At 41.6% G+C, this 121,896-nt stretch overlaps 1 protein-coding gene and 1 non-coding gene across 4 annotated transcripts; both read right to left on the bottom strand.

Annotated features, from left to right (window-relative positions):
- Positions 1-4,888: 4,888 nt before the first annotated feature.
- LOC132807820 (hippocalcin-like protein 1) lies at positions 4,889-68,090 on the bottom strand. Of its 3 annotated transcripts, none has more exons than XM_060821814.1 (4): positions 67,965-68,090; positions 14,073-14,471; positions 10,019-10,124; positions 4,889-5,993 (listed from the first exon to the last, which is right to left on the bottom strand). In XM_060821814.1, exons 2-4 carry the CDS (start codon positions 14,448-14,450, stop codon positions 5,896-5,898), a joined length of 582 nt encoding a protein of 193 aa, XP_060677797.1. In that variant the 5' UTR covers positions 14,451-14,471; positions 67,965-68,090; the 3' UTR covers positions 4,889-5,895. The 3 variants fall into 3 exon arrangements, with proteins under 3 accessions (XP_060677797.1, XP_060677790.1, XP_060677801.1); XM_060821807.1 differs by lacking the exon at positions 67,965-68,090 and adding an exon at positions 66,783-67,112; XM_060821818.1 differs by lacking the exon at positions 67,965-68,090 and adding an exon at positions 66,170-66,318.
- On the bottom strand, positions 11,846-12,034 carry LOC132809385 (U2 spliceosomal RNA). The gene has a single exon (XR_009642286.1). It is a non-coding gene; the product is annotated as a U2 spliceosomal RNA (small nuclear RNA).
- Positions 68,091-121,896: the final 53,806 nt, after the last annotated feature.

Genomic DNA, 121,896 nt, shown 5'->3' with positions numbered 1-121,896 from the left:
TTTACTGGCTAACCTTGCATGTTACTTACTCAAAACGTTCCAATATATTTGGTAAACACCATTTCCCTTTCAAAGCCATGTTGAATTTTCCTGATCATATTATGATTTTGCAAGTATCGTATTATAACTGCCTTCATAATGCATTCTGACAATGTCACCATGATGGATTTTAGACCAACTGGTCTATGATCGACTGTTTTTTTTTTGTGTCTCTCCTTTTTTTTTTGCCAAGGCCCTTCCAGAATCTAAAGAATGTTGTAAGATCATAACTATCTCTGCAGCTGCTTTTATTACCTTACACGTACACAATCTGACCCTGGGGATTTGAGATCCTTTAGGTTCAATACTTTTCCCAACATGTTTTCCCTGCTAATGGTGAAACGTTTAAGCTGCTCCCTCTCATTCACCTCTTAATTTTCAAGTATCTGTGGAAAGTTTTCAATGTCTTTAATTAGTGAAGACAGTCACAAACTTCAGTCACATAATTCAATACTTCAGTTATTTCCTTGTTTTCCATGATCATACATGCCCCAGAGGACCACTACTGACTTTAATTACTCTCTCCCTAATGAGAAACACTACCTGTATTTATATAAATAAAGCTGGAGATTTGAAACAAAAACAGAATTTGCAGGGGAAACTCAGGTCAGGCAGCATCTTTGGGTAGAGTTAAGAACTGATTAGTCATTGGATTGAAAACGTTAACTGCTTTCTTCCCACAGATGTTGCTAGACCTGTTGAGTTTCTCCAGCAATTTGTTTTGCATCTACATTCATATTGCTAGCTAGCATTTTCTCAGTCGACTTTATCCTTCTTTACAATTTGTCATCACTTTTTGCTTGTTTCACTCCAAAGATGCTGCCTGACAGAATTAAACCTCACCAGAACTGGGGGGGGAAAGAAAAAAGTCCTGCTCACCTCTAGCATTTAAATGCAGACTCAGGGAAAGGGAAAATAGAGGGAAGAACAAACAGAAAAGCTTGTGATAGAGTAAACAGGTAGGAGAGCTTAAAGAAAGCAGTTTGTTAGAGGGGCAACAATGGGACAGTAAAGAAACAAAGAAAAATGCTTTGAGCTGGTGCAAAAATAGCAGCATTAATACCAGGACACACTGTCTGAAAAATAAACAATTAGTAGCTATCTGAAATTGTACTCCGTTTCAGAAGGCTATATGCATAACCCAAATACTATGTTGGGTCCAATATATATCATTGAATAGTACATACAGTATCTGCTCAATAGTTTTGCCCTCTGAAATTAAGACCATGAACTGAATAGCAACTACATAATTTACTACAAAAGTATGCTGGCAGGACACAGCTTTGAATGTGGAAGGGAAGATAAATGACATTTAATTTTCTCAGCATAACCTTCACTGCTAATTCAAAACCTTTAGTGTATAAATTGTACAGCGTGAAACTCAGATACCAAGCTAATGAGAGTGGTGTGATAGTATATGGGGCTGAATTTTACCAGAAATTGGGTAATCAATCTTGGTGAGTTTCATGGAAGGATTTTTTTTCTGTGAACTTGTGTGTGATTTCACACTCCATCAACCAAAATTTGCTTCTTTCGCTACACACCATCCCCCAACATTGTCCCACTTGTCAGATCCCCTCTCTCTCATCACAGATGGACACAAGTGTCACTGCTGAGAGCCAGTAGGAACAAATGGGAAGGTTTAGTCACTTGTGCATGCAACAGGAAGCAATCCAGAAACAAAAGCACTTCCTCAGTGCAAATTGTTAATACTTCATTGCACTTATAGTTCAGGTTTGTAAGTTTGCTTTTTAAGCTACACAGCTTGCATGTTGTGAGCATCATCCCATCTTAACGCTGTCCAGGAGACTTTTACTGTATCCCCAGTGCAGCCAAACAACTTTTTATTATTCAATGTATGAGAAAACCTTCAAATAGTTAAAACCATTCAGCAACAGTCAAAGCACTGAATTAAACAGATATTTGCTTCCAGGGACCACAGCAACAATTTCACAGTGATTAATTCACCTCGCTCTCATCTACCAGAACTGGAGATCAATTAAAATCCAGTCTAGCTGGCAATGCCTGAAGCTCTAATACTCTACTGTGCAGAGAGTGACATTCTTCTCATTCAACATACCATTTTCCCCCTTGGAAGAATGCTGCTGCACCTCCAACACATTCCCTTTTTGCCTATTCAAATTACGCAGAGCACAGAATGCAGAGATTATGCAGTACACTCTACCTGCACTATAGTGTACTGCAAGGCATCAAAACCTAATCTCCTGCAGCCCCCGATTGAATAATGGGTACATTGGATCTACCTTTGGCCCGAGTCAGGGGATCATGTAAAATGGTGTCACAAACTTTAGACACAGTGGGAAGCCTTTGTGTCCTATTAATTTTTTTCTTGCAAGGCATCCAGCTCTTGAAACGGAGGAGGAATAGGAGAGTTCAAAATTACAGGCATCATGGCAGCTAAGGTAATCTTATAATGTGGTACAGACGATCATAGATCACCTCTGCGTTGGTGGAATGAAACCTTTTCCTGTTGATAAACACAACTGTATGATGAGAAGATGTCCTCAATGTGAGGTGTGCACAATCTACCATGAGCATGGGCAAAGTCTCCCACCTGAGCTGCAAAACTGACCCTCACTGGGAAAGGTGTGGAGATCTGGCACAAATCCTGCATAGAACAGCTACTATATAGGAGGCAGCTAACTGTGCCTACAGAAGCTCTATTACTTATGCAAACCTCCTGCCACTGCCCCATACCCCTGCACACTGGTTCTACCCAATAATCATCCAATGCTCTCTTTAATACCTAAATTAAACCTGTTTTGACCATAATTCCAGGTAGTGCATTCCATACCCAAACAACACACACAACATCACTTTAAATCAACACCCTCACTTTTTCCCTTTGCAAACAGGACAATGTCTCCCTAGCTGCTCTAACCAGACTGCTCATGATTTTGAAAACCTCTATCAAATCTCCTCTCAGCATGCTTTGGAGAACACTCCCAACTTCAGTCTATCCTCGTAAATGAACATTTTCACCCCTGGAAACATTCCTGTAAATGGACCTTGTAAATACATTTGTGGGTTGAGGATTGCCAAGTCCCATCCATGACCGTGGTGGACCCCTGGAAGCAGCCAGTTGCATAACCATTCAAAATAGCTGCCATGCTGGCACCCACCCCTTCAGGTCACAGGACCTACTCCAACCACTGACATAATTCTGTGACTGAGTCTTGGGACATCCTCTATCTGCAGTAGTCTTCTCATTGGCCTATTAGTGACAGATCCCATAACTCTTACAGGCCCAAGGGACGGAAGGCCCCAGTCTGATTGGGCACTGTCATTGACTCTGTACTGGGACACTGACTAAAGGCCATCACCCTTGACTTTACACAGGACTACGCTCCTTAGTCTTGAGCCCATTTGGTGTGTTGGGCAAATATGCAACTAGCACATGGTGTATGAGAGAAATCGAGATAGCACAATGCCACTTGGCAACATGATCACTGCTGGCAACCACGACAAGCCGTCTAGCTGTGTCTCTCCAGTAAAAGGCAAAACAGAGAGCCTTTAAGGTTGAGGGGGAGCAAAAGTGCAAAACGGCAAGGCAAGACAGGGATGCTGCAAACATCCAAGTGGGTGCATCAAGTCAGTGCAAAGTGAGTGGAATGCTAAAAAAGCAACCAAGTAACAGGAATGCTCTGCGGTTGCAATCGTGAGATGAGCGCCTATGTGCCATAACAACAACATTCCAATGACAAGTATGAGTTTTCTCTAAAGTGCAGCATTAAACTTCACAAGAGAATTCTAAGTGGCTTGGAGATGTGAAGCTGATAAATGATCCACAGAAATTAGTGTTGGACATTATCAATGCTTCAGGTGCCCTTGAAATTTGTGTTTTGAATGCTTTGCAAGTTCAAGGCACCAATTTTATTCTTGGATGCACAGTCAGAACAAAAAACTAAACCTTTTTTTTTACAAATAAGAAATGGTACGGATTACAGGACTATTGCCAAGTCAGAAATTAATGTCAGTTTTACAGCTCAGGAGGGAATCTGCAACTTCAGAGCTCACCTCCAGGCACAGAAGGGTAGATCAGGCCTTTCAAAGAATCCCCAAAATTTCATTGACTGTGACAAGAGATAGAAAGATAGAAAAGAGGAGTAGGCCATTCAGCCCTTCAAACCTGTTCTGCCATTCACTATGACCATTTAAATCAATAGCTTGTTTCTGGCTTTACCCCCTTATCTTTAGATTTCTTTCGTTCCAAATACTACAACCAGCTCCTCCATGAACTTGATCAAGATCACTTAATGCACATTCAGAAACAAGCCATTTTCAGATACTTGGTCATTCCCCACTGATAAATCACTAACAGTGAATAACTTCCAGATAACATGCCACTTGCTCCAATAATTTTCTACAGCAATAAATTTAATATTTAATACTGTCAACATAAATTGCAAGTTTTGCCTTCCTTACAGAATCCTAAAAAGAATTTGCTCAATTTATAATTAAAAAATTACCTTAAATTTGTGGTCAATACATCTTACATAATAGGCACATATTAATCTTCAAAAAAAAAAATCACAAGAGTTAATAAACAGAACAAATTGGAGCTTCATCTTGTATTTGGGAGCTATCTCAGTGAGAGATCCAGACGAATTAAACTTGGAGTAAACCTTGATTACTAGTATTAAAAAAATGCAGTGGAGAGCAAGCTCATCATCACTGTCAATTATAATCAATGCCCAGATAGAAAGTGGCATTTAAAACCTATATTACCGGTAAAAGCGTTTGTTTGTGCCCACTGAACTGATGACATTTCTTGGGAAGAAAAATTCGCACAGCGGTATTGCAGCTGACATCATTAATTAACACAAAGTCAGGGACAAGAAATGGTAGGCTTTATTTTACTACATTTCGCAGCAGGAGGCAGATGTCTAGTAACACTGGGGTACACAAGATTTGAACTACTGACAGCTGAAAATACAGAAACATTCCAAAAAAGGATGTTGCAATACATCAGTAACAGCGAATAACCTCCAGATAACATGCCCCTTGCTCTAATAATTTTCTACAGCAATAAATTTACTATTTAATTCTGTCAACATAAATTGCAAGTTTTGCATTCCTTACAGAATCCTAAAAAGAATTTGCTCGATTTAAAATAAAAAAATTAACTTAAATTTGTGATCACTATATCTTACATAATAGGCAAATATTCAATGTTCTGATGGTTGTGACATGTTCAGTCAATTCTGAGCAAGATTAAAAAATCAGTATGAATATAAGTATCAAGCTAGACTTGAAATAAAATAGAGGGACGGCGAAACAGCATTACATTAAATATATAGACCTGCTTTCAATATTGAACTACATTCCACTAAGAATTTTTACAAAATGCCCAACATTTTTTAAGTGCAAGCAATTTTCTTACAGAATAGAAGCATAGAAGCTACAGGTGCTTTCACAATAAGCGTTTAGACTGTCAGCTACATTCATTGTTATTTATGATCCATGACTTATGATCCAGCTCAAATAAACATTTCCATAGTCAGTCATTCATTCATTGGATATTTACATCCCCTGTACTAATAATTAATTGAAGCTAAACATCCAATACATTAACTGCATTCAAAAAAAACTCAAGACAACTGCATGTAAACATAACTTTAAAAATTGAATATCTGTTGAAATGCTCCATTGCTGCATTTATGTAACTGCAAGAAAAGCAGAATGCCGGCCACTTTATTGCATGATGCATTAAAATCTGGCAACTGAATCTGTCCACCAAACCATTAGGAATGAGTGAAAGGCATCTGCTGCAAGCTAAGCTTGAAATGACAAGCCAGTAGTTCTTCGTTAATGTCCAGGCAAATCTTTTAAAAATCAGAATTGACTTGCACTACTTGGATCACACTGTAGTAGTCGAACAATGGAGGGATCACTCTTGGCACCTTTTATAAATTCTTCAAGAGATAGTTTACCTGAAAATACATTTTTAAAAATAAAACAAAAGTTATGACCATCTCACAAAACAACACCTACATACTTCATTCAAAGTCCCCTTCAGCAGAGTTGAAAATTAAACTTTGTTACAATACGTTTACATTGATTTGCAGTGGCTGCGCAGTTTAACCTCCTTGACTTTGTTCTTTAATTAAATGTTTAATTTATTTAACTTTTCACACCTAGTGTGCATTTATCTGCAAATCTTGGATCTTATAGGACTTTGTCATCTACCCACACTGCTGTTTTTAACTAATCAGTATGCATGCAAGGTCATGAGAGGTACTGTGCTGAATGAAATTTTAAAAGGCAACATTTTCCACTTGGATAGGATTCTATTGCTATTGTTCAATGGGAACTACCCCTGCAAGCTCATTAATTACAACTTCCTACCAATGGAGGCACATGAAATGCCAGCTTAGTTTGTGTTTAAAATAAAGATCATAAAATGTAGAAGTGGATATCTTGTCCCATCATGTCTGCTCCACCATTTAGGGAGATCACGGCTGACCTGATGACCCTCAACTCTACTGTCCTGTCTGTTCCCTATAATTGTTGACAACCTTACTAATTAAAATCTGTCTACCTTAGCCTTGAATATAAACAATCAGCTTCTACAGCCCTCTATTAAAGAATTGTACAGATTCACTTGCTGTGAGAGAAGTATCACCTTTCGTTTCCGCTGTTATAACGTGGACGTAGAGACTCAATACCCAAGAGTAAGGTGGGCATGCAATTTTAAAATTGGGAGCAAATTACTTTTGGTCACAATGTCTTCTCTACTTGCTTCACCCGAGGACATACCTGGTCTTGGCTTGCCCATGCGCAATGAACAGGCAATCAACTAGCAACATTTTAAAATAAATCCATGTGCACTTCTGGCCAACTTTTAAACCACTATACATTTTAAATGTTTGTATTCAATAGAACACACTGTCACCAAAAACAAGAGAGTATAATTACAGCATGACAAATATCATCAATAGTTTTGTTAAATTCCCTACCTCAATTAGAGCACAAATAAAAAAATGACAACTCTATTTTAAAGACATGCATTTGAAGTTTGTGCACTCTAATCCAATTTGAGTCTACAATTTCTACTCTATGCATAAAATCACAAGAAATAAATTGAAGCATCCTTACTCATACACCTTGACTATTTAAATACTACTTTCTTCACCTGTTAGTTTAGATCCCGACAGTAGATGGGCACAGCTAAACCAAATGGGCTGGTCTGGACAGTTCGATTTTAGCAATGCTGTCTACTGCAAATTGAATTGTTTGCTAACATCAAACTGCAAAGGGTGATTACTAATGGATTTGTAGATAACAGGTTTGCCAGACAGCACAGGATTCATTTTGGAACAAATGGGAATGGTAGATTTTCAAAAAAATGCACAGAAGTACTATATTTGAATAAAACAATTGCTGATCAGCATACAGTTCAGGAGAACTTTTAATCATTTGGTCTATATGGCCTGAATGCCTAACTCCATTGCATCCCAAAAGACTTTCATTTTGCTTTTGGAAATCTTAAGTTTATTTCCAAGTGATTTAGTAAAAAAAGTGTCCTGTGTCTTCAATGGATTTATAGATTAAATAAGAGTATTTATCCCTCAATTCAATATTGTCTTCTATTCAATTCGAGTCAGAATTACACAGCATGGAACCAGACATTTTGGTCCAATTTGTTCACATCAACCAGACATCCCAATCTGACTTAGTCCCATTTGCCAGCACCCAGCCCATATCCCTCTAAACCCTTCCTATTCATATACCCATTCAGATGCCTTTAAACGTTGTAATTGTACCAGCCTCCTTCACTTCCTCTGGCAGCTCATTCCATACACACACCACCTTCTGCATCAAAAAAAAATTACCCCTTAGGTCCTTTTTAAAATCTCTTCCCTCGCAACTTAAACCTACATCCTCTAGTTTTGGACTCCCCCACCCCAGGAGAAAGACTTTGGATGTTCACTCTATCCATGCTTGTCCATTCTTAATTGCCTTTAGACTGAATTGTAGCAAGTGAGATGGAATAGCTCTTTAATCTTAGGATCATACTAGCTTTCATCTTAATGCAAATGACCTTAACCCTTCTGTAATGGTATATATGTTCATTCTCATATTTCTTTGCAGGTGAATTGTTCAAGCCTCAGGTGATCAAGAGTCAGCCCAACTATCCACCATGATCCATTAAATGTTCTTTCCATTTGATACGATAAATCAAATAGGGGCACGTTAATGACCGTATCATACCAGCAACCAATACTAAAATAGTTACCTCTTTAAAAAAAGGATATATAGGTCAACCTTGATTATCTGAATGATATAGGCAGGGAGTATTCTGCTTGGGTAAACTGCATTATCCGAGCATCGGGACCTTGAGATCTCGTTCAGATAATCCAAAATTTGGATAAATGAGGTTGTTCTGTAATAGTGAATCCACAACCTCACTATTTGTCTTGTTCTGATTTCCTGTAACTACATGCACTTTTGTAGTAATTTTGGCTGGAAGCTTGCTCAAGGGGCTTCATAAAAGCATAAACTAAAAGGGACAATGAGCTGAAGGATGAGACATTAGGAAGGATGATTAAAGGCAACAAAAATGTGTACCTTGAGGGGCTTGATGAGAACAAGGAGTGACAAAGTTTGATGAGAAAATTCCTGGAGGATAGGGCATAGAGCACAGCCAGCTGAGTAAGGAAACAGTGCTTGTGGTAGGGTCAGAGTAACCAATGACTTCAGTTTTCCCAATTACCAATGGAAGGAATCAGAACGATGCCAGACTTGATTAAAAACAAAGTAATTTTAAGAGCATTGGAGCTAGAATGCAGCTGTCTACATGTGAAGTCCGTTACTATATTCTGAATGATGCCACCATGTAACAGAGGAACAGGAAGGAACAAAAAAAAAATAGATCTTTTAGAAGCTCTAGGGGTGATTGTGCATGATGAAAAAGATCCATGGCTTTAATTGGATAGATCAGATGGAATCCATAGGAACACAGCTATTAAGGAAGGCATTGGAGGAGATAATATGAAGAATGGTATGTCAACAATTGAAGGCCACAGAAAGACATCGCAACAAAGTAAAACTAGAGTCAGATGTACAGCATAGAAACAGACCCTTCAGTCCAACTTGTCCATGCCGACCAGATATCCCAACATAATCGAGTCTCATTTGCCAGCAGTTGGCCCATATCCCTCAATGTTATACAGAGCTATCTTTTGCATTTACGGTTTTAATGATGATATGTATCTCTTGTGATTTTAATGTGCAGCTGCCATAGAAGTCACTGACTGACTTGCAGTATATACACAAACACGCAACCTAGAACCTAAGGTCACTGTTTCAAATAAGGAGTTACACAATTAGGACAGATGTTGAGAGGTTTTATTTTCAGAGTCAATAGTGAAAAGCAGTGGGAAGCAAAGCCTGAGATTATTAAGGCAGAGGTTGATAGATTCTCGATAAGCAATGGAGTAAGAGGGAACATGGAGCAATAGGAGGAGCCATGATTGAAAGGCAAAGCACACTCAAGCAAAGTGGCCAAATTATGCTTGATGTTTGAAAATTGCTACTGTGCATCTTGTAGATGCTATACACTAGCTCTCCCTGGTAGAAATCAGGTGAATGTGGTGCCACACACATATCCTAAACAGAATCAAATTTAGGATATTGTTGGACCTGGACTCAGCAAGTACACACTTAACATGTGCCTTGAAATTCCAAACATGTGCCTGATGTTAAATTGTTCCTTCTATTCTAACTGAGAAACCAACTGGTTATATGATGTATCCAGGGCCTTGCCTTTCTCTCTTTTCAAACATATAGACCTCAAATGGTTCACTTCAGTGCTCCTTTCCCACTAACAATGTAAACATACATCCTTTTATACGGTTTCTTTTTTAGTTTAGTTAGGGCATGATGATCGTCACAGACTTGGAGGGCCGGAGGGACTATTCCTGCCTTTTGTTCTTTCATGCTCTTGGTTACATACCATCATTGTTGGTGTCCATCTGTCTAAAAATCTTGTCCGTTCGTTTTTCTGGTGTAGACTCATCTTCTGGCATCTTCATCACAGAAGATACCATTTTATAAATTGCCTGACATCAAGAAATGAGAGTTGATTTATTTATTAAAACAACAGCTCAAGATCTTTACACAAAGATTTGAAAAGCAAACAAGCAGAGGGCTGAACATTTAAGTGCTGTGCATGGACTATTGTAAATCCAAAATATTACTTCCCATATATATTTTACTACAGAGAAATAAAGCTTTGCTTAAATAAGTGTCAAAATCTTAACTTTTTAAATCCTAATGGCTTTTTTGACCCCGCCCCCACCCCAGTTGACATGTAATGGTAACACACAATTATTGTCCCTTCGCCAAAACAGGACTTTTATTAGTGAAACAGATTTGTGCAAATGTGGAATAGACTATGCAGAAGCATGCTGCATCGCAATGTTAAATTTACTTCTTAAACATCCAGTTAATTTACCTGGAAGCTTTGAACCTACAAAGCAAGATGATCTAAAACCTCCTGGAAAAAGCAACATATAAATGGAATATGGAATTTCAAAATTTCATTCCTCTTTCCAGTCTGCCTAGGATACCCAACAGCATTTTTCCAAATACTCAAAAATGTTTAATATTCAAGTGTGTACCAGACAGATCAGCAGAGAGGGGTGTGGTGAAGCACTGATCATCTTCGCAGTAAAGTACTTGGCAGTCAAATATTTTCCCAGTAGGATTGCGCAGTAACTTCTGCAGTGCAATTTGTTTCATAAACCATTTTGAGGGGCACTTCGTTTTCAAAAAAGTGGTAAATTTCTATTGCCTTTGGACTGGCAATAACTCCCATTAGTCGTCATTATCCGCGGGTTAATTGGAGTGATGGGACTGGCAGAGTTGACGTCACTAGACAAGCAACCCAGAGGCCCGTAATAAATGTTCTGGGGGACCCAGGTTCAAATCCTACGATGGCAGCTAGCAGAATTTAAATTCAGCAAATAAATCGGCAATTAGCGTCAGTAATGGTAACAGGGATATTATCACCACCCATTCTTGTGAAAACTCACTTAGTGCCCTCTGCTAAGCCTGCTGACCTGAGCTGGTTAACAGGTGAGTCCAGACCCATAACAATGTCCAGACTCTTCACTATTCTCTGAATTAGCTCACAAAAGCCACTCTGTTCGAGAGCAATTAGCAACAGGCAACAAATGCTTGCCTTGTTAACAGCTCGTGGAAGCATAAAAAGTAATTACTTGTCACAGGATTGTGAAGCTGCAATAAAGGCAGTCACTGCCTTCCCCTCATCCCACCCAACACATCCATTGACATGCACTTTAGCAAGTAGAAGAAGGCAGAAAATTAGCATGGATTCTTGTTTTTGTGCACACACTGACAGAATGAGTGAACACAATGGTGAAAAAGGAAAAAAAAAGTAGACAGAAGACAAAACGTTTCAGTACTATTGGAAGCCATCAAACTTTTAAAATAGTTAAATGGGATAGGCAGAGAAGATACAGGCATGATGTTTCTCCAAGTTTTGTGGAGATTAGATTAGATTACCTACAGTGCGGAAACAGGACCTTCGGCCCAACTAGTCCACACCAACCCTTCAAAGAGTAACCCACCCAGACCCACTTCCCTCTGAATGATGCACCTAACACTATGGGCAATTTAGCATGGCCAATTCACCTGACCTGCACATCTTTGGACTGTGGGAATAAACCAGAGCACCTGGAGGAAAGCCACACGGATACGGGGAGAAATGTGCAAACTCCACATAGACAGACAGTCACCAGAGGCTAGAATCGAACCTGGGACCCTGGTGCTGTGAGACAACAGTGCTAACCACTGCACCACCATGCCACCCCCAAAAACCCCTGACCCATCTCCCTGCTCCAAAAATCAATTTAACACAAACACTCCCACATTCAGGAGACATCAGATATTAAACTGATAAGAACAGAAATTCCATGTATTCCGAGCCAAAAGGCCAAGAATCAGAGAACACAATTGTGATTTTTTTTAAAAAAAGGATGCTTCTTAGGTTAGATATAATGGAGAATTTTGTTTAACTCAAAAGGGTAGTGAATCTTTGGGATCTCCTACTCCAGAGGGCTGTGGAAGCTCAGTTCTTGAGTAAGTTTAAGCTGAAGATTGATAGATCTCTGATTGTCCATTGAGTACAAGGCTATGGGGATGAGGTGGGTATAATACATTGATGTGTTCAATCAGCCATGAGTGGGGAAAGCTGTATAGGCTAATGGCCTCCTCCTGTTCTTATATTCAGACTAACTCTACTTTCACTCACTGGACAGAGGGGGACACTGCACTAAAAAATATACATGTCAATTTGCAGAAAATGCAAGCACAATACCCATTACTAAAGTACATTAATCCTAACCCACATAAAAACTAATGGAATGTTAAATCAATTGCTTTCCTTACTCCCCAGATAATTCATTCCCTGCTAATTAGCCATTATATTTTCTGCAGTAACTAGCAAGCAGGAACTACACTTAAACATTTGTCTGCTTACACAAGTTACTGCAATCTGCTTACAGTCAGGGTGCAACGTGAGAAATACCATCAAACCATTCAAGCATTAGATTGTTCGAGCGAAGGTAGTAAGTTCTTCAGGTTAGTAAGGGGTTCTTGGATGAGTCTGGCTAAAGACTAATAAAAAAGGAGCTAGAATGAATTGTCAACCCAAAGTTGTCATCTCTCATCTGAGCAAATTCATTAAGTTAAAGTGACAGCACCAGATTTGGCAATACACTTTGGATTTCGCACATAAACTCAATTTTTGAACTTTGATTATAAATTGGTAATTATTTCTATATTTATGAACAATCAAGCTTTGCTACTTCCAGAGAACTAAAATAGTAGACCCTTTGACTTATCTCAATTCTTCTCTGTTATACAGTCACAAGTGAGGAGCACAAGACAAGTTACCAGGATATGACAACATTTGATCTTCTCTTTTCTATCATAACCATAGATATTCTATTTCCACTCACATCAAGCTCATTTAAGTCTAATTGCCAAGCTATTTAATTTTCCCACAAATCACTGGAGTTACACCGTGATATGAATCCGTCACCCCCATTCTTGTCATAAACTGTCCTACTGACAAGCTTTCCATTCTATCCAAATTGCTGGAATGACAGAGAAATCCAAGCTACAAGAACCAGTTTCCCTTCCTAAACACACTCCAGTACGACTTACATTCAGCCTTGCATCAGGGGCAAAATTTACTAACATCTTACATGACTGGCTACCTCAAATCATTCCTCATCTTGTCCATCCTTCTGTCATCTCCACAGTGCTCTTCCATGGTACTGTTCTTATGGTCCCAGTCACCCCCTTGGCTCTTACAGAAATTTCTATTTTACTTCTTGATGAAATTTGTAATTTAAAAAGGGATGATCTCACATGCACACTGTTGAAACCGGAGTTTACCAGCTGAAAAAGCTGTTTCTACTCTCTTCATCTGCTGTTTAAATGTCAGCGCATTAATAGCCAAGCTAAAACCAAATCCCTTCCTCCTGCCTGCACCTTACATATCTTTGACCTACATTTCATTATCTTGACTGCCTTCAAACAAAGTTCAGAGGTATAAATATTGGCACCCTGGTTTTACCTGCACTGAATTTCTACCCACGTATGATTTATTGCCAAGATTCCTTTCTTAGTGATTACTGTACCATCCAACCCATAGCTCTCTGCTGCCAACATTACCACTTCTCAATGGCTCACTTGCTTGCCTTCATCTGCTCAATACTGTGGACTTTCCATTTCTTCTCACTCCTGGATTTTTGCATTCAATGAATTGACAAACCTGCATTTCACTTTCAAGTAATCTATAATATTAATTTTACAAAAATAAATGTCTAGGTCAGCCAAGCTGCAGTCAAAGACAATGGACGCAGTTATTCTGCCCAAGTTGAAACGGAGAGCGTGAGAGCCACACACATACAGAGTCTTGTTATCAGAAATAAACAAGACTGTACAAATTGAATTGCATTTATTCCATGCCATACCTGTACAATCTCCAGCATTTCACTTCGACTGATGTACCCATTTCCATCCAAGTCATACATACTAAATGCCCACTTCAACTTCTGTTCCAACTTCCCTCGCGATGTGACACTGAGTGCAATTATAAATTCTCTGAAGTCAATTGTTCCATCGGCATTTGTATCAAACGTACGGAACACATGCTCTGCAAACTTTGAAGCATCTCCATATGGAAAGAAGTTTGCATAGATTTTCTTGAACTCCTCTACAGTTAAGTGCCCACTAGGGCAATCTTTAAGGAAGCCTTTGTACCACTCTTGGAGCTCGTGATCTGTGAATTCTGTATTTTCTCGCAGGTCCTGAAGCACTTCGGGACGCAGTTTACTATTCTGCTTTCCCATCCTTTTGGCTTGGTTTCAAATCTACATAAAATAGGAAACACATTAATGAGCATTACAGCAGAATAAATGAACTAATGTAGCTTGCAAATAACAATCCAATAGTTGTGCTGCAATAGGATTAGGCAAATATAGTGTTGAGCAAATAGGAAACTTTTTTTAAAATCAGGTATTAGGTCCATTTGGCATGTCTATGTATCTAGACAAAGGGTCGTGGAATAACAGTAACAGGTTAGGAGAGAGAGAAAAAAAATGAGATCCTGTAAAGAGGAGCCTAAGCTGCCTTCTTTAAAAGCTATTTAATAATCATTAAAATAGTCAAAATATTCAGGAGGTCAGCAGCATCTATGCAGGGGGAAAAAAAAAGTAGTTTACAGCTGCAAACATCCAGACTGTTCTGACAGTCAACTGCTGGCATTCATTGGGATTAGAACCGATACCAACAGCAGCTCCTTGCATCCATAAACATGATTGAAACACTGAAAATAAAGAGCACCGTCAGCAGTTTCCTGCTTCTCCAACGGTCACAGTTGCACTTTTTCAGCTTTAATCGCATATTAAAGGTCCCCCCAAAACGTTATGTTCTGTTGACCAACATGTAAGAGTTTTTGAGCAGGAATTAGTCTAGGACAAAATTTTATACTTGTGAAATTTCAAACTTCTCCAGTGTGGTAAACTTTCAATACTTAAAAATTCCATACATTAGCCAGAGATGTTTCGGTTTCTCTCAGTCCCACGTGTGTATTCTGATCTTTATGTCACTCTCGCATGCTCACTTTTCTAATCATTCTACAATTGGTTCACTTTATTTCCTCACTTGCAGTATGAGAATTGTTTTAATATGCTTATCCAATTGGTTGAAGTTGCTATCAAAGCTGGTGTTGGAATCAAATCAACGAGAGAAAGTGAAAGTCATGCCATTGGGATTGCTGGATGTTTGAGGGCAACTTTCTCTGACATCAGGAGCAAGTGCTGCCTATTCATTGTAGGCTGCAAAATTTGAGTCAACACCTTGAGTCAAAATCATACCAGACTCAATGTTAAAGGCTTCTTTCTGCACAGATGTTCCCAGATCTGCTGAGTTTCTCCAGCATTCTGGGTTTGTTTCAGATTTCTAGCAACTGTAGAATTTTGCCTTTATTCTTGGCTTGACAACCATTTTGGACGTGACCGGAAACTTTCATGGCAGTAACTGTTTTTTTAAAAAAAAGTACAGAGATAGTGAAAGGGCCTCTTAGCAATGCACGGTGGCTCAGTGGTTCACATTGCTGCCGCACAGCGCCAAGGACCCAAGTTCGATTCCAGCCTTGGGTGACAGAGGAATTTGCACATTTGGTGGATTGGCCATGCTAAGTCATCCATAATCCCAGTGCTGGGCAGTCTGGATGGATTAGCCATGGGAAATGGAAGGTTACGGGGATAGGGTAGGGAGGTGGGTCTGGATAGGATGCTCTTCAGAGGGTTGGTGTGGATTCTATGGGTCAAAAATGGCTAGCTTCCATATTGTAGTGATTCTATGAAAAAGAAAGGTCAGTAATAGAGTGGATGGCAAGAGTGATCAAACAACAAAAGGTTATACTAAGAGGCAAAAGCGAATGATAACACAACAAATAATGATACAAGCTGGGTCCAGAAGTAGTATTGTTATGATGATATTAGGATACTGTACCTTTAAGAAACTTGACGGACTTAGCAAGCATACAGGGTGCTAGAGAATTTACAATGTAACATAGGTATTGCTAGCTGCTGGACCCAAAGTTGCTACAAGACAAAAACAAATCCAAATTCGGCCAAATTTAAATTGTGCCCCAAGATACTAAACTCCAAACAAGTTTGGTTTTAATATTGTCAAAATACCAAATTCAATGAAATGATCTGAGTTTTGGGTATAAATATGAAGCAAAATGAACAATTGGGGGAAGAATTGCAAAGCCACCAACATATGCAGACTGCCTGCAGAATAACGCTCTTAAAAAAGGTATCTTTATCTATCAACAACCTGTGAATCAGAAACCCTAAGATGAGGACAGAGGAAGATACAAAGAAAATTCAACAGCTGGCTGCTTTTGAAATTTGAATATTTTGGTAAATCTTGATCGGGAATTTTATCAGACTAGTATTATAGAAGGGAAAGTAAAAGATAGGTTAAAGTAAGCAGTTGTAAATAGCTGTTAGATAATCATTTTCTGTTAGACTTTCAAAAAAAAAAGTAATGTTGTTAATTTTTACTTTAAATCATGACCTTTGGGATACTTCCTTGCCTCGCAAATTTTAACAGGTTACAACAAAGGTTAACTCCTTTGTCTTGCTGGCTTAAATTAGCAGGGGTGGGGGATTTACCAATCATAACAATATGATAAGCAACAAGGTCATAGCTAACGCATGCTGCTGAAAAAAAAGAATGAGAGCAGTGAAATGCTTGCACAAGATCAAGTTTGGAACTGTGGCATGTTTAAATTGAACAAGATGCTGCCCTTAAACCTTCTGCTCAGTTTGAGTTTAACTGAAATGGAGCAGGAATCCTGACAATTGAATAATCCATCATCTCGAAAAGAATAACCAGAGCAGGTCTCAGGGGACCCAGGCTGCCGGGGGCACGAAATACATTCCAACAGACTGGCCGCTTACAAAATTCCAACTCCTGAAGACAGACATTTCTTTCATTAAGGCAACTATGAATCCCCCAATACAAGATACTGTTGGAAATTTCTGATGGATAGGAACCCAGGGTAACTTTGTCTGCATCGTTCCTCCTTAAAAAATGGGAAAATGACACCAATTTATTTTAAATGAAAATTCAAACAAATAAAATTCATAGCAATGAAAAATATTGCACCAATCATATTTAAATCAAAAGTTCTTCATATTGATGGACTGAATAATAAAATTCCATCTGTCCCTGCCTTGCAACACAAGTTAAAGCCATAATTAAAGTATGAATTTAAAACAATAGAATAAGACAACTCTAGTTTGTGATTATGCATATTTATGCTCGTTACTGCACCCACACCTTCAAAATTGCACAGATTACAGTTTCTTCAGTCAATCATCTTGAAGGTTAGAGCGTAGCTGCATTCACCATCTCCCAAAGGAAAATAGCAAGTGTTGAAAATCAGTAAGCTGGTGATTAAAATTGCACATATTTAGGCAGCACTTTATATTTAAGCCCTAGAAAGATCACATGTACAGAATCATGCGCAGTTTCGGGCACTGCACCAAAACATTGGCCTTGTCAGAAACAAGGTCCAGAATATCACCAGAGTTCCCAAGGATTAGGTTACAGAGAAAGTTTATGTAAACTAGGCTTTCCCTCCTTGATTTTGCAAGGAACTGATCAGGTAGGTGGGATAAACAAACAAACATTCGGCCCCAGTGGGACAGTGTCAGAACAGACCGAAGTTAGAGTCTAAGAATCCTACAGCATGGAAACAGTCCCTTGGGTCCAAATCTTCATTGCCAACCAGATATCTTAAATTCATGTAGAGCCATTTGCCACTGTTTGGCCCATACCCCTCCAAACCCTTTCTATTCATATACCTATCCAGATGCCTTTTAAATGTTGTAACTGTACCAGCCTCCATGACTTCCTCTGGCAGCTCATTCTATACATGCACCACCCTCTGCCTGAAAACATAGCTCTTCAGGTCCCTTTTAAATCTATCCCCTCTCACCTTAAACATATGCCTTCTAGTTTTGGACTCCCCTAGCCTAGAATTGAGTTATTCACCCAATCCATGCTCCTCATGCTTTTGTAAGCCTCTATAAGGTCACCCCTCAGCCTCCAACACTCCAGGGAAAATAGCCCCAGCCTATTCAGCCTCTCCCTATAGCTCAAACCCTAGCAGCATTCTTGTAAATCTTTTCTGAACCCGTACAAGTTTCGCAACATCCTTCCTCTATCATTTAGGAGAAAAAAATTGGAACGAACGCCTTTTAAGGGTGGCAGAATAGTGAACTCTCTCTCTCTCTCTCTCTCTGACAATAGAATACCAGGTAAATTAATTTGACCAATACATTTTTGCTATTAAAACAAAATGTGCTTGTCTCTGAGAGGCAAGTCTTGCTATAGAACCTCAATGGACAGTCCCAGTCAAAGTGACTGACATAGGAGTCCAACCTTATGACTCCACAACCACCTGATGAAAGAGCGGCGCTCTGAAAGCTAGTGTGCTTCCAATTAAACTTGTTGGACTATAACCGGTGAGATTTTTAACTCATGACTTTACACATCCAATGCATTTTTGAGTGGATGGTTGTATAGAATCCATAGCTCAAAAACATGCCTAAGCATATTTGTTTTCATCTCCATGTGAAGTACATATATAACAGATGCTTCAACTACATTGCTGTTGATGTGATAAACTTTACAGAGTCAGTAGACAGCAGATAAACATTCTTTACAGTTCAAGAACAAACACATTAAATGCATAAATAAATTAACATTGAATAAGCCACAATACTTTGTGCAGCTATAAAAAGGTCAGCCCTTTTAGAAAAATAATTAAAGTCAGTGCGCAAAATAGATTCACCATTAAATGTACTAGGTACCCAAACAACTCTTAGCATCTTCACACTGTACTAGGTGGAATTAAAAACAATATTCACAACTTTCAGGTATCATGGAACAAAATCAGCAGAATCAGATGAATGTCTAACACTGTGGCGTGCTACTTGCTATCACTGTGTCAAAAAGATAGTTTCATTTACTGGAAGTGGAAGCAGCCTTTCCAATAAGCTACATACAGATTTGAAAGTTAAAAATAAATCACATTATACATAAAGTGTAGAATGTACTCCAACTTGGGTACTAGTAGCAGGTCTTACAGTAAGTTGCACAAAATTAACAAAAACTTTATTTTAACTGAACACTATTTAAGTTCAAATTATATTTTTTCCCCTCAGAGGGCAGTTTTGAAAGTGAAAGGGTTATATAATTTTGACATCTTAGAGAAATCTACTGGCAAACCTTACTTAACAGTAGAAATCTACTCCCCCACTACCACCACCCCACCCCCCTCCCCACAGTTTTGCAACATCAACAAACCATTTGTTCTAAGAGCTGGTCAAGAGACTATAACTGTTCGACTGTGAAACCAACCGCACAAACCATCACACTTCATCCTTGTGCGGCATGGCCAAAAATTGACCGAAAAATCTCTGGCAGACAAGTCTCTTATCTTTGAATAGTGAATTCCTGCTGTCCCCTTATCTCAGCCCTAGAGAAATCTTACTGATGATCAGTCATTTTTCCACAACTTTTGGATTCTAATGAGCGACACGGTTGTGATATCTTCACAAATCTAAATATTTAATATATTAGAGCAAATAAAGAGAAATAGAAGACTAGCCAAGCTGGGATGCAAGTCTTTGATTTTTTTTAAAAAAAGGACATAAGGAGGAAAGAATACAGAGTACAAGACTGAAAAGTAAACAATGTTGAAACAATATTCAAATACCTCAATAAAAATCAGGACACAGGTCTATCATAAAACTTTGAAGATAGCATGAATACACAAGGAACATGTAATTGTAAATGAAAGATACATACTTCCCCTCCTCTCCCCCACATCAAGGTTAAGAGGAGCAGGTACCACTTGCAAGTTCTCTCCAAGCTATTCACCATCGAGGCTTGGAAATACACCCACTTCACTGTCATTGGGGCAAAAAAGTTTGGAACTCCTTCCCCAATGTCACGATGGGTCTACCTACAGCAAACGATCTGCAGCAGTTCAAGGAGGCAGCTCATTACCACCTTCGAGTGTGATTAGGATCAAAAAATAAATGTGAATTTAAAAACAACTGCCAATTGCAGCCCCCTGTTGCAACTTACTAAAATTGTACAAATTATTTAATCTTCTATCCTAGGTCAAATCCCTTGCAACCAAGTTTGTTAAGGGCAGTCAGACTACAATAAAGTAAAAAAAAAACCCTGACAACCTAAAACAGGGAGATTCAAGATGGCAGCAATCTGAACAGTCTGCTGTGTTGGGCTCGGTTTCATACCCGAGGCAAGGTGGGCTTTTATGCACCCCCCTCCCCATTAGTCACCCCTGAGGATAGTTTGCAGCATAAAGTAAGCAGAACATCTAGAGCCTCCTTAAGTTAGGATTTGGAAGATCTGCAGGTGATATGAAGACATCGAAGGGAAAGGGACCTAGGGGAGTGCAGCAGGCAGGGCACTCCCCTACTCGGTCAGGCATATCCGCAGCAGTTACCTCAATCCCTGGTGGCGCCCTTAGTAAATTCTGCTGCTCCACTGAACCTAAGTGAGTTTGCAAGCTCAGTTAGTAAATTCTGCTGCTCCACTCAACTGAGTTTGCAAAATTCAGTGGGGGGAAAAAAAAATCAAGGCAGCGCTGTAACCAATTACTGTCATGCTGACAAAGCAGGTGGTGGTGGTCCGGACCTTGGATCAGCACGTGGAGGCGGTGGAGCAGAGGACCGTGGCCACAGAGAGCTCAAAGGGGTAGGTCCGAACCTTGGAGGGTCAGGCTCAGGCCCTACAGAAACAAGTAGACTGCCACATCAAAATTGCTCCATTTAACCCCATTCATGATAACCGCCACCTTGGGGTCTTTATATAACACTGCCACCCACCTTGCAAAGGCCTCTCCCAGACCAAAACAATCGAGAGCAAAGAGATATGACCATTCCACCCAGTCAAAAGCCTTTTCTGCATCCAGGGAGACCACCAAACCCGGAATTGTTCTCTGCGGACATATTTGCACGATATCAACACCCGCCTGATATTGTTGGAGCAGCTGTGGCCCTAGATAAAACCCATTTGGTCCTCTTTTATAATAATGGGCAGCACCTTCTCCAGTCTCAAAGCCAACACCTTTGATAGAATTTTAAAATCCACATTCAACAACAAGATGGGCCTATATGATGTGAGATTCTCGGGGTCTTTCCCTTTCTTTAAGGGAGATATTAGCGTCCCTAAGAGGATGGAAGACAGTTCCGATTGTATGAATGACTATACATCCCCAGCAGTGGTTCAGTTAACATGTGCATGAACCCCTTGTAAAATGCATTCGGGAATCCATCTGGACCAGGTTCCTTATCACCTTGGAGCTGCCTTACCGACTCCTGCACCTCCTGTACTGTCAGAGATGCATTTAAAAGGGAGGCTTGATCAACGTTTATACCAGGGAGGTCCAAGTTTTCAAAATGACTCCATCTGATCTCCATCCCCTCAGCCCTCCGATCAGTATAGAACTCCCGGAATCTGGCACTGATCTTCCTCAATTCATGAGTGACATGAATTCTCCCCCAATAGACACAATGGACTGTGGAGCACTTTTCTTCCTAGTCAGGTAAGCCAGGTATCTACCCCGGCTCATCCCCATATTCAAACAGCCTTTGCTTGGCAAAGGAGATCCCTCTCTTCACCTTTTATGTCAGCGCTGAGTCCAGGGCAGCCCAGAGAGCAGTGACCCATGACCCATTGCAATTTGACCGTGGATGGTCTGGTAGAATATGCTGATTTGGCTGCCTTCAGCAGGGCCTCCAGCATCCGCTGCTGCTCTCCCCTCTTTTTCATACCCGACAACAAGGAGAAGACAATCTTTGGTCTCCCAGAGCACTGACTGATTACTGGCCATACTCCAATGATGTCCCAAAAAACCCTGAACTCCTTCGTAATATACTGGTACAAAGTGGTCATCTTCAACAGAAACAGATCCAGTGCCACATGCCTACTCCACTACCTTACAGTAGTAACATCTAAATAGACTGCCGCATGGTCCAAAATAGTTATGTTCCCAGTTCTGCAGGCTAACACCAAGTCCAAACAAGCCAATGGAACAAAGTTTTCTCTGTCTGGGAACTTTCATTACCTCTTGCTTTCGTCAGCTGTACGGAGTGAACTTTGTGCAGCTGTTTAAGAGGATAAAACAGGACTTGCAGCGATGGGAGGGACTACCCTGATCATGGCTACGACGTACAGCCTTGATTAAAATGAATGTTCTTCCTTGGTGGTTATATCCTATGAGGATGCTCCCGTTGTTACTACCCAAACAGATGCTGCAGAGGTTTGTGGGATGGCTTGAATCATTTATTTATGCCGTAGGTGCCCCTTAAGTAAACTTACCAAATTGCAACTGCTGCAGGATATTTGGGGGGGGGGGGGGGGGGGGGGGGTCATGACTCAAAATCAATATGGATTGTTGTGGAGGCCTCACTGGTGAAATGTCCCCCCCATAAAACTTACTGTTCATGGGTAAGACAAGGTCGATAGTTAAGCACTGTGAAAGTCCGATTATCATAAATACAGTAATAGCATGGAGGATAATGCGGCAGGGTGAGGCCAATTTGCCCCAGACTTGGCCGTTCAAATTGTTAATGGGAACTCCATGATTTAGACCGGGGTCAATGGACACCAGCTTTACAGCATGGGAGGAATAAAGGAATCTCCTGTCTGAGAGATCTATTTGAGGGACAGGTCTTGATGTCTTTCAGCCAATTAGATCAGAAATACAGAATCCCTAATAGGGACCTTTTCCAAAACTTCCAGGTTAGGGATTACATACAGAAGATGACCATGCTCTTGACCCAGCCCTACAAGTTGGATATAGAACGTGGAGTGCTCAGATGTGGGGGGGTGGGGGCACTCAGTTAGTATGTCATCTGCAGAGAGGGATTGTCATGGGGATATGGACAGAATCCATGAGATTTGGAATCAGGAATTAGGGGAAGAAATCTCATCGGAAATCTGGGAGGATATATGGGGAATATAAAGGTGATTTCAATACGCAATAAGGTGCAAGCGATGCAATTGAAGATCCTCCACAGGGCTCATATGGCAGCACAGAGGTTAGCAAAGTTTAAGAAAGGATCTGCCTGATAGATCCCAAAAGTCAAAACAGTATTGGCACCCTTACACATTCCTTTCGGCCCTGTTACAAGATCCACGGATACTGGGGGGCCATTGTGAATGAGCTGGAGAGGATCCTGGGAAGTTAGGGAGGACCCAGTGTCCCTCCTTTTGGGGCTACTGAATCTTCCCTCTTTGGGTGAGCACCGTGACAGGTTATTCAACATTCTTACTCACTGGTGTGAGGAAAAACATGCTAATGAATTAGATATCAGAAAAGCCTCCAGGTCTTGCAGGGTGGCGCAGACTTGTGATGGAGCACATCCCTCAGGATTACCTGGAATGGAGCGATTTTATAATACATGGCAGTCCTTTCTAAATTATATCGACTTGGATCAGTCAGCGATAGTGATTAGGGCCCACATGGGCTGTATATGGTGGTCCAGGGACCCAGCCAGGGGGAGCTGGTAAATATGGGTATAATCACTGTTGCTCCCGTGGACAGGAGACTTGGAGGTGCAGTGAGTAGAGTAATGCAATATAGTAGAGTTATAAACCACAATACCAGGTTATAGCCCAACAGGTTTAATTAGAAGCACACTAGCCTTCGGAGCATCACTCCTTCATCAGGCAATTGTCCTGATCACCTGATGGAGCGGCACTCAAAGCTAGTGTGCTTCTAATTAAACCTGTTGGATTATAACCTGGTATTGAGAGATTTTTAACTTTGCACACCCCAGTGCAACACCGGCATCTCCAAATCATGAATATAGTACAATGTACTGTAATTTAAGTTTAGTAGATTGCAATTTAATGTTATATAATTTGAGTTGTGCTCATTTGTTTTAAGTAAATGAGTATATTGTATCTTAAAGAATACTAGACAGTTTATTGTTAATGCTGAAAATATGTTGCTGGAAAAGCGCAGCAGGTCAGGCAGCATCCAAGGAACAGGAGATTTGACGTTTTGGGCATAAGCTCTTCTTCAGGAATGAGGAAAGTTTATTGTTAATGTTTAGATTACTTACAGTGTGGAAACAGGCCCTTCGGCCCAACAAGTTCACACCGACCTGTTGAAGCGCAGCCCACCCAAACCCCTACATTTACCCCTTACCTAACACTACGGGCAATTTAGCATGGCCAATTCACCTGACCCGCACATCTTTGGACTGTGGGAGGAAACCGGAGGAAACCCATGCAGACACGGGGAGAACTTGCAAACTCCACACAGTCAGTCGCCTGAGGCGGGAATTGAGCCCGGGTCTCTGGCGCTGTGAGGCAGCAGTGCTAACCACTGTGCCATCCAATGTTATTGTACTATTGTTATTTCTATTTTTCTGTACTTTAACTCTTTATGGTTTGTGTTTTTGTAAAAAGTGAAAATTTTTTCAACAAATATTTACATTAAAAAACACAACCAAGAACTGGAATTGATATAATACTGACAAGGTCTACAATGTGCTAAATAATACACAAAAATAAATTTTGGTGTTTGTTTCACCTTTGAAAGCTAGCTCTAACTTTGCAAAGCCTTTAATTTTCAAAGGCAAGCTGAAAATACTTCAAACTGGGAAGAATTTGCAACCTAAAAATCAATGCTGATATCAAATTTAGATTTGCTTTTGAACTTAATGTAACACGTGAAATACAATTACGTACCACCGCTGATCGATGTGGGTCAGGGATCTAAATTGGTTTTGTTCCAATCTGACCAGAGTATGCGAGAAATCAAGGCATGCAAACCAAATCACAAACTAATTGTTCAAACCATCAGTTGCTTTTAACATCTATTATTCAGATTTCAATGTGAATGGTGATGTGCAATCTGTAGCTATGAACATTGAGGGTGGAAATTGCCCACAAAGACAATACTTGAGCATATTATTCTTCAATGTTTACAGAAGTATCTGAATGTATTGGACATAAAAATGCAATTTTTAAAAAAAGATTACGAGTGAGACACACACACACACACTTAAATGAAAGGATAACTGCAATGCTGCCCCTGCAGGGAGCTGGATTGCATCTTTGGGGTGGACCGGGGTGGGGGGAAAAAGAGGACCAGGGCGGGGTTACATATCTCAGTTGATGACTAGGAGGAGGGTGCTGAAGACTGAACGAGAGGAAGAAAATTTGAACTATCGGAACAGCAACATCCTGTTACTTGCACTCTCTTTACAACTCCTTGCAGCAACACGAGTGCTCGAAAACCTACTACAAATCTCCTTTGCCATTGTGGATATTGTTCCAGTCAAGGATTCCTTGGAATGCAGCCCACTATTCCCAAAGGAAATTCAGCAAGCTGCATTTCAGGAAGACACTAGTTACAAAAGGTTGTGCACGCAGAACTGTAGAACACTGTTTCAGACAAACCATGTGCTATTCTTTCTTCCTAAGTTTATTACTTGGTCAAAGTTGAATAAATTAGTTGCATGCTGTTGGTTAAAGAAACTTGGCAGGTGTGTTCCTAACGCTGACACAGAGAGCAAGATAACTGACCAAATCCCAATCTGATTAAGTTGTAAATTTGTTGCGACCTGTGGAAGAGGCAGATTGGAAAGGAAACTGTCCAACCTCCGTTGGAACCATAGATTTTAGAGTTTTAACCAACCTTTCATGACAAGGTTAGAAGGGGAGATGTCTGGCCACTGTAACTGTTACAGTGACGGTGTTTAATACCATTTGCAACTCCTCAGATACTGAAGCAGCCTGTGTCCATAGACGGCAAGACCTAGACAAAGTTCAAACGGGAGCACAAAACTGGAATGTAACATTCATTATACACTTCAGGCAATGACCACCACTAATTAAACATCTAATTCACATTTCCACATATTGAACAACGTTACCATCACTGAACCCCAATATTAACTCCTCGGGGTCATTATTGACCAGAAACTGAACTGAACCAGCCTTAAAAATACTAGTTATACAAGAGCAGATTGGGAGTCTGTTTATCATTTATAATCAGAGTGTGATGGAATATTCTCCGCTTGCTTGGATGAACACACTCCAACAAAAGCTCAAGACCATCCAGGACAAAAAGCATGATTGGCACCCATCCACCACCACCACCATTTATTCCCTTCATTACTGACACACAGCATCTTATAACGCAGACTGCCATGGAGAGTTTTAGACTGTCTTCCTGACAAAACAGACACCATCTACAAGAATAACAGGACCAGTCCAGCCTCTCGAAGGTGCCATCCAAGATTCTATCTCAACGCTAATATATTACTTCACTGCCACAGGGTCTAAGTCCTGGAATGCTCTGATCAACAGCAAGATGAATTTTCACAACATTAACTTGCAGCACGCAGCTCACTATCTTCCCAAGGACAATTATGGATGGGCAATAAATGCTGGTCTTGCCAGTGATGGCCCATCTGAGGAATGACTAAAATATTTAAATTTGTACACATCACCTTTGTGCAATAAACATCTAGACTGTTCAGACTTTAAAACAGAACCATAATCTGGCATTAGTAATTACAAACTAAAAACACTAAAATATTGCAGTTTAAATCATTCTACAACATACATTTATATTCGAAGAAAATTTGAAAATCTTATTTAAAAAAAGGTCCTAACTCTAGAGTGCCAGTATGACTCAATTGGTAGGACTCTTGCCTTTGAATCACAAGGTTCTGGGTCAAATTATACAACAGGCCGACCCTACAGTGCACTGCTGAGAATGCTCTATCAGAGGCGTCTAATTTCAGATGGAGACATTAAACCAAGGTATTTCATCCGACAGTTTAGGGAGATGCTGGAAAATCCCGTGGCACCATTTTAAAAAAAAACAAAGGGAATTATCCCTGCTACCCTTAACAATGTTGTCAAATCAACATTACAAAAATAGATCTTTGTTACCGTATTGTGCAAGCTGCCATATTTCTTACACTATGGTGACAGTACAACAAATACATTTAATTGTCTGTAAAGCACTTTGAGACGCTGGTGACCAGCAGAAAATAATTTCAATTTAAAATGAAACACTGAGACAAATGAGACACTTTGGACTCAAACGATACAAGGGAGCAAAATGAATCTGTTATTCCAAACTGCATTAACGAAACGTAACAACGACATGGGCCACTGAAATACGTAGCTTCTCATTTTGAACACAAACAAATCAAGCCTCAAGGATACAAGTGCTGGTCGCATACTTACCAAAAGTCAATACTTCCCCAACTATTAACATGTTAATGCTGGATTTAAAACCACTGTCACAGATTGCCCAGAAACCTTTGTTACATTATTGCAATGGAATAAGTACAAAAAGCATCGTTGATCAGATGTTTGATTAATAAGGAAATGGGAAGATTTGTAGCAAACACATTGAAGCACAAACCCCAGTCATTTTACTAGCACTGCTACTCGTACAGATCATGCTTTTTTTGTTGGATAAACCACCACATTCTCTCTTCTTATGGATTGTCCAAATGTTACGCTGGGTCACTACCATGCTAATTTATCAGCTCCTTGCACAAGTCCCCTATTTCTTCTCCAATTCCACTTTATTTAAGATTTGCCACCACATATGCAGAAACCTGGACGGAAATCGTAAAATAGCAAGCATTTTGTTCGATGTGCAGGTCAGGAGGAATACTGTCGTTAAGGGGATAATTGAAATTAGTCACCCACAAAAGGTTCCAATCAGAAATTAATTCACACGTGGTGAAACATGGCAAAGGAAACCTCAACTTTTATTTGGTTAAAGAACTGCATTTCACACTTTATCGAGCTAAGTGCAGTTAAATGATTAATCTCAGTTGTCCAACAGCTATATATAAAACAGTTTTCAATATACACTGATCACACTGGCTCTACGTCTTCACCTCTCAACCATTGCTAACTAATCAGACTGTTTATTTGACACTTACCATTGGGTGATCAAACAGGCCCTTCAATTAAATATCAATAAGACGGAAGACATTGTTTTGGTCCCCATTCCAAATTCCACGTCCCTCTCAAGTCAGAAGTGAGGATGGACACCAACGAGTGCATGAGTGTTCAGCACCCACTCCTGACTCCTCAGATACTGAAGCTCTCCAACGTGACAAGATCTGGGTAATAACCAAGCTCGAGCTTAAAAAATGCCAAACAACATTCACACAAACAACAGATAATGATCTTCTCCAATAAAAGGCAAATTTCCTTTTGACATTCAATGGCACTACCAATGAATCATCCACTAGCAACATCGTGGGAGTTACCATTGACCAGAAACTGAACTGCTTCAAAAGCAAGTCAGAAGCTAAGAATACTGCAGTAAATAGCTCATCTCCTCACTCCAAAGCCTGCCCACCATCTATAAGGCAGAGGTCAGAATACTGCCCACTTGCCTGGATGAATGCAGCTACAACAACACGAAGTTTGACACCATTCAAGATAAAGCAGCCTGCTTGATTCACACCAAACACACAAACATCCACTCCCTCCACCACAGATGCTCAGTAGCAGCAAAGTGTACCATCTGCAAGATGCACTGCAGAGTTCAATGATCTTTAGGCAGCACATTCCAAACCCATGACCACTTGCAGAAGACCAAAGGAAACAGAAGTAGGAGTAGGCCATTTAACCCCTCTATCCTGCTTGTCCATTCGTCGAGTCAGAGTAATAGAGATGTACAGCATGGAAACAAACCCTTCGGTCCAACCTGTCCATGCCGACCAGTTATCCCAACCCAATCTCGTCCTACCTGCCAGCACCCAACCCATATCCCTCCAAACCCTTGCTATTCATATACCCATCTTAAATATTGCAATTATACCAGCCTCAACCACATCCTCTGGCAGCTCATTCCATACACGTACCACTCTCTGCATGGAAAAGTTCCCCTGAGGTCTCTCTTATATCTTTCCCCTCTCACCCTAAACCTACGCCCTCTAGTTCTGGACTCCCCAACCCCAGGGAAAAGGCCTTGGGAATTTATCCTATCCATGCCCTCCAATTTTGTAAACCTCTACAAGGTCACCCTCTGACGCTTGAGGGAAAGTAGCCCCAGCCTGTTCAGCCTCTCCTTATAGCTAAAATCCTCCAACCTTGGTAATATCCTTGTACATCTTTTCTGAACCCTTTCACAACATCTTTCTGATAGGAAGGAGACCAGAATTGCATGCAATATTCTAACAGTGGCCTAACCAATGTCTTGTACAGCCGCAGCATGACCTCCCAAACTCCTGTACTCAATACTCTGACCAATAAAGGAAAACATACCAAATGCCTTCTTCACTATCCTATCTACCTGCAACTCCACAAGTGATTCTGCATCCCTCACATACACTTGCCTGCATTTGCCCCATACCCCTCCATTCCACTACTGATCAAGAATCCATCAGCCTTAAATTACACAAGGACTTTGCCTCATAGCTGTCTGTGGCAAGGAGCTCCAAGGATTCAACTGTCAAATGAAATTCCTCCTCAGTCTTAAACTAACACACCTTTGCTTCCCCTGAGACAATGGCCTCTGGTCCATGAGGGGGAACCATTCTCTCAGCATTTACCCTGTGAAGCCCCTTAAGAATTCAATTGCAATGAGATCACCCCTCACTCTTCTAAACTGCAGTGAATCGAATCCCAACCTGGTTAAATCTTTGCTTATTTAAAAAGTCTTTCTTCCACACCGTGGATCATGTAGTGAACGTTCTCTGAACTGCCTCCAACAAAATGACAACTTACCTTAAATAAGGATCAAAACTGCTCACTGTCCTCCAGATGTGGTTTCATCAGCACCTTGTACAACTGCAGCAAGAGTTCCCTATTCTTATACTCCACCCTCTTGGGAAAAAAAGGGTGAATATCCTTGTGCCTTCCTGATTACCTGCTGCACCAGCGCTAACTTTGCGTTTCGCACACAAGTACGCCCAAGTTCCTTTGTGTTACAGCTTTCAGTAGTTTTTCTCGATTTAAACAATACTCTTCTGTTCTCCCTTCCAAAATGAACTTCAGGCTTTCCCACAGAACATTATTTGTCAACATTCCCCCCAACCCCTTATGTAACTTATCAATTTCTCTCTAAACCGTTTGCATCCCCTTTGCAACTTGCCTTCCAACCTAATTCTGGGTCACCTGTAAATTTCACTACAGTACATTCACCTCAGTGCTCAACGTCATTACGATATATTGGGAACAGTTGCAGTGCCAGCACTGGTCCCCATTGGTTACAGGTTGCCTACCCAAATCAATGTTCTCTATCCATCAGCCAATTCTCTATCCACGCCAAGGTACTATCTCCAACACCAAGGGCTCTTAGCTTATGACTTAATCTTCCACATAGAAGGTCAAAGGCAGCAGATAGTTGGAACACCATCAGCTGAAACTTCCCCTCCGAGCCTCTCACCATCTTACCTTGGAAGCATGGTCACTTTATCATCACTGGGCCAAAATCCTGAAATTCCCTCCCAAAGGGCATTGTGGGTGTCTCCACAGTACACAGAATAGTAGTGGTTCAAGGCGGCAGCTCACCATCGCCACGTTCAAGAGCAATTAGAGATGGGCAATAAACTCTGGCCCAGCTAGTGACTCCCCGGTCCCACAAATGAATACACTATTAGTCTCCCTTTTTTTACCAGCCATAAACTGGAGGTAATCCAAACCCATTGCTTGTGACCTAGATCACTTTTGTACTTACTGACATGTAATTTAACAGCCACAATGCTTCAATTACCTGACTGGGCAACCCCAACAATATTCAAGCAGCTTGACATCACCTAAAACGGCTTATAGGTATCCCATTTGATACCTTCAACATTCATTACCAATGCACACAGGAGCAGCAGTGTGTGCTGTACAAGATGTACTGTGCCAACTCAGTGACTCCAACATCACCTTCCAGTCCTATGACCTCTACCTTGAGAGAGGAGGGAAAGTTCTCCGCTGGGACACACACCATCCTATCTTGGAGCTCCCACCATTCCTTCAATGTTATTGGGTCAAACCCCTCAAACTCTCTCCCCAAGACCCCACTTGCCTCAAACTCTGGTTCAATTGCACCTTGGGTGTGTTCATAGCTCAATATGTATAGCAGTTCAAGAGGGCAATAAATGCTAGTCCAGACAAGATCTATATACAGTGAATTACTAAATACAAAAAATTTAAAAGACAGTAATTGGCCCAGTTGCATACCGAGTAAAAATTGCTTTTAAAAGTACAATGAGTAGCTAAGAATGCTGATGCACTGCTGGAGAGTATGGTTGAGAAAGATTCAAATGAAACATTCAGAAGGGTAGGTAATTATATGGAGAAGGCCTGAGTAAAAGAGTTAGCTAGCTGGTCCTTCAGAGCTGGCAATGGGCTGAAAGTCCTCCTTTTCTGTTGTGAAGACTCTACTGTAAAATCACATTTACATACTTCTTACCGCTTCACGAGTGTCCAGTAAACAACTGCTGCAAAATAGGTATTTTTTATGACATTGCAAATGGCCCCCATAATCTACTGCACTGTAAAATACTTGTTCAATAAGTCTGCATAGATCAGCTGAAGGAGTTAACTTGAGAGATATTTGGTTGTTCAGTTTTCAGTTTATCATGGGTGGGCCTTGAATTATTCCAAACTCAGAAGCAAGACTGACAATGAAATTAAAATCTACAAATTTGACGAGTCTGCCGCACATTGATAACAGTTAAAGCGCCCTTGCTAAGCACTTCTCTTCCACCCCCAAAGTACAGCTGGCTTTAAAAGTAGTACATCAATACCCACAGGGAAGTTTGCAAAGTTGCTCCACCTCATTTCATGCAAAGACCTTTGTTAAAGAATATATATATTTTGGTGATCAAAGGAAACAATGCAAACATCTACACTCTGCTCATTTCTAATTAAACTATACAGATTAAATTCAGCCAATTGCCATGGACTCCGATGACTCAACACAAATGCATCGCTTGAGCACATATGTAACGTGAGTTAAAGCTTTCCTACACTGTCCAAATTATTTTGTTTAGTCATGCTGAGTCAAAAAGGAACCAGTTGGCTACAAATGAATAAAGAAATGCAAATATTGCAAATTATCATTAATTTTTAAAGAACATTTTTAATTACACTCTGCTCCACATTAACTGAAAACATTAGATGAATCAGCTATTTAGTCTGTCACATATTCAAGGGTTCTTAGAAGTTCAGTCTGGTGAGGGTTTGATTATGGCTTTAGACTACTAGGGCAAACTTAAAGCTTTAATTTTTAAAGAAATCCAGTAGCTTTCAAAAGAGCTGTGTTACTGAAGTTCAAGATAAATACTATAAATAGAAAAAGGCATATGGAAACTAGAACAAGAGATTTGGGATTTAGAAAAAAACCTTTTCACATCTGCAAGGCATTATTAAATTGCTCAATTAAATTGTTGGAAATGTGTATAAAAATACTGAATCAACTTGTTCCCTGGGCATTATGCACAGTGATTCTACTGCCATATTCAGTACAGAATAGCTTCTCTAAAGGTCATTCAATGCCTCGGTTTATTTTTAAGAAAAAGGAGGAACACTTCATTCAGATCAGACTTGGAATCCCTTCTTGACGATCTCTATTATTCTGATGACTACCAACACTACAGAGAGGGCTGTGTCTCCTATTCGAATCTTGAAATTTAATTTATCCTGCGTTTCTTCTGTTAATCCCTCACCTTCATGAGGCACTGGCCACATGGAAATAAATTTAAAATTGGCCAAGATTAAGACAGATGTAAAAATTCAAATCAGTCTCTCATGATCCATCCCTCACATTTTCGTTGGCTTATTTCTGTGCATGACAATCTATTTGAAGTTTATTAGCAGGCGTCTGCAGCTTGTAATGATTCATTTGCTTCAGTGGATCGTATAACACTTGAGAAACACATAATTCATAAAGAGGTGGTAGGGACCTTCCAATGTGGTTAAATAGGATGGAGAATTATACAGCAATGAAAATAATACAATATATCCATTATAATATCCAAGCAAGCAAATCAGGCAAGAAACAGACCCAATTAGAAATACAAAATAAAGACAAAAAAATTTGAGCACTGAATATTATTGAAAACTTCAGAGGAAAATAACTATTTGGCCATGTCACAGTTTAAGATATAAAAGAATGGATGAGCAGAAGTCAGAAAATTAGTACAAGATTTTACACACACATAAATTGGACTGAATGTTGATGCTGACAATCAGCAGCCAGCCAATCCCAAATACAATAGTTGTATATGCAAAAAAAAAAGGGGGGGGGGGGGGGGGGGGAAGAGCGAGAGAGCAAGAGAGAGAGAGAGAGAGAGAGACGGGGGGCAATCTCAACTTGGGAGTTAGGAGACTGGTTTAAGACTGAATAGGACTTGAGAATGTTAAGACTAAAGGTAAGTAACAATGATCTGCTTAAACAAGTTGGAAAACAGGCCTCAAACACATGGAAGGGTGAAGCCAAATCAGAAGCAGTGCTGTCAAAAGACTGATTGAATGGTTTGAAAGCAGCTCCCATCACGTTTTTGGTTACATTTCAAGCTCATTTTTTTCTTGAAACACAAGGTTTGTAATGCCATGGTATTGTTATCCTTTCACAGAATCAGAAGGAAATCATTATCTGAAGTTGCACAGCTGTTGTAAACATTTGATTCAGTCTACATTTAGCCCAAAGTTCAGCAAGGTTTTATCATTTTGACATTTTTCATGTTGATATTTCAAATGTCATTTGCAGATATATTTTTGAAGGTCAGTACAGCGTTTTATAACAACTTTGGAAAGAGCAAAATGCTTCAAACACAAGAATTGTGACGCTTGAATTGCCTCCCGAAGTTCTGTTTGTTTTCCGAGCAACTGTAAATGAAAATATATGCACTCAGATATAGCAAAAACAGAAACCCTCGGCTTTTCTTGTTATGGCAATTTCTGGCCAGAATTTAATGGCGCCGATAATGGGCACAATAGCAGGGAGGTGTCAGAAGAGACTTGCTCGCCATCAAGACAATTGCACACTGTCCCTGGGTTGCAAGTGGGTTCTATCCTTAAGTTCATCATAAAGTTGAATTGTACACAATGCCAGACAATAGAAAGTAGCTGTTCATACGTTTGCAAGCTATACATTTGCAAGCCAGGCACTCCCATATTGCTAATTGAGTTATAGTTTGGAAAGACATGGTGCAGGAATCCCACTTGCCAGCTGTGGGATGTGAATAAATGAGGCTCTTGATAACTATTATCAAAGCAGGCCAGAATTCAGTGTTGGCTCTAGGATTTAAATAGAAGTCACAGAGCTCTATTGTATCTCCTAAAGGATACGCATCCAAATTTGCTTTTTTTTAAGCTAATGGGAAATCTTGACACTGAAGATAGGAACCCATCCGTTATCCAACTCTTGGGAGAGGTAAAAATCTTCGAGTAAAAAGGGCTTATGCTCGAAACGTCGAATTCTCTATTCCTGAGATGCTGCCTAACCTGCTGTGCTTTGACCAGCAACACATTTGCAGCTTGGGAGAGGTAGCCTAGCATCATGGGAACGAAATCCTGACCGATTTCCAACTCCAATAAATCACATTCTCTGACAGACCACAATTTTGAGTACAAAATTCCCCTGGACTATCAGTGAGCTGTGAATTCAGGAGGCAAAACCTCTATTTCCACCAAGTATAAATAGTATAAATCTGGAGTGAAAACTCAATTACAGCAGTTTACTCACAGGTTTTTTAAAAAAAGCTACAGGAACAATAAAGCTTCACAATATACCCACCCAATTACATCCTGACCCAGTAATAATACTGAATTCTGCCCAAGCTTTAGGATCATTGTTATTTTCTAACTGAGTATCGCAAGAAGTGACTATACTATTTGCGGGTGTTACAGCTGCCATTATTCTTTCCTTGACTGGTTTTAAGGGTTTATACAGAGGTGGAGGTGGCACGACCCGAATTTTACAGTTTACTACAGGACAACAATTAGATACCAGTTCATCAGTAACAATGAACTAACCAGTGCTGTTGGAGGTATGGCTGACTTCTGTCCTCTTCAAGACCCACTCTCCTGACTCGCTCAGCCAAGACTGACTTCAAATTGGGTGGAGCTAATGCAGTGTCCAACATTAACCTTTCCAAACCCATTACCACCTATAACACAAGCTCCAAAGAAACATGATTATGCTGCACAGGTGAATTTAAGTGAAGATCTCCTACACAAGAAAGTGCCACGGATGAGAACCGGGATGTCAGCTGCTTATTATGTTGGAGGATATTTTCTAACCAACTTCAAGACAGACATTATTACATAAACAACAATAAAAACTGTTTCGGGTTTGAAGGGTCACTGGACCTGAAACGTTAATTCTGCTTTCTCTCCATAGATGCCAGACCTGTGGAGTTTCTTCAGAAATTTCTCTTTATGTTACTACATACCTCTAGAGATGTTGGAACTGAATCCAGGTCTCCAGGGTCACAGGTAGGGACATTACCATTGCACCACAAGAGAACCCCTGAGAGTCTGCTTGTCTTTTTTTGAAAACATTAATTTTTCTCATCACCTTGCTCAGAGATATGAAAACATCCCTCTGCTGCAGGGCGAACTTGAATCTGGGCCTCCCAGCCCAGGTTTAAGGACACTACCACTGCACGACAAGAGCCCTCTCAGCTATGTGCTGCACGAGATAAAAAACTTAATTGAACACAGTTGTGAAAAGTCCAAATGTTACCAACATCTGCCTTATAGAAAGGTCACAATTCTCATACTAGTAAAGCAGCTCATACAGTTCTTACATTAACACTGCTGGTTCTAGTTAGTTCAGTTTAGATTAAACTGTGGGCGGCACGGTGGCACAGTGGTTAGCACTGCTGCCTCACAGCGCCCGACTCAGGCGACTGACTGTGTGGAGTTTGCACGTTCTCCCCGTGTCTGCGTGGGTTTCCTCCCACAGTCCAAAGATGTGCGGGTCAGGTGAATTGGCCATGCTAAATTGCCTGTCGTGTTAGGTAAGGGGTAAATGTAGGGGCATGGGTGGGTTGCGCTTCGGCGGGTCGGTGTGGACTTGTTGGGCCGAAGGGCCTGTTTCCACACTAAGTCTAATCTAATCTAATCTAAAAATGGTTTGAAAATTTGTTACTGGTTTGATAAACCCTCCAGAAATACCAATAAGTTATCACTTTAAAAACAAAACTTCCCAACTTGAATAAAAAGGTTCAAAGCAAACATTTAGTTTCGCCGGGCTCCGTGGTAAATTAGAGACATTGACAAATTCATTCTAATTCTGCAAACCTGTTTTCTCACTACACACACAGAAAATTACGAAATCAAAAGTAATTACACAATTGATACATGTGCAATACTTTTAAAATGGAAACCAAAACATACTGCTTCTACATTTGCAAATATTTTCAGAAAGATGTATTGTGTAAGCACATAGGGAAAACTGCAGAGATAAGAGGCTCCCGTGGAAGCAGGATTTGCCGTTTAGATAAAATTTTGGCAGCATTTCTTATTTATTTACCTGGAGCAGAGTGGGATTAGGGCATTAACCTTTAAAAACACTTGGAAAAAGTCTAGTCTTCCCAATGATGGAAAGTACCACTGCTGCAAGAAACAAATCAAATCCATTTTTATAGATCCATGATTTTTTAAAAAAAAAATTAGATTTCCTACAGCGTGGAAACAGGCCCTTGGGCCCAACAAGTCCACACTGACCCTCCGAAGAGTAACCCGCCCAGACCCAATTCCCTACCCTATATTTACGCCTGATTAATGCACCTAACACTATGGGCAATTTAGCATGGCCAATTCACCTGACCTGCACATCCTTGGATTTATGAACCACTACCATTCGCCAACTGCATAAAGATCAAAAATAAATGACCTTCACATCCAAGAGGAAGACTGCTCAGAGTAAAAAAGTTTCAATTTTCAAAAGCATTTTGAGGAAGTGCATCCTAAGGAACAAAGGTTCAGAATCCTGATAATGGATGGATTTGATCATCTGGGCTGTTTGATTGTGTGCTTAGGAAAAGGGTTCTCTACCCATGTCTCTGAATGGCACTAGCAACAAATGCACATGAGGGGAAGCAGAAATTGCAGGGTTAACAGAATGAAAGAGATAGTTTTATTCAGATGTTTATTATAAGCCATGATAATGAACCATTTCCAAAATTGTAGAAATGAAATGTTTCTACTTGTATGTGCGAGGTACTGATTTCAACCACAAAATGGTCACAGTTCACTTGGGATGCAATTATCAAATTTCACAGCTTCTTTATTAGTCAATGCAACTTGAAAATGCTTCAACTATCATTTTATTTTGCATGCGTTTATAATGAAAATATTGTGAAATTCTAGACAGTCTGCAGATTTACAGCAAACATCTGTAGATCATTAAGAAAATCTATTCTTCACTTATGAGATGGAATTTGCATGTCATGTTATTTTTCAAATGTGCAAAACCCTTGATTGCCAGGATGGTTCTGATCAGCATTTGCCAAGAATGAAACTGTAAGTGGCATAGAATGATAAACACCCCATGTTGAAACTCTCTTAACTGTAAGTAAAACCACGTACAAAGAGAGGTCAAAAAAGGAACACTGCATTTGTTTTTTTTCAAGCTAAGCAAAACATCAAGTGACTGTCCCTTTCTCTCTTCGCACTAATTACCCAAATTAAAAAGCATACAATCACAATATTTTGAACTTGTGTCTTCATTATAATGTATATTTAATTAAAACATTGAAAAATAATAAAAAATGCATTTTATCTTTTGTACAGTAGTAGCAGAATATCATATCTAAAAAGGTGGCAGAAATGTTATGCAGATTTAGTGGAATGGGTAAGAGAGAGGAAGTATTTTCAGGTTCAGATTCAATTTAGGTTACTGGGACAATTTGCTGTTTCAGAGTAACATAAAACAGACATGAAATGCCAAATCTCTCCTTCCTCCCCCTGCCACCTCAGTAACATCACTCTATAGACACAGACCAGAACAGCACAGGAACAGGTTCTTCGCACTGTCAGCACAGACCATGATGCCATTTTAAACTAATCCCATCTGCCTGCCTCCGTATCCCTCTGCTCTGTTCATATGGCTGCCTAATATCTCTTATTACTATTGCATCAGCTTCTGCCACATCCCCTGGCAGCATATTCCACGCACCTACCACCTTCTGTTTTGAAAACTTCCCTTGCATATCTCCATTAAACTTCCCTCCTCCTACCTTAAACCTGTGCCCTCTAGCATTTGGCATTTCTGCCCTGGAGGGAAAAAAAAGACTAGACTATCCATGCCTCAATTTTATATACTTCTATCCTGTTGCCCACTATAGAATCCGTATAGTGCAGATACGGGCCATTTGGCCCATCAAGCCCCACACCGATCCTCTTAACAGCATTCCATCCCAATCTTGTAGCCCTGCATTTACTGTAGCTAGGCCACCTAACCTGCACATCCCTGGATACTGTGGGTAATTTAGCATGGCCAATCCTCCTAACTTGCATGTCTTTGGACTGTGGGAGAAAACCAGAGCACCCAGAGGAAAAGGTGCAAACCACACACAGTCACAGGGAATCAAACAGAGGTCCCTGGCATTGGGAGGCAGTGTTAACCACTGTGCCAATCTAAGTTTGTCCAAATTCCCCTTCTAGCTAATCCACTCCAATCCAGGTGTCCTCCTGGTAAATCTCTCCAAAGCCTCCACATCCATCCTATAGTGTGGCAACCAGACCACTAGGCAATACTCCTCCAAATATAGCCTAATTAAAGTTTTATACAATCGCAACATGACTTGCCAACTCTTATACTCAATGGCCCAACCAATGAAGGCACGCAGACCATACACTTTCATTATCATATCCACTTGCATTGCCATTCCCAGGGAGCTATAGACTTGCATACAAGGTCCCTCTTTATATCAGAGCTAAGAGTCCTGCCAATTACTGTAGTTTCTTTTTGCATTTGACCTCCCCAAAATATACCACTTCAGTTGTCCAAATAAACCGACATTTCGCCATCCATCTTTTCAACTGATCTATATCCTGCTAATATAACACACACATACATTTTTAGATTTCAAAAGAACCTTCTTTAATTATGTCCCTGCCACTAACTAGCCTGTACATTTCCTGGATTATCCTTGTTCCTCCTCTTAAAAGTAGGAAGTATGCTGTTAAATTTAACAGGGTGCAGAAAAAAAAGGTTTACAAGGATGTTGCCAGGACTGGCGGGTTTGAGCTTTAGGAAGAGGCTGAATAGGCTGAGGGGTGACCTTATAGAGGTTTATAAAATAATGAGGGGCATAGAGAAGGTGAATAGCCAAGATCCTTTCCCTGGAGTGGGAGAGTCCAAAACTAGAGGGCATAGGTTTAAGGTGAGAGGGGAAAGAACTGGAGCAGTAAACTTTTTCACACAGAGGATAGTATGCATGGAACAAACTGCTAGAGGATGTGGAGGAGGCTGGCACAATGAGAACATTTAAAAAAGGCACCTAAATGGGTACATGAATAGGTCTTAGAGGGATACAGGCCTAGGTCAGACTGGGATGGATGGTCAGCATAATAAGTTGGCCTGAAGTGTCTATTTCTGTGATGTATGACAGGATAAAAGGAACACCTTTAGCTATTCTCCAATCTTCTGGGACCTTGGCTGTGCCGAAAGAGGATCTAAAGATTTCTATCAAGGTACCTCATGATAAATCCCCAGGGCTTGATGGGATCTATTAACATACCCCTCCCTAAACATATCATCCAGGTCCTTCTCCTTGGTGAATCCTGATGCAAAGTATGCACTCAGGGACATCACCACTTCCTCTAGTTCCTCACAAATTCCCTCCTTTGTCCTTAAGTCAACCTGCCTTTTCCTTAGCTACCCATTTGCTCCTAAAAACAAAATGCCTTGGGATTCTCCTTAATCCTACATGCCAAGAACAGTGCATGGCCTCCTTTCATCCTCCTAATTTCTTGTTTAAGTTCTTTCCTGCTGCTTTTCCCCTCCAAAGGCCTTCCCTGATTTCAGTTTCCTGAACCTTATATGCACTTCCTTTTCCTTTCTGACTAAACTCCCAAAATTTCATCATGCAGGGTTTCTGAATCTTGCCATCGTTATCTTTCATTTTCAAGAGAACATACTGGTCCTGAACTCTAATCACCTGGCCTTGAAACGATTCCCACATATCAGATGTGGATTTGCTCTCAAACAGCTGACACCCTCCCCCCCACCCCCACACTAAAATTTCTCCAGTTCCTGCAAGACACTTGTAATTAGCTCTCCCCCAAATTTGTCACTATCACCCAAGGACCAAGCTTATCTTGTGATCGCTGATCCCAAAATGCTCTCCCACGGAAACTTCATTCACCTGGCCAAGCTCATTCCCTATACAAAAGTCTAATACCACTCTTTCCCTCGTTGGACTATATACATATTGTTTCAAGGGTCCTTCCTGGATGCAGATAATGCTGCACCATCTTACCTCCTGACACAGAGTCCCAGTCAATAAGAGGGGAAGTTAAAAATCACGCACTGCAAAAACCCTGCTGTTGCTCTATATCATTCTATGCTCTGTTCTATCTCCTGCTAGTTTACAGAATAAGAATTAGAATCCCTTCGGCCTAACAAGTCCACACCAACCCTCTGAAGAGCAACCCATGCAGACCTATTCCCTTACATTTACCCCTGACTCATACACCTAACCTATATACATCCCTGAACACTACAGGCAATTTAACATGGCCAATCCACCTAACCTGCATATCTTTGAACTGTGGGAGGAAACTGGAGCACCCGGAGGAAACCCACGCAGACGTGGGGAGAATGCCTGTGTGGAGTTTGCAGAGTCATCCCAGGGTGGAATCGAACCCAGATCCTTGGCACTGAGAGGGAGCCTGTGCTGCCCCAAAGTCCTGATCTTCTCTCAACTGAGTTTCTGTATTAACTACAACACTGTAGTTGCATGCGCCAATCCAGGCTGAGCTCAACTGCCTTACTGGTTACACTCCTTGCATGAAAAAACACACTCCAACTGCCAGTCCCACTGTGTTCATTAACCTGGCCCTACCTGTCCTTCCTATTAGCCTGAAATAGGATAGCTTTATTCCTTACAAGTTAACCTGTACTCAAGAAGTGGGTGTTGAAAACTTTCCCACTTGGAGATATCTAGGAATAACTGGAATGTCTGGCTTGAGTAAAAGATCTTTAAAGCTAATTTTTAATCAGAGTAAGGCCGAATGCTGAACACCAATTTTCCACTTCCAAAGAAGCAATGAAAACCAGACAGTTGAAAGCAATTTGGCACTGATACGCCTGTGAAGATATCCAGACAGGCTTTGAACATACTGCATCCTCAACATTTTGGACAGTGCAAAAGTTGAAACAAGCTTGTCCAGCTTTCCTTCACACAAACATTCACTTGAAAAAGAATTAGGCATGAAACTTCAAATTTGACAATAAGAGATTCCTTTATTCCAAAGAGCATACTGTTTACTCCAGTAGCCTTGCCAGAATACAAAAGAGGTAGTCATCAAGATGATTAAAAGCTGCAAGTACATTTAAAGTTCAAATTTGCAATTTGTGAAGGAATTCCAATTAGCTTATTAAATTGCTTCAGTGTGTTTTTTTTTTCAAATTGTTGCAGCAAAACAGAATACAGAGCCCTTAAATCATTCCCTGAAGTGATCTTAGTACTGTAGGCATAACCATCTGAATTATCTAACGGGAACTACTTGCTGTCTGTTTCTTTTTAATAACTTCATTCAGAAATTGAAAGTGTTTGGAGGAGATGCAAGAGGCATTAAATTACCACAGAGCAGTTGGGCTTTATCTGAGGAAAGTCATGCTGACTATCCCAGATCAAATCTTGCTTTTCCAAGGGGAGATTAATTCTCTCCTTCACAATCTTCACCGATATTAGCTTCCCGGTCATTGATGAGATGCTCATTGGTCTGTAATTTCCTGGTTTACCACCACCATCCTTCTCCAAAAGTGAAACCACACTAGGCGGTCCTTCAGCTGTGGTCAGGGGTGGGGGAAGTAAAAATTTGGGTCAGAGCCAAAGTAATTTCCTCCTCTCATTCCCCCTAAACAACTTAGGATACAACTCATTCCGACCTGTGGATTTGTCAACAATCAGGGTTTGTGAATTTAAAAATAAGTTTACTTGGTGGCGTTATTTTTCAGAATAAGCAGACCTGTCAAATAAATTGGTGTAAATCCAAGAAATTTGCCCTCTCAATTGCCTTAACAATGAGGCACGTGGGAGGGCCATGGCTCAATTTTGCCCTATTCACTGTCACTGTATTAAAAAGTCATAGATCAGTATGGTGCTACATAATTTAATGATTTCTCAAACTTCTATATTAAAAATGCAACTTCAAGAAAATTAACTGGAAGTTTTGTAACTTTCAAGTAGTTAAATCATTCTTAAACGAGGTGAAAGTGGGTAGTTCAGATGCTGGAGATTAGAGTCAAGATTAGAGTATTGCTGGAAAAGCATAGTAGGTCAGGCAGCATCCAAGGAGCAGGAAAAGCACAATTTTCCTGCTCCTTGGATGCTGCCTGACCTGCTGTGCTTTTCCAGCACAACTCTAATCTTGATTCTTAAATTAACCTCTACTTACAAATCGAAGTGCAGAGTGATAGCAACAGTTGGTTTGGTTTTCACTACCTGATGAATAATACAGGCAAACCCAACATTCAGGCACAGAGATGCAAACAAAATTGGAAGATTTAAAACTATTTACTGTTCTTCAAATTATGATAGGTAGAGTCAACAATGTCCTTGCAACAAGATCATTAAATGAAATATACTATATCACTGTAGTTCAAGCCATACGATATAACTGCATTTTTGGTAATACAGAACTTGCTCAAAATTGCTGAAACAAGGTGTCCAACATTAGATGGGGTTCCACAATGGGACAACATTTGCTAAATAATCCAGCACATGGCAAGAATTCCACTGAAGTCTAGATTAGAGTGGTGCTGGAAAAACACAGCAGTTCAGGCAGCATCCGAGCAGCAGTAAAATCGACATTTCAGGAAAAAGCCCTTCATCAGGTATTCCTGAAGGGCTTTTGCATGAAACATCGATTTTCCTGCTCCTCGGCTGCTGCCTGAACTGCTGTGTTTTTCCAGCACCACTCTAATCTAGACTCTGGTTTCCAGCATCTGCAGTCATGGTTTTTAACCTAAGAATTTCACTGAAACCAATTGTCAGCCAAGCTGGCAGAACGGCCCACTTGCACATACCAAGTTACTTATCAACACACAGGGCCCTCTACTTGCAGGAAACATATGCAGACAAGTTATATTTGACTGGAAATATCTTGCATGAAAATGAGGAGAAACCTGGACATGACAGGTTAGCCAAATTATAATTGGAGATATAATATGGCTCCAAGTGTATGCAGGCCACATGCTGATATTGACCAGTTAGACTAATGCTATATTTTCTAATCAACCTGTCCAGAAATATTTTATAACACCTCTGGAGCTTGTGAGACTTGAACTCAGACCTCATGGCTCCTATCTTTGTGCCACAAAACCTCGGCCCCAAGTATTCAACAAAACAGGCGACAACTATTCTCAGACTCATTTGTTGTGCGATACTAAGACCAGAGCCAATTTCCTTGGTTTAACTTTTAACCAAGCCTAGCATCAAAATGTCAATCATCTAACTGGGGCATTCATCATGACACCGCTGCTAACAAAGTCCATTCACCAATCAACATGATCTTCTCATACATTGTGAATGTTGTTATTTCCCTTCAAATTGGTGTCCTGATGAATACAAGATGAAAAGCTTTGACAAAATTTTACTCAAAACAAAATGTTTTAATAAAGTTGCAGTTTGAGCTCTCTGACTGGCATAATACAAAGCCTCCTGAAGAGGTAACCTACATTACAAAGCAAAAGATGCTGAACAAAACAAATTCCACTGTACTAGAAAAATTCAGTGAAGCAAAAAGGCAGCAAAATGGGAAAGCCTGATTCACTTTTGTTTATGATTAAAATGGACCTTACAATAGGTTCTGCATGTGTCAGCAGTTTAACTGAATGGATTATTTCTTTGCAAGAAAAAAAATTCTTTGTGCACTATTTCAAAAGAAACATCATCCTTGTAAATAGGGATTTAATGACCATTTCATTGATGTCAAAAGACAAGTTGTATAATAAAATGTAAAGTTTTGAAATTCTAATATGGGTACACTTTCGTGTTTCGATTTTCCTCATTTGAATGCAAGATATTTTCACGTGAGAAAACAAACGAGACTAAGAGTAGTTTCATAACTATCCTGCTTTCTTCATAGCAAACGCCCCCCACCCAACCATTTCATCTCTACACTCCATCCAGAAAAAAAAACAGGATAAGCAAATGGAACATTACTTTTTAAAATCACTAAAGGTCCTAGAAGTTGTTCACCTGACTTCATATAAAGAATTCCTAATTAATACTACTTCTGTATTAAGTCAATTGCTTTGATATTGATAAAAGTTGCATTGTTGCAAGGAGATAGATGCACAGGTGATCCTTTAGTCATAGTACTCAAAGTAAAGGGAAATGCCTAAAATGTGCTATAATAATACTGCATTAATAGAATGTACTCCAGCTCCAAGTGGAGAAAGTTAAGAATTTTATGGAAAGTTAAGTGTTTTTAACTTCATTTGTTTAATTTTGGATTTATCTGAAGTTTCAATCTGATACAAACATTACTGAGCATAAAATTACCACCACCAAACGCTTGAAAATTTAGTATCCTGAGCAAACTTTAAATTACAAGTGCTATATAAGTTCAATTATGCTTAGTGGTCCTAGCACCCTGAGACCATGATGCTAAGACAGAATAATAACAGGATTGACTACTTAATGTTGGTCAATTAGATAGAGCTTTAAGACAGTCTTAAAGAGATGATAGAGAACAGTCCCATTGAGACCTTGAGATTATGATAGGAATATAAAAAAAAACACACTGGGGCAACAATTTTTGAGCTGGGGCAAAAATGAGAGAATTCTAAAATGGACCTCTCCCTCCCACTCCACCGAGGACATGCAGGTCCTTGGACTCCTCCACCGGCAGAACACAACAACACGACGGCTGGAGGAGGAGCGCCTCATCTTCCGCCTGGGAACCCTCCAACCACAAGGTATGAATTCAGATTTCTCCAGCTTCCTCATTTCCCCTCCCCCCACCTTGTCTCAGTCGGTTCCCTCAACTCAGCACCGCCCTCCTAACCTGCAATCCTCTTCCTGACCTCTCCGCCCCCACCCCACTCCGGCCTATCACCCTCACCTTGACCTCCTTCCACCTATCCCACCTCCATCGCCCCTCCCCCTAGTCCCTCCTCCCTACCTTTTATCTTAGCCTGCTTGGCTCTCTCTCTTATTCCTGATGAAGGGCTTATGCTCGAAACGTCGAATTCTCTATTCCTGAGATGCTGCCTGGCCTGCTGTGCTTTGACCAGCAACACATTTGCAGCTTAGCACACACCAAACAATATTCACTGGTGAAGAAAAGATGAAGCTATTCAGTGTGAGGTAGCACCAGCGCTTATAATACATATTCAGTGTTTGTTGTGTTGGACACAGTGCAGTGACAAGTGTTTCCTGACTCCTGATGAAGGGCTTATGCCCAAAATTTCAATTCTCCCATTCCTCAGATGCTGCCTGACCTGCTGTGCTTTTCCAGCACCACACTCTTGACTATGATCTCCAGCATCTGCAGTCCTCACTTTTCTCCTGGCTACATGGAGAATCAAATTATGAGCAAGAACATATTTTCTTCTCCTTCTGGAGAAAGTGCATTAGAAAGCTGGATAGTCAAAATCAGTATCTTTGGCACATCTTGACAAAAAAAAACTTGCACATTTATTTCAAAACAGCAATAAGTGTCATCTGGTTTTAAAGCAAGGAAAACTTAGATTTTATAAAACACCTTTTTCATTACAAAGTCTTCAAACACAAGTAGTTTTTCATTAGTCACTATAGTAGTGTTAGAAAGTCAATAAGTATTTTGCATGCAGCAACCTCCCTAAAACATGTATGAACAGATAAATCAGTTTTGTGACAAAAGTAGAGAGATAGGCTAGGACCTTGGAGCAGGACATCTTGCTGAAAGTGTACAGCACCTTTGAGAGATCACACCTGGAATATAGTTCAAAGTTTTAGTCTCCTAATAAGGGAAAGGATGGCCTGGCCATGGTGGGAATGCAATGAAGATTCATGAATTCCTGAATGGTCAGACTGGAGTCTGAAGAGAAACTAAATTGATCAGGTCAGATGCACTGGAGTGTGAAGAACGCGTGGGATAGGGTGGGGGAGGAGAGGAATCTCAGAAGCCTCAAATTCTAACAGGGCTAGACTGGGTAAATGCAGGAACAATATTCCCAATGGCCAGAGAGTCCAAAACCAGGGATCACAGTCTAAGGATACTGGGTAGATCATTTAGGACTGCAGGAAGAAGAAATGCCTTTATTCAAAGTGGTGAGCCAGTGGAATTCTGTCACAGTAAGTAGGGGTGGCTAAAACATTCAATGTTTTTGAGGTAACAGATACTGTACTCAGGGCTAAAGAGATCACAAGATATTGGGAGAAAGCAGGAGCAGGGTTGGATGATCAAGCATGATATGGCACAGGTGAAGCAGGCTTAAAAGGGCAGAGTGGCCTAGCTTTGCTCCTATTTTCTGTTTCTATGTTAAACACAGCACCTTGAACTGTGCAGCACTCCATCAGTACAGTACTGGACTGAAGCTTCAACCTTCACTTTTTCCTGGGCCTGTGATTGAATGTACAACCTTGACACGTAGGCAAGGTGCTGCTAATTACACCACAACTAAGGAATCAACACACAAGGTAATTTCTAAATGTGGTGAAGTACACAAGCTCCAGGTCTGTCACCTAGCCCCATCTTTATTCCCAGCTGGTTAGTGTGACATCACACCAATCTGCTGGTGTGGCACGGTGGCTCAGTAGTTAGCACTGCTGACTCACAGCACCAGGGTCCCAGGTTCAATTCCAGCCTTGGGTGACTGTGTGTGTGGAGTTTGCACATTCTCCCAGTGTCTGCGTGGGTTTCCTCTGGGTGCTCTGGTTTCCTCCCACAGTCCAAAGATGTGCAGGTCAGGTGAATTGGCTATGCTAAATTGCCCATAGTGTTAGGTGAATTTGTCAGAGGAAAATGGGTCTGGGTGGGTTACTCTTCGGAGGGTCGGTGTGGACTGGTGGGGCTGAAGGGCCTGTTTCCACCCTGTAGGGAATCTAATCTAACCATTACAGTGGGTAGTCCTCAGTGTGCTCAATCAGGTATCAACTCTCTCAGACCCACACACACCACCTGCAAGTTTACTATGAAAAGGGACATCACCTAACGAGAGATGCAGTTAACTGGTGACTAGGTAACAGCAGTAAAAAGTGAGGTCTGCAGATGCTGAAGATCAGAGCTGAAAATGTGTTGCTGGTTAAAGCGCAGCAGGTCAGGCAGCATCCAAGGAACAGGAAATTTGCCGTTTTGGCCAGAGCCCTTCATCAGGAATGAGGAGAGGGTGCCAGGCAGGCTAAGATAAAAGGTAGGGAGGAGGGACTTGGGGGAAGGGTGATGGAGATGTGATAGGTGGAAGGAGGTCAAGGTGAGGGTGATAGGCTGGAGTGGGGTGGGGGCGGAGAGGTCAGGAAGAAGATTGCAGGTTAGGAGGGCGGTGCTGAGTTCAAGGGAATCGACTGAGACAAGGTGGGGGGAGGGGAAATGAGGAAACTGGAGAAATCTGAGTTCATCACTTGTGGTTGGAGGGTTCCCAGGCGGAAGATGAGGCGCTCTTCCTCCAACCGTTGTGTTGTTATGTTCTGGCGATGGAGGAGTCCAAGGACCTGCATGTCTTCAGTGGAGTGGGAGGGAGAGTTAAAGTGTTGAGCCACGGGGTGGTTGGGTTGGTTGGGTTGGTTGGTCCGGGCATCCCAGAGGTGTTCCCTGAAGCGTTCCGCAAGTAGGCGGCCCGTCTCCCCAATATTGAGGAGGCCACATCGGGTGCAGCGGATGCAATAGATGATGTTTGTGGAGGTGCAGGTGAATTTGTGGCGGATGTGGAAGGATCCCTTGGGGCCTTGGAGAGAAGTAAGAGAGAAGTAAGGGGGGAGGTGTGCATTTCCTGCGGTTGCAGGGGAAGTTTTGCATTTCCTGCGGTTGCAGGGGAAGGTGCCGGGAGTGGAGGTTGGGTTGGTGGCGGGTGTGGACCTGACGAGGGAGTCACGAAGGGAGTGGTCTTTGCGGAACGCTGATAGGGGAGGGGAGGGAAATATATCCCTGGTGGTGGGGTCCGTTTGGAGTTGGCGGAAATGATGGCGGATGATACGCTGTATACGGAGGTTGGTGAGAACCAGTGGGGTTCTGGCTTGGTGGCGGCTGGAGGGGCGGGGCTCAAGGGCGGAGGAGCGGGAAGTGGAGGAGATGCGGTGGAGGGCATCGTCGATCATGTCTGGGGGGAATCTGCGGTCCTTGAAGGAGGCCGCCATATGGGCTGTACGGTATTGGAACTGGTCCTCCTGGGAGCAGATGTGGCGGAGACGAAGGAATTGGGAATATGGAATGGCGTTTTTACAGGGGGCAGGGTGGGAGGTGGTGTAGTCCAGGTAGCTGTGGGAGTCAGTCGGTTTATAGTAGATGTCGAGGTAACAGCAGTCAGTCAATCTGTATTTGTGATAATCTTTTCTTTAAACTCCCCTTTTTGTTTAACTGTGCACATTTGATGTGAATACTGGGAAAAGTGGAGTAGTGTCACCACGACGTGTTAGCCCAACTGCTCATGAAAGGAAGGGCTTGAATCATCAACCCTTAAGCTTTGCAGCATCAAGTCGGACTCTCGCATCAAGTGGAGGATTCCAGCCCCTCCTCCGGTCAACCAAGTTGTAAAGCAGAAAAAACAGCTAATTTACAAACAGGAAGATCCCATATACAGCAATTATGGTAATGACAAAATGTTTATTTTTGTGATAATGAAGAAATAAATATTTTGATAATGTCTTCAATGATTCCAAGAGTAGTTAACTTTTATTTTAAAATCAGCTTCAGACCACCAGATTCCAATTTGGAAAGCATTCTTAGATGTGATTGTCTTTGTCTGTACATCAGGAATTTAAAGGTTTTTTGTTTTGTAGGTTGCAGTTAATTTCTTTTAAACACAAATAGTTGGAATTGTCAAAGCATGTTTTTAAGCCAACATACTTGTGATACAGAAGGCATGTCAACTCCGTGGTTAGCACTGATGCCTCACAGCACAAGGGACCCAGGTTCGATTCCAGCCTCGGGCGACTGTCTGTGTGGCATTTGCACATTCTCCCTGTCTCTGCGTAGGTGTGCTCTGGATTCCTCCCACAAATGCAGGTTAGGTGAATTGGCCATGCTAAATTGCCCATCGTGTCCAAGTATGGGTGGATTAGGTGTGTTAGCTAGGGGTGAATATAGGGTAGGAGGAATGAGTCTGGGTGGATTACCAGAGGTTCAGTGTGGACTTGGTTGGGCTGAAGGGCCCGTTTCCACACACTAAGGCTTCTATGACTCTACACAGCAGAACGAGCTATTTTTAGCTTGATAGAAACTCGCAAACTAAGGACAATGCAAGTCAGCACTGCCAAATTAAACACACAAGAATGTTGACGAAGTAAATTGGCATTCATGCAAGCTACTCCCTCCACTGAATTATTTATATCCTGAGAAATATACACTAAACTTCCACTTCAGTCACTCCAAGTTGAAGCACTACACTATTCAAACAGCATTGCAAATCGCTTTGTTTGCTCTGTGCATTATGAGCCAATGGTAGAACATTACAAAAGGAAACTGCTAAAAAAAACACCTGCTTAGAAATGGATATGGATTATTAAACTGAAACAACTGAACCAACATTTTCCATTGACTTTAGATGTGGTTTCTAATTATGCTCCACCCTGTGTTTAGCCTGCCTGCAGATGAACCTCAATGCACATGCAAAGTCAACACTGCCGAGTGAAATGCACAAGAATGTCAGGGATGCAGTGGTATACTGGCAGTGTCACTGGACATGTAATCCAGAACCCCAGGTTAATGTTCTGGAAATATGGGTTCAAATCCTACCAAAGCAGATGGAATTGGAGTTCAATTTAAAAAAGCTAGCATGCAAATATGATCGATAGTCATAAAAAACACATCTGGATCACTTCAGAAAAGGGAATTGAAGAATCTCTAGCATGGAAGTGGGCGATTCAGTCCATAGAGTCCAGATCAACCTTCCAAAGAGCCTCCCTACACCCTATCCCTGGATTTCCCATGGCTAATCCATCCCTGGACACAATGGGAAATCTAGAGTTGAGTGTAGTGCTGGAAAACCGCAGCAGGTCAGGCAGCCCCAAGAATCTCCTCTGATGCCGCCTGACCTGCTGTCCTTTTCCAGCATCACACACTAATTTGATTTCCAGCATCTGCAGTCCTCACTTTCACCAAGTTGACTATGGGAAATTTAGCATGGCCTAACCAGCACATCTTTGTGGACTGTGGGAGGAAACCTACGCAGACACGGGGAGAATATGCAAACTCCACAGAGTCAGAGAATAGAATCAAACCTGGGTCCCTAGTGCTGAGAGGCAGTGCTAACTACTGAGCCACCATGCCGCACCTCTGCCATCTTTACCTAGTCTGACCTCTATGTGACTCCAGACCCACAGCAACATGGTTGACTCAACTATCCTCTGGGCAATTAGCAATGCAATAACTGCTGGCCTGAAATTATGCCCACAATCCGTGACTGAATAAAACAACACAATTTTCAATAGCAGTATTTGATCAGAATCAAGGCCAACACAAATATACTCTGGTACCCCATTATCCTCATCCCTCCTCCACTGATTCCCACGCCTGACCTGAAGACATTGCTGAGATGGCCTCAGATATGCCTTTTAGCCTCTCCTGCCTCACTAGACATGTTGAAGCATTAAATACTAATACTGACAAGTGATTTAAGCTCCCTGCTATAAATATCCATTGATCATCTAGAGAGCAGAGGATCTGGCCCAGAGACCAGATATGTTCCAGAAGGTACACTGCAGAATCTCAGATATTCTGGTGCAAATTCTGAGGTCTGAACTTGTGACAGGCAGTTCCCCTGCTCCAAAGGACTCTGAGAAACTCCAACTCAAGTTAGAGTTAGAGACTATGATATTTCCGACTTAATGAACTGGATAAGTACCAGGGAAATATTAGATGAAGAAATCCCAGTCAAACTCTTGGGGAATCACACAGTTGGCCCCATCCACCATATTTCTCTCTTTTACCTCCCTACTCTCTTACACATTTACCTCCACTATATAGCTTTATAAAAGCTGCCTGGGGCAAAAACAGAACTCGTCAGCTAATGCTGTAAACGGTGGAGGGGGTCACTGCGCTGAGGTTTGTTGAATGGAAAGAAAGAATTCTCATCTGAGGATAGTTCAGGAGAAGCAATGGAACAAGACAAGTGTATTTTATTTTATCTAAACTGGATTGGAAATAGAATTTATGGGACATTTTAAATTCACTCAGGGTGCAGGCCCCTCTGGCAAGGTCAACATTTATTACCCACCCCCCACCTGGCTTCTAGAAGATAACGGTTCAGATATGATCTTGAACCGGTGCAGTTTGTCTCAATGCTCCCATAGGGCTGTCATATCAGAATTAATGCTTCTCCCTCATTGTGTGCAGTAACTGGGAAAGTGCCACAGAAGAATTAACAAGCCACTTACAAAGTGCAGAATCAAAGTCTGGGGATCACAGACTGCACAAACAAGGGGAACATTGGTGTGGAGGGCAGAAAGTCAGAGATGTACAGCACTGAAACAGACCCTTCAGTCTGACTCATCTATGCCGACCAGATATTCTAAATTAACTTAGTCCCATTTATCTACAAGCCACACTAATTAGATGCTAGTCCTAAACTTGTGACATTGTCACTCACTGCAGGATGGAGGACAATGCAAATTCCAATAGAATGCACACATTTCACCACAAAGTAATATTTATCAGGAACGGTCATAGAGTCAGAGATGCACAGCACAGAAACAGACCCTTCGGTCCAACTCGTCCATACTGTCCAGATATCCCAACCCAATCTAGCCGATATCCCTCCAAACCCTTCCTATTCATATATCCATCCAAATGCCTCTTAAATGTTGCAATTGTACCAGTCTCCACAACTTCCTCTGGCAGCTCATTCCATAAACGTAAAACCTTCCGTGAAAAAGTTGCCCCTTAGGTCTCTTTTACATCTTTTCCTTCTCACCCTAAACCTATGCCCTCTAGTTCCAGACTCCCCAAACCCAGCGAAAAGACTGTCTATTTATCCTATCCACACCCCTCATGATTTTGTAAACCTCGAAGGTCACCCCTCAGCATCTGACATGCCAGGAAAAACAGCCACAGCCTATTCAACCTTTCCCTATACTCCTCCAACCCTAGCAACATCCTTGTAAATCTTAGGAGGGTTGTTTTCAGACTGGAGGCCTGCGACCAGTGGAGTGCCACAAGTGCTGGCTCCACTACTTTTCATCATTTATATATAATTGATTTGGATGTGAGCAGAAGAGGTACAGTTAGCAAGTTTGCAGATGATACCAAAGTTGGAGGTGCAGTGGACAGCAAAGAGGGTTACCTCAGATTACAATGAGTCTTGACTTGATGGGCCAATGGGCTGAGAAGTGGCAGATGGAGTTTAATTTAGATAAATACGAGGTGCTGCATTTTGAGAAATCCAATCACAGCAGGACTTATACACGTAATGGTAAGGTCCTAGGGAGAATGGCTGAACAAAGAGACTTTGGACTGCTGGTTCATAGTATCTTGAAAGTGGAGTTGCAGGTAGATAGGATAGTGAAAGCAGTGTTTGGCAAGCTTTCCTTCATTGGTCAGAATATTGAGTATAGGACTTGGGAGGGTCATGTTGCGGCTGTACAGGACATTGGTTAGGCCACTGTTGGAATATTGCGTGCTATTCTGGTCTTCTTCCTATCGGAAAAATGTTGTGAAACTTGAAAAGGGTATTAAAACAAAAATTGAAAGTACAACTTTTTTTGGTTTATTTTTCTGGCTCTCTTTGGTTAACATTAATTTAGGTATAGCCAGCAGCATATTGATGCAGAAGTTTTCAAGAGTTGTACCAAATATTAGAACATTGGCTTGCTCACTCCTAAACCCAAGTCAAACAATAACATTGTAATGATCAAGTGCTACTAGAATGGTTCAACAATCAATCAATCAATTTCTTTAAAACAAAAAATGTTCAAAGACAAAAAAAAACCACTGTAGGACTCGGGTATCTATCAAGATAAAACAAAGCATTTCCTCAAGTAGAATTTTACAGCAGTCTGTGCAGAAAAAGCTGAAAAAAAATGTGTTGCTGGAAAAGCACAGCAGGTCAGGCAGCATCCAAGGAGCAGGAGAATCGACGTTTCAGGCATAAGCCCTTATTCAGGATTTGTGGCAAAATCAAACAGGAAGTTTGGTGAAGCTGATAGACTTTGGGAGCATTTCACATCCCCACCTTACACTTTTGACAAGTGATGTGGTGAATGCCTCATTCTGCAGCAATTAAGGGGGACAATTACTGGTCAAACGCATTGTTAGTGTGGAGAGTTGGGTGTCAACATTCAACTTCCTCTCTTTCCAAACACATCTAAATAAAATAGACGTGGAAATCCCATTGAGCACTTAGTCTGAATAATGTGGGCGGCACGGTGGCACAGTGGTTAGCACTGCTGCCTCACAGCACCCGAGACCCAGGTTCAATTCCCATCTCAGGCAACTGTCTGAGTGGAGTTTGCACATTCTCCCAGTGTCTGCGTGGGTTTCCTGTGGGTGCTCCGGTTTCCTCCTACAGTCAAAAAAATGTGCAAGTTAGGTGAATTGGCCATGCTAAATTGACCATAGTGTTAGGTGAAGGGGTAAATATAGGGGAAACGGGTCTGGGTGGGTTGCTCTTCGGAGGGTCGGTGTGGATTTATTGGGCCGAAGGGCCTGTTTCCACACTAAGTAATCTAATCTAACATCCATGCTGGACATTGGACCCCAGCAACTAAGGCTCCATCCGTGGGCACCAGCCTCTCATCCCATGGTCACAGATGTAGGCATCTAATATGTGCCAGCCTTCAAGAACCTTCATGGCACATCTGTGGATCACTTATAAGATGCTTTTGCACCAGAAACTATTACAATGCTGCACCAAGGACACTGTGCAATTAGTGGCACAGACCTTGCTCATAGACTGGACTAGGCTATATCACCAAGCTCTCTCTCGCTGTCATAGTGCTCATTCATTTCAAACCTACCTGGATGCTCCCTGCCTTTTAGAAATTTGCCCCCTTTCCCAGAGGTCTGAGGCTCATATTGCTATTTAGCAGAGGAACAATGCCAGGAAGCTTATTGTAAGTTGCCAACGTGCCTGAGTTGGTGGCACGGTTGTTACTTTTATTGCAAGTGGGCAAGTGCCCCAAGTGATTCAGTAGGCATCAGGGAGGGAACAGGCAGGGCTAGTAGTGGGTGGGGATGGAAGTGGAGAGACCAACTGGGGAAGACTGAGGGCAGAGGGCACATGAGATCTGGTGGCAAGCAGGTACAGTAAAAAAGGATAGATGAATGACAGCTGTTGGAGAGAAGATAGTGCCACATACACTGGCAGAGTGGAGGTGGTCATTAACCTCCTTCTTGCTGGACAATCCTCCAGATCACACTGAAACCAGCTATAACCACAGACCGGGCTGGCATGCTAAGGCATTGCTGCCTCCTCTGGAGCCAATGCAGGACTTCCTGCAGGACCAGCAACCTACAAAGCAGAGGGCCAATGTGTCCATCTGCCGGGTGCAGGGTAAATATCAGAATCCACACAAGGCAACTCAAGACTGACATCACTTGCACAGACGCACAACTGGCTTTCAAAGATGGAGCAGACACATAGGGATAATGATGAACTCTGGGATAGCCACTGAATGGAGAACTGTTCCAGGAATGACATGACAAGATGGAACCAGACTTGGATGTGAGGGATGCCACAGGGATGGGGTAGGTTTGTAATGAGGAGAGTTTGACAGGATGAGAAAACTTACTTGACCTCATGATAGAAGTGCACCCAAAACAAAACTCAATACAACTCAGACTTAGACAAAAAAAAATACAAGTTTCAGCCCCTCATGCTCATCCCTGCAAATCCTGATTGGTAGGGTTACATTTCACACCAGAAATGCTCTTACTTCATAAACCATTCTTTTAAACAAAAAAAACTAATTTGTATTTGCAAAACATGTGGACTGTTTCACAAAGTCTGGTACTTCCATTTACAAATGCTTTTTCATGATACAAAGAAAAACACTGATGAAATCAGGTTGGCATTTAAAAGAAAACCATTCAATGAATGCAGGCTTTGCTCACAGGATCAGCATTCATTGCCTATTCCTGGCTACCTTTGAGAACATAGAACAATACAGCGCAGAACAGGCCCTTCAGCCTTTGATGTTGCACCAACCTGTGAACTAACCTAAGCCCATCCCCCTACACTTTCCCATCATCATCATCATCCATATGTTTATCTAAAGACTGTTTAAATGCCCAAAGGTGACAGTAATTCGAATTCTTGAAACATTGCAGTCCATTTGGTGTAGGTACAGACAATGTTTGAGGGAAGTGTTTTTATGACTCTGGTCCAGTGACAGGAGAGGAGCAAGTGATATAATTCCAAGTCAGGAAGGTTATAAGAAAAATTATCATTTCTTCACTTTAAACAACCATGGGCATAGATTCCACACCACAAATTATATTAAACTCATTTACCACACTTCATGCAAGGAGAAAGTCTTTCATTGGTACAAAAATAACCAGAAAATTAATGCATCACAATAACATATTTGGGAGAGGCTGAATAGGCTGGGGCTATTTTCCTTGGAGCATCGAAGGCTGAGGTACGACCTTATAGAAGTTATAACATCATGAGGGGTTTGGATAGGGTGAACAGCCAAGGTCTTTCCGCTGGAGTAGGGGAATCCAAAACTAGAGGGTATTGGTTTAAGGAGAGAGGGAAAAAATTTAGAAGGGACCTAAGAGACAACTTTTACACGCAGAGGGCGATGCAGGTATGGAATGAGCTGCCAGAGGAAGTGGTGGAGGCTGGTACAATTGCAACATTTAAAAGGCATCTGGAAAGGTATATAACTAGGAGGGTTTAAGGAGGAGAGAGAGGCTAAAAGCTGACAAACGGGACTAGATTAATTTAGGAAACCTGGTCAGCATGGAGGAGTTGGACCGAAGGGTCTGTTGCCATGCCTTTTCCATCTCTACAATGCTATAACTTGCATCTTGCAAAGTAGATGGTGTCTTAAATGTTATGTCAAACATTACATATTGCGTAGCATTTTCAAGTCTTGCATCTGGAAATGATTCCCATATCAGTTACAGCAAAGTACACAGAGCCAAGAATCATCAGCTTTGGCTGGACATGTTCATGGAGGTTCCATTACACCGAGACTGCATCAGCCACCTAAACGTTCAACAAAACTGTATTGTTTCCATGTTTTTAAAATACCTCTACAATCTCTCTGCCAGGTCGCCTGCAACTGTGCACTGGAAATTCTTTAATGCCTGGATATTTGGCAACTCTAATGTAGTCACTCCATGGAAAATATTAACAGTCTAGCAATCCATTTTTTAAAAACATTTTTCTTCAAGAAACACCGTCTTTTGAGAACCGGCGTTAAGATTAGAAAGCAGAATAGTTCTACCATTTCTGTTACTAGGAGAAAGTGAGGTCTGCAGATGCTGGAGATCAGAGCTGAAAATGTGTTGCTGGAAAAGCGCAGCAGGTCAGGCTGCATCCAAGGAACAGGAAATTCGACGTTTCGGGCATAAGCCCTTCATCATTTCTGTTACTAACCTCACTAATCTTGCAAAGTAATGTAACTTCTAGATTGGATTTTTCCATGAATTGATTGTTCTTTAGTATAAAGTTTATTCTCCCCCACCCCTCCTCCCCACCCTCACTATTTTAGTGAGTGCCAGAATTACATTCCAATGTAACACGCTTACCGCAGAGTAATAGATTAATGGTTAAACCCATACATTGTTTGCTCTTTCTGAATAACCTGACCTTATTCAACTTCCCCAATTACCAACACCCACCATCCTTATAGCTTAAAATGAATCTACCACAGCTCGGTGCTGTTGGTCTATGCTTGTGAAGATTTAAGACTGTGCAAGCTCAATGGGACTGATCCCCCGACAATTTGGGATGCAATAAAATGCAGGTCTATTAGCCATAATCACGTTACACTATAGAGTTTCTATCCCCATCTTTCTAATGTCAAGAAATTCTCAAAATGCTGATGGACCAGGCATGATTGTTAAACGTAGTATTACAGAAAATGTTTGATTCTCAAACACATTAAAAGCTCAGATAATGTTCTTGTAAGTCATCGCAATTGGTAAGACTCTGAAATCTCCGTTACAGGGCAATGAACCAAGTCAAGGGCTGCTGCCAGTGGGAAAAAAAGGAACAAATTATACCTAAAGATCAATTATGCCACCTATCCAAAACTCATGGTTAACACATCTACATTAGTGGCCCTCTCTTTGCAGTTGCCTGTCACTTATGAAATTCACAGTCTGATCATAGACTCCTCTGTTATCTTAATTCAATCTATCCACTGGCTGCGAGCTGCCCTCCACTGTCCTCAATGACTTGGCATCAACTGAATTTTCCTTTTAAAAGTAAGGATTATTGGCAAACTAAGTTGCCCCTAACATTTGGCTGAGCAACCGAGTTGTATGGTAAACACTAAACTGAAGACATGAAAGTTGCCAAATCCGAGAGAAAAGAGAGCTACTTTGTAACAAAATTTCATTCAGATTCCTTGCTGAGCTGGGTTTCCTTATCTTAGCTCTGCTCCTTAAGCTACATTGCAAGCCGATGCCTACAGTACTACATCGTTCTGAAAAAGCAAGTGAAGTGAGGAACAGAGGACAGTAACAGCCACACTGCCTTTAGCATCAGTCTCCGGTGACAGAGTAGCATGTACACTTATCGTACCTAACGCTTTTACTTTCAAAAGCTTGTTCACTCATTCAGAAAGTGAACAAAAGGCAGTCTGGAATATCTTAAATAAAAGCAAAGCATCACTGTTACAGATTTGTACAGACTTCATTTAAAGCATTTGGGGTCAATTTTAAATTTGGTTGAAGATAGATTGATTGGGATAATCTTTTTTGGCCAGGTTAGAGTGGCGTTGGGGCTTTTGTAGACGGTTTGCCATGAAGGAGAATTCTCTCACTGTATCTTAGCCAATTTGCCTCTAAATTACCTACCAGGCCCAATTTCTACCCATCTTACCATGCGCTATTACAATAACAAATCACCACTTGATAGATATTCAGGAATTCACCAGTATCCCGTCCACTGACGTCATCTTTAAAAACCAGTGAGGACTTGGAGAAGGACCATCAGTCCAGGTCTGTACAGTTCAGCACATTTGCCCTGGATGTGTCGGGGAGAGGGGTTGGGGTTGGTGTTGGGGGGGGGGGGGCATCTGTGCACGTAGGGACCTGGAGGTCCCAGTGGACTGAGTGGTGCCAGAGAGACACTTCCTCCTCCCCTAGCATTAGCAGTGGAGGCCATGTTACTAGACATGCCAGCTGTCTGGAGCAACAAAGAACTGTAAAGGAGGAAGTCAATATTTCCACTCCCCAGGGCAAGTGCCTCCCAACTTATTTCCTATACTGTACCTCTCACTACCTCAACCAGTGTACCCACCTCTCACCAAGTTTATGCAATGCCACACTCAGTACTGCATGCAACCTCTTTCTCACCTCAACCCAACACTAAAACAATCTACATGCCCTCTGCACAGCCTCGGTGATGACATACATTCCCCACTTGCAGTAACAGTGCCACCCACTTGCACCTCCCTTGACTCTAGCCCCTCTCTCACACCATGAGGAAAATAGCCCATCAGGAGGCAGAAAAGTCAAGGTACAGCTCAGTCAGCTCCTCAGCCCTTAACAAGGAGAGGATTGGGATTCTGACTGGTATTTGAACTGGTATTGGAGGCTGCCCCTTGGCTTACTGCACTGGCAGCCCCAAGAGTTAAGGCTACCTCCCTTGAGTTGATTGAGGACTGATCATTACAACGAACCTCCTGGCTTGGAGTCTGCCCTAAATGGCGAGGCAGGACAGCAGTACACAAGTCCGACATCTTTTATTGAGTTTCAAAAAGACATGGCAAGGCATTGCAGGGATACTTAGTGTTTAGGTACCTCAGAGTGAGCGATTGCTGAGAGAGAGATAAGGAACAGGCTGGAGATGCAGGTCCAGTCCAGAAGCTAGGTGCATGTCCCTGAGTGCTCAGTGCCCTCGTTGCAACATCCTAATGATAGTTGCTGGTACAGCATTGAAATGCAGAAGCTTGCTATAAGTGGAGGCTGACGCATGCCAGATGCTAATGTCCATGGGCACAAAGTGCATAGTCAGGTGCCCATGGATCATGCCTCGAGATGTTGGACACCAAACATGCAGGTCATTTGGAGCAAGTGGGGAGCTGAACTGACCAGATTCTTGATAGTTTCCTAATGTCAAGATTATTTGAAGAGTTTGGCAAGATAGGCACCTGAATATTAATAAGGGAAACAGGACCATTAACAAGGTATTAACAAGCAATAATCTGTCATTTGCTACTTCACATGAATCATACTATGCCACATGGGAAAAGCATAAAAGATGGAGCAAGATTGTCTCATGGTAGAGGCATGCTTTGTGACACTTAACCAATTCTACCACATCTCACCAGTGTCCATGCCACTCAGACCAAAATAAGAGTGCACTTGCTGTACTTTAAGATAGAAAATTCACTGGCTTCGCACTTCAAAAATTTCCAAGGTTCATAATTTTCAAATATCTCTCCCAATGTAACTTACTCCCACATGTAAAATATTTGCAATGGTCATAAGATGTCTATCTTTTTACAGTTGTTCATAGAACTAGATTTCATTGAAGTTGCCAAATTACTGGCTTAAATTAAATGCTGCAAGTGTGGATAGGTGTACATGGCTAAACTTTATTGACTGATGTAAATATCACGTGTACTGAATGGTTTTGAAAGCTCCAACTAAACCTTTATTCACCTCTTGCCCCTACCAAAATAATCCACTTTAAAGTTATCACCTATTTCTATCCACTAAGCTGCTTACTGTCCTCTAGTGCACGCTGCTTATTCAGTCATTTGCTGTTGTTTGACCTCAGCTATTGCTGTAATATTTAAACATTAATTCATTCCCAACTTTAGTCCTGGCTGCTATTGGTGGGCTTTTTTTTTGAAAAAAAAAGATAGATCTCCCTCTAACTGTCTCTCTGGGTTGCATCCAATGTTTAAAACAGCAAAATTCATCTGGATGGAAGTCAGGATAGAAAGTTTCCATTTAAATCTCAGCACTGAGGTGGAATGGAGTAGCAGATTGAAAAGTATTTGTAAATCCCTGCTGGGACTGCCTGTGGAGAACTTTTGCAGATCTCAAGTGAAATTAGTGGAAGGATGTGACTCAACTAAACACATGACCCAAGTAAAAAATAAAGATGGCCTCACCCCAGACATCTGCCATCCCTACAAACAGATATAAGTTCAAGAGTCCACAGAACTCTAATACTAATAGCCTTGCAGCATCTTTGAGAATTCAATTCCTGCAATAGTATTTTTTAAATCGTTGGATTCTCAAGCACACTGTCACATTTTACAAAGATACACCTCCATTTCATGCAGCCCCATAAATGCATGCATTTTCATGAAGCCACCATACTTGATTATACACTACTTGCAGGTGATATCCAAGTGTCGAGGCTTGACTATTGCGCCAGCAGCAAGGGAGGTTTGGGGTTAAGGCTTTGATGTTAGGTGTGTCTTGAGTTGGTGGCGACACTGCTTACATCTGGTAATAATGAAGAAACAAAGACTTGTTTGCATCAGATAAGTCAGTGCAAAGGCTCCCATCAATTCCACTTATATTCAGATCAACAGTCACAAAATGACTATTTATATCCGAATAATCCTTCCTTCACTCTTGACAGAAGCTAACAGATTTGCTGTGCACTTTCTGTATTGTGCTAAGGCAGCCATAAAGGTACAAAATATTATGTTCACCACTACATAGCTTCAAGCCATAGCCAAACAAGAAACTAAAGCTACACTTGAAGTTAATGGAAATGCTTAATTTAACCAATGTAATTGATGACACAAAACAGCTCTATGAATTATGTCCAACCATAAATAACTAATTATTACTTTCCTCCTGCACAAGCTACTTGTTATAAACTAAGTGGACATCATCCAGCATCTCTTCAACCAGTTTCTAGAAAGTGTCAAACAGCAACTGCTATAACGTCCTGTTGTTGGCACAGAGCCTTTTGTTGACAGCACTTAATAGGAATTTGAGGAGTCAGGCCAAATTCATTACAAGAGCAAAGTGCATTGACACTTCAATCTTTCATATTGCTTGGTTTCACATTATACAGTATTTAAGTAATGCTAAAAATTCTTTTCTCATCTCCAAAATGGCAACTACAAAGATTTTACATCGTTGTGTGTAACGTCTAAATTGTCATGCCTTGAGAGTAGATCTTCAACATGTTGCTGAAGCATAAAGGAAACTGACTGATAATTAAAATTGGATGGTTTCTTTATCTGATGGCCATTGGTTTTACACCAAACTGCAATTTTTTTTTCAAATCCACCAATTCTGGTCAAGTATTTGTTACTAAACAGACCAATAAGCTAAAACTAAATATTCCAAAAGGGGCATAATCTGCAATATTAATACATTTCTAAGCCAACTCAGAAATAGTGGAGATGCTCCCTTTTTGCATATTTTAGTATTGAGAGCATTCCTTGCTTACCAAAGTTGTAACAGAACTGGATTTGCCACAGAGTACACAATTGAAAAGCTGTAGCCTATAGTTTCAAGGTGCACAAATTACCATTAAATGGGATTCGATTGTTTTCTACTAATCTTGTAAAGTTTCTTTCAAAGTAACAAGTATTGAAGCTCAAAACAGTCCCTGGATTTATTTTCTCCAAGATTTGAAGTTGAAAGTTTGCTTCAAAACAAACCCAGTTCCTATTTCTAATGAGACCAAAAACCTTCTAATTCAATTCAAAACACATTTTGGGTACAGACAACTGTGATCTACCAAAAGGAAATTGGCGTTATTTATCACAAACAGGATGGTTACTTTGTCCAAAATTTAAAATATTTTTCAGCGCTCAATGTTTATTAAATGATTAGTTACTTTGAGTGGAAGGATTACAGAAGTGAATGACTCTGGACACGATTTCTCCAGTTTGAATGTTTTGATCTCTGCTCACAGTCTGCTGCTCATCATACAGGAAAACAGGATTAAAAAACAACCAGCAGTATACAACAGCCAGCTGACTGAAGTGTTAGTTGGATGGTCACAATATAATCACATCATCTCATGGTGTGGAGGGAAACCACAGAGAAAGGAGAAATTATACAAATAAAATTAGGTTTCAGTTATGTAATGGATCACTAGATGTAATAGGATTTACTATCCTGTGGATTTTAACTGGCTAACCTAATCATGCAATTGAGTGCATTCAAAGTGGTTCTCAGAAAGATTGTAGTTCAGTATCTTTTAAAAGAATCATCAATGCTCAAAGGCTACAACTAATCATTTCAACCATCTAAATTCATTAGTTTAATTTCAATTGTTTCTATGAATGTACACTTGCAAACTAATTTCCGTTAATTATAAAGAATACAAAGATTGTACAAAGTGCATAGTTTATGTAAAATTTGAGTTGTGGTGCAAGTTCTTCTTTGGCTATGAATTCTAGCAATAATAACCAGCCAGTCAACGAGGAATTGAATGTTATATAGTCGAATGATTATAGGAGCTTAGAGGTCAAGACCTGATTATTAGGCCAAATCTAATTTTGGTAGCTTAAACCTTCATTAGAAGACTCAGAACTATTTTTGGATATGGATACATATTCTCTCCTCCCTTCAGCTGAGATGAATTATCTCACGTCTTGCATACTAACATTTAACCGTCACCACACAAGTCAAATTCATGTCAAGTTAAGTGCATCTCAAATACACTTGGTCCACAATTTAGGTGATCTTATTCCTGGGCTCCAATTATAGAATATACGTTTAACTTGCTTTTAAAATAACCAGGAACAAAGACATTGCTGAAGCTATTAGTTGCAGCATTTGGGAATTGAAGCCTTTTTTTTATAAAAAGAAAGTGTTTTTTTTTAAAAAAGAGTGGGACATGAATTAAAACAAGCCAATTCCTTGAAGAAAGAATTCTTCAACTTTGTAATACTGTCAGAATTAAACGATTAGTTTGGCCGAGTTAAAGTCCACATGGGTAGTAAAACCTATTACATCATTTGATCCATTACTGAACTAAAATCTAATTTCACAGGTTACTTACCACAGCATCATTCATAAGAAGAATGATTTACAGAAGATTTGTGTCGTTATTTAATAAAATTCCTCACGTGAATGCAGCATTACAAAAATGAGCACCAGATTGCAACATATTTGAAGTGTCAGTTACAAGACAGTCAAATTGAAATGCCAAAATTGTCAGAAGGGATCTTTGAGGTAATTTCAGAATTATGAAACATGCTACTTTCAAAGAATACAAAACAAATACTGACATGTTATAAGTTGGTTTGGAAAATAGATGAACAAATATTTTGCTTCCATGAAGGCAGACAAGAATCTTGCCGAACCGAGTTCAATTACTTTTTTTATTCATTTATTAGGTGTGGGCTTCATTACCTTAGTGAGTATTTATTGCCTTTCATTAATTACCCTCAAGGTGGTGGCAGGAGTCTGCTTTTTTGAACTGCTGCAGTCCGTATGGTAATATATACACCTGCAGTGCAGTTAAGGAAGAGTTCCAGAGTTTTGATCCAGGGACAACAAAGGGAATAACAATACAGTTCCTAGTCAGGATGCTGATGGTGTTCCCATACAACATCCCACACAAGTGGGATTGGGGAGATGGGTACACATTATCATTGATACACAACCACTCAAAGTAAATATCCAATTATACTTGGGAAGGATTGCTTTAAAAACAAAAACCCTTTTCGTTCCAGAATTTGATCTTTGTTAAAGGAAAAGCACATACTTAAAAACATGCAAATTTGTCATTCCAATGTGGAGATAACTTTTTTCTGAATGAGCTTTACAAATAATTGGAGGATAATCTGGCATCATGAATTTATCACAGCATTTAAAAATGGCTCTAATTGCTTAGGCCTGTTACAGTTGTGAAGAATTTTCTGAACGCAATCTAACTCAGCTATTGTTCTGTCTTCCAACCATAATTGCTCAGACAAATTTCTAAATCAAAGCCTCCTGGTACCACTCAAGAAATTCTATAAAAGGAAGTGATGTCAAAAGCATAAATAGCTTTGATTCACATTTCAAAGTGTTCTACCCCGAGCAGCCTAATGGAGATAAATAGTGTCCCTTTAAGAGGAAGAACTGGAGGAAACTCTTGAGGTACAGTGATAGAGAAATCATCCTTTGAATTGGACGACCTGGATTTAAACATAGTTCACATGTCGAATTAAAGTCTTCTTTTAACAAGAGCTAAAAAATTGTGTAATCTTAGTATTTAAAATGTCCTGTTCATCAACTATGAGCAACTAGTACTGTACTGGAATAAATCCAGGTTGGGATTTAGGTGTAATGTGCAGACACAGCTGTGACCCATGAAACAACTGACCTTAGAGTGTTCCATATGGCCACAGATATCAAACAGGGCATTCCTTCCTAACATCTTCACTTGAATAAAGCACAAGCATTTGAGAATTCTGCACCATCCCTGAAGAACCTAATTGGGGAAGCAGGTATTTTACCATTCATCTGGTGCCATCACACAAGCGTTACACAAGCTCAGCCGTAGGGGACTTAATCACCACAGGCTGATCTCCACTACTGGCTGTGTGTAGAGAAGGGCGTGTTTCTTTTTCCTACCTCTGGGAAAAAAGGCCCAGGTTCAAGTCTGAATGACACCATAGGAACAGGTTGATGAAACAGCAGCCTCCTTTCATTTGGTTTGACATCCAGCTGGATACACATTTGAAATAGGTGCCATGGCATTCTTGTACATTCTGGACACCAGGGAGCCTTTTTTTTTGCCGCCACAGAGGATTAAAAGTCCAATCAGTAGTTATGAAAAATAGCCAAAATGACATGTGCAATTATATGACCCGCTAAGCTTTCCATTATTTTACAGCCATACATTAAAAGCAGAGTGGTCTGTAAACTTGCCCCATAAAGAATAAGCACAAGCAAGCATTCATTAGCTGGGAGAAGAGCTACTTTTGAACATCGGAGAGGAGATTATTTGAGTAATACTTTCAAACTGCACACAGCATTGGAAGTGGGCACCTTTAAATGAATCAGATTCATGTCACTGAAAGTATACATGCTGAACTGCAATAATATACATAGATCACTAGCTGTCTCAACCTCTCAGCCAAATCTAAAACCTGACCTGGACTTCTGGGTTAAAACTAGCCAAGGCCTTGTACTGGTGTTTCACATGGCACTTGTGTCACAGGCCCACTCCACCTTGTCTAGCTATACACCGAGCTTTGTGAGGATTATTCACCTCATCCATGGATTACTGCATGTCGTCGTGAGAGCCTGCCAGGTAGACAGTATTTTTAAAACAGATGCAGTACAGCAGCTTTACCGACCTCAAATATAAAAAAAAGTGAACAATCACAGAGTTTTCTCTTTACCAATTGCAAATACGAGCACTGTCCGGGATAAGTCAGCTTAAAGAAAACACTCCCTACGTTTTGGTTTAACAAGAAGGGAAAGAAAAGTTTTTTGCCCACAAGTCTGCTTTTAAAAGAAATGTTCGAGGTTAACGTGTCTCCCCCCCTCTATTAAAGCTGGAAGTAGATGAGAAACTCACATTCCAAAACTCCAAGGAAACACTGCTATTGACACGGCACTTCGGACATCAGCGAGCGACAAGTACTGCATTTCAAGGAGGGAGTTTAAAAACACCCTGCTCCAACTCATACGCCCATCTCCCGAAAAAGTTACGAGTTACTTACAAAGCTCAGTTTCGCAGTGGCAAGACTGATGTCTACAAACCTCACCCTGGTAAACAAAACATTACACCAGGCAAGTCATTCCAATAACGGTCAACTTTTAAAACGTTCGCTTTGGAAAACAAGTTTGGGGCGGCCGGGATGTGGAGGTTGGGTAGAAAGGCGACAGAATATTGCCAAGTTATTTTGGGGGTGGAAGTGACAAACATACTTAGTAATGCGACCGGGTTTTTTTTGGGGGGGGGGGGGTGTAAGAGCGGAAGAAGAAAAAGGAGGAAGAATTAGCTTGGAAGCTGTTTATTAGAGAGAGCAACCCCTCCACACCCCACCGTTCTGCACTTTATTTTCCGGCAGCTCCTGTGTTGAACCACTGTAGCAATAACAATTCGGGAAAGTTGCTGTACTGTATTGCTCGCATTGCAAGCCAGCTTCCTCTCTCTCTCTCACACACACGTACATACATAGACTCACCAAATACCCCACAGGGCTCCTTAAGAGTACACCTTTCCTCCTCACTTTTACTCTGTAGGTCCGTTGTTCAGTCCAATTGATTTTTGTTTTTGGATTTTAAAAGTGATTGGAGCCAGAAGCAAAAACCTAGCTCGGTAAGATAGATAAAAGGAGACCTCAATTAGTCACGATGCGATGGAGAAATTACAAGCCTGCAGTGAGGAAGCATCAGTGGTTTGTACACAGCCTTGTCTACTCCAGGAGCAACCCTTTCCATTTCAGGCAAAAGGATGAAGAGCCGCCGCGCGGCTCCATGTAACTATTTCCATGGACCAGCCCACCCACTGGAAAGAGGGGAGTGGGGAGTGTGAGGACAAGGGCCTTTCCCACACAATCACCCATCTCTTTTTTCATTATGGTACAATCCTTCCACACTAATCACTCCACTGCAATTACTCGGCAGCTCTTGTTGTGAGGATAGAAAATGCTTATGCGTCAAAAGTGAAAGCAAACAAACAATCCACCCCCCCCCCCCCCCTAGGTTTTTTAATTTAGCACATTCCAGCCTATCTCAGTGTCTCAGTGACAGGAAGTGAAGCCCGGCCTGAACTGATACTTCAATATACTCCAGTTTAAGGGTTGATACTTATAGCAACAATTGTCTAAATTAAAGACTCGCCGTCTTTCCTTCAGAGAATTCATTTAACCAGGTCAGGCTGGAAAGAAGGTGAAACAGTTGTTTCCATACGGAATCCATATTTCCGTTTTAAAATAATAGCATTTGTTTTGCGTGCTACTTTCATTTTTTTTATCCTTATACGAGCAGCTTCTTCGGGCTATTGTCCCAAAAGTTTTCACTTATCCTATTTTTGGGACAAGTTAATTAGACTGTAAATGCTGAGAGTACAACCTATAGAGGACGTACTTGCGCAGTTTGTCGAGGGAGATGCATTGATGTGCTTCCAGTGTGTCAACAAGGCAAGTAATTTCTAAGAACTGAGATCTATTTATCGAGACATGATTTTCGCTATTTAATATCTAAAGTGGGATCACTTTTTTTCTCACAACAATTGCAAATGCTAAAATTTAGTAACGTTGTTACACAATAGAACAGTCAGAAATCTCTCCTAATGCAAATGCTTTCCGACTACACATTTCCAATAAACCGAAACTTTTTTTAATCTTTCAGCTACAGTCACTTACTGCTTCATAATCAGTACAGATCGATATTCCAAAAGCTACGCGTGTTTTCGTTTTGTTAAAAAAATTATTACAATCCTATATACCGAATGACCAGGACTCTGCTTGAGAGTTAATGCTGACATTAACGACCATATTAACTGACTCAAAAAAAATGGAGTCATGTGAGCAAATTCCTTTTCAGATTAAAGTAGCGGGTGCTACAAACATTCGCGAGATTGAGACTTGAATGGGAAAATTGCCCGAAGAGGAGAGTTTATGTAGAACAGGCATCTTTTCTCCAGATCTTGGGTTATCTCATTTCATGGAATCATATCATAGCATAGCTTATAAAATTCTAAGTGGTATTGTGTGTCATACGTTGCAAGTACATTTTCCTAATTGGTGACTCCCATAGGGAGTTATAAACCTACAATAAAGGGTTTGCCATTTAGGACAAAGATGAACATTTTCTTTACCTCAGAGATCTGTGGAGTAAATTGTTGGGTAGGTTCAAAATTGATGATGGGTGGATTTTAAGGGAATCAAGGAATATACAGATAAAGCTGAAAAGTGGGGTTCAGTCAGAAGTTCTGACAATCTCTGCAAGACATGCATGTGAAGAGCAATGTATTCACTTAACATTGTGAACCTACTTACCATAGACCTTTCTGTTGGATTCATATATCACGGCAGTCTAAACACATCTCTATGACACTATGTGCTGCCATGATCTGGATCTGAAGAAAGTGTCTAACATTACATGTGATTCTGCAGTTGAATAACATTGAACAAATAATCCTAAATGTGCTGAGAATTATACTAACGATAAATTGAAACTGACCAGATAGGCTCACAACGTGCCTTGCAAACACTTGCTAAAAGCTATGTGTATGAACACCCGTATCCTCTGCAAAGAGAGAGAAGACATCTAGGCATTGCATTGTTTCAATTAAAGAAAAACAGGAGGATAATCTTTCTCTGGTTCCATCCGTATGGCCATGCCTTGACCACAGCATAGTTATTGTGCAAAAAAGATACCATATAACAGTAAATAGCTAGTGCCAATCTCCTGCCATTTTCCCATACGCCTGCTCACTATTTCTATCCAAATAATCATCCAAAGTCCACTTGAATGTTACAATTGAACCTGCTCTACCATATTTCCTTCTGGGCAGAGGGCAGAAGTCCTTTGCAGGTCTGAGAGAATGTGGCCCTCAGTTGAGGCAGGGCTGACTGCACGGAGAGTAGGTGGCGGCGTGTGGCTCTGAGTGTGGAGCAGAGGATCTGGAAAGAGAAGTGATTTGTAGTACATGCTGGTTGTCCTGTTCAGGTCCAAATTGTGTTGGACTGAATGTGGTCCGGAGTCCATGCAGGATCAGTTAGTTCCATAGGCAGGCGCTGAGGAAGGAGATGTGGGTGTGGTAGTGAGTCTGCTTCAGGGCATGGCTGAAGAGCTTCAGGGCAGAAGTCCTTTCAGGTCTTGGACAGTGTGGCCCTGAGTTGAGGCAGGGCTGAGCACCCAAAGGATCTGTCCACATCCGACAGAAATTTACCTGTACCTCCACCAATATCATCTACTTGTATCCATTGCACCTGATGTGGTTTCCTCTACATCGGGGAGACAGGACGCCAACACTTCAACTCCCCCTCCCACTCCACCAAGGACATGCAGGTCCTGGGCTGCCTCCATTGCCAAACCCTATCCACCTGATGCCTGGAGGAAGAACACCTCAGCTTCCGCCTTGGGACCCTGCAACCACATGGGATTAATGTGGATTTCACCAGTTTCCTCATTTCCCCTCCCCACACGGTGGTACAGTGGTTAGCACTGCTGCCTTACAGTGCCAGAGACCCAGGTTCAATTCCCGTCTCAGGCAACTGTCTGTGCGGAGTTTGCACATTCTCCCCGTGTCTGTGTGGATTTCCTGCGGATGTTCTGGTTTCCTCCCACAGTCCAAAAATGTGTAGGTTAGGTGAATTGGCCGTGCTAAATTGCCCGTAGTGTTAGGTGAAGGAGTAAATATAGGGGAATGGGTCTGGGTGGGTTGCTCTTCAGAGGGTCAATGTGGACTTATTGGGCCGAAGGGCCTGTTTCCACACTGTAAGTAATCTAATCTAATCATATCCCAGTCCCAAGCTTCCAACTCAGCACCACCCTCTTGACCTGTCCATCATCTTTCCCATCTATCTGCTCCACCCTCCTCTCCGACCTATTATCCTTCTCTCCCACCTTCATCTACCTATTACATTCTCAACAACCTTCCCAGCCTCACCCCCTCCCATTTATCTCTCAGCCCCTCCAGCCCACAAGCCTCATTCCGGATGAAGGACTCATGCCCAAAACGTCAATTCTCCTGCTTCTAGGATGCTGCCTGACCTGCTGTGTTTTTCCAACACAACACTCTCGACCACTATATTTCCTGTCCACTTATTCCATCTTCTAACTACTCCATGTGTGAAAAAGTTTTTTCTCATTTTATTCTTGCTTCTTTAGTACATCGCTTAAGGTCTATGCCTCTCATTCCTTTTCGTTTTACAACTAGGAACAGCTTCTCCCCACCTATTCTGTCCAGCTTACTCATGACTTTGAAAGCCTCTATAAAATCTTATCTGAACCTTCTTGCCAAGGAGAACAGTTCAACTTCTTCAACTTATCCCAGAATTGAAATTTCTCGTTGCGAGGATCAGATCCTCTTCATGAGGTTGTTGATAAAGCCAACCTTACAGTGTGTGGAACTGCAGGAATTCTATTATGTATAATAACCAGTCCAGCTAGGTTTGCGGTAGACCGTAGTAACCTCTTGGCCAAAATCTCGATATAGATGTCAACCACAGGGAGATCATTTGACTGTTTTATTTCATAGATGAATTTCAGTATAGGAAGGTGCCCAATAAGATATATAAGGAAATTCTTATATGCAGTTGCAGATTCAAATGTTATAAATATATTATCTACATATATTATCTGTATTGGAAATATGCAAGGGATAGAAGGTTCGGTTTCATTCCATTGACAATATATTTCTCATGGAATCCAGTAAAGATATTTATAATTGCTGGGCCCAGTAGCATCCCATGTCAACACCATCCATTTAGCATATAAAGTGATGTTAAAACTGAATAAAACTGCCCAAGTTGCTGAATTTCCTAAGTGTATTGTTTTCTTTTCATTGTCAACAACAGGTTAAGAAACTGAAAATAGATGTGTATGCTTCTCCATCTCCAATTTACCAGAGCACCTCACTGTCATGCATGAAGCTCTCAGTTTGAGAATGAGAGGTCTTCAGATGAGGAGATGTTTCTTCCTTAGATGGGAATTAGTCTGTGGAATTTGCTTGTTCAGAAAACAGCTGAGGCTAGGCAATAGATTCATCAAGGCTCAGTTTGATTTTGCTTAACAAAAGAGTCAAAGGCTATGTGGACTTGAGACCACAGCCGGATCAGCTATGATCATTTTGAATGATGATGCCAATATAAAGAGTCAAAAGGCCTACTCTCACTCCTAAGTTCTATGTTTCAGAGTTCCAATTGAGTTAGATAATTTAGCATGAGATCCTGATTAGACCTACCTCTTAAGTAGCTGCTAACTCCACTTTCATCTTTTCTTGCAATTTTTTCCACTCCTATAAACAGTGCCTTGGAAGAGATCTGGTTTGGAAATCTTGTAGCTCACTGAAATGGCCACACCTAATGAACAAAAGAACAAGGAACAAACGTAGGCCATTCAGCCCGTTTTGCCATTCAATAAGATCATGGCTGATCTGATTTTAACCTCAACTCTACATTATTGCATATCCCGATGATCTCTCATTTCCTTGGAAATCAACAATCTATCCTTGCCTTAAAAATATTTAAAGAGTGCCTTTTGAGAAAGGGAAATCCAAAGACTCATGACCCTCAGAGAGAATTGTTTTCCTCATCCTTATTTTAGATGAAAACATGAAGTAATGAAAGAATTATTCATTTAGGTTCCCACATTTTAGCAGCAAGTATAAAAATGAAGTGTATCTTCTGAATGGTGCGAGGTTGGAGAGCCCTAGAATACAGAGAGGCCTGGGTGTCCTAGTGCATCGAATCATAGAGTCAAACAGCACGGAAACAAACCCTTTTATCCAACTCATCCATACCAACCAGTTTCCCAAACTAATCTAGTCCTATTTGCCTGCGTTTGGCCCATATCCCTATTTGTGTACCTGTTCATATGTCTTTTAACTGTATCTGCATCTATCACTTCCACTGGCAGTTCATTGCATATTTGAAACCACTCTCTATGTGAGAACGTTGTTCCTCAGGCCCTTTTTAAATCTTTCTCCTCTCACGTTAAAATTATACCATCTAGTTTTGAAATCCCCTACCCTCAGGAAAAAACCTTTGTTCTTCACCTTATCTATGTCCCTCATGATTTTATAAATCTCTATAAGGTCACCTCTCAACCTCCTACATGCTCAGCCTTTAGTTATAACTCAAAATCTCCAGTCCAGGCAACATCCTTGTAAATCTTTTCCGAGTCTTCTCCAATTTAGTAATATCCTCATTTGGCAGGGCGACCAGAACTGTACACGGTACTCAAAAAGTGGCCTTACGAACATCCTGCACAATCACAACTTCTATACTCAATGTACAGACAAATGAGGGCAAGCTTTCCAAATAGCCGCTTCACCACCCTGTCTGCCTGTGACACAACTTTCAAAGAACTGTGTACCTGTACCCTGAGGACCATCTGTTCCACAACACTACCCCAGAGCCCCACCATTAACTGTATAAGTCCTTCCCTTGTTTGTTTTGCTAAAGTCCAAACCTCATATTTATCTAAATTAAACTCCATCTGCCACTCCTCAGCCCTTTGGCCCAATTGATTAATATCCTTTTGTAATCTTAGATAATCTTCTTAACTGTCCACTATATCATCCACAAACTTATTAACCATGCCTCCCAAATTCTCATCCAAATTGTTTCTATAAAAGATAACAACAGGGGACCCAGTACTGATCCCTGCAGAATACCACAGGCCTTCAGAAAAGCAACCATCCTCCACCATCCCCTATCTCCAACCATAAAGCCTATTTTGTATCCAGTTGGCAGGCCCTCCCTGAATCCCTTCAGATCTAACTTTATAAATCGGTCTACCATGTGTGAATCACCGAAGGTTAGTTTGCAATTACAGCATGTAATCAGGAAAGCTAATAGACTGTCATGTTTTATTGAGCAGGGAATTGAAGGCAAGAGTAGGGAGGTTATGCTTCAGTTCTTCAGGGTATTGGTGAGACTGCATTTGGAGTATTGTGAGTAGATCATGACTTGAGTCCAAGTAAGTAACTTCAAATTGCCTGGAACTTCTCAATGTGTTAGTGTGAGTGTACAGGTGAATGTATTGGTATGTAAAAGGTAGGTGGTAGCTGAGTACAGTGGTAGGTGGGTAGTGTGGCAGTGCAGGAGCAATCAGGGCTGTGACTCAGGGGACAACTTGGAGAGTTGGGCAGCAGGACTTGGAGTCTGGAGTTCAGAGGGTAAATAGACAACCAGGGAGTATGTTAGAATGGGGGTTAAGAGGTCAGTTGTTTGACTGAGGGGAAGGAATTTATTGTCTAAACGTCTTGGATAATTATCAAATAAGTCGATCCGAAGTCTACAACTCTAACTCGGAGTTAGAGTGCTCCTTGAAGCAGTCCTGGGAGTAGGGGAATTGTCCATTTGAATTTCAAATATCCTAGGCAGTTCCTTAGAAGTCATAGCGGGGATGGGAATTGGGTGTCTCTTGTGCATCTGAGAAACTCAGCAGGTTTGGAAATATCTGTGGAGAGAGAAACAGAGTTAATGTTTTGGGCCCTGTGTTATGACAAAGAGTCTTTTTTTTAATATATATTAATTCATAGGATGAGGGCATCACTGGCTGAGCTAAGATTTATTGCCCGTCCCTAATTGCCCAGAGGGCAGTTAAGAGTCAACCACTTTGCTGTGGGTCTGGAGTCACATTTGGCCAGACCAGGTGGGGATGGCAAGTTTTTTTTTCCCTAAAGGGCATTAGTGAGCAAGATGGTTCTGTCCAGCAACTCTCAATGGATTTACAGTCAACATTAAGCCATTAATGTCAGATTCTTCATTGAATTCAAATTCCATCACCTGCCATGGTGGGATTTGAACCTGAGACCCCACCACATGAGCTGAGTTTCTGAATTAATCGTCTAGCAATAATACCACTAGACCACTGCAACCCCACGCATTAACTCAGCTCATTTCCATGCTCCTGGTCTTAGTCTCCACCCGAAGTTTGGCGACTCAGCTATCAGGTTGTAGCTCATCGAAAGTTTGAACTTCCCAGGCAATTCTCGCAGGTCTGAGTGTGAGGGCTTCCACAGTGTCCTGACATGCAGCTTCTGTCATGTGTCCAGCCTCTAACCATGCAGTGGCCAGAGGATTTGTCCCTATGTGATGTACAGCAGCACATCCTCTCTGTGATAATATATAATACTTAGCTTCCAGAATCTAATCTTTTGCTCCCTGTAAATATAACTGACTGACTCCTTCTGTGAGCTCAGGTGATCTGCCAGTTTGCATCTCTGGATTTTAAAGAGACAGTCATAATTTTTCCTGCTGGCCTATCTCATCCGTTTAAATCAGCTGAACTCCGAGTCAGATCATTTCTATTTGGCTGCTGTCCAACCTGAAAAACTGGCATGAGGCAGCTAATCTCCCACCCTTGGTGGTAAGTCTATAAAATGATCAGCATGTGTGTTCAGTTACTTAAGATGTTTACACTTCAGATCAAGTAACCAAATTCTTAAAATATCAGGCGTGATTATCAAAAATATTTTCCTTAAACATCAAAAGGCAAATGCTTTCGTATCCTGTTGCATCTTTGCTTTCCAACTGCATTTGCTGGTGTCCCAAAACGGGCGTGAGCAGGTTTAATTGTTAGTAACTTCTACAACAGTGGAAGTTGTAAATTACAAACTGAGAGTTTAGCAAATTTTCAGTAATGTTAACTCTGTGGCAGCATCTGTGGAGAGTGAAACAGAGTTAACATTTCAAGTCAAATGTGATTCTTCTTTGGAGATGGAGCAAGGTAGAAATGTGATGGGTTTTATGTCATTGAAGGTGGGGGTGGGGTGTAAGGAATGGAAAAGAGGGAGCGAAATAGAAGTTCAGAGATAGGGTAGAAGGTAAGAGAGATCAAAATGACAAAGATGCCATGGAACAAAAAGTAGAGTGGTCATAATTTTAGCAAAGAAGCAAAGCATTTTGTCTTGAATTATGTTAGTTCTTACTCTCTTTATGCCCCTTTTCAATGGCATTTATCCCACCATATTTTTATCTTCCTTCAGTTCTGAAGAAATCATACTGGACTCAAAATGTTATCTCTGGTTCTATCTCCACAGGTACTGCCAGACCTGCTGAGTACTTTCAGCACACTTTGTTGTTACTTCAGATTTTCAGCAACTACATTACTTTTATTATGTGTAAATTGGTGTATAATCAAAAGTGTAAAAACTGTGTCTTTTTATTTTTCTGTATTTTTGATTGTGGACAATTCTGGTCTACCTCCTATAGGAAGGATTTTGTGAAACTTGAAAGGGTTCAGAAAAGATTTACAAGGATGTTGTCAGGATTGGAGGGTTTGAGCTATAGGGAGAGGTTGAATAGGCTGGGACTGTTTTCCCTGGAGGATCAGAGGCTGAGGGGTGACCTTATAGAGGTTTATAAAATCCTGAGGGGCATGGACAGGATACATCGACTTGGTCTTTACCCTGGGGTGGGACTGTCCAGAACTAGAGGGCATAGGTTTAGGGTGAGATGGGAAAGAGTAAATCAAGACTAGTAAGACTAAAAGACTTATCACATTTAAAAGGGACCTTAGGGGCAACATTTTCACACAGAGGGTAGTACGTGTATGGAATGAGCTGCCAGAGGAAATGGTGGAGGCAGATACAATTACAACATTTAAAAGGCATCTGGATGGGTATATGAAAAGGAAAGGTTTAGAGGGATATAGGCCAAGTGCTGACAAATGGGACTAGATTAATTTGGGGCATCTGGTTGGTATGGACGAGTTGGACCAATGGCTCTGTTTCCTTGTTGTACATCTCTATGACTCAACGACACTATGATTGAAATGGAAAAAGGGCTGGTTTAAAAGCCAAGGATTATTAAATGATTGCTACACTTTTTGAAAGCGAGTTACCTCACACAAGAATTGTTTACACAGCTGCTTGTTCAAGCAGTAGTGAAATTCTTCTTGCAGATGAGCTGGAACTAGGGAACTGTGAACAAATGAAGATTCAGCCAGCAACAAGCAGCCAATTGGTCTGTGAACTAGAGAGCCTATGAATTTTGGGATTGGCTCCCAGTTAGCTGAATGGCTTGGGAGTGTGAATGTTTGAGAGAGACCATCAGACCCCTACAAGAGTAGACACTGACTCTTTGTTTCTGTAGTAAAAATCACCTTAAGCCTGAATAAAGTCATTATTTTTCCCTCAACAGTTACTGTAGGCTGTGGCTGTCAATAGTAATCCAGATACTTCATAAATGTGAATCAGCCATCCTGTATTTTCTGTAAGCAAGTAAAAGTATTTGGAAGAAGGAGAGCCACGAAGCAACAAGTCTTGACAAGCCAAAAGAATGATCTCAATGAACAGGGATTGGTGAACCCCATGTGCAGGGACCATTAAGCTACCTTCTTTAGTCTTTCCCTCCAACCAACACACCCATTTCTTTACTGTCTCTCTATCTGTATGCATGTGCAGAGCGAGATTTTAAAAGTGAGTTAGAGTTTTAATTAGTAGAGTTATATATCAACAGTTCATAATTATTTACCTGTAGGTACAGTCTGTGTTTTTCGAATAAATAGTTTTTGTTATGTACAGAAACCTGATCCATGCTTGTTATCAACCTGGGTTTAAATGACAGGTAAATGGGGGAATTTTTCGTACGTTTATAAAATCTTTAACTTCTGTAATGACTCCTGGAATAGCAGAGCTTGCTTTCCAGTCTGCCACTGCAGTGAAGTGTAACAAACATGTCTACACATTAAGCAAGAGTGAGGAGTAACATGGTGCATGTTTATGTCCAAAAATGTTCATGTGTAATGTACTGAAAATTGATGCCACCAAGTGACAAAGTGAAATTAATTTGATGTATGACTATGCCAGCATACTTTTTCAATTCAATGCTTCTTCTCAATCTTGCAAGTTCTAATTTAATTTTGTGTCCAGTGGTCTCCAGATATTAACAATTGACTGGTTGTTTTGAAACACTCTTTGTCTGTCTGCTGTTGCAGAAACTCATCAGCACAATTTAGATAGCACCTTGCATTATGCTGAACAGAAATGTGTCCTCATCTGGGTCATTAATCTACATGGGGACAGATCAGTGCACTCTAACGAGCTGCTTCAATTCATCCTAGAGGGTAATCTGAAGTGTTGCTTCTACTTCCTGATGAAGGGCTTATGCCCAAAACGTTGAATTTCCTGTTCCTTGGATAGTGCCTGGCCTGCTGCGCTTTTCCAGCAACACATTTTCAGCTCTGATCTCCAGCATCTGCAGACCTCACTTTTTCCTCTGTTGCTTCTACTTAGCCAAAGTTCTCAAAATAGTTACAATTTTCAATGTTTTGTCACTCAATTTTCACAGTGACTTTGTGATCACCCATTATGATCTTATCCAGTAAAGTAGTTATATGACATGGAACACTTACTGCAGGTTAGCTGCACTGTCACCTTTAGGCTAGAGAAGGATTACTCAGTTGCCATTCTGCTCAGATTGTAGCCACAGACCTACTTAGAAAAACCTGAATTTGCTCATCATGTTTCCTATGGGAATAAATGAGGCAGCTCCATCACCTACATGCTCCAATTTCCTCAAGGGAATGTGTTAAGAAGTGTCTCAACAAGATTCACTGCAATTTTTGCTTCTGTGAACATCTTTCTACATCTCTGAGGATTTGCAGAGTCGCAATCACTCACGAGTAGTTAGTATACCTCCCTATCCTGTTCAAGCGGTGACTTTTTCCGATTAATGTATTGGGAGGTTTAATACTCCCCCTTATCCTCTCGCTCTTTATCTTGAGAAATGCCAGGAGTCAGTGTTGTGGTCCTGTCACTCAGGACGATAGGGAAATAGTTATATTAATATCAGTCGTAGTGCAGTATGTGCTATGTGAAAGGCTTTCATTATTGCCAAGATACAGTGATCGAGCAGGTGCACAGATTAAGTTTTATATCTGTATCAGTGAGTCAGGGACAGCAATTTCACATTTGAGGACAACAAGTTCTATTTCTGCCCAGCTGTATGAAATCGTACAAAGGACATTCCAATTTATTCACATCATTTCAAATTGCGGTGGGTGTACATATTTATTTTCCAGATAATTCCTTGTTCTTGATTTACAGAGAGCCACTTCAATTTATTGCATAGCTTTTTGATCCTTTACAAAGATGTATGCATTATGATAGTTTGAGTGATCAGACATTTGGGGCTTGTACTATTCACAAACTATTTACATTGGGTGCCCTTCAACTGGCACTGTGTTGTTGCTCCTCACCCTAATTTTCAAATTTATGCTTTTCAGAGGATCCAATGCGTCTCCCAAGATGTTCTTGTTCATCTGAAAACAGTTGGAGATGGTTACTAACTGGAGGGTTTGGATGGTGAGGCAGATGGCAGCTGGAAGAATTGGCAGTCCCTCTGAGCAATCCATGAATAGTGAGGCTAGGAAGGATGTTAAAATTTAGCTGTGGTCTCTCTAACTAGCCAGACCCAAATGGATTCTGTCTTTTATCCCAGCTGCATACTCCTACCTCTGGGGCATCGTAACAAACAGCTGTCTTGTTTTCATGGTTTTGCTTGCAATAGGGCTCATCTATATTATGCTCTTAACAACTTCTACTAACACCTACTCTGGATCTATATCACATCTCTACCATCATCGCTACTCTCCTTCTCTATGTTCTATGACATCTGCAATCTCTTAACCTTGCTCACCTCTAACCTTCCCTTCTGTTCCTCCCCTCTATGTTTTGCTGCAGTATAAAACCCATCAGTTTTCTTTCTGTTCAATTCTGATGGAGAGTCACATTGGACTCAAAATATTAACTCTGTTGCTCTTTCTACAGAGGCTGCTTGACTTGTTGAGTTTCTCTAACTCTTTCTGTTTCTATTGGACATAGTCCAAATCTGTTGTCAGTTGTTCAGTTGAGGGAGACAGATTGATGAGGTAAGTCCTTTTTAAGATTCAACTAGTCAGAAATGGTAGACCACAAAATGATATTTTAAAAAAAATTGGTGACACTGCAGTAAACTCTACATACCATGTCACAGTGAGTGTGGAAGTGATTACATTGATGTTTGGTCAGTTTAATATTGGTTTGCTCACTTGTACAGCGATTGTGAAGTGGTTCTGTTTGACTGATTTTTCAACATGCCACTTTTCATCAGTCATCTTTCAGAAGTTTGGACAACTTTATTTAAGATTATAATGTGTATAGCACAAGGGTTTCATTTTTTGAATTATCCGGCTTCATAGACCCTTTTATCATAAGACTAGAATTTGGGCAGTAAAGGGTATTGTTATGAAAATGTGGATGTACTGCACCTTTAAGAGAGTTAAAAACTACCAGTGACAGCACCAAGTGTTCTCAATAAGAAACAATTTAACACTTGATTCAGAACAGATAGTACTTTCTGAGTTGCTATGAGACCAAAAGGAACAAATTCAAAATCGGTCAATCAGTTTAAATTATACACGTAAAATGCAAAATTCTAATCAAATTTGAATTGAGTATATTGACAATCTTAAAAGCCAATGACACAATAAGTCAAGCATAAGTCCAGGGAAAATTGAACAGTTGAGAGGAGAACTGCCAAGCCAACGACATCTGCACACTGCCCCGAAAAATAGCTCTTTTAAAGGTATCTTTTAACAACCAGTAACCTGTAAATCAGAATCTCCAAGAAGGAGAAAAGAAGACTGGATTATAGAGAAAACTGAGACCTGCCTGGCTTTGAGATAAGATGTTTTGTGAATCTTAATCAGGGGTTTTATTGGACAAGTATTGTAGAAGGGGAAGGTAAAAGATAGATTCAAGGAAGGAGTTGTAAATAGTTGTTAGTTAATTATTCTCTGTTATACTTAAAGAAATAAAGTTGTTAATTTTTATTTTAAACAGTTCTTGGCCTCTCAAACTTTTCACAGATTATTGCATGGGATAAAATTTTTCAGTATTGTTGTTTTAAATTAAGCAGGAGTGTTTACCCAGTGTCGTCACAGTTTGGGGGCTCATCACTGAGAGTTGAATCATTTAGGGGGCCTTTGTCTGTGATTTGAATAGTTTGGGTCTTGGATTTGTGATTTGAACTGGTTTAGACAGATTTGAATAGATTTGGGGGTACAAGAAGTCCCAGCAGATGTAAACACTTGCAGGCTAGTGTCTGAGATCTTTAAATAAAATGTAGGTGAGACAATTTGTTTAATTTCTGTAATTTGTGGTTGATTAAATTAAATATGAGAGAAATGGCTCTTAAAATTGCTAAAGAGGTTTTGGAATTTGAAGATGATTCTCAAATTTGCAAAGAAAGTTGAGAAAGAAAGAATAAGGCCATACAGTTAGAATTAGCAAATAATTTAGATTTGGTTTTAACTAAGGACAAAAGTAAAGCTGAAATTGTGAGGGAATTACTCAAACACTTAGGTGTGTCCGAGAAACAGACATGTGCAGTAGCGGTAGAAAAACTTAAATTACAATTGAGGAAAATGGAGTTAGAAGTTAAACAGAGGGAGGGAGAAAGAGAGAGAGAGAGAGAGAGAGAGAGAGAGAGAAGGTTCTTAGCTGAGCAAGGAGGGAGAGAAGAAAGGGAGAAACAAAACGAGAGAGAATTTGAACTTGAGAAGTTGCAACTTAGTCAGCAAAGTCAAATGAACAGGATGGAGATTAAAAGAGAAGATCATGATATATACAAATATGCCAAAACTCTGCCACATTTTGATGAGAAAGCTGTTGAAGCCTTCTTTATTTCATTTGAAAAATTGGCCAGGCAGATGGAGTGGTCCGAAGATTTATGCATAATGCTAGTTCAGACTAAACTGGTAATCAGAGCTAGTGAGGTATTTGCCTTGCTGTCAGATGAGGTGTCAAGAGATTATGAAGAGGTTAAACAGGCTATTTTAAGTGCTAATGAATTGATACTAGAAGCATGTAGATAGCAGTTCAGAAACACATCGAAGGAACTAGGTTAGACTTATGCTGAGTTTGAAAGAATTAAACATAGTCATTTTGATCAATGGGTGCGTGCTTTGAAAATAGAGTCATAGAGTCATAGAGATGTACAACATGGAAACTGACCCTTCAGTCCAACCCATCCATCCCGACCAGATATCCCAACCCAATCTAGTCCCACCTGCCAGCACCCGGCCCATATCCCTCCAAACCCTTCCTATTCATATACCAATCCAAATGCCTTTTAAATGTTGCAATTGTACCAGCCTCCACCACTTCCTCTGGCAGCTCATTCCATAGACGTACCACGCTCTGTGTGAAAAAGTTGCCCCTTAGGTCCTTTTTATATCTTTCCCCTCTCACCCTAAACCTATGCCCTTTAGTTCTGGACTCCCCCACCCCAGGGAAAAGACTTTGCCTACTTACCCTATTCATGCCCCTCATAATTTTATAAGCCTCTATAAGGTCACCCCTCAGCCTCCGATGCTCCAGGGAAAACAGACCCAGCCTATTCAGCCTTTCCCTGTAGCTCAAATCCTCCAACCCTGGCAACGTCCTTGTAAATCTTTTCTGAACCCTTTCAAGTTTCACAACATCTTTCCAATAGGAAGGAGACCAGAATTGCACACAATACTCCAACAGTGGCCTAACCAATGTCCTGTTCAGCCACAACATGACCTCCCAACTCCTGCACTCAATACTCTGACCAATAAAGGAAAGCATACCAAACGCCTTCTTCACTATCCTATCTATCTGTGACTCCACTTTCAAGGTCTCTTTGTTCAGCAACACTCCCTAGGACCTTACCATTAAGTGTATAAGTCCTGCTAAGATTTGCTTTCCCAAAATGCAGCACCTTGCATTTAGATAAGACCTTCGAGGCTCTAAGAGAGATTATTCCGCTGGTGGAGTTTAAAAAATCACTTCCAGAGATAGTAAGAATTCACGTGAAGGAACAAACAGTTCAGGAAGTCAGAAGGGCAGCAGAATTAACAGATGAGTACAGTAGTGCCTCGACAAACGAATGACCCCGTTCACCAACAAATCGGTTTACAAACAGGATTGTATGTAAAATTTTGCTTCAATGTACGTACGAAAATCAAGGTACAAATGAAGGTACGAACCCAAAGAGCCCGTGTGCGACCACGTGGGTTTCATTGTTCTGCTTTGCTACGCGCTTGTTGAACGCAAAAGCTCTCGGGCCCGTGTGATCTCATTCAGTTCGTCTTTGGCGCGTGCGCTGTGAACAGCAATCGTTGCTATGTCCAAGCATTCTTACATTATCCGAACAATGGGAAAAATTTATTCAGTTCGCGAACTTTTCGGTTCGTGAACCGGGTCCCGGAACGGATTAAGTTTGTAAGTCGAGGCGCTACTGTACATGGTAGTGCATAAGACAAGCTTCTGGCCAGAATTTCATTCTGTGAGGGATAGAAATTGGGAGAAGGGGAGATCCTATGCTACAAAATCAAGATTAGAGAATGTTTTACCCCAGCTTAAAGAAGCCCAAGAGGGTGGACAGGAGGTGAAAGACCTCAGGTGTTTTCACTGTAATGGAGTGGGACACAGAAAATCACAGTGTGGTGATCTTAGAAGGGCACTGGGAAAAGGTGTTTTCACTGCCAGAAGGTGAGACACGTAAAGACACAGTGCTGGTCATTAAAGAAAGGCACTGTGGGAAAAGATGTGGTAAAAGAAGCTAAGCCAGTGGCATTAGTGAAGATAGTAAAGGAGACCCCAAGAAGAGCCGAGGAGCTGCAGGAGAGTGCACAGCCTGGGCAGGGGCTAGGTATGGAGTTAGTGCCTGATCTCTACAAGGAATTCACCTCTGTGGGTAAAGTTTACTCAGAAAGAACGGGGGAGAAGGACAAGAAGTTACAATTTTGAGAGATACAGGATCTAACCAGTCGCTGCTAGTAAGGGATGAGCGAATATGCTCACTTTCTGTTGTGTTATGCGAGAGTGTGGTAATTTGTGGGATAGATTAACAGAAATTTTGCATTCCCCTGTGTAAGATCAGGTTGGAGTGCCATCCTAAGACTGGGGAAGTTACAGTGGGAGTGATTGACAGAGTGTCAGTTCCAGGAATTCAGTTTGTTCTTGGGAATGGTTTGACAGGGTCCACAGTGAGATTGACACCCCATGGTCTGGAGAAGCCCAAGGAAGACCATTAAACAGAGGAGTTAAAACAGAAATATCCTGATATCCTCCCAGACTGCATGGTAACCAGATCCCACTATCATAGGTCATAGCATGAAGTGAAAAGTAAAGACAAAGATGAAGGAGTTGAGGTTCAGTTAGCAGATACCCTGTTTGACATAATGGTGCAGGAAAAACCTGAACAGGCAGAGGGTCAGACAGAAGTGTTTACTCCTGAAAGACTAAGAGACTTGCAATAGCTAGACAAGATGATAAAAAGATATATATGTGGATGCGTACTCTGAAAAGCAGGCAGAGAATATTCTGGATGGATATTATCTAAAATATACAATCCTAAGACAGAAATGGAGACCACAGCAGGTTAGTGCAGAGGAGAAATGGGCTGAGATGCACCAGATTGTGTTGCTGGTAGCATACAGATAGGACGTGTTACAGGTAGCACATGAACTAACTGTAGGAGGTCCCCTTGGGGTACGAAAGACTCAGGCTAAGGTACAAAAACATTTTTATTGACCTGGAATGCTCAAGGATGTGGTTAAGTTTTGCCGTACGTGTCATACATGCCAAATGGTAGATAAGCCACGGGTGGTAATAAAACCAGCCCCTTTGTTGCCAACTCCTGCATTGGAAGAACCTTTCACACGCGGGTTATAATTGATTGTGTAGGTCCCCTCCTGAGAAGTAAAAGTGAGAACCAGTACTAGTTAACCATAATGGATGTATCTACCAGATTCCGGAGACAATTCCATTACAGAGTATCAAGGCAAAAAGGGTAGTAGAATGTTAGTAGCTTTCTTCATACAGTATGGGCTACTCAGGGAGATTCAATCGGACCAAGGGTCAAATCTTACTGCTAGGCTGATTAAGGAAGTTATGGATAGCTTAGGTGTACAGCTCTTTTTAAATCCAATGTTTATCATCCTGAATCCCAGGGAGCTTTAGAAAGGTGGCATCAGACATTAAAGACCATGTTAAGAGCATATTGCCAGGATTACCCGAATGATTGGGATAAAGATATCCCATTCGTATTGTTTGACATTAGAGATGCCCCAAATGAATCTACTCAGTTCACTCCCTTTGAGTTAATATTCAGTCATGAAGTGAGAGGCCCTTTGACATTAATTGAAGAAAAATTGACAGGACCAAAGTTGGAGATCTCAGCCTTAGATTATGTATCGAAGGTGAGGGAGAGATTAAATAGAGTAGGTGATTTAGCTAAACAGCACCTAAAGCGGACACAGTGTTGAATGAAGCAGGTGGCAGATAAAAACTCTGAGACTTGGATGTTTTCCCGAGGGGATGACATGTTAGTACTGTTACCAATGATAGGAGATCCCTTCAAAGCCAATTTTAGTGGTCCCCATCAAACTGAGAAAAAATTGAGTTAGGTGAACAATCTAGTAAAGATTAGATTAGATTAGATTACTTAGATTAGATGCCAGATAGAAAAAAAATCGAGCATGTCATGCTGAAATCATATTACACTAGAGAGAAAGAACTGGAGAAACAGGTGTTAGCTACTGCTCCGCAGAGTGAGGAACCAAATCTAGATGATATGGATTTTGATGTGCCTCAAAATAGATGAAAAAATGAAGAAGTCCTTGAAGAAAGTCCTTGAAAGATTTGTTACTGAAGTGTAGGGATATATGTAAGAATCAGATAGGGACAACTAATGCTATTGTACATGAAGTAGATGTAGGGAATACTGCTCCGATAAAGCAACACCCCTATCAGCCTAATCCTTTCAAAGCCAGAAAGTTCCAGATGGAGGTGGAGGCCATGCTCGGCGAGAACATCATCGAACCAAGCCAGAGTGAGTGGAGTTCACTGATCATCTTCGTTCCCAAACCGGACGGGACTCAACAATTCTGTGTGGATTATCGGAAGGTCAACGCCATTACAAAATTGGATTCATATCCAATTCCTAGATTGGAGGACCGTATCAAGAAAGTCAGACAAGCCAGTTACAACACCAAGTTGGACTTAATGCATGGTTACCGGCAGGTACCTTTATCAAAGACAGCGAAAGATATTTCTGTGTTTGTAACCCCAAGTGAGCTATATCAGTTTAAAGTGATGCCCTTTGGAATGAAGAATGCACCCACCACATTCCAAAGACTCATGAACAGAGGTGTGGCTGGGTTAACAAACTGTGCAGTCTATTTGGACGATCTAGGGATCTTTAGTAAATCCTGGAAAAATCACATGTTGCAATTGGCAGAGCTCTTTGAATGATTATGAGAAGCAAAACTGGTGATAAATTTAAATAAAATGGAATTCATGAAAGCAGAGGTGACATTCTTGGGACTTAACATCAGTCATGGAAGGTTGTCCCCACAGAAGCAAAGATGACGGCTATCGAGGATTATCCATGACTAACCTCGAAGAAACGGGAGCTTTGATTCTGAGGACTCAGTGGATTTTATTGAAGAAGGGCTTATGCTTGAAACGTCGATTCTCCTGCTCCTTGGATGCTGCCTGACCTGCTGCGCTTTTCGAGCAACACATTTTTGGATTCTATTGGAAGTTTGTTCCAAACTTCAGCAGTGTAGTGGCACCGTTAACCGATTTGCTGAAGAAAAACACGACGTTTCGGTGGACAGACCAATGCCAAGAGGCATTTGACCATTTGAAATCAATATTAACCACCAAACCAAAATCTTTTAAAGTCGCCATCGATGCTAGTGACATTGGAGTTAGAGCTGTACTCCTCCAGAAAAATATGGATGGGATTGAACTGCCAGTTGGTTACTTTTTGAAGAAGATCAACATCCACCAAGGGAAATACTCCACAATCGAAAAGGAACTATTGAGTTTGATACTGGCCTTACAGCATTTTAATGTGAATGTCACGGGCAAGATGTTTGAGATGGTTGTGTACATGGATCACAATCCACTTACATTCTTAGAACACTTTAAAGACAAGAATATGAGACTATTTCATTGGAGTCCTATGTTACAGACTTCTAATTTAAAAATCATACATGTTGCGGGTCGTAAGAGTGTAATCGCAGACGTGTTAGCGCAGATTTAACTGATAAAGTTTAGATGTGATTTGTATTTATTTAATGTTATTTATAAGAAGTTAAGGTGAACTTATGTTAAAGTTATCTGTATGTTAGGGTAATGTGTTTAAAAAAATAGAAAAAATAATGAAGCCATCTTTTCATTATGATGGTTCATTTTTTTAAGGGGGAGGTGTTATGAAGATGTGGGTGTACTGTATCTTAAAGAGAGTTAAAAACTAGCAGTGAGAACACCAAGTGCTCTTAATAGGATACAATGTAGCATTTGGTTCAGAACAACTAGCACTGGCTGAGTTGCTATGAGACAAAAAAGAACAAATTCGAATTTGGCCAATCAGTTTAAATTATACACTGAAAATACCAAATTCCAATCAAGTTTGAATTGAGTATATTGACAATCTTAAAAGCCAATGACACAATCCAATGCTTTGGGGTATAGAACCAGGGAAACTTGCACAGTTGAGAGGAGAACTGCCAAGCCAACAATATCTACACACTGCCCAGAAAAATAGCTCTCTTAAAGGTACCTTTATCAATCAATAACCTGTGAAGCAGAATCCCCAAGGAGAAGAAAAGAATACAGGAATACAGAGCAAACTGTAAGCTGCCTGGCTTTGAGATAAGAAGTTTTGTTTTGTGAATCTTAATTGGGGGTTTTATTGGACTAGTATTGTAGCATTGAATTAAATTGAATTTATTGTCACAGGCACACTGAAAAGCTTTGTCTTGTGAGCAATATAGGCAGCTCACATAGTTAAATAGCACATCTAAGTGAATAATAGGTAAACAGTGGTTAAACAAAAACACAGGTACAGGTAACGCTAAGAGTTTGTGGGTCCATTCGGTATTCTAACAACAGTAGGGTAGAAACTGTTTCAAAACCAGCTGGTGCATGTGTTCAGGCTTCTGTACCTTCTCCCCAATGGTAGACGTTGTAGCATAGCAATGCCAGGGTGGGATGGATCTTTGGGAATGCTTTGAGTATTTGCCATCATGCCAAGTTTTTTCAGCTGCCTGAGGAAGAAGAGACGTTGTTGGGCCTTTGTAACCAGTGTGTCCACATGAAGAATCCAAGAAAGCTTGTTGTTGATGACTACTCCCAGAAGCTTGACAATCTCAAGTCGTTCCATGTCTGTGTTGCTAATGTATAGGTGGACATGAGTAACATCCCGCCGAAAGTCAATAATGAGTTCCTTGGTTTTTCCAGCATTGAGAGTAGGTTGTTCCCAGTGCACCATTTTTCCAGGTCGTCCACCTCCCATCTGTAGTCGGTTTCGTCGCCATCTGAGATTCAACCGACTATGGTGGTGTCATCAGTGAACTTGTAAATGGCATTAGTCTGGTATTTGGGGACGCAATCATGAGTATACAGTGAGTACAGTAGGGGGCTGAGTACACACCCCTGGGGAGAGGGGGGGGGGAGTGAGGGGGGGCTCCAGTGGTGAATGTTAGTGAGGATGAAATATTGTCCCCAATCTTCACTGATTGTGGCCTGTGGGTCAGGAAACTGAGGATCCAGTTGCAGAGAGTGGATCTAAGTCCGAGATCACTAAGTTTAGTAATCAGTCTTGAGGGGATAATAGTGTTCAAGGCTGAACTATAGTCAATGAGAAGGATTCTTACGTAGCTGTTCTTGGTGTCAAGATGTTCTAGGGAGGAGTGAAGGGCAAGTGATATGGCATCTGACATGGTCTGATAGGCAAATTGGAGTGGGTCAAGAGTAGTGGGAAGGCTGGAGTTGATTAATGCCGTGACATGCATTTCAAAGCACTCCGTGACCACCGAAGTTAGGGCAACTGCGGGGGGTAATCATTGAGACATGCTGCATGAGCCTTCTTGGGCACAGGGATGATGTTGGCCTCTTGAAACAGGCAGGGACAGTGGCCTGCTGCAGGGAGAGGTTGAAGATGTCTGAGAAGACCTCTGTCAGTTGATCTGCACATGCACTGAATGCACGGCCTGGTACTCTGTCTGGTCCCATCGCTTTCCTTTGATTCACATGAAGGAAAACTGATCTGACCTCTGACGCAGTGACTGTTGGGATAGATTCGTCAGGACTTGTTGGAATAGGTGCTAACTCTCTGTTGAAATTCTGCTCTAAGCAAGCATAGAAAGTGTTGAAATGATCTGAGAGGGATGTGTCATTGTCTGCTATCTTGCACTGTCTCTTTTTAGAACATGTGATGTCATTCAGTCCTTGCTGTGGTCACCGGGCGTCTGTCTGGGTCTTTAGTTTGGATCAGTATTGGTCCTTGGCTACCTTAATACCTCTGCTTGGATTCCTTATATTTGAGTGGGTCTCCTGATCTAAAGGCCTCACTCCTTTTCAGCAGGTTCTGTATGTGTAATTCATCCAGGATTTCCTGTTGGGGAGCACCCAATTGACTTCCTCAGTGTGCAGTCCTCCACACACTTGCTGATAAAGTCTGTGATGGTGGTGGCGTACTTGTCCAAGGTACCTGTGGCCTGTTTGAACAAGGCCCAATCAGCCAATTCCAGATAGCACCAGAGTTGATCCTCTGCTTCCTCCGACCAGCACTGGCCTTTATCTGTGAGGGGGTCACCTGCTTGAGCTTTTGCCTGTAAGCCGGGAGAAGAAACACGGCATTGTGGTCCGAATTCCCAAAATGAGGACGGGGGGATGTAGCAGTAGACATCTTTCACAGTGGTGTAATAGTGGTCTAAAATGTTTGGGCCCCTGGTGGGGCAGGTAATGTTCTGGTGGTACTTGGGCAACCCCTTCCTTAGATTGGTTTGATTGAAGTCACCAGTTACAATTAACAGGGCCTTGGGATGGTCTGTCTCCAGGGTATTAGTGGTGGCATACAGCACATCCAGAGCTTCCTCAACCTTTGCTTGTGGCGGTATGTATACAGCAGTTAGTATAACAGCGGGAAATTCCCATGGTAGATAGAAGGTTCGGCAAAAGGTAGGTTAGAGGAAGGAGTTGTAAATTGTTGTTAGTTAATCATTCTCTGTTATCCTTTAAGAAATAAAGTTGTTAATTTTTACTTTAAATAGTTCTTGGCCCATTCGAATTTTCACAGATTAGCGCACAGGATAAATCTTTTCTGTGTTGCTGTTTTAACTTAAGTAGGACTGTTTACTCCATGCCATTATAGTATATACAGAACCATATATGAGAATTACTGGTGATGGTGCACCCCTAACTTTGATTGGAGCAGACCTGAAAATTATAACTTTGGTGTTCTTAGAGATTAATCGAGATTGGGAAGATCCCAGCATTAACATTTTCACTACAGTGCTGAGTATTGCTGCCAGGAGGGAAATTGGAAGTATTATACATGAAGAAATGCAAGGTATTAGAAGGGAGCAAGGTATTAGTGCTGCTAAAATAGGAATTGCATCTTCAGCAGAGGTGCTGAGCTGTCTTTCAGCAGTAATGGGTAACACTCAGAAACAAAACAGTCTTTATTTAAAGTCAGGAAGGCAAGTTTGCTGAGATCATCTTTAATCATAGAGTCATAGAGATGTACACCATGGAAGCATACCCTTCGGTCCAACCTATCCATGCCGACCAGATATCCCAACTCAATCTAGTTCCATCTGCCAGCACCCGGCCCATATCCCTCCAAACCCTTCCTATTCGTAGACCCATCCAGATTGCCTTTTAAATGTTGTCATTGTACCAGCCTCCACCACTTCCTCTGGCAGCTCATTCCATACATGTACCACCCTCTGCATGAAAAAGTTGTCCCTTAGGTCTCTTTTATATCTTGCAACATTTCCAAAATTACCTTTGGAGGATTTATATTGAATAGAATCCAGAATCTTTGGAACTCCAGCATTTTAGACGATTGCTATGAAATGCTTCCAGTGGGAAAAATTGTTTATTGCATTCCTTGATGGCTAGTCCTTCACCAGAGATTATATGCAAAGACATGGCTACTATTTGACATTCAACATGCAGCTACTAATAGTCTATTGATCATACAGTGTTTTCTTTAGGAAAGGGCATGCCTGCAGTCGTTGCAGAGAGCTCCGTGGAGTAAGTGATCGTTTTGGTGCTTTGTGTGTATCATCGGCCTTGTATTAAGAAAAGCACCCATTTAGTAAATCTCACAACTTTCTCACTGCATGTAAGTTTAATTCTTGTATGGATGTGATGCTGGGTATTGTGCCTTTAATTACTTTCAAAGGTCAGATCAATCCGTTTCTGCCAGATTGTAATTTGCTGGATCGATCTACAATACAAAATTACACTGGACTTAGTAATTTGTCAACTCCTCAGAGAATGACATTTCAATGATAAGCTGCAGCTCCCTTTGTTTTAGATGGCTGACAGGCTTTGTGAGTGAATATACTGTTGTACCATGGTGTAGCAAGTTTATACTCACCTTTCTGCTGTGGTAATTAGTCAGAGGTTACTGATGGAAGTGTTAAGTGGAGGAGAAGAGTAAGATGTTTTACCTGGAGGGAATGGTGAGTTGGAGAAGTCATCATTTGCTGTCCAGTCTTTTATGTTTCATCTTGAAAGGATATTATTACCAAAGGTTTGTGAGCAGTTCACATCACGATCACCTTAGCTTGTAAAAGAGAATGTTGTACAAGATGATTTTCAATATGGATTAAAATAATGAGAATGATTTTTGAACTGTCTGCTTTTTAAAATAAATGTGCTAGGATTCTCTCTCTCTCTCTCTCTACAGCATTGGTTATTCACTGAGTTCACCTGGACTGGAAAGTGGAGTCTGGTGGAGAAAGAATGAGGTGGTTGGCCGAGGTTTGTTTGTTATTAGGGCCACTTCACAGAATGCCAAAAATGTTTATAAAACTGTTCTGTGCAATGGTAAAACACAAAGAGCTTATTGACAAAATAAAACACTTAAATCAATAAATCTAGTCATTTTTTCCATTCATTTAAACATTTCACGCATTTAACAGTTAATAATGTAAAAGGGAGGCCTACTCTTAGGAAAGAAACAAAAGTGATATGTGCATGGAGTTTGTATAATCTTAAACAGTTTATTCCTTTATCACTTGCTAATTTAAGTGTTTTGTAATTAACTGGGTTTCTTTTTAGTCCCTGTAAAAATTTGTTGAGATGTTGTTTTACCCTGACTGAACTGTTTAATGTGAAGTGCAGTTTCTGAAATTTCCATTTGGCCAGACTGAGGGATCAGAGCTGAAAATGTGTTGCTGGAAAAGCGCAGCAGGTCAGGCAGCATCCAAGGAGCAGGAGAGTCGATGTTTCGGGCTTGAGCCCTTCTTCAGGAATCCTGAAGGGCTCATGCCCGAAACGTCGACTCTCCGGCTCCTTGGATGCTGCCTGACCTGCTGCGCTTTTCCAGCAACACATTTTCACTTCTGATCTCCAGCATCTGCAGTTCTCACTTTCTCCTGGACTGAGGGATCAGCCTATTTCTAGCTGGTGTAATTGTCATTTTCGCAGAATTAACATTCAGTGCATTGAGGCAGTGGTAATGTTATTGGATTAGTAATCCAAAAACTCAGGCTAATGTTCTGGAGACATGGGTATAAACTATCACAGCAGACAGTGATATTTGAATTCAATAAAAATCTAGAATTAAAAGCTAGCCTAGTGGTGGCCATTTTTGATTGGTATGAAAGCCCACCTAATTCACTAATGTCCTTCCGGTCAAGAAACTACCATCCTTCCCTGGTCTGGCCTCCATGTGACTCCAGGCCCACAGCAAAATAAATCATATCTGCCCTCTGAGGAAGCCAAACAGCTCAAGAGGAGTTAGGGTAATGCAAGAAATACAAGTCTAGCCAGTGACATTCACATCCTGGGAACAAATTTAAACAAAAGCCTTGTTTTTATTTTTTATGTGAATTTCTTCTAATGGTTTACCAGTAGCACAATTCACCATTTGATGTTAAAGTTAATGCTTGAGTCTGCCCAGCCTCAACTTAGCTCTATAACACCAAAGCTACTATGTTCAAGTCTGCACTAGCTATGCATCAAGGTTCACCACCATAGTTTTCTCTCGTAAATGACTAATTTGCTGCATAACTTTTAAGGAGAAAGTGAGGTCTGCAGATGCTGGAGTATCAGAGCTGAAAATGTGTTGCTGAAAATGTGTTGCTGGAAAAGCGCAGCAGGTCAAGCAGCATCCAAGGAACAGGAAATTCGATGTTTCGGGCATAAGCCCTTCATCAGGAAGATTCCTGATGAAGGGCTTATGCCCGAAACGTCGAATTTCCTGTTCCTTGGATGCTGCCTGACCTGCTGCGCTTTTCCAGCAACACATTTTCAGCTCTGCACAACTTTTAAAGTGAATCTTGTGTCTTCTCAAGCAATGAGGCTCTGATTCTATTCCAAATTATTTAGAAATAAGTCCATCACAAAAGGAACTTCAAAGCCCCCCCCAGGTTCCTGGCTGCTAAGCCTGAGCAATGCTGTTCCATTTATTGCTGAATGAAAGGTCAGTGAAAGCTCCAATGTTCATTGGATTTCCAATTTTCAGGTCCTCAGATAAATGATTCTTAATCAGTCAATCATCTTGAATTGCACAGACTTTGCCTTTCCTTTGCCTTTCCTCTAGCTTTTAGCTGGTATAAATACTGGTGAGACTAGTGATTGTTGGAGATGACTGAATTCCAAAGGCAGGCAAGGAGAACCTCGGATATGCTCCAATGACATACAGAAAAAAGTGAAAACTCTCTTTGTCCTCCACTGCTAGAATTTAAGTGATTTTATTCATTGGAATGGAATTGGTGTCATATTCCTGCTCCCCTCACACCCCCTTCCCACTCCGAGTGCATAACCCTGGCAGAAAGTTTCAGACAAACGCTCTGTCCAAAGTGTCACCCAGGAAAATGTGAAATCTGGAAATGTGATAAGTCATACATTTAAATACTTCTTTACAAATGTGTTTGATTGAATTATATACCCTATCAGTATTCGTTAAATAGATTTATTTAGATCTGTACAGAAAGTTTGCAGTATACATGCTAGACTGGTGTAGAGGAAATTGGTTGTGCTACCAATTGCATTGTGTGTGCCTATCTGTTTATTTGCACAGGGAAAGCTAAGTGCACTTAATGGAATGTAATCATATCTGAATTAAGGTTTAGTTATCCTTGGAGTTAGATGGCTCTTTAATGCCCTTCAATCTGAGGTAATTGACAGGATGATGTAATCTTGTTTGATTTGTAATAAACATTTTCAAAAAACTAAATGAGTGACGATCTATGAGCTCATATAAGATAGTCTCCCGGGGAAAAGAATATGCTTTCTGGCTCGGATATACGGATTAATAGATAATGTTCTGGGTAAAAGGAATACCAGGGAGGTGTTGGACAAGTACCAAACCAACCAGTTTTTGGGCAAAACAAACAATGAAAAGTTCAAAAAGCATACTAGACAGGTATAGAGTCTGACAAACAGAAAACAGAATTCTGTGAGTATGGAGTACTTGTTGGTGTATAATTTTGTCAGTAAGCACTAGGAAGCATGCAATGGAAGCAAATGGTAACATGCCAAGAGGGAGCCAAGGCACAAGTGACTAAAATAAAAATCAGAGAATGAGATTTAGCAATGGGTGAAACTCAATACACAGGCAATTTGCAATGCATGGATTTCCCAACCTGTCTGTAATTGTTGCTGGATAATTTCAGGGTAATAACTGCACTTGTTATTATTGATTTCTGAGAAGATCTGCTGACAATGTTTATTGCTTAAGATGCTTTTAACTGGCATAAAGGGAAGACCTTTACTATCATTATTTTGAGTTAGATTTATGTTAGTACTTCAGAGTTGAATTGACACTATTTTGTACCACTCTGTTTTTATGTTTTTCTGTAGTTTTTCAACATTCCATTTAAAAAAAAACACTTTTAAACGTGAGTTACTGTAACATTTTAAGCACATCTGGAAAACCAACAGACAAAATTGAATATTACTTTTAACGATGGCTGTGGTAATGAATGCAGATAGCATGTCATAAACATTAAACATTTTCTTTGCTAGTAGGACTGAGCTAGCACACCAAGAGGCAATGACCCTGACAAGAGGCATTACAAGGTGACAGTGGAACCTTTATTCTGTGGCCTTTGATCCTCAGCTGTTTGTTGGACACATTCAACAAAACAAGGTGGTGCTACATTTGGATAGGATTAAGTTTGTAAATGATCAAATGGTTTTAATGCAGATATTGTTCAGAATGATTAAGCTTATTGATGTCTTGATGGGCAAAGGAATGGATCAGAATATGTTTACCTTGCTTTTTGGGTATGAGGACAGTAATTCATTATCTGATCATGCTCATTGGAAACAAGGTGGGTAAGATTCAGAATTCATGCTTATGGTGTGGTCAGATGTGGTTCCCACTTAGTCACATCTCCATTTCAATACGAGTGCCCTTCACACACCCCAGAATTCTGAGTAATGTTAATCACAAACCATGCGTCGCATGTCATCTTCCCTGATGAAAGGCATAAGGCAGAGCCTATTGATGACCATGGGAATAGGGAAGGATGTGGGTGGGGACACTGACTAGAGCGGAAAGCCCGGTTACAAGTCCCCAGTGTCAGGGTAAAAGTGTTGAATTCTCGTGATGGAGAATTGTGGAACCAGGACTTGCAGTACTGGTAGCATGTGGCCAACTACCCAACTGTAATGGATTGGATGCAACGAGAACTCTTTAAAATGTTTTATAGTTATTGATACCTTTGCAATTAAGGTGGAGGTGCACTTTCATGACCGGGTAAATCTGGTAGGCTGCAGTTGAAACTGAGTGAATTGTAGCTGTGTGTCATTACTGGAAAAGTTTGCTGGACAAGGGACGTGGAATCCTTGGCAGTGTCAAGGGGTAGGTCAAGACATAGAGAGTTGAGGTTGATTAAGGAAAGGTGTGAATGATCATGGAGGGCCCAGAATGATGAGGGAAGGTCACTGGTGACTGAGGAATTGATGAAAGTGTTTAAGGGAAGGTCAAGGGTGACTGTCAGAAGGTCAAGGATAAACAAAGGAGAGTTGTGTACCAAGGATGATCGACAGAACTTCAAGGACAACCAAGCTTTTGTCAAGGATGATTGAAGAGGATCAAGAGAGACTCAAAGATTATTAAAGGAGTGTCAAGTATGATCCAGGGAATCTTGAGGGTGACCAGGAGAGCCAAAAGTGACTGAGGAAGGGCTGAAAATGTGTTGCTGGAAAAGCGCAGCCGGTCAGGCAGCATCCAAGGAGAAGGAGAATCGACGTTTCGGGCATGACTGAGGAAGGGTCAAGGATGGCCAAAGAAGGCTAGCAGGTGAAGGATGGAGGGTTAAGGGTAAGTGAGGGGGCAAGAATGGTGAATAAAGGAGGGTCAAGGGACATTGAGTGCAACATCAGACTGTGGTCAAAGTAATAGGACTGTGGTTGAAGAAGTCCTGCCAGATGAACAGTGTGTGTCATGATCTGGGCTGGCTTCTGCCCTCTGTTCAATTTCTGATTGTTGAAATAGGGCACATCAAAGCTATCCTGCAGGATAAGGGCTATCCCAAACAGGCTGTGTAAATGCATGGATTGGCACAAGGCCATCACTTTGGTTTTGGAAAGTGACCAGTCTCTCTCAAATTACCATGGCGAGATTAAGTTTCTCATAAATCTGAGCAACAGATGAAGCTAGCTGTTTCACATTGCTACTATGTAGAAGCAACATGAGTGGCTTTGCCATTGATAGGATGCTCACATCAAACCAAAACAATGCACTGTCTGCCACACAAACACGTATTATTGCACGCGGGTTTCAATGCCAGTGTGATGTTAGGTACTTAGGCTGTATGTTCTAATGACTAATACCAAACTGCTCAACCTTTTAGCCATTTGCATCAACCAGAGTACTGATGGTAATGAAACGGCCCATGCTTGCTAAGTTAGGAACACTTTGTCCAATATTGGATGTGATGCATGATTGGACAGCACCTGCTAAACAATATAAATTGTGCTAAGAATTACACAATTTCAGACTGGATGTCTGTGACAAGCAATGTGCTGCAAGGATCAGTGCTTGGTCCATTGCTTTTTGTCATTTCTCTGAATGATTTGGATGTTAAAATAGGGAAGGTATGGCTAGTGAGTTTGCAGATGACACCAAAATTGAAGGTGTGGTAGAGTGTGAAGAAAGTTACCTCAGAGTACAACGGGACCTTGATTAGATGGGCCAATGGGCTGAGGAGTGGCAGATGGAGTTTAGTTGAGATAAAAGTGAGGTGCTGCATTTTGGAAAGGCAAATGAGGTCAGGACTTATATACTTAATGGTGAGGTCCTAGGGAGTGTTGCTGAACAGAGACCTTGGAGTTCAGGTTCATAGCTCCTGAAGGTAGAGTCACGGTTAGAGTAGAGAAGAAGGTATTTGGTACGCTTGCCTTTATTGGCCAGTGCATTGAGTACAGGAGCTGGGATGTCATGTTGTGGCTGTACAGGACATTGGTTCAGCCACCTTTGGAATATTGTGTTCAATTCTGGTCTCCCTGCTGTAGGAAAGATGTTGTTAACCTTGAAAGGGTTCAGAAAAGTGTTAGAAGGATGTTTCCAGGATTGGATGTTTTGAGTTATGAGGGAATGGATTGGGTGAATAGACAAGGTCTTTAACCCAGGTTAAAGGAGTCCTAAGCTAGAGGGCAAAGGTTTAAAATGAAAGGGGAAAATATAAGAGGGACCTAAGGGACAATATTTTCACACAGAGGGTGGTGCACATATGGAATGAGCTGCCAGAAGAAGTGGTGGAGGCTGGTACAATTACAACATTTAAAAAGCATCTGGATGGGTAATATGAATAGGAAGGGTTTAGAGGGATATGGGCCAAATGCTGGCAAATGGGACTGGATTAATTTAGGATATCAGGTCGATATGGATGAATTGGGCTGAAGGCTGTTTCCATGCTGTATGACTCTATGACTGTATAAATGTGACAGTTAGGTTCATCGTGTGGCTTATCTATACACGCTAGAAGCTCTGTTTATTTGCATGTAGAACCTTGTCCTTTACAAACAGAAATACTCTTTCATCCTCAGGTTAGTCGTTCCCTGGTTTACTCCCTAGGGCAATACACTGACTAATCAGAGTTGAAAATTTGGAAGTACAAGTACAGCTTCAAAATAAACCTGTTGAACTATAGCTTGGTGTTGTGTGATTTTTAGCCTGTGCACCCCTGTCCATTACTGGCACCTCCACATCATAATCAGAGTTAAAATGCCTACTTTGAACTTAACCTAACTTAAAATTTGTGGTTAACAGTTCTCTGGTGGGTTAACCATGACAATGACTTTGCAATGAGAGCCCTTTTGATAATGAATCAGCACTCTCTTCTCATGTAGTATAAATTGTTGTTCCCGTGAGACACAGAATTTTGATGATATTGGCCTGATGATTGTCAGCTGAAAAACCTCAGCATGTCTCTTTACTCAGCAATACTCAAGTTCTGCACTGTCAAGCAACAACTATTGAGCTATGGTAGGCACATCACCTAAGCACACAGAAATGCAGACGCTCGCTTGCTCACTCACTCACTCCAATCACTCACTCAGTCACTCTGATCACCTCACTCACTCACTCAGATCACCTCACTCACTCACTCTGATCACCTCACTCACTCAGTCACTCTGATCACCTCACTCACTCACTCACTCACTCCAATCACTCCCTCAGTTACTCCGATCACCTCACTCCATTGCCTTTCAAGAGAGGGTTGACTTGAACAATGCGGTGAGGTAGATTTCTGATGGAAGACGGCAGTGATCCACCACCAGGGCACTCTTGAATGGACGGATCTGAGGGATACACTACTAATGCAATGGATCCAATGACACTGGGCAATGCTGAGGGCATCTTTGTGTAATGCTATTTGTTGATTTATCGTCTTCTCTACTGAATCTTCATATTCAAGCTGACAAATGCCTTGAAATGGAGGCTGTAGATGGGATGAGCCCATACATTCTCCCTAGCCCTCTACCTTCCCCATATTAGATTACTTACAGTGTGAAAACAGGCCCTTCGGCCCAACAAGTCCACACCGACCCACTGAAGCGCATCCCACCCATACCCCTACATTTACCCCCTACCTAACACTACAGGCAATTTAGCATGGCCAATTCACCTGACCCGCACATCTTTGGACTGGGGGAGGAAACCCACGCAGACACGGGGAGAACGTGCAAACTCCACACAGTCAGTCGCCTGAGTCAGGAATTGAACCCGGGTCTCAGACACTGTGAGGCAGCAGTGCTAACCACTGTGCCACCGTGCCGCCCACTGTTTCTGTGCTCCCAGTCAACCAAGATTTTCAGGCTGCTCAAGCCTTGCAGCTTCACCTGGAAGTACACCAGGGGATAGAGAGAATGGAGGAAGACTCAGCGGCACTCAAGCCCAGCTCAGATATCAGCACAGTGGATGTTGGAGGCTAGTTTAGAATTAGGATCAGCACGTGGTGAGTGTCCATGAACAGATGGACTGCAGTCAGGCTAGGGTGAAAGGTCAGATTGTCTACAAGCTGCCCAGAGGATAAGCTTACTGATTAGTTCAACCAAAGGATGAGGTTTCTGTTGGGAAAATCACTGGTAAAAAGCACACTCAGGTGCTTGGGATAATGAGACTAATCAGATAGCTTCCCATCACTGCCTAGGAACACAGAGGAGTTGGGCTCCACCATAGCATAGGGGTGACCTTATGAAGGTTTATAAAATCATGTGGGGTACAGATCAGGTGAATGGCAAGTGTCTTTTATCTTGGGTGGGGGATTTCAAAACTAGGAGGCATATCTTAAGGTGAGAGGAGAAAGATTTAAAAAGAGACAAGGGACAACGTTTTTACACAGAAAATGATTAGTGTGTGGAATGAACTTCCTGAGGAAGTGATGGATGTGGGCACAGTTACAATGTTTAAAAGCCATTTGGGTAAGTACATGAATAAGAAATGTTTTGGAGGGATATAGACCAAGCACAGGCAGGTGGAACTAGTTTAGTTTGGGATTATGGTCGGCATGGACTGGTTGGACTGAAGGGTTTGTTTCTGTGCTGTCTGTCTCTATGAATACAAATGTGCATGGCTTGGCATTCATCCTTTCCATCAGGGCTCCCAGCCTGGTCAATGATGGAGCATGTGCTGGATGTTCTGTCTGGTTCCACTGCAGCACAGGCAGTGTCCTCCTAGTGTCTGATTGTTGCAGGAGAATGCACAGAGCAATAAAATCCCTGGCCTCTGGTGTATAGGCCCAGATTTCTGCCAGCATGGTAGATGGTGGTAATATCAAATTATAACTTCTATCCTCCTGATTGTTCAACCTGAATCCTTTCATGGACTAAAATAGAGGGAAAAAAAAGGTGAAATTGCACATTCTCCCTGTGTCTGCATGGGTTTCCTCCAGGTGCTCCAGTTTCCTCCCAAAGTCCAAAGATATGCAAGTTAGGTGGATTGGCAATGCTAAATTGCCCATGGTGTCCAGGACTGTGCAGTCTAGTGGATTGGGCATGAGAGATGCAAGGTTACAGGGAGAGGGTTGGTGGAGACTCGATGGGCCAAATAGCCTGCTTCCACATTGTAGGAATTGGATGATTCTATGAAATGGCTGCAATGGTCACTTTGCCATAGTTTGATGTGAGCTTCACAAGACCTATGTGGAATAAATAAAAGTTTCAGCATTCAAGTTATCATTTTTATCTAAAGCCATCAAAACCAGGCAATTGAGTTAATGTATATAAATTCGCATGTCCTGTTTGAATTTAAAATGGTGACCCTGGAATCCGAACCCCCTATTGTTCGAACAACTTGGAATCCGAACAATTATCTTGAGAAAGTTTTGCCCTAAAATCCGAACACATTTTCAGAATTCGAACACCACGTAACGTTCAGGTCGCACATTGTTTGTTCAGTTCGTTCCGGGAATTAGTCGTGAAAGTATCTCTCGTGTGTCCATCACTAGTTTACCTCGTGTTTTCACTTTGATTTGTGCTGTTTGTTTTAATTATCACCCCTGTGCATTCACCATGGCACCCAAGAAGAGCAGTGAAGCAAATAAGTACATTCACCATTAGCATTCCTCACTAAGGTAAAGCAAGTTATTTTCATGTTAGTACATTTATTTCTTGCTTTTATTATTATTACTTGATATTTAGGTCATTTACTCATCTTATTTTACCTTAACCATGTGTATTTGCAGTTAAAAGTGTCTTGAAAATGTTTTTTTTGGGTCTAGAAATGGATTAATTCACTTTCCATTATTTCTTATGGGGAAAATAGTTTGGAATCCAAACTTTTCGCAATCCGAACAGCCTCCTGGAACAAATTAAATTCGGATTCCGAGGCACCACTGTACATTGTATGGTAATTTCACTTATTTGGAGAGGGGTCCAAATGAATAATGGCCCCCCCCCCCATTAACCCGCTTGGAAAGACAATGGAATTAGACTCAGGAATGTACACTGGACTACATTTCAATTGTCGCTTTTGAGCACCAGAACAGAAAGAAGGAAAAATGGATTTATAAGCAAGAACTGGAAATCACTCTCCATCTGTCTCTCCTTGCCTGTTTCCTTCAGTACCTTCAAAACAGAGTCTGGTGGAAAACAAACTGGGGAAACAACTATTCACTAACAATTGAAGAGTATCCACAAACTTCACATCAGTTGAGGATAACTGTCAACAACTAAACAACTCTTGTCTCAGATTAAAAATTTAAACCCGAAAGACTCTAAGAACTTTTAAAATGCATCATATTTACTTTCCCAACTTGTATTAGATGCTGCCAATTTAAACTCATGGCCTATGTTTGTGTGTATTTTTATGATTTTTTCCAGATTAATAAGTAATAAAATTCCTTTCTTTCTCTCAAGAAAATCCTTTGTATTTGGCTTCTTCATTTTGATCCAGTTAACCTAGCATTGGGGCTACACACTGGACTCAGTGGTTCACACTACCTCCTCAGTGCTGAGACCCAAGTTTGATTCCACCCTCGGGCCACTGTCTGTGTGGACTTTGCACATTCTCCCTACGTCTGCGTGGGTTTCCTCCAGGTGTTCTGGTTTCCTCCCACACTCCAAAGATGTGCTGATTAGGCGGATTGGCCATACTAAATTATCCATAGTGTTCAGGGATGTGTAGACTGGGTGGATTAGCCATGGGAAATGGAGGGTTATGGGGATGGTGTATGGAGTGGGTCTGGATGGGATGTTCTTCAGAGGGTTAGTGTGAAATCAATGCGCTAAATAGCCTGCTTCCACATGCAGGGGTTCTAAGCTTAATTGAAGTCTGAATGCTGTGTGCTAAAAAGAAATATTTAGTGTACTTGCTGAGGCAACAAACAACAGGTTAAAAAGAGGGAGCTGATACCCACTTCATACTTAGTCATAATAACAAGCATGATCATGGTTCTGTATGCCAAAGGGGACACCGAAACTATCATAGCAGTTCAGGAATCTATATGCCAGCACTTATGCTTGAAATAGTACTGCCCTATGGGAGTGGCATTGGCTCTGTGATAAGATGATGGGCCGCTGGAAAAGCACAGCTGGTCAGGCAGCATCCAAGGAGCAGGAGAATCGACATTTCGGCAAAAGCCCTTCATCAGGAATGAGGTCTGGAAGCCGAGGAGGTGGACAGATAAATAAGAGGTGGGGTGAGGCTGGGGGGAATTAGCTGAGAGTGCAATAAGTAGATGAAGGTGGGGGTAATGGTGATAGGTCAGAGAGGAGGACGGAGCAGATAGGTGGGAAAGCAGATGAACAGATAGAACAGGTCTCCTTTACATTGGGGAGACAGGATGCCTACTTGCAGAACGTTTCAGAGAACATCTCCGGGACACACGCACCAACCAACCCCACCGCCCCATGGCTGAACACTTCAACACCCTCTCCAACTACGCCTAGGACATGCAGGTCCTGGGCCTCCTCCATCGCCAAACCCTAACCACCCGACGCCTGGAGGAAGAACGGCTCATCTTCAGCCTTGGTACCCTGCAATGTAGATTTCACCAGTTTCCTCATTTCCCTTCCCTAGACCCAACCTTCCAACTTGACAGCACCCTCTTGACCTGTCCTATCTGTCCATCTACTTTCCCACCTATCCGCTCCACCCTCTCTCTGACCTATCACCTTCATCCCCACTTTCATCTACCTACCACACTCTCAGCTACCTTTTCCGCAACCCCCTCCCATTTATCTTTCCACCCCTGAGGCTCCCAGCCTCATTCCTGATGAAAGGCTTTTAACTGAAACGTCAACTCTACTGCTACTTGGATGCAGCCTGACCTGCTGTGCTTTTCCAGCACCTCACTCTGATCTCCAGCATCTACCATCCTCACTTGCTCTGTGATAAGATGGGTTGGTCGGACACCAACCATATAATGCCAGAGTGCAAGCCCTTGCAGTTATTGTATCTCTTCCCTTTGACAATGGGGCTCATGGGGGCCACATGCATACAGTCAATGACACCCTGCACCGTGGGGAACTCAGGTGAAAACAGGTGCCCTTTCAGTCTGGTCTTCCCAGTTCAAGAGAGAGAGGGCAAAGTTTTCCCCCCTCCAGTCCGGTCATAGTTAACATCCATGTGCTCCTGTGTCTACTGAATTGCGACACATTAACAGTGTTGTCAGCTCCTACCTGAAGGAACCAATTGTGAAAACAAAAGGATATCAGAATTCATCCCAGCCTCTGGGAGGGTTCCTCTTGATCTGCTTTGAGGTTCCAGCTCTTTATTAAGGAGATCCCACAACTTAGTCAAGTGAAGCCTCCTGGACCACTGCTCCTTGGTCATTATGTAATAGGACTGTGTTTCTGCAAAGGAGTAGGACCCAGTAAAGAGCGCCCTTCTTCTTATTCTTCCTTGCCAGTGTTTCCCTCTCTGCTTCTCCTGTTGCATGACCTGCTCAAGTTGCACAGCAAGTGCCTCTGGAACTGCTGCCCCCTCACTTGTGGAGGCAATGTAATTTTCTGCCTTTTTGTGATCCGCAGAAAGTGACTCATTACAGTACATCCACTAACTTTGCCAAAGCACCTCAGTTGCAACATTTATGGAATAAAAGAATGATTTGAGTTTATGTAGAATCTTTCCCAGCCACCAAACATTGCAGGACACTCTCCAGCCTTTGATATGAAGTAGATTTTTTGAGTTAGTCATTGATGTATTGCAGGATATAGAACAGTTAATCTGTACCTACTCCCACAAATAGCATCTGTTTTTGTGATCCTAATTGAGGGATAAATATTACCTGAGATACTGATGAGAACTCCCTCTGTCTTCTTTGAAATAGTACCATTTATGCTCACTTGATAGGATCTTGGCTGAATGTCCCATCTGCAAACTGGACTCTCTGTTAGAGCAGCACTCCCTCAGGACTAGCAATACAGGTGTCTCAGTCCAGGTTGTTGGACTGAGACTTCAACCCACAGTAAGAATGGCACAAATAGAATGACCTCTGCTATACAGCTCTTTAAGTAGCCCATTGTTACTTTACAATGCTTGTTCTTTCAGGAGTTAACAGGAAGGCACTCCCAGTGCAGTTGTTGGAAAATTGTAATATTTGTGCACTACATCAGCTCCTGACATCTGTGATATCACGAGCTCATCATTTCCATGTTTCAGCACCTCCCAAAAAGCACTGACTTGTTGAATATTGGGCAGACAGAAGGGACTGACATGTTAAACACAAGATGTCGTGTCGTGTCAACAATTTTCACATACGCCCATCAAATCTTATCTATCATTGCCACAAAACTGACCGTCAAATCCCTCTCCCACTGCTATCAAATATGAATATCCAGCATTTGCACTTGTTCTGGAGGTTTGAAGTCTCCACATGTTGTGTACAGATTTTCAGGTAGTTTTTCTGTTCAGCTTCTCCTTTCTGAGCTTTTTTTCCCAGAAAAATGCACCCATGTTTAGAACTGATCTGCTCATCTGTTTCTTTCAATGCAACCTTTTTGGCAAGTATCTTATATTACACCCACAGAGGCAAGTCCAAGCCTTTGTTTCAGTGACAGCAGAATAACAATGAGAAAATTACATTTGATTAAATCTGCGGCACAATGGTTGTGAGCGTGTGTCACATTGTACATTAGGTCCAACTTTATACACGGAGGTCAGAGACCAGCACTGCGAGGGCTGGGAGGTAAAAATAACCTACCCACCTGTGTTGAGATTGAATTCAGTGGAATGTATAAATATTCAAGTGCTTTCAGCTATCAGTGAATTGGTGGTGTTTCCCACAAGCCTGTCGTGGTACTCCATTCGCTGCTATTTATAATGTTGATTCTTAACAACAAAAATGGTTAAAGTTTTGATAATTGAACTTGTCAGAAAACAATCTCATGATGAGTTGAATCCTACTTTTGTTTTGGTTAAGTCCAAGTTGTTTCGAATTTTGAAGGGATTTCTGCCGCAAGACCTAGCACACTTTCTCTCCATATCTCATCAAACTTTGCTTATTAACTACCAACCACATCTCCATAGTGTCCTCACATCCAATTCCAGCCCCATTCAATTATACACAATTCCCAGAATAACTAGTTGCTCAGTGGATAGCACAGAATTCACTGGCATTCCTTGCAGTGATGGCATCTTTAATATCTGCTGCATTGACATTTGCCCTGAAATGGGCAAAGGATCCATTGGACAGGGTGGTGCCATTGCAGGATTTCCTGTTCCCCTCAGGACCAGCAGCTGAGATCGCAACACCAAAGCATGCCAGCTTGCTCTGAGGCTGCCAACCAGATTACCACAGTCTCAGCTACCTGGAGGAACACTGTTGGAAGAACGTCAGTGACCTTCTCCACTTCCTCAATGTCAGTGCCAGCATCTTCTATTCAATACCTCACACACTCTGCTGTTGTACCAATCTCACAGCAAGACCCAGGTTCTCCCAGTCTCACTGACATCTGCAACATCTATCCTACTCACCTTCACAGAACCCAACCCAAGTCCTGCTATCATGAGCCCCTTGCATGCCATCCATGCTGCCTACTTACTCCTTTGGGACACCACCCCATCTGTACCAAGAATGACAGCTGCGTCCTCCACTTTCATCTTATTTAATACCAGCCTCTCTCTCTCTCTCTCTCTCTCTCATTCCAGGAGGAAAGCAGTCCCTTTTTGAGCAGAAAGAGTTAAAATGGATATTGGGCTGCCTGGCATTCAGCTCTCACATGAAGAACATCTTGACTCAGACCGCTCTGAGTGGATGACTGACAGTTTCGAAGCTCCTGGACTGGTATCAGAGACTGCCCATAACTTACTGTTCAGACACATCCTGAGCAAAGGCTACCCCTCTTGACTGATTGAGGCTTCCTGGCAATGATGACAAGTGAAAAGCAAAATACTATGGATGTTAGAAAGCTGAAACAACAGAGAATACTGAAGAAACTTAGCAGGTCTGGCAGCATCTGCGGGGAGAGGGGGAAACGTAGTTAACATCTTGATGCTGGTATGACTTATTCTGTTCTGTCTCTGCAGATACTGCCAGACGTGCTGAGTTTCTCCAGCACTCCCTGCATGTGTAACTATGGCAAGCTTCCTGCCTTTGCACCTGCGCTAACCAGAAAGGTAAGATGAACCTCATATCTCTGGCTATGGCAGCACATTAAGGCAGAGATGTTGTGAGCAGTAGGGTCAGGGTGATTGAATATTCTGACAGTGGAAAAAGATCAAGGAGATGCAGCCCATGAGCTTTGTGTGTGTGTCCCTAAATGCACAGTGTCCTTGCTGCTGCATTACCAATGAGAGATCCTGGGGAAACCTGAGGTGCAGCATTGAATTGCTCTTGGGGATTTTCACTTATCAGTTGCCATTGCCCTTGGATGTGGTGTGTGTGTCCAGTCACCCAATGACTGACCTGGGGGTCGTTTGGCAAGAAATAAGCTGACCCTTGAAGATTCCACCCTTTGCGTCAACCTCCTTAAGCCTCTGTTCCTCCTCGTGGCGGTGAAAGCAGAATTCATTTTGCTGTGATTTTTCTAGTACTGTAGGATTTCAGGGTTACCTGATCTTTGTGCACTGTTGAGCCATGTAGATCTTGCACAGGCCACAACGTTATATATCAGAACATTTCATATAAATATAAATGCTGTAAACATATTTATTATTTTTTAATGCCCATGAGTTTGAAGTCAGCCTTATTTATGTTTAATATATTGTTAGGTTTCTAGTGGCAATAAACAATACAATAACTAATGCTTGTAAAAATGGTACAGCAGTTTCATGGGGGATTTTAATCTACATATTTATTGGTCTAACCAGCTTAGTCGGGGTAGCCTTGAAGAGGAGTTTGTTGAGTGTATCCATGATAGTTTTCTTGAACAGTATGTAATGGAAACAACGAGGGAGCTATCCTAGATCTGGTCCTGTGTAATGAAACAGAATGAGGGAAGACTTGGCTAAAGTAGACTGGAAACAACAATTTTATGGTGGGACAGTTGAGGAGCACCGGTGGTAATTTTCCAAAATTCACTGGACTCTGGGGCAGTCCCAGCAGATTGGAAAATAGCAAATGTGGCACCACTGTTTAAAAAGGGAGGTAGATGAAAGATGGGGAATTATAGACCAGTTAGCTTAACCTCTGTAGTGGGGAAGATGCTTGAGTCTAATGTCAAGTAAGAAATAGCCAGGCATCTCGAAAGAAATTGTCCCATTGGGCAGACGCAGCATGGATTCATGAAGGGTAGGTCATGTTTAACAAATCTTTTGGGATTCTATGAAGACATTACAAGCAAAGTGGACAACAAGAACCCAGTGGGTGTGGTGTATGTAGATTTCCAAAAGGCCTTTGACAAGGTGCTGCACCAGAGGCTGCTACATAAAATAAGGATGCATGGTGTTACAGGTAACGTATTATCATGAATAGAGGATTGGTTGACTAACAGGAAGCAAAGAGTGGGGATAAATGAGTGCTATTCTGGCTGGCAATCAATGACTTGTGGTGTGCCTCAGGGATCGGTGTTAGGACTGCAATTTTTCACAATTTATACAGATGATTTGAGTTGGGGACCACATGTAGTGTGTCAAAGTTTGCAGACAACACTAAGATGAGTAGCAGAGCAAAGTGTGCGGAGGACTGTGAAACTTTGCAGAGGAACATAGATACTTTGAATGAGTGGGCAAAGGTCTGGCAGATAGAATCCAATGTTAGGAAATGTGAAGTCATCCATTTTGGTAGGAGTAACAGTAAAAAGGGTTATTACTTAAATGGTAAAAAGTTGCAGCATGCTGCTATACAGAGGGACCAGGGTGTCATAGAACATAGAACATAGAAGGATACAGCGCAGTACAGGCCCTTCGGCCCTCGATGTTGCGCCGACCGAGTCCTACCTAACCTATACTAGCCCAATAACTTCCAAATGCCTATCCAATGCCCGCTTAAATGAACATAAAGAAGGAGAGTTCACCACTGATACGGGCAGGGCATTCCATGAACTCACAACCCGCTGTGTGAAGAATCTACCCCTAACATCTGTCCTATACCTACCACCCCTTAATTTAAAGCTATGTCCCCTAGTAACACCTGACTCCATTAGCGGTAAAAGGTTCTTAGTATCTACCCTATCTAAACCCCTAATCATCTTATACACTTCTATCAGATCTCCCCTAAACCTTCTCTTCTCCAATGAGAACAGCCCCAAGTGCCTCAGCCTTTCCTCATACGATCTTCCTACCATTCCAGGCAACATCCTGGTAAACCTCCTCTGCACTCGTTCTAAAGCTTCCACATCCTTCCTATAGTATGGCGACCAAAACTGCACACAATACTCCAGATGAGGCCTCACCAGAGTCTTATACAACTGCAACATGACCTCAGGACTCCGGAACTCAATTCCTCTGCCAATAAAGCCCAGTATACCATATGCCTTCCTCACAGCACTATTTACCTGGGTGGCAACTTTCAGAGATCTGTGTACATAGACACCAAGATCCCTCTGCTCATCCACACTACCAAGTAGCCTACCATTAGCCCAGTAATCCATCATCTTGTTATTCCTACCAAAGTGAACGACTTCGCACTTAGCTACATTGAATTCCATTTGCCACATTTCCGCCCAGCTCTGCAACTTATCTATATCCCGCTGTAACCTACCACTTCCTTCCTCACTATCCACAACTCCACCGACTTTCGTGTCATCCGCAAACTTGCTTACCCAGCTTTCAAGTCCTTCCTCTAGATCATTTATAAAGATAACAAAAAGCAATGGTCCCAAAACAGATCCTTGTGGTACACCGCTAGTAACTGCGCTCCAAGATGAACATAATCCATCAACTACTACCCTCTGTCTCCTTCCAGCCAGCCAATTCCTAATCCAAACCTCTAATGTATCCTCAATGCCATACCTCTGAAGTTTTAGCATTAGCCTACCATGGGGAACCTTATCGAACGCCTTACTAAAATCCATATACACAACATCTACTGCTTTACCCTCATCCACTTCCTTAGTCACCTTCTCAAAGAACTCAATAAGGTTTGTGAGGCACGACCTGCCCTTCACAAAACCATGCTGGCTATCCCTGATCACGTTATTCCTACACAGATGTTCATAAATCTTATCCCTTACCATTCTCTCTAAGACTTTGCCCACCACTGAAGTCAGACTCACTGGCCTATAGTTACTAGGGCTATCCCTACTCCCTTTCTTGAACAATGGGACCACATTCGCTATCCTCCAGTCCTCTGGTACTATTCCCGTTGACAATGACGACATAAAAATCCAGGCCAATGGCTCTGCTATCTCCTCCCTAGCTTCCCATAGGATCCTGGGGTAAATGCCATCAGGCCCAGGAGACTTATCTATATTCATCCTTTCCAATATTCCCAAAACCTCTTCCCTGCATATTTCCAGGGCATCCATTCTAATTATTTGTGATTCCATATTCACATCAGCAACAGTGTCCTGTTCCTGAGTGAATACTGATGAAAAGTACTGATTTAATGTCTCTCCAATCTCCTCCGCCTCCACACACAACTTCCCACTACTATCCTTGACTGGACCGATACCTACCCTAGTCATCCTTTTATTCTTGACATACCTATAGAAAGCCTTTGGGTTTTCCCTAATCCTACCAGCTAAAGACTTTTCATGTCCCCTTCTCGTCCTTGTGCATGAATCACAGAAGGTTGGTCTGCAGGTACAACAGGTAATTAGGAAGGCAAATGGAATTTTGTCCTTTATTGCTAAAGGGGTTGAGTTTAAAAGCAGGGAGGTTATGTTGCAGCTGTACAAAGTGCTGGTGAGGCCACACCTGGAATACTGTGTGCAGTTTTGGTCTCCTTGAGAAAAGATGTACCGGCACTAGAGGTTCACTCGGTTGATTTCAGACTTGAGTGGCTTCTGAGGAGAGACTGAGTAGACTGGAATTATATTCATTGGAATTCAGAAGAATGAGGGGGGATTCTTATAAAATAATGAAGGGAATAGATAAGATAGAATAAGAGAGGATGTTTCCACTGCAGATGAAACAAGGACAAGAGGGCACAGCCTCAAGATTAAGGAGCGCAGATTTAGAACTGAATTGAGAAGGAATTTCTTTACCCAAAGGGTTGTAAATCTGTGGAATTCCCTGCCCAGGGAAGTTGTTGATGCTACTTCAGTAAATGTTTTTAAAGCTAAGATAGACTTTTTTTGGAATTAAAGGATACGGTGAGAGGACGGGTAAGTGGATCTGAGTCCATAAAAAGATCAGCCATGATCTTATTTCGGGGCAGAGCAGGCTCAAAGGGCCAGACAGCCTACTACTGCTCCTAGTGCTTATGTTCTTGTAGCAGAGCAGTAGATGAGATCTCTGTGCAGTTCACGAAGGCATTCGACAAGGTTCCTCATGGTATCTGGTTACCAAGATTAGGTCTCATGGCTCGAAGGTAGAAGACAGAGGATTGCTTTTCACACTGGAAGCCTGTGACTAGTGGAGTGCCACAAGTATCGGTGCTGGGCCCTCTACTTTTTGTCATTTATATAAATGATTTGGATGTGAACATAGGAGTTATAGTTAGTAAGTTTGCAGATGACACCAAAATTGGAGATGTAGTGGATAGCGAAGAAGGCTACCTCAGATTACAACAGGATCTTGATAAGATGGGCCAATGGGCTGAGGAATGGCAGATGGAGTTTAATTTAGATAAATGCGAGGTGCTGCATTTTGGAAAAGCAACTCAGAGCAGGGCTTATACACTTAATGTTAAAGTCCTAGGGAGTGTTGCTGAACAAAGAGACCTTGGAGTGCAGGTTCATTGTTCCTTGCAAGTCGAGTTGCAGGTAGATAGGATAGTGAAGAAAGAGTTTGGTATGCTTTCCTTTGTTGGTCAGAGCATTTAGTACAGGAATTGGGAGGTCATGTTGCGGCTGTACAGGACATTGATTAGCCACTTTTGGAATATTGTTCACTGAGAATCTTCTCCCTTCGGGACAAAGTTTATTGAACAACACATGCACCAGCAAAGGCAGTGAGTACTCGCAGGTCGAAGTTCAGCCACCAGCTGGAGCATTTGTGATGACCTCCAGTTACTTCCTGAGGGACTAAGGTGATCTTTCCTCAGTCTAGGCATGGGACAGACCCAAATTCTTGCTTCTGTGCTTCTTCAGGAAGTGGTAGCTCCAACTCCAGCCCATTCCTGAATGGGCATGATGGAAATACAGTGGCTGGGCCCTGGTAGTCAGGGATCACAATGTTGGGAAATGGCAGACGTTGGGCTGTATGAAACGCTCAGCTGGGCCATAAGTGACCCACAGCCTATAGCTTGGTCATCCCTATTACCATTCCAAATCTCCTTGTATTGAAAAGCTTCTCCCACCCAGTTACCTGTTTGACCCGTTAGTGTGATTTCCACTGAAGTCTCAATCATTCTCCCTCTCAGTTTGACAATGCTCGAGTTTGGTGCCTCAGTGAAAGACCATGTCATTCCTCTTCTGCCAACGTCCAACTCTTTTATGGGAATGGGAAACAGAAGATCTGATACAGATTAAGAATCATTTGAATTGAAACATTAACTGTTACTCTGTCCAAAGATGTTGACAGACTTGCTGGGTTTTTCCAGCACTTCCTGTTCACACTTCAGTTTACCAACATTGAGAGGTTTTGCTTTCCTTCCAACATGATTCCTGAGATTACCTGTTTCAATTTTTCAATTAAAGACATCTATTTACACCTACCTAAGATTTCCCCGCTTGGGTAATCCTCTTCCCACGTGTGGGGATTAGTTAGATCTATTGGCTGCTTTGGAATGTAGAGTGATGTCAATGGCATGGAGTCAATTCCCAGACAGGCTGAGGTCACTATGAAGGTCTCACCTGTCCTTCGGCTGAGGTGTGGTGACCTTCAGTTTAAACCATGATCAGTCACCTTGGTAATGAGAAAGCAGCTCTATAGTCCTCTGGAACCACAGTGGCATTGTCTTTATATTAATTTAATAAAGTATGCATCAATTTTTGCAAAATGTTCAGCAGTGGTCTTCGGGGATTGGTGCTGGGTCCACAGTTGTTTGTCATTTACGTAAATGATTTGGATGAGAATGTGGGAAGCATGGTTAGCAAACTGCGGATTACACCAAAATTGATGGTATAATGGATAATGAAGAAGGTTATCTAAGAGGACAATGGGGATTTGGATGAGCTGGGCCAATGGGCTGAGCGGTGGCAGATGGAGTTTAATTTAGCTAAATGCAAGGAGTTGCATTTTGGTAAGACAAACCAGGGCAGGACTTATAGTTAATGGTAGGGCCCTAAGGAGTGTTGTTGAACAAAATGACCTAGGGGTTCAAGTACTTAGTTCCTTGAAAGTGGTGTCACAGGTAGATAGGGTGGTGAAGAAGACATTGGTATGCATGCCTCCTTTAGTCAGTGCATTGAGTATAGAGGTTAGGATATCATGTTGTGGCTGTACATGACATTGGTGAGGCCACTTTTGGAGTACTGTGTACAGTTCTGGTCACGCTGCTATAGGAAGGAGATTATGAAATTGGAAAGAATGCAGATAAGATTTACCAGAAGGTTACCAGTCTGGATGATTTGAGAAATTAGGAGAGGCTGGACAGGCTAGGACTTCTTTTCCCTGGATCATAGGAGGTTGCGGAGTGACTTACAGAGATTTATAAAGTCATGATAGACACAGATAAGGTGAACAGCAAAGGTCTTTTCCCTAGGTTTGAAGAGTTCAAAACTAAAGGGCAGATGTTTAAGGTGAGAAGGGAAAGATTTAAAAGGGACCTGCTGGGTATCATATTCACACTGAGGGTAGTGCGTATATTGAACGAACAATCAGGGTAACTGGTAGAGGTAGGTACAGATACAATATTTAAAAGACTTTTGGGAAGGTACATGAATAGGAAAGGTTTAGAGGAATTTGGGCCAAATGCAGGAAAATTGGACTACTTTAGTTTAGTTTGGGAAACCCTTATAGCATGGACGGGTTGGACCAAAGGGTCTGTTTCCAGGTTGTGTGACTCTGACTCTATTTGAAGTTTGCAGCATGGATGATTTGGACTGAAGGGTCTGTTTCCATGCTGTACATCTCTATGACTCTATGTAAGTACTAATTCTAGCACAGTTAGTGCAGCTGTGGTGGGCCAAAGGGCCTGTTCCTGTGCTGTAGTGTTCTAAGTTCTGTGTAGTTGTATACTCAGTTCGGATACTACTCAGGAGAAAGTGAGGACTGCAGATGCTGGAGACCAGAGTTGAAAAATGTGATGCTGGAAAAACACAGCAGGTCAGGCAGCATCCGAGGAGCAGATGGAGGAGCCATTCCTGAAGAAGGGCTTATGCCCGAAACGTCGATTCTCCTGCTCCTCGGATGCTGCCTGGCCTGCTGTGTTTTTCCAGCATCACATTTTTGGATACTACTCAGGTCACAAGAAAAATGGGCCAAATTTCACAGTGGCAGTGACATCGAACAACAGACTTGATCCTGCGTGTTTAATTTTCTTAAGAAAATTACATGGCAAGGTATTGAAGCTGATAACATCATAATGCAGAAAGAAGGCACCAGGGATCTGAGTAAACTGGGCAAGTAAAGAAATGTACAATCAGTTTGAAAGGATTGCAATGCATAGACTGAGAAAAGGTAGTATAACTTACTTTAGGTAAATTCAATGTCAAATCCCATGCAGAAAAAGAAAGAATGGCTAGTTTAAAAGAGAGTATTTGGATTGAAATGCAATCATGTACAAAATGTCCCTCCCAGTCTGCCACAGTCATCTGACCTCTATCACGAGGTGCACATACATACTCAAGGCATGTAGTATAGCTCACTTCAATAAAGCCATCATGTTAAACACGTTGTACATTCAAAACAGAGAAAAAGAACAAAAGGAATGGCTAAAAACATCATTTCAATTTAAACTATTTGAATTTTTAAATTTCCCATGAAAATTGAAACTATAACAATTGTAATTCGGGCGTTTTCTATGCCAGAGTGGTTGATGGCTAGTAATTAACACTGACCACTTTGTTAAAAGAATGACCGAAAACTAAAATAGTTCCCTGCATCTTAATTCAGGCTGAATTAAATCAATGTGGACCAAAACTGACTCAAAGCTAGGCCTCTTGCATCATTTCAGACCAACCATGACTCACTGTCGTGTGTATAGTTCATATCTACTTCATGAGTACAGCAACAACAGGCCATTCAGTGCATTTCAAAGGTCGTTCAGACAGGGAAAGGTTAGTTTTGCAAAACCAACAGAGGGGCGGCAAAAGTTTGACAGCAAATTCTGGATACTTGAGTTTATCTATACCAATGCCTTTCATATGAATTTGATATACTATTTGCAGTAAGGTGTCAGCAAATGCTGTTACCCTCTGTGTTCCTTTAATAGGAAAATCTATTTTAGTGAACCTGAATTTATTTGCCAAGTGCTTCCTTTTATTCACTGAAGAAAGGCTTCATGCATTTCTGTCTGCACTTTGGCTGTGGTAGAGAGGTAGAACGTGCGCGTGTATTAGAAATCAGTGTGTTGTTTGAATAAAAATATACAACACTTACTGAACAAACATTTTGTGATGTTTACATAAAGCCCTGGGGGCCAAATTATTTTTGTTTCAAGGTGACTAGGTTTTGAAGGTACTTTGTGACAAACAATTGACCTACTCTTCTGGAAATTAGTGACTTCACTGTCATCAGAGACTGTCTTCTCGATTAAATCATGTGATCATCCAAACACATTATCATGTCATATGTCTATAGTAGTACAAAGTATCTTACTTATCATATCAAGCTAAATTAATCTGTGACATTGGTTCAAACTACAGATAAAATGAAAAACTACAGTAGGAGCAGTGTTACTATGGTAACATTATTCTTTTCCAAGACACATATTAAACATAGTTACACTGCCAGTTGGGTTTGTGCATCAAGAATACATTTCTAATGTTCAAAGCTACAGGTTTCAGATCTGTGTTACATGGTAAAGCATCATTACTCTAGAAGAAACCAACTGAACAATTTTTTCATCAGCTTTTAAGTCAATTCAACCTTCATGACTTAAAGCACATATGTTTTACAGTGTATTGTTCACCTATCTTTAACTTAGGATCAAAGTTACAATCATGCTGTGTTCAAGGATTATCTTGTTACTGATTGATATCTATAATGGGAAAGTCACCATAGTCCTCCTAGGCATATGGCTACTCTCTAATTAGAGATAATTCTGAATTCCTCTGCCTCCACTACATCTGCTCCCATGAGGACCAGTTCCACCACAGAACACAGCAGATGGCCTCCTCCTTCAGGGACCGCAATTTCCCCTCCCACCTAGTTGATTATGCCCTCCAGCACATCTCATCCACTTCCCTCACCTCTGCCCTCAAACCCCATCCCTCCAACCGCAACAAAGACCAAACCCATCCCCCCAGGTCCTCACCTTCCACCCCACGGACCTTTGTATACATCACATCATCCTCCACCATTTCCGCCCACTACAAACGGACCCTACCAGCAGAGATATATTTCCCGCCCCACCCCATCTGTGTTCCGTAAAGACTATTGCCTCTGCGACTCTCTTGTCCGCCCACGCCAACCCCCCCCAACCATCCCACTCTCCCCTCCCAGTACTTTCACCAGCCACCACAGGAATTGTAAAACCTGTGCCCACATCTCCTCCCTTACCTCTGTCCAAGGCCCCAAAGGAGCCTTCCACATCCATCAGAGTTTTACCTGCACTTCCACACATGTCATTTACTGTATCTATTGCTCCCGATGTGTTCTCCATTGGGGAGACAGGATGCCTTCTTGCAGAGTGTTTCAGAGAATATCTCCGGAATACCCATGCCAACCAACGCCACCACCCTGTGGCCGAACCCTTCAAGTCCCCCTCCCATTCCACCAAGGACATACAGGTCTAGGGCCTCTTCCATCACCAAACCCTAACCACCCGATGCCAGGAGGAAGAACGCCTCATCTTCCTCCATGGGACCCTCCAACCACACGGAATCAATGTGGATTTGACCAGTTTTCTCATTTCCCTCCCCCCACCTTATCCTAGATCCAACCTTCCAACTTGGCACCGCCTTGATGCCCTGTCCCCACCTGTCCATCTTCCTTCCCACCTATCCGCTCCACTCTCCTCTCTGACCTATCACCATTGTCCCCACCTTCATCAACCTATCGCATTCTCAACTAACTTCCCCCGAGCCCCACCTCCCTCCCATTTATCTCTCGACCCTCTTGGCTCACAAGCCTCATTCCTCATGAAGGGCTTTTGCCCGAAACGTCGATTCTCCTGCTCCTCGGATGCTGCCTGACCTGCTGCGCTTTTCCAGCACACTCTTGACTCTGGTATAACCTGAGGTCCACCAGGCCTTAGGCAGGGGGAGAGGTTGAGAAGGAGAATCCTCCAAGGTGGTGTTAGCCAGCGAGGGAATTGAACTCATGCAGTTGGCACCATTCAGCCAACTGAACTAACCAATCCCTAACTATAGTATATTTATAGAGTTTGCACTTCTAGCTTTCCAAAAGAAGCTTAAAAGAATCGCCAAACAGTTAAACTTGTTAGTGTTTTCATACATTTTTGACTGAATTTCATATGAATCACCTTATTTCACCACAGCATCCATAATTGATCACAGCCTGAACTTAGAAAACAGTTTCCAGCTGTTGGAAACTCTTGGAATGTGCCTGCATTTCCATGGCAACTAGGAAAATGTTTTCAAAAAGTTCAACCTTCTAAATAGTGAACCACATTTCTCATCATATAAAATAAAAATGTGAATTGATTGTCAGTTTTTATTGTCTGGGCCAAATTTAAAAGAATAGAAATTGTTTGGTTTGTGCGGATCCTCAATACACCAATCATGGCTCTGTTAACATGTTATGGTACTGGACAGAAGGCATTTCCTTAGAGAAGGGAAGGAAAAAATGTAGATGATGAACTACTTACTCTGATGTGTATCGATTAGTAACTGACAGTGTACTAAAGAAGCATAGAGGAAAGGCTTTTTTTCCATATGAGCGAAACTTGTGCATGGAGATTTGAATTGAACAGAATGTTTTCAAGGTAAAAACAATAACTGCAGATGCTGGAAACCAGATTCTGGATCAGTGGTGCTGGAAGAGCACAGCAGTTCAGGCAGCATCCAAAAAGCAGCGAAATCGACGTTTCGGGCAAAAACCCTTCCTGATGAAGGGCTTTTGCCCGAAACGTCGATTTCTCTACTCGTTGGATGCTGCCTGAACTGCTGTGCTCTTCCAGCACCAGTAATGCAGAATGTTTTCATATTAAAAATATGGACCGGCCGATTTAATAATGATGCAGTTCCTTCTGTGTCAAGGATAATTTTCTTTGATTAATTTCCTCACACCATAAATACCCAACCAATGTTTTAGTTTCACACTTTGGAGGGAAATCTTTTTGCATATTTATAAAATATCTTTTTTTTATATTCATTTGTGGGCTGTGGGTGTCATTGAATGGAGCAGCATTTATTGTCTGTCCTTGGTTGCCTTTGAGAAGGTGGGGGTGAGCTGCCTTCTTGAACCGCTGCAGTTCACCTGCTGTGGGTTGACCCACAATGCTGTTTGGGAAAGAGTTCCAGGATTTTGACCTGATAACAAAGGAGAAATGATAATGTACTTCAGATATGTTATAAAATAAGCAATAAATTACTTGTCTCATGCTCACATCCATGCATGAACACAATAGTTGTAATTGAGCCTTCTTGAGTGTTGAGATTTCATTTTTTTCTGATAACTAACAGAATCATTCAGAAAACTGGTACAGAATATTCATCACAATGAGCATAAATTTCCATCTGATGGGGTGGATACTTTAACAAAAGGCCCCAGATGGAAAGGCCCTATTTCTTATTGTGAAACTTCAAAAGGTTATTTCCAAATGAAGAGGATGGGTATGTCAGTGAAAAGGTCACAGAGTGTAGTCAGATCTTTCTCTACAATATAGACAGAGAAGGGCACATGTTGAGCAAGTTAAATGCTTGCCTATTGTGTACCAAAATTTCACTGTCTCATTTTTATGAATATCTGCCCTGTTTTCTTTGATCTAAAGACTGGTTAATTGCTTTGCTTTAAACAGTCACGCAGTGAAATACAATCACTCAAAAGGTTCAGTTCAGGTGATCAAAAGTAAAAGGCTTTGAGTACAATGCCAGAATAAGAGGCAAAACAGGAGAAACATGCTGGAGACAGATTAAAGCATTTCCCAGCAAGCAAGGGAAGGAGCAGCAATGGCATGAATTGTGGGAGATCAGCTAAGGTAAAGAGGCATGGAAATTCCTGGAACTGATTCTTCCCGGCATTAATCGCCAGGATTGCACCTATGGCCATCAAAATTGCAGAAGGGTTGTGCAGTCAGAAATTCCAAGGGTAGCTAACTTAACAATAAGATGGGACAATTAAGGATGCAGGATGGGTGAGGAGATAGTGCACCTTGGGAGATTTGATAGGTGTGTGGAACAAGGTGTAACTTTCAGTTGAAGGAATGAGCAGGTTCTTGGACAAGAGTCTTAAATGGCTGGAACGAAAGAAAGTGAGTTTTTGAAGTGAAATTCCAAACTCTGCTGTAAAAGTGCTCCTGGCACAGATTTGAACATGGAGGAATGGCATTGTTGGAGTACAGGGGAGTAGGGGATTATGTCTGTAGCTGTAAGAAGTACTTGCACAATTACAAGGAGCTCATTGCATGTTGAAGGCAGTTTGGTGACCACGTTGATGGTCAGCAAAGGCATTTCAGATGGATAATAGAGAAGATAACTGAATAATGCAGGAGCACGCAACTATTTTGTATAGCAACAGGGTCTGCACATCAGCTGAAACTAGAAACAAAGCTCACAGACAATACTCTGAGTGATTCCCATTCTGAATGCTAATATATAGAAGCCTCATAACTCAGGTCCTTGTTCCCTGGCAACTGCTCTCACTAAGAGAAGGTGAGGATTGCAGGTGCTGGAGCTCAGTCAGGAGTTTAGTGCTGAAAAAGCACAGCAAATCAGGCAGCATCCGAGGAGCAGGAGAATCGATGTTTCGGCTATAAGCCCTTCATCATTCCTGACCTGCTGCGCTTTTCCAGCACCACACTCTTGACCTGCTGATTGTAATGAAAGAAAAGAAAGGGCTTGTTATTTTCCCATACTCCTCACCTACCGTCATTACGAATATCCATTTAATGTGCCGAGGCTATGACTGCAGGACTGAACTACAGCTATTAATATGTCTAAGGCACTTCTGCAAAAAAAAGTAACAAGAGGATAATATGTTAATGGGAGGAGAAAGTGAGGACTGCAGGTGCTGGAGATCAGAGCTGAAAATGTGTTGCTGGAAAAGCGCAGGTCAGGCAGCATCCAAAGAGCAGGAGAATCGATGTTTCGGGCATAAGCCCTTCTTCAGGAACATAAGCCCTGAAGAAGGGCTTATGCTCGAAACGTCGATTCTCCTGCTCTTTGGATAATACATTAATGCCTTGCATATAACAACAAATGAAGAGGTAACAAATGTCATAACCAGCTTCCACTCTAAGGTTGGAGATGTGAGAACCTCTATGCTTTCAGTGGCTTTGAGTGAACAGATAAAGTGTGTTTACTAATGGATGCTTTTTTCATAAGAAAGCTAAAAAGTGACTGATTATGTTATAATTCTGCATAATGTCTCAAGAAAGTATTTCCCAGAGGAGTTACTTGTCAGGAAACAATAGAACACATTTTTGAATTTAATTGCATCAGCAGCACCATTGTCAGTCATTAATGCGTTCATTAAGCATCCGAGACATACCCAATTGAGGGATACAGGCAATGCGTTTAAGGCATCATCATGTGGTGAGGCACAATGAAGAAGGAAAAAGTGAGGCCTGCAGATACTGGAGATTAGAGTCGAGAGTGTGGTGCTGGAAAAGCACAGCAGGTCAGGCAGAATCCGAGGAGCAGGAGAATCAACGTTTCAGGCATAAGCCCTTAATGGAGAAGGAAGCCATAAAATGCCGATGTGGTTGTGGTGCCTGAAGTCATTATGTGGAAGCAGAGAACTTGTTATCGCAAACAGATGATCATCTTGGTTGCCCTGCTTTGAAGTAAGGAATCTGGAGACAGTCCCTGCCAAAAATGTTCATGCAAACATTCCAAAGTGTTTCTAACAACTTATTTGGAATCAAGATGAAAATAAAGTTATCATGGTAGTGTTTCAGATGTCTTGAGTCTGAAAAGATCATTATGCGTAGTAATTGAAATTCTGTATTGTATTTATGTGTTAATTTTCCTGTTCGCTCTGTTTATATAAATTTCATTATGTGGCCAGCTCCACAAAACAGAACCTCAATTTTTTTCTGAAGAAGGGTTACTGGACCCGAAACATTAATTCTGATTTATCTTCACAGAGACTGCCAGACCTTCTGAAATTTTCCAGCAGTTTCTGTTTCAGTTCCTCATTTTTCTTTATTTAGTTACAGGATGTGGACATCATTTACTGGGCCACTATTTACGGCCCCAACCCTAAATGCCCTTGACAAGGTGGTGGTGAGCTGGCTTCTTGCACCACTGTAGTCCATTTAATGTAGATAGACTCACAATGCAATCAGGAAGGGAGTCCAGGATTTTGAAGGAATGATGAGATACTTCTAAGTTGGAATGATGTATGACAAATAGTTGTGTTCCAATGGTTCTTTGTCCTTGTCCATCTGGTGATAGAGGTCATGAGTTTGGAAGGTCTAAGAGGCTTTGGCTCAGAGAGGGGTAGTATGGGGGGATGGTGAAAATATGGCAGGGCTGGGAGCTAGGACCTGGTGTGGGGCTGGAGCTGGGAGCTAGGTACTGGGTAAGGTGAGTTATTGCAATGCATCTTGTAGATGGTACGCACTGCTACACTTGTGCATTGATGGTAAAGGGAGTGAATGTTAGAGAGGTCCTAATCAAGCAGTCTCTTTGTCCTGAATGATGTTGATTTACTTGACTATTGTTGAAGCTACATTCATTCAGACAAGTGGACTGTACTCTGTCACACTCCTGACTTGTGCCTTGCAGATGGTGCACAGACTTTGAGGAGACAGGAAGTGAGTTACTTGCCACAGGTTTCCCAGCATTCGATCTGCTGTTGTAGCCATGGTATTTAGGTGACTGGTCCAATTCAGCTTCTGATCAATGCTTAAGTCCTAAGGTATTGATAGTGTGAGGACTCAGTGATGGTAATCCATTGCATGCCAAAGGATAATGATTAACATTCTGCAATCATCAGCAAACATCTCAATCTCAGACCATATGTTAGAGGGAAGATAATTGATGGATCAATATTTAGGACACTACCCTGAGGAATTCCTCAAGACATGTCCTGGAGATTAGATGACTGATTTCCAACAGCCATAATCAGTTTCCTATACGCCAGGTATAACTCCTTCCAGTGGAGAGGTTTCACCCTAATTCACATTGACTCCAGTATTGCGAGGGCTACTTGATTCCACACTTGGTCAAATGAGGCCTTGATGTCAAATGTCACCCTCACTTCCACTATTGAATTCAGCTCTTTTGTCCGTGTCTGAACCAAGGCTGCATAGTGTCATGAGCTGAGTGGGCCTCGACGAACACAACCTGAGTACCAGTGAGCAGGTTTATGTTGAATAAGTTCCACTTCATAGCACTGGCAATGACACTAAATGGAATTGTGGGCAGAATATTCTGGATCTAAAAAGATAAACAAATTGGAAGGGTTATATGCTGCCTTATACATACTGAGACTCCAGGATTCTGCAAGGGTTCTATCATTACTCCTGCAGAAACCAATTGACCATGCAGTAAGATGAATTTTACCATCACCTTTTAAGTCAATTCAATCTTCATCTTCCCTAACAAGGTCAAAGGAGGTGCCCCAAACTGAGGGTTCCTGCTCCTAAGGCTGGCTCAGCTGGCACATTGAGTGAGTGAAGGTGTGTCCATCTCTGTAAAGGCATGTGTGGAACCACATTCTGGGATCTCGGCCAGCCAAACAAAACTAAGCCTCTGACACGGCGCAACTACATTGAAAAAAATTTAGCTAAAGTAGCCTTTTGTTTACAGGATTGAGATGAGTGTTGACAAGGTTCAGAGTTGGGGATACCCCAGGCAATCCCTCTTCCCAGAGGTAAATGGGGTTTTCAGCAGCTGTGGGCCATGCCGTCCCGAATTGGCTCATGTTTTTCTCCAGAGTGAGAGCTGAAAGT

The sequence above is a fragment of the Hemiscyllium ocellatum genome, chromosome 3 (assembly GCF_020745735.1).
Source record: "Hemiscyllium ocellatum isolate sHemOce1 chromosome 3, sHemOce1.pat.X.cur, whole genome shotgun sequence".
NCBI lineage: Eukaryota > Metazoa > Chordata > Chondrichthyes > Orectolobiformes > Hemiscylliidae > Hemiscyllium > Hemiscyllium ocellatum.
This window is presented reverse-complemented; position numbering and strand designations above follow the sequence as displayed.

Excerpts from the sequence above, each read along its gene's own strand:
- LOC132807820 (XM_060821814.1), bottom strand. The coding sequence starts at position 14,450 with ATGGGAAAGCAGAATAGTAAACTGCGTCCCGAAGTGCTTCAGGACCTG. Across the intron at positions 10,125-14,072 it reads AAATGCTGGAGATTGTACAG|GCAATTTATAAAATGGTATC; the intron begins GTATGGCATGGA and ends TCTTGATGTCAG. Across the intron at positions 5,994-10,018 it reads GATGGACACCAACAATGATG|GTAAACTATCTCTTGAAGAA; the intron begins GTATGTAACCAA and ends ATGTATTTTCAG.